At 35.0% G+C, this 144,179-nt stretch overlaps 1 protein-coding gene across 1 annotated transcript; it reads left to right on the top strand.

The window, feature by feature from the left end:
* Positions 1-46,802: 46,802 nt before the first annotated feature.
* On the top strand, positions 46,803-131,544 carry HCRTR2 (hypocretin receptor 2; the record flags this gene model as incomplete). The annotated part of the gene is made up of 8 exons (XM_084228822.1): positions 46,803-47,025; positions 101,222-101,400; positions 108,682-108,925; positions 116,260-116,375; positions 124,907-125,127; positions 127,758-127,879; positions 129,245-129,470; positions 131,490-131,544. 8 exons carry the CDS (start codon positions 46,803-46,805, stop codon positions 131,542-131,544), a joined length of 1,386 nt encoding a protein of 461 aa, XP_084084948.1.
* Positions 131,545-144,179: the final 12,635 nt, after the last annotated feature.

Here is a 144,179-nt window from a genome sequence, read left to right as displayed (position 1 = left end):
AAATACAAAGTAGGGACACTTTTGTGAAAAAAAGTAAAGGCCAATTTTCAAATCTCACCAGTGCTGCAGTAGTTATTTAAAATAAGGCATTTGATAAATTTTCCAATCTCAGCTTAATTACATGTAGTATAACTATAATAACATCAAGTTCATTTTGTTGCTGAAATTTTTTGTGCGTGTGTGCACACGTGTGTACATGCACACATGCTTGTGCACTGGTGTGTATGGTAGATGAATTCCTTGGCAACCTGACAGGCATATTCTCTAAAATGGTGGCTACCATTTTTTTGTTGGTGTTAATATTATTCAGTAATCTTTATTAAGTGGGAGGAAATCGTTATGTCAACCTACTATATGTATATTTTAGATTTATAGGTATTTCAGTTGTTGCTTAATCTGAATGTGGTAATAGCTGAACCAAGAAAAGATATGGACTCACAGTATTACTCTAAGTTTAAGTTTTTATGTTTATTTACATTTTTAATTTCAGTATTGCTTCTATTTCAGTCTATATTGATTGTTTCTATGAGGAAAGTGTGTTCTATGTATTAAATTTCCTATGCTTATGTTTCGTAGAGTTTGAACATGTTTCAGATATTCAAGGCTGTCCTTGAATCCTAACTAATCTTCCGGTAAGAATGTCATATGTATTTTTTGTTTGAAGATATAGTTCTACTTGTGCAATAACAGTATATATATATATATATATATTTTTATTTCAAAGAGAAATAGAATAACAAAGTTTGAGAAAATTTTCTTCTCCATAATCTATTATTGGAGCCTAAAGATGCTCTTATTTATATGAAATGGTCAGTGAGTAAGAGAGAATAAATTATGTAGGTCAGTGGTATATATGGAACTTAAATTATCTTATTACTACAAATTATCTTTATTCCCACTACTTTTGAGCCTGAATAATCTTGAAAATACTTTGTGTTTTTGGATTTTATTAGGGATAATAAATATTCTGTAGTGGTTGGTCCCGTGTTTAAAAAAAAAAGTAGGGTAAATACTCTGTGGGTGAGAGACAAAAGGAGGAAAAATGAAGGAGGAGGAAGAAAAGGATCAAATGGAGTGGAGGGGGAGGAAAGGCAGCAAGAGGGGGGCGGGAATGAGGTTGAAAAGAAGGAAAAAAGAAAGAGGAGGAGAAGTGAAGAGAAAAAATGAGTAGAGAAAGGTGGGGAGGAGCAATGGGGATGAGAAAATAGAAACCTAATCTGTGGTTGCAATTAAAATTATTTTTTTGATATCCAGAATACTGTTGATTCAAATGGAACTCATAGTGATATATTCAATTCGACTTGGATATCTTCCAAATAATCATAACAAAAAAATAGTAATTTTTCCAAGTCAGAGAAAAAAATCGAGCTCACCCCAGTGGCAGTGATTCAAAAATCACTACTCAAAGGTCATAATTATAAAGGTTACTAACAGTCTAAATAATATGAGTTCCAAATGATTAAGTTGGTTCACAAACCTCTCAGAACTATAATTACATGGAAAAGGGAAAAAGTTAAGAAGTCACAGGCCACAGAAAGCAAATTTCCATCATTGCTAAATGGGTTTTCCTAGCTCATAAGACCTTGGGCTTTAAATAAAACATCTGACAAAGACTCAGACACCACATTTACAATTGCATATAAAAGATAGAATCAAGGGGAAAAATTGCATTTATAGTATGATGTCAGCTGATCAAATAGCAATTGCATTAAATGTGCTGAGATAAACTAAGTCAAGATAATTATCTGAACTTGGACACTGTTCAGGCAGTGTCTGGAATATGGACCCATATTGTAAAAATGTCAAAGATTTTAAATCAACAGACATGTAAATATGAGTAATACTGATGACTTATATTTAAGTAAAAATTTATGATATTTTAAAGTGCTTTTGTGTACACTGCTGCATTTGATATTTATCACCGTTCTGATAAATTAGACAGGAAAGTGTCATAATAGCCATTATTTTTCCACAGGGTAGCATAAATGATTAGAGGTTGAATTAAACAGATCTAAATTATTAAGCCCCGGGGTTAGAATGGAGTCTCCTGAGTCTCAGATAAGTGCTCTTTTTTAATACTAGAACAATGGAACCTGTAATAATCATCTATGATAGTCCCATCCAGAGAAGTTCATTTCCTGGTTCCTCTGTATGAAAACTACAGTTTGTGTTGAGATTTTAGTCAACAGCTTCTGTGCCATTGTGAGACCAGCATCTGCTCATGAAAATTAAGCCTCAAATAGAGATGGAAAGTTCACCCCCTTGTCAGTAGCTCCTGACACATTTAGACTCTTCCACATGCCACCTATTTTTATTTACCTTTTGGAGTTCCTAGGTAGTAGATGTTTTGAATTTTTAAATATAGATTGTTTTATATATAAGGAATAGAATGCTGGCCTCCCCGGTGGCACAGGCGGTTGAGTCCCGCACTGTGAAGCTGTCTGCAGCCTCTGCAGCGCTGGTTTGATCCAGGCCGGCCGGCGAGCGTCCCACTTGGCGCAGCAGACCTCTCCTGTGGCTCCCCTCAGCAGTGTATTTCATCAGTCTGCCTTTTCTGTTCCCCTCTCTGTCTCTGGTGAATCCTCTCACCCTCCCGTGCATCTAGCCTGTACCCCGGTTCTTGTATAAATAAATAAATCTTTAAAAATAAGTTAATAAAAGGAATAGAATGTGGTGGGTTTATACCATTACAGCAGATTAGAACTCCCTCTTATTAATTTAGTACAATCCCAATATCATAAAGAGATTTGGAAACCTTCATGAGACAGGAGACATGCAAATGTCCCTCACACCAAACTTTCAAATTCAGTGCTGCTTTTCTGCATCTGATACGCTTTACCTCATACTCCTGAAAAATTTTGGATTCTTCTATTTCTCCTCAACAACTGTTTTTTTGTTTGTTTGTTTGTTTTGTTTTCATTTTTGGCCATCTCCGTTTCAACCTAAACTCTCAAATCCTTGAAATCCATGTTTCCCTGTAAATTATCTGACCCACTGCTTTCTTGGTGCTTATTATGCAATTTCATGAACTCTCTGACTTTATAACTTATGTGCTGAAGACTCATAAATAATTCTCTCCATCCAAACCATATCCTGGTAAGTTTACTCATTCATGTATCTAAATGTTGGTTAGTCATATTTCCTTGACTACCATGCACTCTTCTCACCAGCAAATATCCAGAATGGGTATTTTCCATCTTCCTCAAATGTGCCATCTTCCATAAATGACACTCTAATGTGCTTAGTTGTCAAAATTATATACCTGCAAGGTATGACATAGTATCTTTCTTTTTACTCTCCATATCCTGACAGTTGTGTTTTCTAAATACTTTCCTGTCTGCTTCCTACTCCAGCTATCCCCTCTCTCATCAGTTTGTCCAGAAGAATTCAATAGCTTCTTATCAGGTTTTCCTCAATCTAATCTTGTTGCACTTGCATCCACCCCATAGTGTGTGCTATCTAAACTATAAATCTGGCAGTGTATCTTCTTAGCTGATAATTTTCTATCATTCCACTTTACCTACAAGATGGCATTCAGACTCCTATGCAAGTTTCCTTTGATAGCAACATATCCTTAAATCCTACATCAATTTACCATGTATATTTCCACGACTTCCCCTTACTTTATGCTAGTAATACCAGACCATGTGTATTTTCAGGGGTCCACTATGTGTTTAATCACACCACTTGATTAACCCTTGTATGTTCAAAAACCCATGTAGGTATCTTGGAGTTGGATTCCATCTTTTACTTCATTTTTCAGTACTCTCTGCCTCAATCGAGTTAGGATCATGTGACTTACAAATTCTGATCTCTATCTAAGATCTTTCTCTATCATTCTGGTTTCTATAGCTAAAATCCTATATGATCTTTTCATTTGTGAATCTCAGCATCAGCACAAATTCAATGTGAGTGTTTTTTTAGTTTGCATTCTTTGCTCCCAATTCTGATCCCCTTCCTGTGTCCAGTGTGATAAATGTCACCACCATGTAGCCACTTGTACCAGCTAGAAACACATAGGGCATTTTCTTTTTCTTTATTCTCTAAAAATATCCCCAACACTAGATGAATCTCAGTGTCCCAACACTATGCATCTCATCTCCAGTATATTCTGAATTAATTTCTATTTCTTTCAATAGAATCTCATCATCTGCCACCTGGGACATGGACTTTATTCATTCACTCATCTCTCCCTTCTGTTTATTTCCCATATTTCAGTTAGAAATATACTTTCAAATTAAAAATCTAATGGTTTCAACCCCCTGCTTATAATATTTCAATGGTGTTTCATTATTCTTAAAGCAGAAACAGTTATTTTTTAATTTATTTTATTCATATGTATATATTACCAAATTGTTCATTTTTTTACAATGTTTGCTTTCTTTTTTTTTTAAGATTTATTTTTATACAAGAGCTGGGGTACAGGCCAGAGGCACGGGAGGGTGAGGGGATTCACCTGAGACAGAGTGGGGAACAGAATAGGCATATTAACTGAAATACACTGCTGAGAGGAGCAGCGGGTGTGACAGGAGAGGTCTGCGGCACCATGTGGGTTTCTCCCTGGCCTGCCAGGCATTAAACCCATGCTACGGAGGCTGCAGACAGCTTCACAGCGTAGCAGCACTCAACTGGCTGTGCCACTGGGAAGGCCCTGTTTTCTTTTCTTAGGTGTAGTCCCCATAGAATTTCCACTACCAGTTCACCTGCGCACTATGACCATAGTCCCTTGTGCTTTTCCCTCCCCATCCCTGAAGAATATCTCTGATTTATAGTTGTCTGTTTATTTTTGTTTTATTTTGTTATGTTTTGTTATTGTTATTTTTCCCTAATGCCTTATTTGGTTCCCCTATATCCCTCCTATGAGTGAAAACATCAGTATTTTTATTTATTTATTTTTATTTTATATATTTTACATCATTTTTCATTTTTGTACAATATATTCATTTTCATCTTCTAGCCCCCATAAAATTCCCACCACCCTTGTTTTATCTTACTCTCTTCTCCCCCCACTGTAGTGTTATCTATATGATCTAGCAATTCAACTCCTAGGTATCTACCCAAAGGACACAAAAACATTAATTCAAACGGACACCTGCACCCCCATGTTTATTGCAGCACTATTTACAATAGGTATGCTATGGAAAAAACTCAAATGCCCAAAAATAGATGACTGGATCAAGAAGATGTATATATACACAATGGAATATTACTCAGCAATCAAAAAAAATAAACTCAGGCCATTTACAGCAACATGGATGGAGCTGGAAGGACTCATGCTCCATGAAATAAGCCAGAAAGAAAGAAAAATACCAGATGGTCTCACTCATAGCAGGAATTTAGAAAACCCAAATAAGGGAACAGGAAAAAACTAATTATAATAAAGTAAAAATCAAAATCAACAGGCAACTATAGACCAGAGACATCCAGTATTTTTCTTTTTCCTTTAAAACTTTTTCTTTTGCCTTTAAAACTCCCCAGTGTTCCCTCACATCCCATAATTGGACATTTTGTATGTTTTTAAAACTACTCTTAAATATATCAGCTGTTCCTCAAAACATCTCTGATGTCAACAAATATTTATATGTGAAAGGAATGTCCTTGAGTTTCATGAATCATATCCTTAAGGACTTAACAATTTTAGATATCAAAGAAAAATCTAGAAAGGACCACTGCCAGTATACCAGGAAAGACCAGGAAAGTGGAAATCAAAACTACTTTAAACCCATGAGAATGTCTCATATCAAAAATTCTAGAAACAGCAAGTGTTGGCGAGGATATAGAAAAAGAGAAACCTACTAACACCCATGGGGCTGGGAGATCTGGCCCTTGTGGAAAACAGTATGGAGGTTTCTTAAAATATTAAAAATAAATCTACCAAATGACCCAGCAATTCCACTCCTAGATGTCTACCCTTGAAATGCAAAGGCACTAATGCAGAGGGACATATACATTCCTATGTTCATTGCAGCACTGTTTACAATGTCTAGTTATATAAACACCTAATGCCCAAGGACAGATGAGTGGTTATGAATGTGTGGTATATACACACGGTGGAATACTACTCAGCTACAAAAAATAATAATAAAAAAAATTAAAAAGACGAAGCTTCACCATTTGCAACTACATGGTTTGGACTAGAGGAAATTATGCTGACTGAAATAAGTCAGAAGGAGAAAGACAAATATAGATGATTTAGCTCATATGTAGAATATAAAGAAACAAAAAAAATAGCAAACAAAAGTAAACCCAAGCAAACCCTAGAAATCTGAGTATAAAATTAAGACTGCCATAGGGAGGGCCTCCCCGGTGGCGCAGCGGTTGAGCGCTGGGTTGCGAAGCTGCCCGCGGCCTCTGCGACGCAGGTTCGATCCCCGGCTGCTCCCCGGCCACCAGAGGAGGGTCCCACATGGCGCGCAGACCTCTCCTGCCGCCCGCTGCTCCCCTCAGCAGTGTACTTCGGTCCTTCTGCCTGCTCTGCTCCCCGCTCTGCCTCTGGTGAATTCTCTCACCCTCCAGCGCTTCTGACTGTACCCAGTGCATGTATAAACAAACAAACAAACAAATAAATAAATAAATAAAACATGCCTCTATTAAAAAAAAAAAAAGACTGCCATAGGGAAAGGGTGTGGAGCAAAGGAGGGAAAGGGTAAATGGATTATGGTGGTAAACTATGGGTACACTAGTGCTGGATATGGTGTGTTAACATACAGATTAAGATTTATTAACCTAGATCCCTAAACCATGAACAGTATTGTAAACCAATGTTCTATAAATAAAAAATAAGATTCTTTTTTATTATGTTGAGTTTAGGCTGAGGAATCAGAAAGCAAGAGATTGATTTGAAAGATTAGCAATGTGTAATTAATCAACAAGATTTAAGGGATAGCTTGATATATATTTAATGATACTTCCACATTTGGGGAAAAAAATGACTCTTCTTTGATGATGTTAAAAAATACAACCTTTGAATGGAGGCATCATACTCCCAGATTTCAGGCTATACTACAAAGCCATAATCATCAAAACTGCATGGTATTGGAACAAGAACAGACACACAGACCAATGGAATCGAATAGAAAATCCAGAAATAAACCCACAGATCTATGGTCAACTAATATTTGACAAAGGAGCAAAGAATATGCATTGGAGCAAAGAAAGTCTGTTCAATAAATGGTGCTGGGAAAACTGGGCCGCTACATGCAAAAGAATGAAGCTTGACTACTACCTCACACCATACACAAAAAGCAACTCAAAATGGATTAAAGAACTAGACATAAAACCTGAAACCATAAAATACATAGAAGGAAATATAGGCGAAACACTACGTGATTTGCACATCAAAGACATCTTTACAGACACATCACCCAAAGCAGTGATAGTGAAGGCAAAGATAAACAGCTGGGACTACATCAAATTAAAGAGCTTCTGCACAGCAAAAGAGACAATAACAAAAACAAAGAGAAACCCCACCAACTGGGAGAACATTTTTGCACCCAACACTAATGATAAAGGACTGATCACAAAAATCTGCAAAGAGCTGATGAGACTCAACAACAACAAAGAAAATAATCCAGTCAAAAAATGGGCAGAAGAGCTAAAAAGAAACTTCTCTGAAGAGGAAATGCAAATGGCCACCAGGCATATGAAAAAATGTTCAACATCACTTGTCATCAGGGAAATGCAAATCAAAACTACCATGAGATACCATCTTACACCAGTGAGAATGGCACATATTAAAAAAACTAGCAACAACAAATGTTGGCGAGGGTGTGGAGAAAAAGGAACTCTTCTGCACTGTTGGTGGGAGTGCAGACTGGTCCAACCACTATGGAGAGCTGTGTGGAGATTTCTGGACCTACTAAACATAGAGCTTCCATATGATCCAGCAATTCCACTCCTAGTATTTACCCAAAGGACACAGAAACATCAATTCCAAAGAACACCTGCACCCCTATGTTTATTTTTTTTTTTTTTTTTTTTTTTTTTTTTTTTTTTTTTTTTTAAATAAATTTTATTGTTATATTCCCCATACAATTGCAGCCCCCCCATTCTGACCCCAATCCCTCCCCTCCCGCCCCCCTAAAAGTGTCTCTGGTTCATAGTTTTTTGTTGATTTTGATTTTCACTATCTTATAGTTATTCATTTTCCTGGTCCCTTATTTAAGTTTTCTAGATTCCTGCTATGAGTGAGACCATCCGGTATTTTTCTTTTTCTTTTTGGCTTATTTCGCTGAGCATGATCCCTTCCAGCGCCATCCATGTTGCTGCAAATTGCATGTGTTTATCTTTTTTGAATGCTGAGTAATATTCCATGGTATATATGTACCACATCTTCTTGATCCAGTCATCTATTTTTGGGCATTTGGGTTGTTTCCAAAGCTTAGCTATTGTAAACAGTGCTGCTATAAACATAGGTGCACCCCTATGTTTATAGCAGCACTATTTACAATAGCTAAGCTTTGGAAACAGCCCAAATGCCCAAAAATAGATGACTGGATCAAGAAGATGTGGTACATATATACCATGGAATATTACTCAGCATTCAAAAAAGATAAACACATGCAATTTGCAGCAACATGGATGGCGCTGGAGGGGATCATGCTCAGCGAAATAAGCCAGAAAGAAAAGGAAAAATACCGGATGGTCTCACTCATAGCAGGAATCTAGAAAACTTAAATAAGGGACCAGGAAAATGAATAACTATAAGAAAGTGAAAATCAAAATCAACAAAAATCTATGAACCAGAGACACTTTTGGGGGGTGGGTGGAGGGAGGGGAGGGATTGGGGTCAAAATGGGGGGGTTGAAATTGTATGGGCATATAAAAATAAAATTTATTATAAAAAAATTCAACCTTTAAAGATGGACTGTGAATGACTTTACATTTATTATTATTATTATTATTATTATTATTATTATTACTGATAATGAATACATGGCAATTCAACTTTTATAAGATTCTGACTTTTCAGATTTTTCCTGTTATATGAATGTGTTTAGTTTATGACAATAAGTGTGACTATAATTTATCTGAAAACTTTTACTTAAAAAAAAAAATTTAAATTCTTGTGTGTCTCAGTATGTCCAAAGATGACTTAATTTATTTGAAATAGGTTTTGAAATCCTTTAAAGATGTTTGCAAGTTAATATTCTTCTGAGAATATTAAAATAATATCAATGTGATTACCTACATAATTTTAAGAATTATAGTCATTAAATGTTAATTTAACAATTTAAACTAATTAGACACAATATATCCACTCAGTAGGAGACTGAAAAGGAGACTCAATAGGTAGCTTTATTTAATTTTTAGCAAGTAATAAGTAGGAAATTTTCTTAAAATGAAATATGATTTTGAAAATAGTCATTTTACCAAATTTCAGCCTGATAAGAAAACTTAAATGTTTAGAATATTCTAAAAATAAAGTTAATATCAAAATATCAAGACAGCAGTAATAAAAGACTAGTTGTTAAAATATAACTGAATCATTCAATCATATATTTCTTTATTCTATAAACATCTGCCACAGCAATAGTATGTGAGAAATCTGAGAATGCAAAGAATAGTAAGACACTCCATTTTCCAAGGATATAGTCAATGGACAAAACAGTGTCACAAGTGTCATAATCAAGATAAGTTCAGTACATTTCAGGAGTGTAAAGAAAGGAATATTGCCTAAAATTTATACTCAGCAAGGTTTTGCCATAAACTAAATAAACTAACTTGCTATTTTTAATATAACCTAATTACATACAGATATGATAGGCACTCTAAGGATATTTGGGCTAAGTGGGACAGGGACATCTATATGTGTTAGGGGCACAAGGAAAAGGAAGGTGCAGTCCCTCCCTGGGCAGGGTTAACAGTAGAGGTATTACATTATGAGCGTCAAGAACAAAGAAACAAGAGGAGTACAGCAAATTAAATGTGTTGGGGAAAACTAGGTGTCACTCAAAGGTGAAGTATTCCAATAGGACACCTTTTACAGACTGGAAACATCAACTCATGCCTAAGGGAAGATAGGTTGAGGGACAATGGCAGGGGAGAGTTTGGCCCTGATGCAGACCAACACCATTTTACCACTCTTTTATTTTCAGCCTACAAATCATGCAGAGAAGCAAACAACAACAACAAAAAAGTTTGAAGGCATGATGCTTTATGTTTTGTTGGGGTTGATTTTCATGAGTCATCCTTTAAGGAAGAAAAACAGCTTTTAGCCTAGACACCAGAGATTCATTATGGTTATAGCTTTTAAGTCATAGGAAACTTTGGGCAATAGAAGCGACAAAATAGTGTGTGGTACAGATATATTCAAACAATTCTTTAAAATCTGGCATGAATCACAATCACAGAATTAGAGCCTTGAAGTGCTGAACTTCACTGAGCAACCAAAGTCTTGGTAAAATAACAAACTAGATATAATCGCTGATAGACACAACATTTTCACGTTGAATATAAAGTCAAATTAGCACCAGCAGGTTAAATGGTAAGACTTATTTTTAGAGTAAATTTTTTCCCTAGACATAACCTATCAAGCTTGACATTTCCTGTCTCTTTGCTCCTACATTTTTCAATCTCTTCTCTCTGCATCTTTATGCATACAAAATTGAAGCTGACAAGCATATTCCTCCCACTTGTTTTCTTTCTGTGTTGTGTGTGTGTGTACACACACTGGAGGCCCTTATAAGATTCAAAATAGGTATGCATCAAGTCAGAAATAGCATCTGTTCAAAATGTAAACATGATATCCATTCCAAAATTTTATTAATTGCACACCAATCTTAAAATCAGAAATTACTTCTTGGTCTAAACTCACTGCTAATATCCATCATCCATTTTGATGCTAGTGTGAATATCTGTTGATGAGGAAACACTAGCTTCTAGAAAGAAATGACCAAATAAATGACAGGTAGATAGGTAAATAGATACTTAGGTAGGTAGATAGAAAAATGTAGATAGTGATATAGATAGATAGATGTATCTATACATATGTTTAAATTTACATGGGTGGCTTATATTAGGAATATAGTTTCCACTATGTTACTTTAATTGTTTCTTTGTTAAATAATTTTAGTGGTAGAATGAACCCAAATGGCTATTCTCTGAAATCTGTACCCTTGAAAGGAAAAATAAAAATCAACTCTTCTGTTTAGCAAGTGTGAAATGAGGTTCATTGATAGCAAAATGTGTGGTAGAATATCCAGAGCAATGAAGCAATGAGATGAGGGCCTGGTTTATAAAATGGTAACAGGAAAAGACTGGAAAAGTCTCCAGTATGAAATATTTGGCTAGGTTTGACCACTGATTCTGCTTGAAGGAGGGAGATGCATGTACAGTATCAAATAAACTACCAAAACATGACACTGAGGCTACATATTTGAATAACTAGAAAAACAGACTTTTATCAGCAACAAAGAAGTTCTGCTTGGGCCTCCCCGGTGCTGAGCGGTTGAGCGCTGGGTTGCGAAGCTGCCCACAGCCTCCGCAGTCCTGGTTTGATCCCCAGCTGCCAAGCGAGGGTCCCACATGGCACGCAGACCTCTCCTGCCACCCACTGCTCCCCTCAGCAGTGTATTTCGTCAGTCTGCCTGTTCTGTGCTCTGGCTCTGGTGAATTCTCTCACCCTCCTGTGCTTCTGACTGTACCCAGTGCTTGTATAAATAAACAAACAAATAAATAAATAAATCTTAAAAAAAAAAGTTCTGCTTTAAGAAGTTGCCCTCCTCTATCTTAGTGTACAAGGGTAAAACTTTTTAAAATGAATGTTAATAGGGTTAATTGCAAGTTCGATTTCAATTTAGACAAGCACCATCACTTAGAGGTAGTGTTCCATGGGAAGAAAAACAAATACGAACCACAAAAAATGAAGAGTTCTATAGGCCTCTAGTCAACCATAAGATCATAAAATGCAGCATATTTACTCCAATGTTCTAAGTTCAATGTGTTTGTGGAACTTGCTCAAAAACTCAGTCCTTTGTCTTCTTACAAAATCTTCCCCATCTTTTAGAGCATTCAGCTTGTATTAGACTAGTATGGAGTTTAGTTAAAAGGAGACAATACCAGCTCCTCCCTGGTGGCACAGGGGGTTGAGTACGGCACTGTGAAGCTGTCCGCAGCCTCTGCAGTGCCAGTTCTATCCCCGCTAGCCTCAGAGCAACCCACATGGTGAGCAGACTTCTCCTGTCTCATCTGCTACTCCGCTCAGAGTGTATTTCATCAGTCTGCCTGTTCTGTTCCCCGCTCTATTTCTGGTGAATCCTCTCACCCTCCCAGGCATCTGACCTGTACCCTGGTTCTTGTATAAATAAATAAATCTTAAAAAAAAAGGAGACAATACCAAATAAGTTTTAGATAGTGTCTTGGGTCTTTCTAAACACTTTACATGTGTTATTTTTCAAAACAACTCATTAATTTTCAAAACAGCTGTGCAAATTATCTGCTATTGTGCTCACTTTATAAATGAGAAAATTGAAGCATAAATAAATTACATGCTCAGGGTAACTCAGTAAATAGTCTGTATTCAGAGAATAAACTTTTCATCACTACTGAGTGTGTAGCTCTTAAGATTGCACCGTCTTTGTTCCTTTCTGGAGGCGACTATGTGATAACTAGTCTCTACTATGTCTACATTGTCTCTTGTGCCCTTTTTGGGAGGATACAAAATATGTCACATTTCATGGCTTAAAATGTAGAATGTTAATGTGTGCCTGTATACCTATTTTTCCTCTTTTGTTGCTCTTCAACTTATTGTGCCCATCAATAAAGGAGATATCCTACCATCTTGCTTTGCTAAACTGGTGAATCAGGTTTAAGAATCCTAGGAAGAGGTATTTACCCAAAGGACACAGAAACATCAATTCCAAAGAGCACCTGCACCCCTATGTTTATAGCAGCACTATTTACAATAGCTAAGCTTTGGAAACAGCCCAAATGCTCAAAAATAGATGACTGGATCAAGAAGATGTGGTACATATATTCCATGGAATATTACTCAGCATTCAAACAAGATAAACACATGCAATTTGCAGCAACATGGATGGCGCTGGAAGGGATCATGCTCAGCGAAATAAACCAAAAAGAAAAAGAAAAATACCGGATGGTCTCACTCATAGCAGGAATCTAGAAAACTTAAATAAGGGATCAGGAAAATGAATAACTATAAGAAAGTGAAAATCAAAATCAACAAAAAACTATGAACCAGAGACACTTTTTGGGGGGTGGGGGCCGGGAGGGGAGGGATTGGGATCAGAATGGGGCATGTGCAGTTATATCGGGGAATATAAAAATAAAATTTATTATTTAAAAAAAAAAGAATCCTAGGAAGAATAGAAACTGATCTGATGTTCTCTTAAAACATAGTTTACTTTGCATTCTAGATTATGCGTATAGAAAAGTTCTCTGATGTTCAAAGTTAAAGAGTGAAAACAAGTAGAAAAATGTGAAAGAGATGGGTATTATGGAATTAAAACTAAGTCTGGAATAACTAATTTTAAGAAATCTTGTACCTTATTACCATAGTCACCAATGATTATAAAAATGGGTTAAAACAAGAAAGCATGCTGTTCATTCTCACTCTTTAACTTTTGTCTCCTTGTATGCTTTTTCAGTGGGGATAGAATGCAGGGGATCAGAAAGAGAAATCCCCTTAGTCAGGAAATCACAGTTTCAGAGGAATCAAAACTCTATGAAGGTTAGTTCCATCATCTGCAACTTGGTGTCTTCTCAGTTGCTGAGGGAGGGGAAAAGGCCCAGAAGGGTCTCATAGCAACAGTTACACTTCATCATTTCTTCTCAGAAACCATTATCTAGAAATAGTCACAGGGTGGGAAATCTCAGCCTTGTGTGATCTCAGATGGGCAAGAAATTTGCCTGCGGATGAGCACCAGAAGTCTTCTGTTATTGTGACTGTAAATGTGTAATATTTGCAGGTATGAAAATGTCCATTTAAAACCATTATAAAATAACCATGTCTGGGTTTTCTACAATTAATATCTGTTTCTACAGAAGACAGAATCAGGGGATAAAATCACTTTCCATTAAATCCAAAATACATGGTGTATTATGGTCATATTTAAAATGCCAGAAGCCCAAAAGGCATCCAGCTAAAGCCATCCTTACATTGTGAATACAGCAGCCTGTCCTAAAGTTACTGACAATTCTTGTTTAGGGACTGAGCTTCTAGGTAGATCCCACTTCATGTCTGAACAGAGAAGGGATAAATACAGTAGCATAGTTGTTTAATTACTTTTTCCCTGATAGCCAGACATTAAAACTCTCAAGATCTGGCCTCCCCAGTGGCGCAGCGGTTGAGCGCTGGGTTGCGAAGCTGCCCACAGCCTCTGCAGCGCAGGTTCGATCCCCAGCTGCCGGGTGAGGGTCCCACATGGTGAGCAGACCTCTTCTGCTGCCTGCTGCTCCCCTTAGCAGTGTATTTCTTCAGTCTGACTGTTCTGTTCCCCACTCTGGTTCTGGTGAATTCTCTCACCCTCCTGCACCTCTGACTGTACCCAGTGCTTGTATAAATAAATAAATAAATAGATAGATAGTTAGATAAACAAATAAATAAATAAATAAATCTTTAATAAAAATAAAACTCTCAAGATCTACTGGAAGAGATTTACTTCGGATAGTTAGAGCTGTGATGTATGTATGTATATATGTATGCATGTATTTATTTGGTAGTTAGACTATTTGGCAATTATAAGGAACAGTTTATCATTCAGTATTTCCCTGAACACTGCAAGCTTAAAAGAATTGCTGAGTAAATGACCAGAACAATTTTTTTTGCATTAGAAATCAAAGAGACAGAATGATTTAATGGAAAAAGGGATGCATTACAGAGTCAAATGTCCTTGCTTTGGTTCTTGATTATGCCATTCATTGAGCCTCGAGTCTGCTTGAATGTAAAAAAAAATATATATATAAATATTAACACCTGTCTTACTGAGTAATTATGAGGAACAAATGTGATAATTTTTATGAAAGCACTCTCTTTACTGTAAAGCAGTAAAATAAAACCTAGTTGTTATTGAAAATTTGTATTAATATAGAGGTAAAGAAAGACCAAGTTCTATGAAGCATAAGACTGAGGGTCTGATTGTTAAAAATGTGACCAGAGTAACTTTCTGCCCTCAAGTTTCTTTATCCTAGTTTTTATTGATGGTATTCTAAACATGGATGACTTTTCTTCCTCTGTGCAGGTGCAAAAAACCTAGAGATCATTTTATAGTCATAGCAGCATGGTTGTCTAATTATTAGAATGAGTTTTTTAAAAATCATTTTACATCATCAGTGAGAAAGTCACTGATTACATTTTATCAATGAAAAGGATAAAAAAGGCAACAAAGAAGAAGCTTTAAGTTTCCCAAAATGCTGAAAAGATGAAGCAGTTGAAGTTTTTTGGTTTGGGATTGAAACTTTTGCCTGTGAAGATATTCCATAAAATTAGTGTGCCATAAGCCATTTTAAGAACATGGCAGTTTGTATATTGGTCTCCAGCAAATAACTGAAGTTCTTCTAAACAGTTTGTGTTTCTGTGAGATTCTGCAGTTTAGTAGATCGAAGAACTGATGTTGAAAAACTGTGGGGATTTTTTGGTTATAAACAGTGTTTTGGATGAACTGATACTTTTTCCTGAAATATAATCCTTTTCTTTAAAATTTTTTTAGAGTCATAATTTTAGCATGTGCTGTTTTAAAATATAGAAGCACACAATGGGCTATGGTGGAGAACTGTGGGTGCCTTGGTGGTGGTGCGTGTTTGTGGTGACATATATCTGAAGAGGTATGATATGAAGCTTCTGAGTCACGTACAATGTTGTAAACCAATATTATTTAAATTTAAAAAAAATTGAAGATAAGAAAAAATAAAAAAGATAGAAGCTGGAGGAAAAAATAAATAAATAAAAATACCTAAGCAACCAGAGGACTAAACATTTCCTGGAAAGAGAATACATCCAAGAGCACATTTCTAAAAGGACTTATGAGCAATTCCATATGAACAGCCTAACATGGGCAAACACCCAACTTTGTTGAACCTCTTCTCACTCATTTGTATTCATCCATTTTTTTCATTCATTTGTTCATTCAACATGTATTTGTTGAGATATCTTTTTTCCTAGATACTCTTTCATGTTCTTGGAATATAGGTAAGAGAATAGGAGGACAATGTGGGGATGCTTTAGATATGGAAGACCTCTGGAGAGCTGATAGTTGAGACTTAAATCAATCAGCCATTCAAAATTGGAAGTGAAAATTTGGATGGACAAATCACAATTTTGTCTAGAAGGCTGGCATTCTGCACAAAAGTGCATTGTCAGGGTGCCAGTGATGTATTTGAGAAAGAAGCAGTGTCTGGCTTGGCTACCTTGTAGTGAGGAGTGAAAGAAGGGACCTAGAAGATAGATCTTGGAGGGTCTCATAGGTTATAATAAGAGTTGTAGATTCACTTTTAGAAATGATGCCTGCTATTGGAGGTTTGGGTGCAAAAGAGACTGACATGACTACATTTGTGTTTTAAGGACTGCCCTGGTCACAATCTGGAGACTAGACTAAAGAGGATTAGTCTACAAGCAACTAGGGAAAGCAGTTAGGAGATAACTATATTAAGCCAGCCCATTTCATGTACCAAAGGTTTTTAAAGATTGTCATTTAAGGGACATATTAATACACAAAATTAAATAAGGACTGAAAGGGCAGGAAGCCCAGTTTTGATATCGTTGAACTTTGTGACTGATTATCTGCTTAATACTTCAAGAGAAAGTTGACAAGCTGTGAAATCTTTAAAGTTTCATTTCCATTTATAAGTAAAATAGAGCACTATCTATCTCTCCCTCTACCTGTAGTGGTGGTAGGATCAAAGGAGATAATGTGTAATAAAAGCACAGGGAACACCACAAACTTCAAAGCATGGTGCTCTACAAATGCCTGGTGTTATTATGGTAATTGTGAATCCTGATTTGATTTTCAGCAAGAAGATGTTTGCTTTCTCTAGATTAGTTGAAGAGAAACCAGACATTACATTACTAAACCACAACTACATGGTGCTGCCTAGTACCCCAAGCAAATTAGATAAAATCTGAAGATGATAATTTAGACTTTTTTATGGAAAGGTAGCTTTTCCTTCAAATCCTGGTGGCATAAAATTGACCAATTTGAAATACTTAAAGCCATTGGGAGAATTAAAAAAACCTCTATGAAATGCCACTGTTTTCATTATGAAAGTGAACCATAGTGGTTTAGTTAAATATATTGAAGATTATAACTGCTTCTCAGGCTACTCAGGCACCAATATATAATCTGGACACGCTGACAAACTACACAACAAAGTGAATGGTACTCTTGATATTTGTAGAACTTAATGTAATCTAAATCTTTTTTTGAGAGGGCCTCCCCTGGTGGCTCAGCGGTTGAGTGCTGGGCTGCAAAGCTGCCCGCAGCCTCTGCAGCGCCGGTTCGATCCCCGGCCACCGGCGAGGGTCCCACATGGTGCACAGACCTCTCCTGCCGCCCGCTGCTCCCCTCAGCAGTGCATTTCATCAGTCTGCCTGTTCTGTTCCCCGCTCTGGTTCTGGTGAATTCTCTCACCCTCCCGCGCTTCTGACTGTACCCAGTGCTTGTATAAATAAATAAAATAAATAAATAAATGCTTTTTTTTTTTTAATCTTTTTTTGAGAGACTGGAGAACTACCAGCATTTCTCTCACAATCTCCCCATTCTTCCTTCCAACTGTCCACTCACCTTTCTTTATTATATTGAAAATATTAAGGCCTAAAAGTTGAAATGACTGGTGAAGATGCTCCAGCCTATTTTTGAAGATTTCTTGTCTATTAGTTACCCCTTGTTCTTTATTTGACTAATTGTTTCTTCCTAATTAGAATCAGTGCCTTCTCTAAACTCTACTCTGATCTTTTTGCCATGGTTTCCTGGGAGATGACTTCACAGTCAGAAGCCTTTGTTTTCAGGAACAGATCAAGGTGAATGCGGGGCAGCGGGGGGAGGGGGGGATTCTTTTTTAAAATTTTATCCTTCCCTCCCATCAAGGCTTTTTAAAAATAGCATCACAGTACATTATTTGCAATCACAATTAGACTAGTATTTATAGAGATTTAGGTTTTTACAATATGCTCTTTATGTCATATATATATATATGTATAGTTAAAATTACAGTTAAAAACCTAACAATTTTATGATGCAGAAACTGAAACACATATGCTAAGGTAAGTTGTATAAACAGTAAATTAACCAATAGATTTCAATTTTAATTCCAGTATCTTCTACTGACTTAAAGTTGCCTAGAAAAATTAAATTTGTATAATCTTGCAAATGTACACTCCCAAGAAATTTAATATTTTACATACAATCTGTCCTGACAGAGTTTAGTAGTATAGAGTAAGGAACAGTTTTAAGAGGTGGCTGTATCTTGGTTGAAATCTCTTTCCCTTCTCACTGGCTTCCTTTTTTTAAAGATTTATTTATACATACAGACTGACTGAAATACACTGCTGAGGGGAGCAGTGGGTGAGATAGGAGGGGTCTGCTGTGCCATGTGCTTATCTACCTGGCTGCCTAGGAATCGAACTCGCACTGCAGAGGCTGTGGACAGCTTCATAGCGCTGCACTCAACCACCTGTGCCACCTGGGAGGTCCCTCACTGGCTTCTAACAAGTGTTTATTTATTCAGCAAATATTTGTTATTCACTTGTCAACTGATGGGCACTGTGATGGAAGAATGTGCTGTAAACAGCTAAGGGTCTCATTTTCTTTTTCTTTCCTTTTTTTTTTTTTTTTTTAACCAAGTATTTCTCTGAGAAGTCCAAGGCTATCTGTTCTTGTTTTTTTTATAATCACAACATAGTTATCCCTATTATTTTTATATACTTTCTACTACCACCATCTGTTATATTCTGTTGACCCTCCCCCCATCTTAGAGAAATCTCACATTTTTCATTAACACATAATAGTTTTTATAAGTATTTTTCTTTGTTGAATCATCAGCTATGTAAATATTTAGTATTTGTATTTAGCTAGATTTACTACATATAAACACTTCAAACTTCTATTTTATTGTAAAAGGCAGCATTTCATCTTTCCTAATGACTGAATAGTATTCCATCGTGTGGATATACCACATCTTTTTGATCCAATCCTCCTCTATCCCTGGGCAGATAGGTTGTTCTGTTACCTCATTATTGTAAATAGTGCTGTAATAAAAACTTGTAGTTGGATAAATGCCACGTGTGACAATGCAATATTTCCATTTCTATTTTTTTAGGTAAATCCAGATAACTTTCCATAATGGTTTCACCACTGTACATTTTCACTGACAATAGCGTTGCTCTTTCTCCACATTCATGTCCAGTACTTTCGAGGGATCTTTTTAACATGTCATTCTCATAGGTACAATATGGTCTATATACATATATATCCCTAAAGACTTCACCAAACTACATTTAGAAACAATAAATACATACAGCAAAGTGGTGGATTACAGAATCAACATACAAAAATTTGTAACATTTTTATATACAAACACTGAACAATAAAACCATTTCATTCATAATAACTTCAAAAAAGTCAAATATCTAGGAATTAACCAAAGTGGTAAAAGATCCATAGGAAAAATAAGTACGAGATGAGACATGTTTAAAGCCTTTTCAGGCTTTTTAAAATTGATTTCTAGCTGTATAGAAAAAGTACTTGGTATGTTAACAAAAATTGTAGTTTTATAAATAATTATATTGTCTCAACATATGGTCTTTTCTAGAACATACTACATATACACTTGAAGAAAAATATGTATACAGTTGTTTTAGGGCAGAGTGTTCTGTAGATATCTGTAAGTCTACTTGGTCCAGCTTCTCATTTAAGCCTGTTGTTTCTTTATTTATTCCCTGTTCTGTTTATCTGTCTCTAGTTGTAAATGGAGTACTAGGATCCCCTAATGTGTTGTTGTCAATAGCTCTCTAGAGTTTTGTTAGTAATTGTCTCCCGTGTATCTTGGTGCTCCATCATTTGGTACATACATAGTTCTTGCTATATTAGATCCTTAATCATAATGTACTATATCTTTATCCATTATCACATTTTTAAATAGGAAGTTTATTTTATCTGCTGTAGCAGACCTTTTCTGATTACCATTTGCTTAGAACTATCTTCTAGCATATAACTCTGTGTCTTTTCTTGCCTTTATTGGTAAGATAGGTGTCCTGTGAACAGCAGAAGGTTGGACTTTGTTCTGAATGCTGCCCAGTCACTCCATAAATTTTAACTAGTGGATTGAAACTATTTACATTTATGGTGTTAAATGTAAGTGTTCATGGGGGTGTAAGTGTTCATGGGGACTGTGAGTTTTTTCCTATCTATGTCTACTTAATTTTTGACATCTTCATTTTGTGTTTTGCTTAGGATCAGTTTTAAATATCGGATGTGTTTCTTCTGTTGAGTTTTGTTTGCACCTTCTGCTGAGGTTAGTACATGATGGAATATTTGTGCAGCCCATTGGACAGTCTGTTCCCAAATGCATTCTGATTCTGTTCCCAAATGCATTCTGCATTATTGCTTTCCTCTTCTGCCATGTTATAGAATTCATATGACTATTGCCTCATGTTTGATGTTCTGTTGCTTTTAACAACCCCTCTAGGTACTTTTTTGTTGGTATTGATAAATTATTTTAGTTGTTACTTTCCATTGAAGCGCTTTATCCTTCTATTGTTTTGAATGTTAATCTTGCAGGATAAAGGATTCTAGGCTGGAAATCTTTTTCTTTAGGTATTTTAAAATTCTTCCCATCCCTCCTTGCCTGTAAGATTCCTAAAGGCAAGAGAAATCCACAGACAACCTAACGTTCCCTTATAGGTTTTATTTTTTGTTGGTTGTGTTATGGATAAACTTTCAGACTGTTACCTTTGCACTTGCTCAGATGGCTAATAACTCGGTAAAGGCAGGAGGTAATAGAAAGGAACTAGAATAGTAAGGTACTGAAAGATCACTTCCAATGAGCATCAGAAATTCAAACTTCCTGCTGTGCTGTGGGCACCATGGTTTTATTGTGGAGATCCACAATAAGCTCCTCTTTTAGGCCAATTCTTCAACCTAAATATCTATATCTGCCACTCTCAACCTCTAGGCCACTCTCAACCTCTAGGCTGTTTGATCTATAGATGCATTGCTGGGCATGGATTATAGTTGAAACGAGGCCATAAGCTGGGTGTTCTCTTTGCTTTTCCAGAGACTTGCCCAGTGTGCATGCTGCTGTTGTTAAGATCCACGTGCTTAAACTCTGGTTAGTGAAAACTTCCAGTTGTATCAGTTTTGGTCCTGAATGATGGGGTTGCAGGCATGTAGATTATCATAGCATCATGCACAAGTACCACCTTCTTCTGATGGAACACACATATAACATGATCTGGTCATTATTGCAGGCTCAGGCTCCAGCTGTTCCGTATTGTGAGTCTCAGGTTCTAGCTAGTTATTGTCACTCTGCACCCCTTTTTCCAATAGTGTACCCTCTGTCTTGGCTGTCAGCTCTGTGCACTAGTTCTCTAGCATTGTGCTGAAACTCCACAGTCCCTCTTGTGGTTATGTGTCCTTGAGTTAGCAACTGCCGGGGACTCCAAGCTACAGGCACCCCCCTTTCATGAGTTATTCTGTCTTAGTATTGCTGCAAACACAGTCCAATTAACTTTCCTCTAGACATTTGCTTCTGTTATATCCTGCAGTGATCTTTTTAACTTTCAGGGGTTTAGTCAGAGGTTATTTACTTCATTCTGCTGCAATTTAGTTGTGAGTATATGCAGGAGGTGAACCTGGCATCTTCATTCTGTAACCATGTTGCCAGACTCCTCAGCTCTCATTTTCTTGATTAGAAAGCCAGGTAAGAGCAGCAAATTGCCTATGTTTACAAAGTGAAGTCAGAAGGAGAAGGGAATACTCCTGAATACCAATTTAATTCTCCATCCTTATTTCATATTATGCTCTTATTGCTGATAATACTAATTTTATTTGTGTATATGAACTTTGCAAAAAATATTATTTCTATAGGACTGATTTCTTTAAATGAAGCATATCTCAAATGTAATGGTTTATAGAGCTTTTGGATCTACCTATTTGATGCTTAAAAGTCTATTTTGTTCTTAAAGAAACTGTCTCTTTTCCTCAAGAAACCTGTTCCCAAACAATCACAAATAGACTGAAGTTGGAGAAATAAGGCATGTGATTAAGAAATATTTTAATAGAGAACATATTGGTGACTATCAACTTAAATATTCTCATTTAGAACATTGAAAATATGACACACAAATAAATTATTGCCAAAAATAAGAGCAAGGGCTATCAAAACCAAGTTTTTTTCTTCATAACTTATAGGACATAGGGCACCAATAAATGAGAAATACATTGTAAAATTGTGTCATTGAAATGTTTCACCTTATAATTATCAAATAAAGCACAGAGAATTCCAATGTGGTTAAATAGTAAAATCACAATATGATAAATTTAAAAAAATGCATAAGGTAAATTAAACAGGGAAATTTAACTACCCCAAATTTAATTAAGAGAATGGGTTAAATACCTTTTAAGAGAACTTGGTGGCATTTTCTAAAATACATTTAAATTGACCATTTAATTTCTTAAGTGACATTAATGACATATATTTGGACATAAGCCCTTGTGTATGGATTTTAAAAACCTTAATATATAATTAATCAGTAGAAAGAAGTTGCACTACTTTATTTTTCTTGGTTTTGCTGCATAGGTCTACAAGTGATTCATTTTACATATTTTTAATTTAAAGAAGTATCACTGAGCTAAGATGGACACATCAAGAATTAATAATGTTGTGTATTTTTCCAGCTCTCTGTGTTGCTAGCCTCATAATTCTGAGTCATTCACATTGTTCCTATTCAGAGAAACATCTATGATATGAGTCCTTTGAATGTGGGCAACAGAAGGAATGTTTGAGGTAAAGAGATAACATTTTTGAAAAGCTCATAGTTCTACTCACATAACATCTCAGAACTTAGAAACAATTTATATATAAATAGGGGCAGTAGATAGGTACTTAGGTAGGTAGGTAAGTAGATAGGTAGGTAGATAGAGAGATGAGTGAAGAACTCTTTGCATTATATGTAAAACATCATACATGAAAACTATTATTTCAAGTTAGTCAGAAGAAGTTTTGAACTATTAGGTAAACTATGTCATCTTAAGTATAATTTTAGGCTACTTGAATAACAGTTAACTATCAATTATTTAAATAATGTACTAAGGAGTCATTTCTTGAAAAATTTATTTTATTGATGTCATTGATATTATATTGATAGTATTGATATATGAATAACTACCCATATTTAGTGTAAAATTGATGATTTTTGTATTATTTTAACTTCTTATATTCTGTTTTAGATATTCTTTTTTTTTTTTTTTTTTTAGTTTAGGAACTCTGCCATCCTTATCTACCATGTCTTTTTTTGTTTTTCCTTAAAGACAGAATAAATTGCTTTCTCCCACTTTCTATACTATTTTTGTACAATGGAACCCACAGACTCACAGTTGAGTGGGCTTTCATCATCCCAAATGTTTCTGCTTTTCCTAATGTAAGATTAAAAAAAAATCATTCAAAGGGAGGATTTGCCAGAAATTTACTGATGTGCTCAGAAAATGCTTTTGATTTCTTTTTTGTTTTTGTTTTTTTGTCTGATTTGGAATTATATATCTTTGTGACTGATATAACCTTGGAAGATCTTAGCCAAGCTAAAGAAACATTTTGTTTATAGTAATAGCTAACACTTATGTAGTGCATGTACTTTGTGCCAGCCAGATCTTTCTAAATGCCTGACTTTTAGCATTTCATTTAATCCACACAAAGCAACTATATGTAGGTAAATAACAATGATCTTCATTTAATACATGGGGAATGAGACATATGGTTAGGAGAGTACCTTTCTAAGGATCACTCAGGTACCACTGTAGCTTGGTTGGGTCAAGCTATGAACCTACTTAGCTTGGCACAAGTCTTCTTGCCTAAAAGCCTCACTGCATTCTTTGTCATAAAGCAAATCAAAGTATTAAGCAGCATTGAGTTAGTCAGTAATCATTTATATCATATCGAGGAACTTATATTGGCTTTACATAATTATCAGCTCCCTCCAAAAAGGAATAGAATTCACACAGTAGTCAGGCATCATGTATGGAAGAACTAAGCAGCAATAGTCATAGTTGGCAAATGTTTTCTTTGAGTTCTCGTCTAAAAATCTGTTTATGCTGTGTTCTCTCCTGTCTCTCTTGCTTTTTTTTAACTATTTTATTTTATTTTATTTTAAGATTTATTTATTTATTTCACAAGCACTGGGTACAGTCAGAAGCTCAGGAGGGTAAGAGAATCCACTAGAACCAGAGCGGGGAACAGAACAGGCAGACTGACAAAATACACTGCTGAGGGGAGCAGCGGGCATGGCAGGAGTGGTCTGCGCACCATGTGGGACCCTCGCCGGCGGCCAGGGATCAAACCAGTGCTGCAGAGGCTGCGGGCAGCTTCACAGCCCAGCGCTCAATTGCTGTGCCACCAGGGAAGGCCCTCTCTCGCTTTATTACAGCTCTTTTTTTCATTATTGTCTCAGAATTGTTTATTTCAAATATTGATAGTCTTTAGAGCTTAGGCTCAGGTCTCCTCTCCCCCAATTTCTGAAAGATATGAGTTGTTCAGCATCAGTGACCATCTGTGTGCATTAATGGTTTCTGAATCCTTTTGGCATCCTAGATGTTTTTCTGTGAGCTCTGTATATATATATATATATATATATATATATATATATATATATATATATATATAATTGTCTCTTTAAGGATTATTCTAAAATCTTCCCCAGGATAAAATATCAAAGTTAATCTCACCAATATTCTCCCTAATCAAACTTCTATTTTTCTCCATTTCAGTTATTAGCCTAATTGTTACCAGGTTACTCCAAATAAAAGCCACCATTATACCTCAGTACTTTTCCTTTTTATATTCTTCCAGACATTAAGCCCTGTGTATTTACTTCTCAAATGCCATTTGAATGTTCTTTATCCTTCCTATTCCTTTTATTAGTGGTGTACTTTATGTCCTTATATTCTGATAGGTAGACTATTGCAATAAACTCCTACTTGGTCTTCATTGATTTATTGCCTAAGCCTGTTCAATTTTTCACTTTAAAACCCAGTATCTTTTAAAATAATAAAAATAAAAACCACCTTCCCTCCCTGATGTTATTCCATGTTGTAAACTCTAACCCATAGAAAATGTCCTATCTCTTTGATTTGACATGTAAGCGCTCAACAATCTTGCCACGAATCTTTTGTCATCACCTTTACCTCAACTCCATCTCCTCTCAACTATACTATACCCACACAAAGCCTCCTCCTTTTCTCTGAACATGACATCCTTTTCTTATTAAAAACTGAAACAAAACTAAAAACTGGCACTCGAGCTTTCAGCACTCTTTATTGTCATTTACTTAAGCCAGAAAATATCTCCACCTACATACATCACAACCCAAGAATAAGGAAAATATTCCTTTCTCTGTGATGATATCTTGTTCTTTTATCAACTGTTTCAGATAGCATAATGAATATTTTTATTTGCTTGTTTTTCCAACCTAAATTTCTTTTTATATCTATGTTCATCAGTGTTACTATTTGTGGTAATGTTGTCTGGTTTTGGTATCAGGTTAATGTTGACCTCCTAAAACAGTTTGCCCATAATCCTTCAAATTCCCTTTTTTTTAAGAGTTTAAAAATAATCTATATTATTTTTTCAAATGTTTAATAAAATTCATCAGTGAAGCCATTTAGTCCTGGGCCTCTGTTTGTTTGGAGATGTTTTAATCTCCTGACTTAATCTCCTTATAGTAATTGGCTTGTTTAGATATTCTATTCATGTTTCCATCCTCTGTGGTTGCATGTTCCTCCATATTTATCTATTTCTTCTGGGTTGTCCAATTTGTTGACAAGCAATTATCTATATGTAATAGTCTCTTACGACTGTATTTTGGGATATCAGTTATAATATCTTCTTTAATTTTTGAGTCTATTTAATTGAGTCTTTACTCTTCTTAAGTCTGGCCAAATGTTTTTCGATTTTTCTTATCTTTTTTAAAAACTGGCTTTTTGTTTCATTGATCTTTTCTCTTGATTTTTCAGTCTTTATTTTACTAGCTTCACTCTGATCTTTATTTTTTCCTTCTACTGAAGGTAGAGTCTGTTTATCTTTTCTAGTCCCTTGAGGTAATATGTAAAGTTAGTTTATTTATTTGCAATCTTAATATGGATATTTATTGCTATGAATTTCCCTTTTAGAAATGTCTTTGCTGTATATCATAAATTTTGTTGTGTTATATTTCTATATTCATCTGTCTCAAGATATTTTTTAATTTTTGTTTTTGGTTTCTTTGACCCACTGATAGTTTAATAGCATGTTGTTAAATCATCATAATTTGTGAATTTTTCTGTTCTTAAAATTTCATGTAACTATGGTAGAAAAAGATGCTTGATATTATGCCACTCTTGTAAAATTTTTTAAGAACTGTTTCGTGACCTTACATAAGATCCATCATGGATGTTGTTCCATATGTACGTGAGAAGAATGTGTATTAGGCTGCTTTAGATGGAATGTTCTGCAAATGTCTGTTAAGTTCACCCAATCTAACATGTCATTTAAGTCTAATGTTTCTGTACTGATTTTCTGGCTACATGATCTATCCATTGATGAAAGTGGGATATGTGATTCCACTCCTATCATTATATTACCTTTATATCTCCCTTTAGACCTGTTAATATTTGTTTTATATATACCTAGGCTTGAGATGAACATTTCATGGTATTAGTTTTATATAGTAAAATTTTTTGGTACATAGTAATAAGAAACAAATATCACCAAGCTAATAAATGACTGAATAGTACAAAATATTTATGAGATTTGTATGGAATTGACATATATTGAATAGTTGTCTCAGAAAGCAACAACATGCATCATAAAATATTTAGTCTGGATGGCATAAATGCTGTATAAAGGATACTTGCATTAGTGCAAAATTAATCATTTAAATACATAATAGTAACAAATACCACATTGTTATAGAATTCTTATTAATGCAGTGAAAAAGACTGGCAGACATTAATTTTCTATAACAAAACTGACATTTCAAGGTCAAAAATGCTAATTGAGTCATGGGCAACTATAAGACACCTTTTTGGAAAGATGATGGAATAATTAATCTTGCAGATAACTCACCTGTCGTTTGATTAATAAAATTAGAATATCAGGATAGGGCAAAGGTTAGTCAAAATAAATGAAGGTATTTCTTGTCTCCTGAAGATTAGCGTTACAGCGAACTTTGATGTCTGTGTATTTGCCAAAACTATTTCTCTATATTATCCGGCTTAGGAATTTTGTTTATCTTTCAAATGTCAATCACGGTTTTTCAAACTTTGACATGCCTAGACTATCCTGGAGATCTTGCTAGTAATAGAAACTCTAATGGTCTGGATTAGATCCCATGTTTCTGCATCTCAAGAAAGTTCCCAGATATTTTTAGTGCTGCCAGACTGAAGACCACACTTTGAATAAAGAATACTAGGACCATGATTCCAAGTTGTTGCAAATGGTTGAAACCAGATGAATTTTAACAATTGCTGATGTCTCACTCTCATTGCAAGACATTCCAGTTAAATTGGAATGGGAGATTACCTTAGCACTGTGAGTTTTTAAAAATCCCAGATTTTTCTTAGGGGCAGCACATTTGGGAAACCATCAGTTGCAGAGATTTTGTAAACTACTGCATACCTATTTGCTCACAAAACATATGTTAAGTTTTTATTTTGTTTACTTTAATAAATTAATTATATTTATATGTACGTTTGAGTCAATATTTCAAGTATAAAATATTTAATCAATGCTATTTCACCAGAATGTTACATAATTAATGAAAATAAATAATATATAATGACTCTTTATAGTGAATATGCAGAGAAGTGTGTGCTTATTGACCAAATAAAGTTGTTGACTTAATGAAAATGGCATTGGTAAAAATAATCCTGAAGGAAGAAAGTAGAGATATCATGCTCCCTATCTTCAATCCATACTAAAAAAGCGATAATGATCAAAACAGAATGGTATCATGAATGGGTGTTGCACTTTGTCAAAAGCTTTCTCAGCATCTATTGATATTATCATATGGTTTTTATATTTCTTTTTGTTGATGTGTTGGATAACGTTGATTGATTTTCAGATGTTAAACCATCCTTGTGCCCCTGGAATGAATCCTACTTGGTCGTGGTGAATTATCTTATGGATACATTGTTGGATTCTGATGGCTAAAATTTTATTGAGGATTTTTGCATCAGTGTTCATTAGGGAGATTGGCCTGTAGTTTTCCTTTTTTGTGTTGTCCTTGTTCGGTTTTGGTATTAGTGTAATGTTGGCTTCATAGAACGTGTTTGGTATTGTCCCTTCCTTCTCAATTTTTTGGAAGAGTTTGTGAAGGATAGGCACTAATTCGTCTCTGAATGTTTGGTAGAATTCATTTGTAAATCCATCAGGTCCTGGGCTTTTGTTTTTGGGGAGGTTTTTGATTACCATTTCAATTTCGTTAATTGTAATTGGTCTGTTTAGGTGTTCTATTTCTTCTTTATCTAGCTTTGGGTGATTGTAGAGTTGTAGGAATTTGTCCATCTCCTCTAGATTGTTAAACTTGTTTCCATATAACTGTTCATAGTAGTTACTGATTATTCTTTTGATTTCTGCTGTGTCCGTTGTGATTTCTCTTCTTTCATTGATGATCCTGTTTATTTGTGCTTTCTCCCTTTTTTCCTTTGTGAGCCTGGCTAGGGGTTTGTCTATTTTATTGATTTTTTCAAAGAACCAGCTCTTGGTTTCATTGATCTTTTGGATTGTTTTTTTAGTTTCAATTTCATTTATTTCTGCTTTGGTTTTTATTATTTCTTTTCTTCTACTGGTTTTGGGGTTTTTTTGTTGTTCTTTTTCTAGATCTTTGAGCTTCGAGATTAGGTTGTTTCTTTGCGTTCTTTCTTGTTTCTTGATGTGAGCTTCTATTGCTATATATTTTCCTCTTATTACTGCTTTTGCTGCATCCCATACATTTAGGATATTGGTGTCCTCCTTGTCGTTCAATTCAAAAATTTTTTTAATTTCTTCTTTGATCTCCTCATTAGTCCAGTGGTCTTCCAGTAGTGTGTTTTTTAATCTCCATGAGGTAGGAAAGTTCCTCGCCTTCTTTTTATGGTTTATTTCTAGTTTGATGCCTTCATGGTCAGAAAAGATGGTTGATATGATTTCAATCTTGGTGTATCTGTTGATGTTTGTCTTGTGCCCCAGTATGTGATCGATCCTGGAGAATGATCCGTGTGCACTTGAGAAAAATGTGTACTCCGTTTTTTTGGGGTTTAGTGTTCTATAGATGTCTGTTAAGCCCAATTGCTCTAGGTCCTTATTTAGAGCTTTGGTTTCTTTACTTATTTTTTGTTTTGTTGATCTATCCATTGTTGATAGTGGTGTGTTGAAGTCTCCCACTACGTATGTGTTTTCTCTGATGTCTGTTTTCAGAGAGGACAACAGTTGTCTGATATATTTTGGTGCTCCTTCGTTTGGTGCGTATATGTTAATGAGTGTTATTTCTTCTTGAAGTATTGTCCCCTTGATCATAATGTAGTGACCATTGGGGTCTCTTTTTATCTTTTTGAGTTTGAAATTCTTGGGATACAAGGAACATACCTCAACATCATAAAGGCCATCTATGACAAGCCAACAGCCAGTATCATTCTCAATGGTGAAAAGCTGAAAGCAATTCCATTAAGATCTGGAACAAGACAAGGATGTCCACTCTCACCACTGCTTTTCAATATAATACTGGAAGTCCTAGCCAGGGCAATAAGACAAGAGAAAGACATCCAAGGAATCCAAATAGGAAAAGAAGAAGTCAAACTATCACTATTTGCAGACGATATGATATTATACTTAGAGAACCCCAAAAACTCCACAGAAAAGCTAATTCAACTCATCAATCAGTTCAGTAAAGTGGCAGGATACAAAATCAACACGCAAAAGTCAGTAGCCTTCCTATACACAAGCAATAAATCTGAAGAAGAAGAAATCAAAAAAACCATCCCTTTTGTTATTGAAACAAAAAAAATCAAATATTTGGGAATAAATCTAACAAAAGAGGTAAAGGACCTATACAAAGAAAACTATAGAACACTGTTAAAAGAAATAGAAGAAGACACAAAGAAATGGAGAGACATCCCCTGCTCGTGGATTGGAAGAATAAACATTATTAAAATGGCCATCCTTCCAAAAGCAATATACAGATTCAATGCAATTCCAATCAAAATTTCAATGTCATTCTTCAAAGAAATAGAACAATTATTTTGTGATTCATATGGAATCACAAAAAACCCCGAATAGCCAAAGCTCTCCTGAAAAAAAAAGAAGGGAATGGAGGCATTACACTCCCAGACTTCAAACTATACTACAAAGCCATAATCATCAAAACTGCATGGTATTGGAACAAGAACAGACATACAGACCAATGGAATCAAATAGAAAATCCAGAAATAAACCCACAGATTTATGGTCAACTAATCTTTGACAAAGGAGCAAAGACTATGCATTGGAGCAAAGAAAGTTTGTTCAATAAATGGTGCTGGGAAAACTGGGTCGCTACATGCAAAATAATGAAGCTTGACCACTACCTTACACCACACAAAAATCAACTCAAAATGGATTAAAGAACTAGACATAAGACCTGAAACCATAAAATATATAGAAGGAAATATAGGCGAAACACTACGTGATTTGCACATCAAAGACATCTTTACAAACACATCACCCAAAGCAGTGATAGTGAAGGCAAAGATAAACAGCTGGGACTACATCAAATTAAAGAGCTTCTGCACAGCAAAAGAGACAATAACAAAAACAAAGAGAAACCCCACCAACTGGGAGAACATTTTTGCACCCAACACTAATGATAAAGGACTGATCACAAAAATCTGCAAAGAGCTGATGAGACTCAACAACAACAAAGAAAATAATCCAGTCAAAAAATGGGCAGAAGAGCTAAAAAGAAACTTCTCTGAAGAGGAAATGCAAATGGCCACCAGGCATATGAAAAAATGTTCAACATCACTTGCCATCAGGGAAATGCAAATCAAAACTACCATGAGATACCATCTTACACCAGTGAGAATGGCACATATTAAAAAAACTAGCAACAACAAATGCTGGTGAGGGTGTGGAGAAAAAGGAACTCTTCTACACTGTTGGTGGGAGTGCAAACTGGTCCAACCACTGTGGAAAGCTGTGTGGAGATTTCTGGACCTACTAAACATAGAGCTTCCATATGATCCAGCAATTCCACTCCTAGGTATTTACCCAAAGGACACAGAAACATCAATTCCAAAGAACACCTGCACCCCTATGTTTATAGCAGCACTGTTTACAATAGCTAAGCTTTGGAAACAACCCAAATGCCCAAAAATAGATGACTGGATCAAGAAGATGTGGTCCATATATACCATGGAATATTACTCAGCATTCAAAAAAGATAAACACATGCAATTTGCAGCAACATGGATGGCGCTGGAAGGGATCATGCTCAGCGAAATAAGCCAAAAAGAAAAAGAAAAATACCGGATGGTCTCACTCATAGCAGGAATCTAGAAAACTTAAATAAGGGACCAGGAAAATGAATAACTATAAGAAAGTGAAAATCAAAATCAACAAAAAACAATGAACCAGAGACACTTTTAGGGGGGCGGGGGCGGGAGGGGAGGGATTGGGGTCAGAATGGGGGGGCTGCAATTGTATGGGGAATATAACAATAAAATTTATTATTAAAAAAAAAACAAAAACAAAACAGAATGGTATTTGAATAAAAACAAGCACAGAAATAAACAGAATAGAGTACAGAAATAGACTCACACATATATTGACAACTTATTTATGATAAAGATCCCAAGAGCATACAATAGAGCAAAGAATGTCTCTTCAAAAAATAGTGTTAAGGGCCTCCCTGGTGGTGCAAGGGGTTAAGTCTCAGCACTTAACTGTGGGCTGCCACTGCAGCATGAGTTCAATCCCTGGCCAGGGAGCAAACCCACATGGCACAGCAGACCTATCCAGGCTTGCCCTCTGCTCCCCTCAACAGTGTATTTCAATCAAACCACCTGTTATGCTCTCCACTCTGTCTCTGATGAATCCTCTCACCCCTCCCCAACTCCTCACCCTGCACCTCTGGTCTACACCCTAGTTCTTGTATGTATAAATAAATAAATCTTTAAAAAAAAAAGTGTTGAGGGCCTCCCCTTGTGGTGCAGCAGTTGAGCACTGTGCTGTGAAGCTGCCCACAGCCTATGCAGCGCCGGTTCGATCCCCCGCCCCGGCTACCAGCAGGGGTTCCACATGGTGTGACAGACCTCTCCTGCCATGTCCACTGCTCCCCTCAGCAGTGTATTTCGTTGGTCTGCCTGTTCTGTTCCCTGCTCTGGCTCTGGTGTATCCTCTCACCCTCCAGTGCTTCTGACTGTACCCAGTGCTTGTATAAATAAATAAAAATATTAAAAAAAAATTGCTAAGAAACCAGGACAGTCACAAGCAAATGAATGAAATCAGATCACTGTATAATACCATATACAAAAAAATAAGTCTAAATAGATTAAAAACTTGGTGGTAAGAATTAAAATCACAAAATAAATATAAGAAAACATAGGCAATATGGTTCATGAATCAACCATTATATATGTGCCTGGGGCTATGACTAACAGCAAGGAAAGCAAAATCAAAAATAAGTGGGACTGTATCAAACTAAAACTCTGTGCAGAAAAAGAAACTATCATCAAAACAAAAAAGAGATCATATTGAATGTGAGAAGATATTTGCACATCATTAGTCCAAAAAGAGACTAATATCCAAAATATATAAAGAACTCATAAAATTCAATAATAAAAAAGTCTAATTTAATAATGGCAGAATATCTAAAATGTCTCATAGACATACAGATAGTCAACAGGAACATGAACAGATATTATCTCTTACTAGTAGATACATGCAGAACAAAATAACAGTGAAATATTACCTCACACCTAAGAGTATGGTTATTATCTCAAAGATAAGAAATAACATGTGTTGGAGAGGGTGTGGAAGGTATGGAACCCATTAACATTCTTGGTGAGAATGTAAATTGTTGAAAATACTATGGAAAATTCTGGAAAATACTATGGAGATTTTTCAAAAAGCAGAAATTCCATATGATCCAGTTCTCCCACTTATAGGTATTTACCTGAACAATACAAAACACTAATTCAAAGAGATATAAGTACCCACATATTTGTTGTTTGTTTTTACAGTATTTTACAATAGCCAAAAACTGGACTACTTAAGTACCTATTGAGAGGCAAATGGATAAAGAAAATATATATGTGTATCTATGTATTCTTCTATATCAATATATAAGTATATAATTATATATACATATGAACATGTAAACAGTAGAGTGCTATACTGTTGTACAAATGATGAAATCTTGACATTTGTAGTAAAATAGATGGACCTGGATGGTATTATGCATTCTTTAATTTTTTTTTTATTTTTGTAGAGAAGAGCTGGGGTGTAAGCCAGAGGTGCAAGCAATGAAAGGATTCACTAGAGACAGACTGGGGAGCAGAACAAGCAGATTTACTGAAATACACTGTTGAGGGGAGCAGCAGGTGAGACAGGAGTGGTCTGTTGTGCCATAAGTGGGTTAGCTTCCTGACTGGGGATCAAACTCGGGCTGTAACAATGATGGTGCTGAGACTTAACCACAAGGAAGGTCTAGTATTGTGTGCTTAATGAAATAAATGAGACACATTGGGGCCTCCCTGCTGGCACAAGAGGTTAAGATGCAACCTATGAAGCTATCCGCAGCTGCTACCACACAAATTCGTTCCCCGGGCAGGGAGCTACCCACGTGGCTCAGCAGACCTCTCCTGATTCACCCGCTGCTCCCCTCAGCAGTTTATTTCAGTCAGTCTGCCTGTTCTGTTTCCCACTTTGTCTCTGGTGAATCCTCTCACCCCCCCACAACTCTGACCTGTATCCCAGTTCTTGTATGTATAAATAAATAAATCTTTTTTAAAAAAGAAATAAATGACACATAGATAAATTGTATTTCACTCATGTGGTATAAAGAGAAACTTAATGAATGAACAAAGTAAAATTAAAAATAAACATTTTTATTATAAGAGCTAATTGATGTTTACCCGAAGGGACAGAAAAGGGGGTGGTACATCAGATGAAAGAGGTGAAGCATTAATTTGGACTTTGAATGGTGAACTTAAGGTAAAATATACAGATACCAATTTATTATGATGTACACCTGACCTATATCATGTTATAAACCAATGTTACTTTAGTAAAACTTATTTAATAATATTATGAGAAGTATGCACATATACATGCACACACAAATAGTCATTAACTGGAATATTAGTTGTTGATTGAAAATTATAGGCAACATATTTTTTCTTATCAAATGACTATCAGGCATTGATGGACTTAACCAACATCTACCACCCTCTTCTCCAGGTATTTATATCAAACTTAAGTGAAACAGTCCTTCCAGATGCAGGTGACTATAATAGTCTGCAGCATGGTTGTTAGGGAAACCTAGCTGTGGTATGTAACAGGAAGTCATTCCCTCCTATATGCTTTAAATTTATGGGTACATCTTAATTTATATCAGGAAGAGGGTATATATCTAAAATATTTCCAGTAGCTAAGATACTATAAAGTTGGGGTCCTGAACTTGAAAAGTCCATGTGTGGTTTACAGATAGTGTGTGTGTGTGTATGTGTGTGTGTGTGTGTGTATATATATATATATATATATATATATATATGTAAACAAACATCTCATCTATTGCATTTCATTAAGTATGTAAATGTGTAGAGGAATCACCAAATTTAGTAACAGTCACTGTATAACTGCATTAAAATCTAAATTTACACACAGAGAACTTGAAGTATAAGAAAGCAAGATAGCCATTTCCCTCCCTTTGTCTTTTAGTTATGAACCTAGATATTGTTAATAGGTAAAGTTAGTATCTGTCATTCAAAAAATTTGCATAACTATTTATAGCCTAAGGACAGTTATCTAGTTTTTTACTTTTGAGGTAGTTATCTATTGTGAACATAGTCAGTAGACCTTATAAAAAAGAAAACTTCCTTTTCAAATAGACCTTCAAGTCCTTTTTTCCCTGTCATTTTCTTATGTTTGATTTTTCTTTCAATGAAATACATAATTTATATTTTGTGGAAGAATCACTTTAATGCTAACTGTCCAAAATCTATTTGCTTAAAGTATTACCTTATTTCAAAAGAGGTCATCAATGCTGTTGGTATCCTACTGTCTTTAATATTATACAATAGGGTTTTTCTTTAAGATAATGTAAATATGGACAGTCTTTTCTAGAATCTTACCAACAAGTGCAAGTGGACACAACTGAGGTTAGAAAGTGAGATGGGGGAATTGCTAATATGATTTATTTTAGCTGTGCTTTATTTTTTCTTTTTATCAAATATGAGTACAAGAAAGGTCAAATGAGGACATATCAGAACATCTTGGCAAAGCTAAAATATGCCATCCATAAACCAACAAATAAAAATTAAACATAAACTCCTTAAACACAAATTTTAAACAAAACATGCCAACTATTGATCATATTTTGACATCATGATATCAATGTCTAAACCATATTATTTTTTTAAAAAATTCTAAAATATGAAAGTGAATTTAAATGATGTAAGGCATCTATAAAAAAAGAATTTAGCTGCTTTATATCTGTTTATCTTTAATTACATGTATATGAAATTTAGATATTTTCAGAAAATGGTTGAAATATATTATTTATTTTTTAATATTTATTTATGCATATAAGAACTGGGGCACAGGCCAGAGTGTGGGGTGTGAGAGAATTCACCAGAGACAGAGTGGGGAACAGAACAGGCAGACTGATGAAATACACTGCTGAGGGGAGCAGTGTGTGAGTCAGGAGAGGTCTGCTATGTCATGTGGTTAGCTCCCTGGCTGGGGATAGAACTCATGCTGGAGTGTTTGCAGATTGCTTCATAGATTGTGTCTCAACCATTTGTGCCACCTGGGAGGCCCGAAATATATTATTTAAATAAGACAAACGCACTTGCTTTCAAGAACTTCTCATTGGAATTCACTTAGAATGTTCGGTAAAGTTAAAACATTTTAATGCTGTACTTTTCTAAACTATAAATTTCTTGATTCTGAGAAATAACATTCATAAAAATGGAAAAAAAAAAGATTGTAATCAAATAAACACCCTGTCTTTGATAGTGGCATTAAGGAACATTACCAGTCATGATGTCTCTCGCAAGTCACTTTGTCCAAGGTGCAACCTCAGAATACACTTATCACCTCATTCACATTCTACTGGGAACCCATTGATTACATACATGTAACACAATATCTTTAAATTTATTGAAAAAAGCACAGGTTTTGTTGCTAAGTTATATGTTGTTGTTTTTTTTCAATTTTTTTGAATCTGTCTACTAAATTTCCCAGCCTATCTCTAATATTTATATTAAATACCAAGTTACCAAGTTAACAACAGAAATATTTTAGAATTTGAACTTCTTGAATAATGGCCTTTGTATTAATCTTTTGATGTTAGCCCAAAAACCAGCCAACAATGTAGAAATCAACCTCAATTCACGTAATTACTAGAGATCTAAAAAAAATAGATAATAGGGCCTCCCCTGGTGGCACAGCGGTTGAGCACTGGGCTGCAGAAGCTGCCCGCAGTCTCTGCAGTGCTAGTTCGATCCCCAGCCACCGACGAGGGTCCCACCTGGTGCACAGACCTCTCCTGCCACACCTGCTGCTCCCCTCAGCAGTGTATTTTGTCACTCTGCCTGTTCTGTTCCCCGCTCTGGCTCTGGTGAATTCTCTCACCCTCCCACATTTCTGACTATACCCAGTGCTTGTATAAATAAATAAATATTAAAAATATAGATAATAGCTTTGTTATTATCTTTAGGGGAAGATATTCACCCATTGATCTTAAACATTTTATATAAATGTATGGTGTTTTATTGTGGAACATTTGTTTGTATTGCCAAGTCTAATAGCTATTCACTATAGAGTTATAAGAAGAGGTAGTTAGACGTTCTTAGCATGCACAATGTTAACTCATCCAGCAGTACAGAGAAATTCTTACAGTGTTTTCAAGGTCATAAGAAATTAGATTGATTCATCCTTACTTTATTTTCATTTAAATCTATTAGTTGTTTCAAAAAATGCGTATAGCTTTGAAGAGTATTTTGAGCATAATTTGAATCATTCTATCTAAATAAACATGAGAGCAACTTCTACAGAGGTTGAAAATTGACTTACTTTAGGAGTAATACTAGGTGACAGACTGAACTTGTTCTTTGGATTCTAAAATGTCAACTTTGGACATATATCCCAACTTTATTTGTCCTCCTCACTTGGAAAATAGAGGAAGACACCAACATCTTCATCATGGTATTGCGGATGATATAATTTGGTTGTATGATATAAACTGGTATTTTCAAGTGTCAAATTCTTGTGGCAGTACAAATGCATATATAGATGGTTATATATCATTAATATTACATTTTTACTATTTGTATTATAACTACACTATAATTATAATATTACTGCTATATTATTGTAGCATATCTGGAATGGTTGTATAATTCATTTTATGGATACTTTCGTGAGGACCAAAAGAACTAATCTATAAATATTCCTAGTTTAGGTACATTTGTTTCTCATTTTAACCCCTTCCTTGCTGCTATTAGTTCTAACACCCCCATCAATGTTTCTTTATAAGTTCATATAAATACCATGATCATTACAAAGCACATATAACAATCTTACTTAATCCTCACAATAATTTATGTGGAATTACTAAGCTAGTGATAAAGAGTAAAAAACTTTTTTATCAAGTGACTATCTCAGGTTGAAATAGATATTTAATAATAAAACTGGAATCAAAAGCAGAGTCTGCCTTTGTGTTTATTATTACTCTGATTCAAAACCCAGACAAATATATCACAAAGAAGAAAGCTATCAATTATCTTGTAGATGTAAAAAATTCTTTTTTTTAAAGATTTATTTTTATTTATTTATACAAGCACCGGGTACAGTCAGAAGCGCGGGAGGGTGAGAGAATTCCCCAGAACCAGAGCGGTGAGCAAAGCAGGCAGAAGGACCGAAACACACTGCTGAGGGGAGCAGTGGGTTGCAGGAGAGGTCTGCTAGCCATGTGGGACCCTCCTCTGGTGGCCAGGGAGCAGCCGGGGATCGAACAGGTGCTGCAGAGGCGGCAGGCAGCTTCGCAACCCAGCGCTCAACCGCTGCGCCATCGGGGAGGCCCAATGTAAAAAATTCTTGACAAAATTCTAGTCAGCTAAATCCAGCAATATATTAAATAGTTATAAACAATAGGCAAGTGGGATTTGTCCCAAAAATGCAAAGTTAAATATAATTCTCTACAATATCTGCAAAGGATAAAAGCAGAGGAAATACTTCCTAGTATATCTTGTGAGACCATCATATGAGAACAATTAGGAGAGTTAGTACCAAAGCCAGACAAAGTCATTAAAATAAAGAAAATTATAGACAGATATTTCTCATTAGCATAGGGGTGTAAAAGTATTCAAAAATAGCAGCATATTAAATTCACAAACTGAAAATAAATATGTGCCACAACCAAGTAGGATTTACCCAAGGTATGAAAGCCTGGTTTAATATTGAAAAATTGATCAGCATAGTTCATATATCAACCCACTAAAAAATTATATGATTATATCAATAGATTCGTGAAGGCATTTTTGCAAAAGCTAACATCCATTTGTGATAAAAAATTTCAACAAACAGAGGAAAACTACCTCAACTTGATAAAGTATACCTACAAAAATGTAGAGCTAACCTCATACTTAATGGTGAGAAACTTGAAGTCCTGATCTATAAGGTCAGGTACAGGGTATATTTGCCCACTCTTACCACTGCTTTTTAACACTGCATTGAAAATAAGTTCTTGCAAATGCAATTTGACAAGAAAAGGAAATGTATACAATTGGGAAGGAAGAAATAAAACTGCCATTGTTCATAGATGACTTGATTGTCTATGTAGAATATCTAAAAGAACTAGCAACAACAACAAAAAAAAACCCTGGAAATTACTGTAAATAATAAGCAGTTATGGCACAGTTGCAAAACACAAGGTTAATACTTATTCACTTTCATATTAAATATGGAAAATGGTACATATTATAATAACAACAGGCAACAATATACATATCCAAGGATATCTATGATTTTATATAAAGCAAGGTGACATATTTGAAAACATTGAGTTTTTCAAAAGGAATTCCACCTTTCACCTCAGGTTTGATCATGAAGTAAAAATCAATCAAGTGCGGTTCTAAGTTCTTTGGATTCAAAGATGAATGAGACAACGTTTATACCCTTAAATTGATAGTATGAACAGAAACATTTGTTCCTGAAAGAACAGAGGAAATTGATTTGCTTTGTGGGAAATATCACCTGAGGGGGTACAGCAACTCCTCTCACAATTCAGTTCTTCAACACTACTTAAAATGTAACAGGAATTTTAAAAATTTGAAATTTATATAACTTTATAAATGTTTTTAAGAATCAAAAATTTTGCAATATTATTACTACTAATAAATTAAACAGCTGAAAAGTTTTTTGGTTCTTTAAATGGAAACAATAGAGTAATGGCAAAAGAAAAAAAAATCTCTAGAATGAGATTGACAACTCAGTTCAAGGACTGCTGCTTCCTTGTGGTATGACCTTGGGCAAATCACTTAATCTCTCTGTGTTTTAGATTCTTCATCTGTAAAATTAGCATAATGACTCATAAAATCTACCCATTGGAGTGGTGAAGAGCAATTGAGTTAATGCATATAATGTGTTTGGCCTAGGTAAATCCTCCAGGAGTGCTGAATGTTCAGATTGTCTCACAAACAAGTCACCAGCTTTCAATGTTACTGTTTCTTCCAAACTTTCTGTAATCTCCTTACTACTCTTTGTTCTTCAGATCTGGGTTTTGATGATATTTTCTTCTGGATAGCCTTGTATAGAATTGACGTCTCCTTTAGATTTTCAGACATTTTAGGTGTACACCTAAGGACATATCAGTTAAATCACTTGCTTGCTCAGCATCTGCATATGCTCAGCATGGGATAGAAATAGAGGAAAAGCTTCATATATTGTTGGGAAAAAAAAATGGGGACCTCCCTGGTGGTGCGACCTATGATGCTACCCGCAGCCTCTGCAGCCCTGGTTGGATCCTGTCTGGCCAGGGAGCAACCCACATGGCTCAGCAGACCTCTCCTGTCTCGCTTGCTGCTCCTCTCAGCAGTGTATTTCAGCCAGTCTGCCTGTTCTGCTCCCCACTGTCTCTTGAATCCTCTCACCCCCACACCTCTGGCCTGTACCCCAGCTCCTGTATGCGTAAATAGATAAATCTTTAAAAATAAAAGGAAAAAAAAAACATGGAGGAAAATTTTTAGACCTGATAATGCAAGATAGAAGGCAAGAAGGAACGCAGAGAACCTTGTCTGAAATGAAACATAATTAAAACTGAAAGAGGTTAAAAGACAGATGGAAAAATAAGCAGAGACAGAAATAATTTGTAGTAATTTATGACAAGTGACTTTGTCAGTGTCTGAGTATTTTAGGTATAGTTTTGTTACATTCTCAAGAACCAACTTAAGAGTTACTCCTAATAACAAGTCATCAGAAGACCCTTTCCCCTCTTTTAATCTGAAAAATAGTATCCAGAACCCCCATGATTCAGGGACTTTCCAGAATAATTTAGCCCAAGACCACATGGTAAGAAAATGTGGCTTTTGGAGCTTAGAGATGTGATATACATTCCTGTAAGCTAATATATTTATTTGGGTGATACATAAGCTCAGTGAAGTCATTTTTAAGAGTGCTAAATCTTGATTTTGGGCCTCCCTGGTTGTGCAGGCAGTTGAGCGCAGCACTGTGAAGCTGTCCCCAGCCTCTGCAGTGCTGGTTCGATCCCCGCCAGCCAGAGAGATGTGCGGCAGACCTTTCCTGGCTTGCCCGCTGCTCCCCTCAGCAGTGTACTTCATCAGTCTGCCTGTTCTGCTCCCCGCTCTGGCTTAGGTGAGTCCTCTCACCCTCCCGCACATATGGCCTGTACCCTGGTTCTTGTATGTGTAAATAAATCAATCTTTTAAAAAAATAAAATAAAACTTGATTTTCTTTTCAGTCTGACAAAAAAGGACGGAAAACAATTTCTTTTCAAGTATTGAAAAACGAGTGAGACAATTCATTCTTCAAACAATTCATTCGTCAAAAAGCACAGGGAAACAGAAAATGAATGTCAAACATACTCTTACCATGCAGTCAGCCTCCCTCAGGAAGTAATAACCATCATGTTTGTGTTCTGAGTAATAGCCAGATCCATCTATTCCCACAACCACTACCTTGCTTCTCCTGCAGGATCATTATACTTGTCTCTTTTCTAGTCCCCTTATCTATTCTTGACATCACTGCCAGACATTGTTATAAAAGTCTGATCTTGCTCACTTTCTTATACTCCATCTTTTCTCCTGCTTTTAAGGCTTCACAAAATGCTATTTCTTCTTCCTAAACACCACTGCTCCTTAACCCCTTGGTTCTCCTCTTTAATGAATCAGTTCTAGTGACTTTCTGTGTGGGGGTTCCATCCATGTGGTTTTTCCCCAGGTGTAGTTTGGTGTTCTTTCCTGCTCTTATGATAGTATATGCATCTCTCTATCTTAGAAACTTAACAGAGTTATTATATTATAATAACACTTCCAATTTACTAGTGGACTATAAGTTCATTGAGGTAGGACTATGTATTATTGATATTTATGCCCCTAACTCTTAGGTAAACTCCTGGTTGCATAGTTGACACATAGGTCTTTATTAAAATGGATCTATAACATTAGTATAGGCCTTCAAAAAAAGAGGTTTCTCATCAGGAACCCTCTTTTGTCATATATAGTATCTAGGACAACCTATACAGTTTAAATCTCTGAACAACCAACTGTACCCATTGACAGAAGAAAAAAATTCTGGTTTCTAATGTTGTTTTCCTTCTGTCTTATTATTAATATATTCAGAGTAGTGGGCAGAGCTAAAATAAAAATGACAAAAAAATTAAGGTGACTAGTTAGGCAGAATTGTGTTGCGTTTCCTTTAAAAAATAACCACATATAGTAATTGACATGTATAACAAATAAGACTCATATTGTGAGGTCATATTACTTGTTATTTAATTCAGTAAACATTTTCAGGTAACTTTTTGTATGCTTACCAGACATGGTTTTAAAATTGTCAATTCATTTAATTCTTATAACAACCTTAAGAGGTCATTACTAAATTTGGAACATTCTCTACTATTTTGTGATATTTAGATAACTCCTTTATTCTACATCTAGCAGAAAGATCTGGAAGAGAATAATAATCTCTACAGAAACAAAAAATTTCCCCAAATATCCTAAAAAGTATAAAAAGATATAAGGAAGGAGATGCTATCAAAAATAAGTACTGAAATATTCAGTATCTTCAATGTACTTGCAATAAGGAAAACAAACAATATTTTTAAGATCTGATTGCAGTATTGTGTATGGCATTGCAGTACCATATATTTAAAATAAATCACCTGGTCCTCCCCTGGTGGTGCAGGTGGTTGAACACAGTGCTGTGAAGCTGTCCACAGCTTCTGCAGCACCAGTTGGATACCGGCCAGCCAGCGAGGGTTCCACATGGCGCGGCAGATCTCTCTTGTTGCACCTGCTGCTCCCCTCAGCAGTGTATTTTGTCAGTCTGCCTGTTCTGTTCCCCACTCCATCTCTGGTGAATCCTCTCACTCTCCCACACATCTGGCCTATACCCCAGTTCTTGTATAAATAAATAATTTTTTTTTAAAAAAGAAGATAAAATAAATCACCTGATAAATCATGGACAGAAGAAAACAGGATTAAAATGAATATAGGCTTGTCACAAAACAAAGCACATATTAGAGCAAAATTTCGAAAATATTTTCATTTCTCCCTTATTTATACTTATGGTAAAGAGTGATGATGGCAAGGAATTTATAGACATTAATGAATATAGATTGAAACTAAGGTTGCAAACACCTTCCCATTTTGAAAAGAAAAGTATATGGACAAGAAAAGAAAATATATGATAAATCAGAGGAATGTATTATACCACAGGATAAAATTAGCAGATTTCTATCAATAAACTTAAATGAAGTCATAGAAGTCCTGCTTGTCAAATTTACTGATGACGAGAGGTCTGGCAAACTGGCTAATGTTTTGGCTAATAGTATCATCATCTAGGAAGATCTGCTTAAACCTCATATTAATAAAATTAAATTAATAATGCATATATCATTTGGATTTTTTTTCTTATACATCACCTGTTTACAGAGAGCTTTTTGACCATTCTTTTATAAGAAGGCCTTTAGACTTCTCCAATCACCATCCCTTCTCCTTATTTAGTTTTTTTTTTAAAGATTTATTTACTTATGCATACAAGAACTGGAATACAGGCCAGAGGTGTGGTGGGTGAGAGAATTCACCAGAGACAGAGCAAGGAACAGAATAGGCAGATCCACTGAAATACACTGCTGAGGGGAATGGCAGGTGAGATAGGAGAGGTCTGCTGAGCCATGTGGTTATCTCCCTGGCCGCGGATCGAACTTGTGCTGCAGCTGCTGGGGACAGCTTCATAGGTTGCTCCTTAACCCCTTGAGCCACCAGGGAGGCCCACCCTATTTAGTTTTAATCACAGCACTTCTTCCTTCCCAATATTTTTCTTAAATATTTATTAGTTGAAGTTTTTCCTCTCTAACTTCACTGAAAAGTAAAATGCATGAAAAGAGCAACCTTATTTAACGTGTATCACTAAGAGTAAACTAGAACCACTAAGTAAGCATTTGTCAAGCAGTTATGTTCCTATCAATTCCCTTCTCTTAAAAGATTCACTAGTTCAGATTGGGAAAACATAAGAATAGTATTTCTTGTGAAACATGACATTGTTAGTATAACAGAAGCATCATGCTGGGTTCAGAAGAAATGGATGTTTTTGCCACTGATTTGTCATTTGACCTTTCATAAATCATTTTTCTTCACGAACAATTTTTCTCCCCTATAAACCAGGCCAATAATAGAAAACCCCTTAGGGTTTTAAAATACTGTATGTGACCATTGGTGGAAATGAAGTCTGGTCCAGCCTTTGTGGAAAACACTATGGGAGTTTCTCAAAATGTTAAAAATAGATCTTCCACGTGATCCAGCAATTCTACTTCTAGGTATCCACCTGAAGAATTCAAAAGTATTAATTTGTAGGGATAAGTGCACTTCTCTCTTCATTGCAACACTGTTTAAAATGGCTTATTTATGGAAACAGCCTAAGTGCCCAAAGACAGATAAATAGATTAAAAAGATGTGGTATATATACATAATGGGTTACTACTACTCAGCTTGAAAAAAAAAAAAAAAACTCTTGAAATTAGTAACAGTGTGCATGGAACTGGAGGGCATAATGCTAAATAAAATAATTCAGAAGCAACAAGACAATTACCAGATGATTTCACATATATATGGAATATGAAGAAACAAAACAAAGGTTCAGACAGAACCAAACCAATAAAAACTCCTAGAAATCTGACTGTAGAATTGAGGCTGGCTGAGGGTGAGAGAACAAGTTGAAAGCAAAATGTGGAGGGTGCTCAATGGACTATGTTGGAGGACTGTGGGTGCCCTGGTAGTGGGTGTGTGTTGTGATAACATACCCTGAAGGGGGTTGATCCTATCCCTGATCATATACATTAGTCATATACGCTGTTGCAAACCAATTTTACATATATGTATATTCAAATATACATCTTCATATATTTATATATATATATTCAAACATTACTGTTTGAAGGAATTTTATAAACTGTAAAGTACAAGACAAATGTGAAGAATAAGGATTGAGGGTGAGGGTATGGGACATTTGGCTAAATGCTTATTATGAACCAGAAATATGTTGTGACTATTGAACAAATAATTAGATATAAGCATTGGCTGCATCCAAAGAATAGTGTACATTTTGTTCTGGCAGGACCAAGACTAGATTACTGTATTTCCTTCTAGTTGCATATTATGTAAGATATTGACAATTGTCTTAAGAAAAACCCAGGGAATATAGGTTGTGGAAATGATGTCATGTGAAAAAAAATAGAAATTGTAGGAAAAAAGTGGAGGGGGGCAGATGAGCGCTTATTCCAAATATGTGAAAAATCATCATGTGAAAGATTTGTTCCATGAGTACCAAATGCAAACTAGGAGATGAGGGTAAAAACTGAGAAAGACAAATGTTAGTATAAGACCTTATTTTAAAGTCAGGAACAGTTTAGAGCAGTCTCATGGTGGTGGCGGTAGTGAATTGTGATGTAATACCCAAACTAGCAAAGTTATCAGAAGGCTCCTAACATTAAATTGAATTGTAGGCTAGCTGATTCTGAGACCCTTTCCCTGTTTAAGATTATAATCAATCAAAATCAATATTCTTATTATGGTTATTAAGCCTGAAAAGGATCATGAACTGATACAATGACAAATCCCAAAATACCATTCTTAGAGACAAATATCAAGTCTTAAGAGAATGGCAGGTGACAGCCGGCCCGAACCAGTGAGAAGAGAGGACTTCTGCTCCTACCACTACACCATCCTATTGAGAATCAGTTTAATACTGTCTAGAATGTCTGTGGTCTCTTTTGCTTAACAGTATTAAGTAAGGTTACATTAATGACCCTTGGTGTCCTTCAAGGTTTGGTTACTGTATCTCATATGATACTTGCTGTTGTAAATTCAAATTCCAACTAAATATATCCTTCAGTTCACAAAATGGTCTCATTCTCCAGCTTAGAGGAGTCGAAGGGGGGTGAGGGAGGGGGGCCAGGGAGGAGATCCCTTTAAAAATTCAGCAAGGGCTGAGATGACAAAGCCAAATAATGTTAATATAATTGCCTGAAATGACTTTTGCATAATCCTACTTGAGGAACACAGTGGCTCCTCCTCATTACTTTCATATTTACATTACAAAGTCAAGTGCATCAATAAGCCAATATTAACCATGTGTTGATATGCTTGTCATGTCCACAGACCCACATATGTCTGCGTGTGCTTTATAGAAACTGCAAGGGGGGGATGGAGAAAGAAAGTAGGAAAGAGGAGATTTAACCCACAGAAAAACAGGTTAAAATAATTTTCATTACTTTTTTTTTTTTTTTTTTTTTTTTCCCCACTTCAGTTGCAGCTCTCCCTCAGCGCAGGAGGAGGTTGTGGGTTGCGGACTCCGTGCTGGAATGAGAGTAATTGAGCTTGAACTGAACCCGAGGTAGCTTTCTCCTCCCGGTGTCATTGCAGCAGCCTCCAGTGCCGGGTCCCTAGCTCCTCGGCAGCCTCTCTTCCCGGTGCAAAATCGCCTGTGAAGACAGCAAAGCCGCCGCAGAAGTTGCCGGGCATAAGAGTCCGGAGGCATTGGCTCAGTAACTTTTCACGTCATTTTCTGCTCCGGAGCCCCTTCTCGCCTCTCCGCGCAGCCTTTCCCAACGCAAATCACCAGTGCTCATGGGGCAGGGGAAGAGAGGCTTGCAGCACTGAGCTGAAACCGGACTGAAGCCAGTGATGTCCGGCACCAAATTGGAGGACTCCCCCCCTTGTCGCAACTGGTCATCCGCTTTGGAGCTGAATGAAACTCAAGAGCCCTTTTTAACCCCCACCGACTATGACGACGAGGAATTCCTGCGGTACCTGTGGAGGGAATACCTACACCCGAAAGAATATGAGTGGGTCCTGATCGCTGGGTACATCATCGTGTTCGTGGTGGCTCTTATTGGGAACGTCCTGGGTGAGTGTGGTCGCCGAAGCCCTCCAGAGGGCTGTCAAGTCCCCTCCACTTCAGGCTGCAAAGGTTCTGAAGACCCCTCCCTCCCCCTGGGATGCAAACAAAGAGGTCGTTGCTCTCGGGGTGGGGGTTTTCTTTTCTTTTCTTTTTTTTAAAAAAAAAAAAAAGTTTTCTGATTTTGCAAAGCAGGACCAAACCCTGGAATGGTTGTTTCTTTTCCTGCCGGGAGAAGCTGGAAACCACGTTTCTTTCGCGAGCACCTACCTAGGCTAGCATCTCCAGGAAAGGGGCAGTGACGGGGGATCTCCCTGTGGATTTTGTTGAGTGTGGGGAAATTAGTCTTATTTTTGTATAACATGCCTGGGTGTTTGGGGGGAGGGGTGATTTCAGGAAGGGGAAAAGCTGGCAGAATGCAAAGCTGCGCCCCTAAGGAGCACGCTCTCTGTGACTGTTGAAAGCAGGAAGGGCTGTGAACTAGGTAGCGTGCCCTGTGGTGAGCGGGTTGAAGGTGTCTGGAGGTGGTATGGAAAGGGCAGGGAGTGGAGCCCGAGGCAAAGCGTGGAGGCGCACTCACTCGCCAGAGCTGAATTAAATGGGAGTCCAGAGGGAGCGAGCAAGGAGGGGCGTGAGACAAAAGTGTCAACGAGATCGCAATCATTCATCATTCCATTCATTCATTCATCCATCCACCCGAGCAATAAATAAATAATATTTTCAGATCATGCTTGTTGCTGGGCTCGGGAAATATTTGTAACTGACTTTTTTTTTTTTTTTTAATGGGACCAAGTTTAATGCTATGCTCTTTATCTGTGTCCACCTAGGTTTGCATGCAATTATTTCCTAGCCCCTTCCCCACCTCTGCTGGAGGAGGGAATGCAGTGGTGATATGGTGGCTGTAGTAACAGTTTATTAGGACAGCTGGAGAATCCAGTGAAAGAAAAGGAGCTTAAGAAAGCAGTGAAGACTTAACATGAATTGTGAATGGAAGGAGCTTGTACCTTGATGAATGGAGAGTGAGAGACTTTTAAAATGTAGAGGGCAGTGTGGAGGGAATCTCTATTGAAATGAGGAGATGGCAAAAGCTAGGAGATGTTCTTGATTTTTAGTTATACAAAGGGGAGGAGGAGAGTGAAGTGATAGACTGGGAGGCTTTGAAGTCAAAAGGGAAGAATTTATGGCTATAATGGAAGATGACAAGGAACTTCTCAAGCTTGCAGCACTAATCTGATTTTTACCTTTTCTCCTCCTTGTGTATCATTCTGGGTAGGAAGCATTCAAAGCAGTCTCTCACCAATTCAGCAGGCAGAGTAATTAGTATTATGTGACTGAGAGTTTGTGACATTCTAGAGAGAATTGGTTTAATAAGTAATAAGAGAAATAAGAATCCTTTGAGAACTTAAGTCTTTTTTACTTTCAGGCTATTTTTCTTTGGTTGATTTTTTAAAGTTTAGCAGAAAGGAAGTCTTTATGAGATGAAAAAATGTGGGTGAGGTGAAAATATACATGAGTAGGGTTATATGTTATATGGATAAGCCCACTGATAATGATTTTTTTGTTTTCCTATTTTTGTTGTTGTCATTCATATTTAGGGTTACAAATATTAATACACAGGCCACTAGTATAGAAATATTGTACTGCATTCTATGAGTACTAGTGATTGGTGAATATCAAAATTAAACATCTGTTTAATAGCTACTCTATGCCAGCCCCTTTACATACACTTTCTCATCTACACCAAAAAGTAACACACATTTGATATAAGAAGCAAGGCTTAGAGATAGGAAATGACTTATTAAGAATCATTATTCAGATTCCATTTTATTTCTTATGACCTTGGGTCCAGATTTCTCTATTGATATTCCACTCTAGAATTAGAAAGCACATAGAGAATTAATTTTTGTCACTGGTTGTTTGCAAGCCTATTAAGTGTGTTTCCTGTTCTCCACAGCATCTAAGTCCACTGTTAATAAATTACCATCAGGGGTTAATGGCTTTGCCATTCTCTCCAACAAAAACCTACCCACAGAGGAATATTATTGCATTGCAATAAAAATTTGACAATTTCTGCAGGAATGGTTACAAATCATAACTCTCCATTTCCTACTTTTATTTAAGACTTAGTCTCTGACAAAATTTGTTCCTCTCTGCTTTTATTTCATTCTGGATTTGCACAGACTGCATGGTCTTCATGTCCTAATTACATAGTTTAAAGGTACATGTTTGCTAGCCTAGGAGATATTTTAGTTTCAATAAGGAAACTTCTGCAATACAGCTACTTATTTCATAACATCAAGGAAGAGACTACTATCCACAGCACCAAGTGCTGAAATGACCAATTCTATTCAGTTTAAAAAGAAAGATGTACTCAAAGTGCTCTGCTCTTAAGATATTGATAACTATTTTCCTCAGGACTGAGTAACACTGAAATCCTCTCTAGCTGAACTGAAATCCATTCTTTACTGACATATTCCCTGAAAGTTGATGAGGTTTAAGTCTGACATTTAAACAAATGAGCAGTGTCATTACTCATAGACAACTTCCTGCTCTTTGATGTCACTGTCAAATTTGCAAAACGGATTAGATTGAGAATTGCTTTTTTGCCCCTCTGGTATAAGTAATTTTATGCACAGAATGGCAGGACAAGAGATCTCATTATTCATGCAAGATAAAGAGGCAACATTAGGTATGAAGGTGAAATATCACAGTGTAGACAGCAGATGTAATCACTGATGCATCAGGTCCATTCATTATTTTCACTCTCATGTCACTGACTACTTGGAAACTCTCAACATTGCTGCACTTACAAATATAATGTAATAAGTTGAAAGTCATTTCCCCACAATGTCCTATTGTTAAGTGATATAACAGGATATGCCCTGAAAAGAATGACAAAATCTTAATTTTCCATACCTTTATTTCTTCTCCCCAAGTCCTTTTCTTTCACTATATCCCCTGTCCACTATCAGAGGTTTCTCTCAGAAACAGAAAGCAGTATTCTGGAAATATGTGACAAGTCATTCAAAATAAGACAAAAATTACTTTACATGGGATTTCATTAGTGAATGCATTGTATTAAAAGATGCATAAATGTCTAAATATAGAATTTCAAGTCTTAGGAGGGAGGATGGGACATAATTCTTTTGGAAGGAGGGGCTTTCTAGTCTTTTCAAAATCATGACACAAATAACCTTTTCCATAGTATGTCCTGGACTATATAGCCATATAGATGATCCAATTATTTGGCAAATACATATTTTAGCAATATTATGTTTTTACTGTGTGTGTGGGGGGGGATGTTTGGGAACACTCAAAGAAAATATATCTGTATTATTTTCTTTATTCCTACTTCTATATCCCTACTTCTTCCTTGAACTAAAACTGGAAGATGGGTTCCAATTAGTGCAAACATGAAATATATGAAGGAAATGAGTTGTTCTTTGACCCTTTTATTTGTGCATTTAAAGATACCATGATTTTCAATTGACTGCTTCTGTCTTCTCTGTTGTTTTCATATGCAAAATGAAGAGAACACTCAATAAATAATGGCAGTCTGTGCTTCTTGTTTCTTATGGACCATTAGTAAGTTATTGATCTCTCCAAGTCTGTTCTTTACAATTTAAAATTAAGGTTGATAATGCCTACCTTGTAGAAATATTATGATGATATAATAGATATCCTCTATATAGATGAAGGCATATATATATATGCATATGTATATATTTGTGCATCTATATATATGTACTTTTTCTTGACACAGAGTAGACAATAAACCCCAATTTTTGTCCTTTCATGTCCTTCATATTTGTGTTGAAATCTCTCCTGAGGAAGCTGACAGTCATCTTCTGCCCCCATGGGCAATCTCCAGCTCAGTAGCTCTTTATGGCCTCTGCTGTAGTCTTTTTCCCAATTGAGTGTTTTCCTTAAAAACATTTAATAATAAGGAGCTTACACATGTTATTCTCCTTTTACATAGCAACTTCTACCATACATCCCTCGACAGGTATTTAGTGCTTATATACTACCTAGCATCACCCTCCCGCCTCTCTGTGTAAATCATTCCTAACTATCATTATAATTTGTTGTCATTTTTGCTCAGTTTAAATTTGCCTACACTGGGTTCCATTCACTCAAGACTTTTTGAGGTCTTTGTTGGCATATCACTATTAATGTTTTAAATAACACACAGACACATGTAATAGGTTTTTTAAAACTCAGTGATATGCATTATCCATCAAGGAATTAACACAGTATCAGTAAAGTAAATCTGGGTGGGTGGGTGGAGGAATATCTGTTGCAGAGTTCTATTTCTATGTCTTATGTCCCAGGTATGAAAATGGGAAAGTTGCAAGTTCCTGCCATCCCTAAGTCTAAGAGACATTTCTTTTCTACTTCTCTGAATGCCCAATTCAATCCTGTGTGTGTTTAAAAACCCACCTTTCCTACCCAGGAAGCAGAGAGAGAGATTGGAGATAATACCACTTGTCTCTGTCAAGACTCAGTGGATGACATAAATAGTGACTGTAAAAGGTAATATTAGCCATTATATTTTGAATATGTGTGTTTTTCATTGTAGAATGAAAACATACTTATGTGAATTATAATTAAACTGACCACTAAACATTTTTGCTAAAACCATAACCACTCAGTTTTACGTGATAAAATTAATCACGTTTTTAACTTGAACTGGATCCCAGTGATAACTTTTTAAATGGCTGTCTGATAGATATTCATCATGGGCAGACAATAATGAGATAACATGAACTACTAATAGTTTAAATGTAATGGGTTTTCATATATTTGAAAAAATTAAGAAAAAATTGAAATGATCCTAATTTTCAAAAAAGACCAAATCCAGCATTTAAAAGCAAATGCAACATTCTAGTTTTTAAACTTTCCTTTCATTTTAGTAGAGTTACATATTTATTTTATGTATTTATATGAATTTTCCTTATTTTGTATTTTAGAGTATATTTTTAGAGTATATTTTCAAATCATAATACTGCAGCTATATTTGCATTTCAAAACCCTGACTTTTCACTCAACTCTTCAACTTTAAAGAGTTTCCACCACTGGCACTAATTTGCTGATGAAAAATCATTCCATCTTTCCATAGCAGAGGAATGTAAGTTTTATTAAATATGGCTCAATGATATGGACTAGTTTTAAACAAGGGTTCACTGGTATGGTTCAGCTAATTACTTGTGGTGGGTGAAACTGAGCATGTTCATCTCTAGTTACTTTTCTTATTACAAAGGAAAAAATAAGCAACATTTATTAACTACTATGTGCCAGGTCTGAATGCAAGATTCTACAATTCAGGATTGTATTTCATTGATGCTTCACAACAAAGTTCTAACAAAGAGATTAATTGCTTTGTTTTACAAATGAAAAACATTAGATTTAAAAAGTTATTTTAACTTTTTCTAAAGTTTAGTCAGACACTAGGTAACAGTACTGGACTTCAAATATGGATTATCACATTATATGGTCTGTCCGTGTTCCTTTACGTCATCCTGTCTCTTTCCCTGTCTTCTAATCCTGACAGAGAAACAGAAAAGAAAGAGAGTTGAAATGATGCTTAGGTGCGTGCTCTAGATGATTTGGAGTGTTCTGGCATGATGCCACGCTACTTCTCTGATAGACTACAGTGTCCAGCTAGGATGAGCTCATTTGATAAGCGGATCAAGGTTAGGCTAGGGTTACTTTACAAGAGAGAATTTCAAGGTAAAATATGCTTTTGCCAGTTCAGGGAGTGACTCATTGGATAAATGCTAAATAATTGTGACCAAGGATTATTCTGTTATTGAAAGTGCTGTCTATAGTCAATATTTAAAACCAAGGACTTGAACATGTAATACCTCAGGTAATCTAAAGATCTTTTTACCTCTTTTGGTTTTCACACTTTTGCATTTTATTTTCTTTTTCTGATATAATTAATGTTAACTCTCTAGAGTCATGTTTCTATTATTTGATTGAATAGATCAATCTTTAGGTCACATACTAGGGTTCCTCGAGCAAAATGGTATCATATATTCCCAAGTGGGCATTACCCAACACACCAGACATCGAATGATGTTTGCATACTAACAGTGAAACACACTGAGGTATTAGATGAAGTACATGCCATATATGATCAATCTTTTGAATACTTGACTCTTAGGACTGAATTTATTTATTTGCCTTTATTCTCAGTGAGTGATGATCTCTTAACAAAGTATGGATTAGGTATATATTTAAAGGAGCATTCAATTATTTTTGAAGGGAACTCTTTTATCATAAACTGTTCATTGGTGATAGAGTGTGGTAATACATATCTGAAGAAGTGTTATGTACACCTCTGAATCATATACAGTATTTGAAACAATGTTGCTTCAGCTATACATATATATAAACACACACAAAGTTGCTTTCAACATTAAATATGTATGGACAATGTTTAACATTTATATAGTGTTTTACTCTTCAGAAGACATTGTTACAAATACTACCTCCTTCATCTTATGAGATAGGTCTTATTTAATTAAAAAAAATCAAGTACTTGAAGTGACTGGAATTTACAAGGAGTTGTGTCAGCCTGAGAAAAGCTTGCTGATTTCCTACATTGTAAGAGGCCAGGATAAGGACGCTAATGACCTATATTTGACCTTGAGCTGTGATGTCTTTGATACTGGATTTTGTCAAATTTCTGAGTACAACTAACATTAATCAAATTTATGAACCTGGAATAAAAAAGAAAAATTTTAAAATTTTAATGTTTTGATTAAAAATAAGAGGTTACTTCTATAACTCCTAAAATTCTTGAGGTGCTTTCAAACACTACCATCTCTCTTTGTAGACCTATGAATATGAAGAACTTTGTGAGTCTAAATAGCTAGGCTCTGGAATAGTAAAAATTAAACCCTGGATTCTCATTGGTTTGACATCATGAAAGTTTATTTCTTGCTTATTATTTAATGTGGGCTCGAGAATCTGTTTTATCTCGTGACTCTTAGTCCAGGTGTCCTCTATATTTTATGTTCTACCTTAGCAAGTATCCAAGGTGGTTCCCAAGACTCTCCAACTTCCTGGTAATCACACCTTTGCATAGCCCCTTCCCATTTGTGTCACAATTGATCTGGGTAAACAACAGCATCCAACATAGAGGATAGTATGTCACATTCAAGATTATGTTATAAAGATTACAGCCTGTGCCTCACAACCCATTCTTTCTCTTGCTCTTGAATTCTTTGATATGGAAAAAAAAAAAAGCTGCTTTGTTGTGAACAGCCTTCATGGTGTGAATTGAAATATCTAACCAGCAGCATAGAGGAAATAGGAAATATGTCCTGTTAACAACCACATTTATGATCTCACAGCAAATCCTTCAGCCAAATTGAATCTTAGACTGCAGTAGTACTCTCCCCTCACCCCCAAGATGATTGCAGCTTAATAACTGACTCTGAAACAGAAGCATCTAACTAATCTTTTCAAGGATTCTTGGCCTTTTCAAAGCTATTAGACCATAAATGTTTGTTGTTTTAAATTTTTAAATTTAGGATAAATTGCTATAGAACTGCTAATGCTGTCATGAAAAGGAGAATAAATAACTGGAAAAAAAAAAACTGGCTCTTAATTACTTTGTCAAAAGGCAACACTTGTCAGTCATAGTCATTTGGCCCAAACCAATCACATTGTATCAACATCATTCAAACTGCAAGCAAGGATGGAAAGTGTAAGTGAAAACTATTTTTGTTGTAGAAACCATAAAAGTTTTCTTTAAAAAAAAAAAAAAACTTGTATAGATTCAGAGCAAGTGCATTTAGAGGAATCAATTACTTAATGGTATAAGGTTAAATAAACTGATAGATACATGAACTTCACATTTTAGTTCTCTACCTACAGAATTAGCTTTTACTATTGGGAGACTTTGTGACAACTAGAATAGAAACCAAGGAACCAAGGTTGCAATTGAAGAGACAGACTTGTTAACAGATAATTTCTGTAAATTGTGGCAAGTACCCTGATAGATGAGTGTATAGTATGTAGTGGAAGCATGATAAGAAAGACACTTAGTTCCATTTGGGGGATATGAGAAGGATCCAGGAGGAGATGATCCCCAATATGAGTCTCCATGCATAACTTCAAGCTACACAGGTAAAGAAAATTGGGTAGCAATATTCTAAGCAGAGAAAACAGCATGAGCAAAATCAAAGAGGTGTGAAATAGCATGGCCTATGAAGAGAATGTTAAACAATCAGATAGGTTACTCCAGTGCAGATGAGGAGTCTAAAGATGATACTGGAGCATTAGATTAGAACTGGGTTATGAAAAGCCTGTGTAACATTCCGAAGATCTCAGCTAGCTTTGACGCTGTCTTTTAAAGGGAGACCTAAACAGAGTTTAAAGCTAGTGCCTTCATTGGTTTGCATTTTCATGAGCTCATTTTGTGGTAAAGATTAAATCCAGGGCCTCCCCCATGGCGCAGTGGGTTGAGCACAGCCTCGTGAAGCTGACCGCAGACTCTGCAGCCTGGGTTCAATTCCTGGCTGGCCAGGGAGATGCCCACATGGTGCGGCAGACCTCTCCTGCCTTGTCCTCCGCTCCCTTCAGCAGTGTCTTCTGTCCATCTGCCTGTTCTGTTCCCTGCTCTGTCTCTGGTGAATCCTCTCAAACCCTCCACCTCTGGCCTGTACCCCGGATCTTGTATGCATGAATAAAATCTTTTTAAAAAAAGAATAAATCCAAAGGGAGAAATGTAAGTGTAGGTTTTCACACTGGGATTTGTGTCTTGTTTAGGGCTGACATAATTAAGCCTACTTTAATTGAAGGAAAAAGATAGTAAAAGAGTTAAACAAAATCCTCTATATTTTTACTCTAGAAGGCTTAGTGTTGTATAGCATTTAGGAAAGAAGAAAAGGAGAAGGTGAGAAGAGGAAGAAGAAAGAAAGAAGAGAAAAGAAAGTCAACAAATATAGGAAAACCTATATTTGTGTTACTGAATATTTAAATTTGAGAAGTAATTTCTGTTTAAATTAATCTTTCATATCTCATAAAGATATACTTTTTATTCTTGAATATCATAGTTGTTTTAATATTTTTTCCAATATCTTATGCAGTTTTTCATTGAAATAATTTTACAAATAACTTCTTGGAGGGCTTTAGTGGGTCACTATACTTTAAAAAAAAAAATATTTATTTATTTATTTATACAAGCACTGGGTGCAATCAGAAGTGCGGGAGGGTGAGAGAATTCACCAGAGCCAGAGCGGGGAACAAAACAGACAGAGTGATGAAATACACTGCTGAGGGGAGCAGCAGGTGCAGGAGGAGAGGTCTGCGCACCATGTGGGACCCTCCCTGGCGGCCGGGGATCGAACCGGTGCTGCAGAGGCTGCGGGCAGCTTCACAGGCCAGTGCTCAACCCCTGTGCCACCCGTGAGGCCCTGGGTCACTATACTTTTAATTATTCATCATTTTAACTTTTTGATCATGTTGAGTCTCACATTACATTGAACACAGGAGATGAAAAGTGAGATCTAGTGAAAATATTTATATTTTCTGACTAAATCCCTAATTTTGACTCCTAATTCTCTGTAACTTTCTAAATATGCTCATTTGAAAATTTATCTTAAATGATATTTTTATCATTCAAATAATCAATGAAGATATTACATATTACACTGACCCTCAGGTCAGCCCTTTGGAGGTTGCAGGGACATTTCTCTACAGGTTGACAGGGTATCACTTCAAAATTTCAAACACTGTGAGTAGTTTTAAAATACTGTTCCTAACTCACAATGGAATATAATAGTTATTAAAAATTATAATATCATTTTTCTAGATTTTCAGTGAATTTTTATTCCTACTCAATGACTCTAAAATGAACTTACAAAACAAAGTCTCCAACTATGTGGGGCCTTGACTTTATCACAATATTGCTAGAAATAGGGTCAGAAAGTCACTGCCTATAATAATTTTTTTTCATCAATTCAGAATGAATTTGATGAGTCATCCACTTTGCTAGATAACTGCATTGCTTATAAATATCATTCTCAAGCCAACTTGTCTTTCCTAAAATGTGCACAATGAACTAATCTTTCTTTAACAGGAGTAGAGAAGTATGGTTAAATGTTTATGAAATCGTTTTGTCACTGGGTGAAACCAAGTCCATTTTTCTTTGTAAAAATATCAATAAACTTAATCTCTCTAATTAGAATACTTAATACAAAAGTTCCCCAACTTTGAAGCTCAAAAGCAAAAACATAAACAAATATCACCACCTGGAACAGGAAAAAAGCTTTACAGTTATTGAGACATTTAGGTCCTTGGACTTAATCTATATTTAAGACAGCAGAAAGCCTAGAAAACCCTTGTTCTTTGAAGTCATCAGAGATGGAGAAGATGACTCATAGATTCCTGAAAGCCAGTAAGATTACCCTAGTTTATAAATGTATATTTTTTGGTCTCCTCCAGGCATAATGACTTTGCAAATGTTCATAAACAAGAAGCCACTCCGTAGGAAAGTGGATAATATTAATTAAGTTCTGAATTTAAAAACACATTAAAAAACTGCATTTATGTGTATTCACATGCATACATGCATTCAAACTTGGGGAATTGATAGTAAGACTAATAAGCTTTTGGCACAATCTATATTTTTTATGTAAGATTAAGAAGCTACTATTTAAACTTACAAATATCAAAAATTGCGTATCAGGCCTTGACTTTCCTAAAGTCAAAAGTTTCAGCTGTCTCCTGAGTAAATAAACTAGCCTTTGAGAAAGTAAAAAAGATAAACAGACTATAGATGAGTAAGTCCTTGAATTAGCATTCATGTAAGGAGCATCCTTTCAGTGATTGATCATTGTAGCATAATTTCATTTCCTTGAACAGCCCAATATATTCCTGCTTTAGGATTTTCACAGTTTCTAAGCCCTTTAACCCTTTCATGACTGAATTCTGCTCAGAGCAAATGTCACATCTTCAAAGAAGGTGTCATAGTAAGCACATGTGAATCACTGCCTCCCTCATGTACTATGATGATATCACGTTTTATTTTTTGTCATAGAACTTATTACTATTTGCAATCATATTTATGATTTATTTTCCTGTTGTTTCCCTCAAGTAAATTATAAGTTCCAAAAGAGTAGTCCTTTTTATATCTGTGTGCATCTCCACTGCCTAGAACAGAGATATTGCATGCAGCAATTTTTAGCTACAAAATTAATTAAAGTAAAAGACTTTCAGGGCCTCCCTGGTGGTGCAAGTGGTTAAGCACCGCACTGTGAAGCATATCTGCAGTCTCTGCAGCACGAGTTCAATCCCTGGCCGGCCAGGGAACAACCCACATGGCAAAGCAGACTTCTATCTCTCCCACTGTTCCCCTCAGCAGTGTATTTCAGTCAGTCTGCCTGTTCTGTTCCCAGTCTGTCTCTGGTAAATCCTCTCACCCCCCCCCACATCTCTGGTCTGTACCCCAGCTCTTGTATGCATAAATAAATCTTTTTTAAGAAAATACTTTTACCAAAAGGAATACTTTACATATGAGCAGATATTTGTTAAAGAAGACATTATAGGCTTTAAATGTCTTCTACATAAAAGTTAGAATAAAACCTCAGTTATTTAACCTTTGTGATAATTATGATCAATATCTTAAAGAACACACACATTAAAATAAGTGTTATATAGTTACTAGATTAATGATTATGGGAGATCATATGGTAAATCTCTCCCCAGTACTGGGTTACCTTAATTTCTCCCTGCACATTACATTAAAACTACTTATTCTTTTTTTTTTTTTTAATTTTTTTTTCTTTTTTTTTATAGAGGCATGTTTTATTTATTTATTTGTTTGTTCATTTGTTTCGTTTATACATGCACTGGGTACAGTCAGAAGCGCGGGAGGGTGAGAGAATTCACCAGAGCCAGAGCAGGGAGCAGAGCAGGCAGAAGGACCGAAGTACACTGCTGAGGGGAGCAGGGGGCGGCAGGAGAGGTCTGCGCACCATGTGGGACCCTCCTCTGGTGGCCGGGGAGCAGCCGGGAATCGAACCGGCGCTGCAGAGTGCGGGCAGCTTCGCAACCCAGCGCTCAACCGCTGCGCCACCGGGGAGGCCCTAAAACTACTTATTCTTATGAAATGCATGTGATATTTACAATCTGTGGCCGTTTTTTTTTTTCAGTTTCCTCAAGGAAGCTTATTCCAAGATCCTTTAAGTAGCATACTGCATTTCTGAAATAACTAAGAATATGCAATGCCCCAAACCCTTATTTAACCACTTTGTTTCTAATTAATTCTTAGCTTTTTATGTTTTTTTTTTAACAATCTAAGGAAATATTTGAGGTAAGAGAGTGGAGACTGAATGGAACTGTGGTTCCATATTCTACAGCAAATACAGCCTGCTGGGTCCCCACTAATCCCAGGATGTTTCAGAAATGCTCACAGTTTTAGCGTTAGCAATCCTTTACCATCTCTCTCAATGTGAGTGACTTAAGCCAATTCTGGTTCACTAGGTGGTGCAGAAAACTGTAAAAAAAATAATAACCATGCTTTTTGGTAGAACAGTGTTGGTAATAATAAGATAATTCTAGAAACTTAATGAGTGAACAATAAACCCTTTTATCCAACTCTGGTCTTCAGTTCTTGAAATAGCTCTCAGATTATAAACTTTAAAAAGTCAAAGTGTAATCTTGACCAAAGATGGGAGATACTGCTAATTCTGTCAGACCCTTGGCCAACTGGACCAATTTTATCAATATTTCATCTTACTGTGAATGAAGTGAATAACAGTAATATTTACTAGGTTTGGAGTAGTTGTTATATTACTCTAATTATAACTCTTCAACAAGAGCATTTGTCATCAGTTATCTTAGTTAATCCTATAACAACATATATGATAGGTATATTAATTGTTCCTGTTTCCTAAATGATGACATTCAGTATTATAAAGCTGCTATTGTGTTAAATGTTTATATAGTTTTCTATATGGTCACTTAGGATCCTCATTCCTGGGTAGCAAATAAATGCAGAATCTGTTCTCCTTTTCCATTCCAACATTCCAATGATTTAAACTTTGTGATAATTATGATCAGTATTTTAAGAAACACACATGTTAAAATAAGTGTTATAATTATTAAATGATTATGGGAGCTCATGGTAGTATCATCTGTACGAGCATAGCATGTTGAATATTATAATGTTTGAATTTAGGAATTACAGAATTCCTAAATATAAAATAAAGGAAACATGAATTCTCATGCACATTTTCTGATAAAGATGACTCAAAAGGACTTGAGTTTCCATAAATAGTCACCAATGTCTCAGTGATCTATATAACTCAGCAGGAGGTATCTGGCCATAGAAACTAGAGGGAAAAAGGAGAAACAGCACAAGTCAACTGTGGCATAGATTTTATCTCCTGGTAAACAGATCTTCATAAGACTTCTTAGAGTGCTGAGTCACCATCAGCAACAATGGAAATATCTAGATTGATATTTGAAGTCATACAAATATCTTTATCATCCAGATGGAAGTAAAAAAAAAAGAAAAAAGAATAAACAGTGCAGAGAAACAGAGGGCTCTGTCCAATTGTAGCAACAAAAGATTGACACACAGAAAATAAAGTAGCCAGAATCAACACACTGGTTTTCTACGGCTTATCTAATTTGGAGCTATTTCCTTTTCTTATTTCATTCAGCAAATATTTATTGAACACCCGTGACATGTAATCTGTTCTATTACATTCTGTGGAGGAAATACGGAAGTGAATGAGGCATGGTTCTTACCTACAAGGAATTTCTAATCTTGTGGGAGAGACTAACATGTAAAATTGGACTATAGTCTGAGATTATTGAAGAGGTTTATGTTAAGTGTTAGAATATAGAAACATAAGAGTTGGATTTTACTTGGGGTAGGATGCTGAGGAGGGGGCATTTAAAATGTTGTTGAAATGTAAGTATAACTTTGAGAAGTTCCAAAGAGTAAGAAGAAAGTCAGCCTATGTTGATGGAGTAGCAGATTTGTGATGACTTGCAGGTATGTAAGTAACTCTGCTGAAGAAGTCATTGACAAATTTCAATAAAACATGAACTTTCCATGTTTCTCATGTACTTTTTTGGGTAATGCCAAGTAATATAAACTTCAAGTTATCTCCACTAATTTTTTGAATTGCTCTCATGGTCTTTATATTTTTATTTTCCATAGTCTTGCCTGTATGTTATGTCATGGTGGATAGGATTTTAAAAAGTTTGAATGATGATGATGTACAGCTGAGGAAGTGTGAATCTCTGCCTCTAAGTCAATATGAAATTATTTCTGATATACCAGAATTACCCAAAGGACCTCCTTGGTAGCACAAGCAGTTAAGCACAGCACAATGAAGCTATCTGTAGCCTCTGCAGCACAAGTTTGATCTCCAGCCTTCCAGGGAGCTACCCACATGGCACAGCAGTGCCATGCCTCCTGTCTCATCCGCTGCTCCCTTCAGCAGTGTATTTCAGTCTATCTGCCTGTTCTATTCACCACTCTGTCTCTGGTGAACCCTCTCGCGCCCCCCCCCCCCCACACACACACACCTCTGGCTTGTACTCCAGTTCTTATATGCATAAAAAAATAAATCTTTTAAAAAAAATAACCACCCAAAGGAGGATTGTTCTGAGACAATGGTAAGATTAGGCTGATGTTCTAAATACTGGGAAGCCATTTAGGAGCCTGTCAAGGCTCTTCAGGAAAGTGAAGTTGAATGTGGAAAAAAATAAAACAAATATGAAAGACATTCTGCAAATAGAAATTGAAACGTCATCAAATGTAGGAAGTTGATAAGAACAGAAAATAGCTTTCTGATGATTAGAAATTTTGTTAAGGAAAGTAGACTGATTGTCTTGTTTTTTCTTAACATAGAAAATATAGAAAGTAAGTCAAGTGTCCTCAGTAGAGGGCCATAATGAAGGCAGCTGAGTCTGAATTAGCAGAGGAGTACTTGTGTGGAGCTGTTGAGTAGAAAGTACACTTGTTCCTTTACATGCTATTCACAATTATTTTGCTGCACTCAGATATTTTTCTTCTTTTTGGTTATGCAAGCCATTTAGTTTATGTGAGAATTCTTTAGACAGTCTTCTGAAATATTAAAAAAATACAAAGGAATATAAATTGGATGCATCAAGTTGTAAGACCATTTTAGCATTACTAAATAAATTGATTAGTTAAAAAAAAACTTACTGTATGCTGATAACAGCAAACAAAATAGACAAAGCTCTTTTCCTTAGCAAATGTGTATCCTAGAGGTGATAATTAGGCTATATGTTGATAGTAGAAGCAATGAGAAGAGAGAAGTCAACATTTTCATGCCATGTAAATGGACCCTTGCATCACTTACTGAGCTGTTGGGTTCTGGTAGAGTAGCAGGTTTGAAAGGGAAAAAAATAAAGTTTGACTTTGTACACTTTAAACTTGAGATGGTATATGTGGATGCATGGTAAGATTTGAATATAAAATCTGACATTTAAGTAAGAAGTCAAACTAGGAGAAATAAACCTTGGACATATCACCATATTTTATATCCATATTTTTAATATTTTATGTGTTCCTCACAGATATGAAAGACTATGGGAGGAATAGTGACTATTTTTATTCATAGTTAAGAGATAATTGCTTTCTTACATATTATTTTACTTTTGACTTTCTCCTTTATGAAGTCATCACAGCTGTATTTGCTTAAAACTTGAAATGGATCATCTTGAATGGTGCATTTTAAAAAAAAAACACCAAAAAATGGCATAGATGATAAAATAATTTTACTTCAGAACCCATGCCTGGCTGAGTTAGAACTTCAGGAGCAGTCACTCTAGAGACCATTTCTTTCTTACGGCCCTAGAACACTGAATTTCTGCCATAGGAAAACTTAAAAGCATGTGTTCTGTTATTTCATGGACACTAATTTGAAAGCCAAGTGCTTTTACATTTGACACAAACTCAATTGTGTCAATAAAGAGCTCCCAGTGTTAAATCAAAAGTCCTGCTTTGAAATGGGATTAGGCAGAAAAATAAGAAAATACAATAAAAAGACTTACAGGAAGAATTAGAGGAGAAAAATGAAAAGAAGGAATAAAGGTCCAAAGACTTAAAGGAAGTTCAAAAAGTTGTCTTAGTACAAATTTTGAAGTACTGTACTCAAGTCATGTAACATTTTATCACACATCATCATCAGTGTATACTTTAGCTCAATCTATTGTAAGAATATGTATACTTTTTTGTTATATAACTATCAAAAATGACATTTCGGCAGTATAGGATAATAAGCAGAATTCACTGAAGAATTCCCTGTAAAATGAAGAATGAATGAGAATAATTCTAGAGAAAAAAATCCTATTAATAATGCAAAGACTTTCCTGTATTTTCTAATGGATGATCTTCTATCTGAAGTCACTGTGATTAAAATGGATGTTATCTCCTTTCCTTGTGTGCCCCTTGAGCCAATAAACAAAAATATACAATATTTCTCTATACATAATAAATGTAGTTGATAATTTGTGTCATAGAATTAGAGTTTCGCTATGAAACTGAAAGGTGTTTTTCAACACAAAAGTATGTGGACTCTGATTTTGATAAATTTAGGAGCTATACAACAGATACGAGGATCATATGAAATTTTAAAAACATCAAAAACTTTTTTGGTAATAATATTGAATATATGGAGATACTGAATATGGATTAAAACAAGGAATAAAAATTCTCCTCCAAGACTTGTTTCCACCAAGGTTTTAGAGATGCATTTTTTCAGTGAAATGTCCTTCACCATTCATATGAAAACAAGGAAGAAGCATAAATTCTGGCAAGCTCCATCTAAACGGCTGCACACATATGATTACCTACCCTTTTATTCAATATTGTGGAGTTTGCATATATTATATCTCCAAAGAGTAGGTGTTAAAAATATTGTGAAAGATTTATGAGACTTGAGATATGTTTGGCTATAATAGATTAGAGGGGTGACATTTTTATTTGGGGCAACAATAAATTTAGATTTGGAATTTATGAAAATAAATTTTTCCCTTACATTACTTATGTGTTCTATATATACATAAAATCTACTCACATGTATTTTAAGGAGTTATTAATGGCATTAATTGTAGATAATATAATTTTTTTATTTAGTTCAAGCGCTGAAATTTAAAGTTTCCATTTTCATTTCATGAAAAATATTTGGGATCCATCTAAAAGAAATTTTCTTTTGAATATTGTGGATACACACATTCCTATACCTGGATCCCAAGATATTGCCCTGTTTACTAGAGTATTGATAAATATATATTGATTGGTAAACTATCTTTAACTCATTCTTTACCAAATCAAATTTCCTTCCTTGTTTGCAGTGATCTCTAAGTGTTAAATGTTAGCCTATATACCCTGAATGTAACACAGGAAGAGGATATATGTTTTAGTTTTTATGCTTATTTTTCTATTCAACATTATAATAAGTTATTTTTATTGGCGTATATGAGATAATGTTATTGTGCTGAGGTTTAAGAAGTAGAAAAAGTTTTCCACAGTTTTTTGGATAATGATTTTAAGGTCACGGGAAATGATTCCTTTGGAAGGCCATAGACACCATTTACTCAAGAGAAAATACTAGCATCTTACGTGCCGACACTGATGTTTTCCATACATCCATTTTGGGGTGGTGTGATACTGTGGAATGAGTATAATTTTAATCTGAATAATGACAGAATACCCATCCATTCATTCATGAAATGATTGAGTATATATTTATTAAAGAAAATGTCCTTGATACTGCTAGAAGGAAGAAAGATCTGAAAGATATTTTTTCCTCAAGAAGTTAACAGTCTATTGGAAAGGATAGGTATACAATATAGTAAAGAAAAGCAAAATGTGACATCTGTTATAAAGAAGATATGAACAGTATACTGAACGATAAGATCATGTGTATAAAAAGAGCTTAATGATTAAGAAGAAAACATTTGGGCCTCCCCCGGTGTCACAGGCAGTTGAGCACAGTGCTGTAGCTGTCCGCAGCCTCTGCAGCGCTGGTTTGATCCCTGCCGACCAGTGAGGGTCCCACATGGCGAGCAGACCTCTCCTGTCGCGCCTGCTGCTCCCCTCAGTAGTGTATTTCATCAGTCTGCTTGATCTGTTCCCCACTCTGTCTCTGGTGAATCCTCTCATCCTCCTGCGAATCTGTCCTGTACCCCAGTTCTTGTATAAATAAATAAATCTTTAAAAAAAAAAGAAGAAGAAAACATTAGCGGGCCTCCCTGGTGGCACAAAGTGTTAAGATGCAGCCCTGTAAAGCTATCCTCAGCAACTGCAGCACAAGTTCGATCCTGGCCAGGGAGCTACCCACATGGTGCAGCAGACCTCTCCTGACTCTCCTGCTACTCCCCTCAGCAGCATATTTCAGTGAATCCTCCTGTTCTCTTCCCCATTCTATCTCTGATAAATCCTCTCAGCCCTCTGCATCTCTCTGGCCTGCACCCCAGCTCCTGTATGCATAAATAAATATCCTTTTTTTTAAAAAAGAAGGAAATATTAGCATTGGAAATAGGGGCACCAGAAAAGTGAATGACAGGAGGGAGGAAAGATGAAGCAACAGGCGTAACAGAGACCGGCACAAAGAAGGTCACCTTTTGTCAACTCTAGCTTTAGTATCCTCAGAATGACAAAAAAAAATGTCTTTGCCCTTGAGGATTTCTATTTTCCCTTCCACTCCAAGTGGTAAAACAGGACTTATTAACCTTTCTAGCAAATCACAGTTGATGGAGAAATCCACACTCCCTTCAGTCCATGCTGCTGTTTACCTATGAGACATAATGAAAGTATCATTATGTCTAAATTTCTTATCAAATGCATTGGTTTGGCTTTATTATTATTTCATTTTAAGTTGATTTTGAAATATATGCCATTGAGGGTTATCATCACTAATTTAATCAATGTAGAACAGTAATACCACTGATTTAATCTTATTAATGAGTCAGTTGATATTTGCTTTCTGACATTTGCATGTCCTTTCCTTCTCTTTTCCTCCTTTGTGAGTGATTCTCAAATTTCTACCATGTGAGAAATGAAACACAAATGGGCAAAAAACCTCAAGGGGGATATCTGCTCCTATAACACTGAGCATGTTCTGTTTTTCATAATGAATTTCAAGAGTGTCCTTAATAAGGTTTTTGATTTATTTGTCCAAATTCCCTTTATTTAACATGGTCATAGATACTTCAGTTGAAAAGACAGAACTCCTATATTTGTATTAATTTAACATTATTAGGAAAGGGGAGTAGAATCTTACACATTTTAGAATGGGGGTTTCTGTAGCTAGCCTAAATGCTTGGGTTTTGCTTATTTGCCATAGTTTCAGCATATGTACATTATTGGAAACATTAGTATGTGCAAGTTCATTTATTTAAAATTTGAATAGGAAAAAAATTGATGTTGCTAGGTTACCATATGACTTCCCTTTAAAAGATAATAATTTATTTTTGAATAATGAAAGAAGTAAAAATCATTGTAAATGTGTACTTTCATATTATAACCCATTCTTTTAAAGAAAGTGAGCATGTCACTGGAAACCCTGTTCATTAAGTGAATTTTTAAAATGATTCAATATGTAATTATATATGGATATTCATTTTCAAATTTCAAATCAGAAAATTTATCTGAGATGCTTGCTAATCTCAAATGATGTGTTATTCCTACTTTGCCATCAACCCTAGAGAACTTGAAATATTAATATTCGAGTCTAATTTTATACTAAACACAAGGAACAAAGTCAGAGAAATAAATTTGAAGTTTACTTTGGGAAATCCTGTTCTGTTCTATTCAGTTTCATAATATTCAGTTTGATATTTAATTATGTGCTTTGTCACTGAGTGGGCTAGAAGAATGACTATTGGGACACCAAACAATGAGATATTAATGACAGTTCATTATCTTTGAATCTGGTACTATTTTTTAAAAAAAGTTTATTTATTTATACAAGCACTGGGTACAGTCAGAAGCACCGGAGGGTGAGAGAATTCACCAGGGCCAGAGGGAAGAGCAGAGCAGGCAGACTGATGAAGTACACTGCTGAGGGGAGCAGCAGATGGCAAGAGAGGTCTGCAGGCCATGTGGCACCCTTGCTGGTGGCCAGGGATCGAACAGGCGCTGCAGAGGCTGTGCCACCGGGGAGGCCCTGAATCTGGTACTTTTTAATGAAAGAAATGAATTTCTTGAATTTCTATAAAATAAAAATATGTGCTTTTAATGAAAATATAATCATGGGAAGTAAAGTTTATATCAAATAACAAACAAGAATGATTCATGTAAAATGCTTAAAAATCTGATAATACAGAGACATATTGTTCTTTCTAATCATGTTTTCCACAAAAATTATCACTGAAACACCATGAAAAGGATAATTATAAAGTCATTAACTTTCAGAATAAAGGGAAGGAAGACTAAAAATGAATGATGAGGAAACCCAGTAACAATATTGAAGGGAAAGGGTGAATGAAGATGAAAAATCAATAGGCTATTGATTTTTTTTTTAAAGACAGAAACATCTTGATACAAAATACCTCACAGAGGGAAACATCCATAATAACCCAAAGGTAATACATAAGAACAAAATTATGCCCAAATAACTAGGATTAACCTAAAACTTTCAAAATGTATTTAGGTAAAGTAATCACAAAGAAAGTGTTATATTAAGTTGTTTTAGGGGACCCTTGAAGATAAAACCAGAGGAAATGGCTTAAATTAAAATCAGGAAAAACTAGTATAACTGAAACAGATGTCGAAATAGTACAGAACATGACAAGGAACACAGTGCTGTATATCTCAACAGTGTCTAAATTGTTAAGATATTTAAACTTCACAATAAAATAGAGATCTATAATAGATAACTTGTTGGTTTATTTATTTATTTTTTTACTTTCCAGCAACCACATTCTTTTTTTCTTTGTATCTTTTCATACCTCTTCATACATCATATCTCTTTTTAAAGGAAACTGTCCCTTTGCTATTCTATGTACATTCCTCTCGCTCCCATGGGGAGAGGAAAGAAACTGTCAATCACAAAATTCCCACTGCTCAGAATCAGGCACAAAATTGGCTCGTCTCCCAGACCCATTCCTCAACCACAGTGCTTGGTTAAGTGGAGATACTCTCATCCAAAAGGAAATAATCAGGAATTGTTCCATTTTACATTTAACTTATGAGAGCGAAATAAATGTTCCTGTAAGATTTTACTCCTTGGGATACTTAGACTTAGAGCTCCCACATTGAAGGAAACTATCTATAATTGGTGAATTAGAACCACTTCCAACAATACAGATAAAAATATGGAGAGAACAGTCATGATACTGTTGAAATCCCTAGGTTTAGTTAGGCCACCCCTTCCCAGGTACATGGGTTTCCTTCTGTTTATATTCCTTAGATTTGTATGACTGTTTTGCAACTGATTATAATAGTAAACAACCTGTGTTATACGGGTAGTAGGTAAGGAGGAAAGAAAAAGGAGCTTAAAAAAAAAATAAGAAAAAAGTGAAGGATAAAGAGGGAAGCTCTGAATATTTTTTTCCCCAATAAAGTTTATGTAGAATGATGAAAGTGATAAGCATGCCTATAGGTACTCCAGGAAGTTTTGATTGAATGAACCAAGGAGTATGTTGCTCCCTTAGTAACCTTACTCACTGTTAAGTCTAACCATCCGGTAATACTAACATAAAACCAAGTCTACCTATAATGCTATTTATACCCTAATATTAACAAGCCTACCTCCAAACCTAACCCAACATTAGTGCCCATACTAAGTCTGATTCTGACTATAGTCATAATCCCATTGACCCCTAACTTTGACTCCAGTGTCAATTGTAACTAAACCCAGTCGTACCTCTAATCCTAAAACTAACCACACTATTTCTATCCAAAGTCCTATAATTAACCAACCATATCTCTAAACCAAACCCTTAACTTATCTTAACCCAAATTTTATCTCTATTCCTTTCTCTTACCTAAACCTATCTCTAAACCATTCGTTATCCTAATTTCACTTATTTTTATTTTTTATTTAATTACAAAGCAAAGTTCAACGTACTGCAAGCACTTTTACTCCAAATAAAACATAATGTGAAATTCATCTAAAATCTTAATAAACCCCAAAATCTACCCATAACCTGATTCAAATCCTATCCATAACCCTAACCCTAAAATTAACCCCAGCCCTTTTGTCAACGGCAACCTTAATACTACTCATAGTATTACAACTACATAGATAACATAAACAATGAGTCTCAAAATAACCTAACCCTGTAACCTGACCTACTAAGTCCCTAACCCTAATAACATTAGCCCCATGCCTATCCTTAACCCAATTCTAACTCCAAAACTAACCCTAAACGGGTCAAAACAGGTGGCACAGCAGGTTGAGTGCAGCACTGTGAAGCTGTCCGCAGCCTGGTTTGATTCTGGCTGGCCAGGGAGATTCCCACATGTTGCGGCAGACCTCTCCTGTCGTGCCCGCTGCTCCCCTCAGCAGTGTTTTCAGTCTGTCTACCTGTTCTGCTCCCCGTTCTGTCTCTGGTGAATCCTCTCACCCTCTGGTGCCTCTGACCTGTACCCCAGTTCTTTATTTAAAAATAAATAAATCTTAAAAAAAAAAGAAAAACAGAAAAAAACGGGAGGGAAAACCACAAGGAACTGTAGTGATGGGTCACAGGTGCTGTGGTGGTGGGAAAACTAACGGGGACTACACCTGAGGGAAGAAATCAAATACTGCCCAGAAATTAACAGTGATATAAGAAAATAAATATAAAAAATGGTTGAGGGGGCCTCCCTGGTGGTGGTGGTGCAAGGGGTTAAAACGCAACCTATGAAGCTATCTGCAGCCACTGCAGCACGAGTTCAATCCCCGCCCAGGGATCTACCCACATGGTGCAGCAGAGCTCTCCTGACTCGCCTGCTGCTCCCCTCAGCAGTGTATTTCAGTCAATCTGCCAGTTGTGCTCCCCACTCTCTGGTGAATCCTCTCACCCTCCAGCACCTCTGTCCTATACCCCAGTTCTTGTATGCATAAATAAATAAATATTTAAAAATAAATAAATGAATAAAGTTAATCCTAAATTTAATTCTTACTCTAGCCTTAAAATTAACTCTGATACTATAACATTAAGTATAACACTATCCCTAATGTTTAATCCTAAATGTACTCTAACAGAAAAATTGACATCTGATCATCACTGATTTGCTTCACTATCTTCTGACTTTGCTGTCTGCATTTGTTTCTAAGTTTCCAATTCAAAGGTTTTTAGTATATTTACAGAATCGTACAACCATTACCAGCATCTAATTCAGAATATTTCCATCACCCCTAAGAAACTCTCCACTCATTTTCCTCTTCCCCAAGTACCAGGAAACCAGACTTTTGCTTTCTATCCCTATGACTTTACCTGTTCTGTACCTTTCATATAAGTAGAATCCAACAATTGTGGATTTTCTAACATTTTTCACTTAATGCTATGTTCTCAGGGTTTATCCATCTTATAGCTTGTATCAATACTTCCTTTCTTAGTTGCTAAATAACATTCTCTTGTTTAGCTATATCACATTTAGTTTATTCTTTATTTATTCAGGTAATGATCTCTTGGTTGTTTCCACTTTTTGACTGTAATGAATAATGGTGCTATGAATATCCTTATACAAGTTTTTGTGCAAACATATGTTTTCATTTATCTTGAATAAATTTAGGGATAAATTTAGGAGTAGAATTGCTGGGCCATCTGGCACTCTATGTTAATATATTAAGGAGTTGCCAAAAGTTTTCCAAAATGACTAAACCATTTTACAATCCCACCACCTATGAATGGTGAGTTCCATTTTCTACACACCATTGTCAACACTTACTATCTTACTTTTTGCTTTTGGTCATCTTTGTAAGAATGAAATGGTATCTCACCATGGTTTTGATTTGTATTTCCTTCATGACAAATGTTGTTGAGGATCATTCCATCTATTTATTGGCCATTTGTGCATCTTTTCTTGAGAAATGTTTATTCATATCTTTGGTTAAGCTGTTTTTTATTATTTTTTAAATATTTATTTATTCACGCATACAAGAACTGGGGCACAGGCCAGAGGTGCGGAGAGTGACAGGATTCACCAGAGACAGAGGAGGGAGCAGAACAGGAGGAATGACTGAAATACACTGCTGAGGGGCACAGTGGGTGAGTCAGGAGAGGTCTGCTGTGCCATGTGGGTTGCTCCCTGGCTAGCCAGCCGGGGATCGAACTAATGCTACAGAGGCTGCGGACTGATTCATAGTGTGGTACTTAACCCCTTGCACCACCAGGGAGGCCCTGTCTTTTTATTTTTGAAGCATAAGAGTTATTTGTATATTCTGGATACAATTCCTTATAAAATAATGACTTGCAAATATTTTTCCCATTGTACGCTGTCTTTTCATTTTCTCGATTGTGTCTTTTGTTTTTGTTTTTTGTCTTCAATTTTTTTTAAAGATATATTTATTCACACATATAAGAACTGGGGCACAGGCCAGAGGTGCGGGGGTTGACAGGATTCACCAGAGACAGAGTGGGGAGCAGAACAGGAGGAATGACTGAAATACACTGCTGAGGGGAGCAGTAGGCGAGTCAGGAGAGGTCTGCTGCGCCATATGGGTTGCTCCCTGGCCAGCCAGGCATCAAACTTGTACTGCAGTGGCTGTGGACAGCTTCAGAGGTTGTGTCTTAAGCCCTTGCACCACCAGGGAGACCCTCCACGATGTCTTTTGAAGTACAAATGTTTTAAATTTCAATGAAGGCAAACTTACCCGATTTTCTCTTCTGGAAAATTCATGCTTTTAGAATTATATCTAAAAATTGACTGTTGTAAAGGTTTAATTCTTTATTTTCTTTTAAGACTTTATGATTTAAGCTATTGCTTTTTGGTCTATGATCCACTTTTTTATGATCCACTGTTATTAATTGGGGTAACATTGGTTTACAAAACTGTATATGACTTAGGGGAATAGGTTCACACGTCTTAAGTTGTATGTATGTCACTGTAACATTCTCACTGCCAAAGCACCCATATCCCAGTGGGTATCCCATCTCCCCCTTGGTCCCTCCCCAACCTTCCCTTTCTACTAGGCTCAATTTGTCAGTCATATTTCTAGGGTTTGTTTTGTTTTATTTAGTTAGTTCCTTTGTTTTGTTTCTCTGTATTCCATAGGTGAGTGAAATCATGCCATTTTAGTCTTTCTCCTTCTGACATTTCAGTTCACATAATCCCCTCCATTTCCATTCATGTTGTCTGAATGGCAAGATTTCATCTTTTTCTATAGCTGGGTAACATTTTGTTATTTATGTATGTATAGCACATTTTAATAATAAATCAGGGAACAGCTCTGTAGAATCAGGATTGTAGAACTGTTGTATTATCCAGAGCTTGTTTTGCTGTAAGAAACAAAATGTCACCTAATGAAATAATAAATGTGTGTGTTTTAAAGGGGTGAGAGAGAGAGTCTTTAGCTCCAACAACTGAGAAATCTAGAAATGCATTATATAAATACCTGAATTCAGTACTGCTATTGGGATCTAGTTTGTCTCCAACTCCATACTCTTACCTGGGTTGGCCCTATTTTCAAGTTTCCTGTGGCAAAGTAACTGCTGATAACTCCAGCCCTGTAACATACTCGGCTCAAATCCAATGGAAGGCCCCCTCTCTTTTTTTCTGGTTGCTCAAGTCTAAATCCCAAGATTACTTTAGACGTCATCTAGTTGACTTTGTTTGGGTTAGGTTGACACCCATAATGCATCATGACTAAATTGAAATAATTCTCTAATTAGGTCAGCTTAAATCAAGGGGAATCAGGGCCTACCTGGGGGCACAAGGGGTTAAGTCTCAGCACTATGAAGCTATCCTCAGCCACTGGAGCATGGCATGAGTTTGATTCCCAGCCAGGGAGCTACCCACATGGCACAGCAGACCTCTCCTTTCTCACCCGCTGCCCACCTCAGCAGTGCATTTCAGTAGATCTGCCTGTTCTGCTCCCCACTCTGTCTCTAGTGAATCCTCTCATCTCTCCCACACCTCTGGCCTGTGCCCCAGTTCTTGTATGCATAAATAAATGAATCTTTAAAATAAATAAATCAATAAATCTAGGGGAAACAGAGAGAGAATGAAAGAACAACCACTGGGAAGTGGAAGTGTGGGATGCTGGAGGGGTGGGGGTGTTCCCTTTCCTAGTGAAATCAGGTACTGTTAACAGGAAAAAGGGAAATGGTTGCTGGATGGCAAAAACACACATGTCTTCTACAAATTTTGAGCAAGAATTTCCCTTCATTATCATCTAGCCAAACTTTCTACTTTTATAAATGAAGATATTTTAGGTATGATCTTTTTTAATGCAACATGTCACAATGTTGGGGATGGATCAGCAGCCAGACGTTTTGACACTACTTAATTAAAGATGTTTACAAAGGGAAGGATCAAAGATATTCAGGAAAGGTTCAACCTTCTGCCTTGAACCTTTAGGCACTTGCTAGGAAAAGCTGACTCATGACTGTTTTCTTCTTAACAGTAATTCTTCTCACTTGCAGTTATCTCCATGTTACATTGACTTTTCTAACAATATCTTCTATTAGAGAAAGGCAAAAAGCAATGGGAAGATAAATATAAAACACTATACATTTAAGAATAATTGTGTTCTATGTCTCTTATGTATACTTTAAAAAAATTACATTCATTTAATTTTGAAAAAATTAAGAAGATGTAATTTGGGGGTCATCCAAAGCTAGAGATAAAACCACTTACTATAATTGATGATGTGAGAAAAATATTAAAATTCCAGGTTTCTCCCCTGTTTGTATGACTGAAATGAAAAATTCATAAGGGAAGGATTTAATCAGTCAGTCAAAAATCTAAATCCATCAAAACATTCGCTGCATATTATCACTGTGTTCAGCACTAGAGTGAATACATTTCAAGAATCTACATTTTTTGTGCTGTGAATGTGAATGATTCCAGTACAGTGGCTGAGGGCTGGTCTGTGGTGCTGAACTGACAAGGGCTCTGCCACTTACTACCCCATGGGGAAGGAGGTGAACGCTGCCATCCTTGTGATTTCTCCTCATTCAGGTCCACTCTGACTGCAGTGATCAAGAAAATGTGTATCATTTAATTGACATCCTTTTGTAAGCATTTTTAGCTGAAGCAACACAGTCTTTTCCTATATACATTTAACCTAGCCTTAAAATGCTTCTTTAATTTTTTTTTTTTTGCTATATATACCTTTTTGTTTGTATTCTTGTTTGTCTTTTTAAGTACGATTTAGTGATTTAGAAAGTGGGAACCATAAGTTAATTCTACAACGGTCTCCTTTCAGATTATCAACTGCTAAGTAAAGACTTTCTTCTCAGCCTTGTTTATAATTTTTCATGATTCATATATCTCCTTATAATTTACTTGATCTGATTTCAAACTTAAATCTATAATTTCTGATTTTTGCCATCCATGACAAGACATTTAGAATGATTTATTTAGTATAATGCTGACTCTTCTCATGTGTGATTACAGACTTAACTACTATATTCATTATTAAGAGTGTATTATATACTCTTATTTCCTGTAACTACTTTTAGCATTTGAATTCTGTATACATATTTATAAATAATTTATAATTATAGAATAATAGATATAATAATAGATATTATTCTTTAATTGGTCTCAAAATTCAATGAGATCTAACAAATTCTAGTTAGATTTTGAAGCAGAACCACCAAAATTTGTTCACACTTGGACTATGGAAAGTGGCAAAGAGAATTCAGGGGTGTCTCCAGACTTGTCCTATGCAAGAAAAAAACTTGGATTTGGGAGGACTCAAATCCAAGAATATCAAAATTTTATTTTCAGATATTTGAATTTGAGATGTATCCAAGTGAAGAAGTCAAATATGTATTTAAATACATGGGAGTAGAGTTTTTGGTAGAAAAGTCAAGTTTGAAGATGGGAATTTGGTAATTTCAGCAACTACATGGTATTTAAAACGCTGAGCCTGAATGAGATAATTAATAAATATAAAAAAGAAAAGACACCAAGGACCAAGGACTATATGTTGGAGATACGGTATGCTATAATATATGTTGGGCAAACTATGAAACATGAGACTGAGAATAATGGACAATGAATAATCTAAAGGAGTAAAGATATTTAACAGTATTATGGAGTGTTACCAGCTGTGTTAAATGCTACTGGTAAGTCAAGTGAAATGTGGAATTAGAACTGACCCTGGAATTTAAGAATCATTAATGACCTTAAGGAGAATATTTCCTATAGTAATGGTATCAGATAGAGGGGAAGAATGCAAAAGAAAATAGAAGACTGGGTGCAAAAGAAAATAAAAGGAGAGGAATTAGACATTGATAAAGACTTTTTTTCCAATATTTTTACAATTTAAGAAAAGGCAAGAATATGTGGGAAGAAAAGACTGAAGAGTGATTTATTGGGTTTTAATTTGTTGGTTGATTTTGCATGTCTGTTTTAAATAGATTCGGAGAAATATCATCATTTGTATTCTCATCCTTACTCTCACTGCCCAGTAAAAACTTTATTTATTGCTCATCTATTATAGTTTCTCAGGCCTAGATTTTCTCTTACATGTATTATATTACCACTTTACTGTTTCGAATTTTTATGGTCATTTTATATTTGTTAAATAATGCTTACCAACTTTTCATTTAGTGAAAGCATTCTCTCATTTTTTTTAAAAATATTGGGCCTAAATACATATTTCATAAGACTTTGAGAAACAATTAGATTAAAAGAAATTCAAGTATTAGTTGCAGAAAATTTCAGCTATTTTGATAGTGGGAAATCCTTGGTTTTAATTCAGTAATTCTTAATGCAAATATGGATGTAGTGTCACAAATTGCCAGGTATAAATCTTCATTTAAACTTATAATATTTGCAGCAATTTGAAAATTTGAGTACCACTAGCAATAATGTAACAATATAAAATCATAAGGCATTTAAATGCAAAAATAATAATAATGACTAAGACTGCACCTGGGATTTTCAACTTCTTTGAGAGAAAAATATTTGATCTATTCATATTTATTTTATGAAACTATGTGTTCTAACATGAGCTAAGACAATATATGAGAAAAGAAACAGATTTTCAAACCAAAACTGGAACCAATAAAAACTGTGTGAAGCTATTAAGAATTTAACACGATTTAATTTATTTTAAAAATTATGGGTGCAAGGAATATGATGAAAAATAGGATCCATGTACTAGGATTTGCAAAGCCATTGATGCTTTTAATATTATCAACAAACTGATTATTAAGGTTCATGTCCTTTGCTTGTGCTAACTAGATCAAAATAATGGCTTCACAAATAAGATATGTGACATTTATTGAAAACATGAAAGGTTTTATATGCATTATTATACATCAGAAAGATCTTATCATTTAATTAATTTCAAAAACTTCATAGAATGGCCTATTCCTCTTGAAAGGATCACATCAGAAAAGGCAAAACTAATTTAATGATTATTATAGAATATATTTTATAAGTATGATCATTGACTTAAGGCCAGTTTTGAAGTTCAGAATTCATTTGGCAATGGAAATAAAACACTTATTTAGAAGACAGGAGATTTCATAATAGTTCTGTCTTTTAACTCATTTATTGGGTTGTCAGAAAAGTCATGATGCATTTTTGCAGAGAAAACATGAAAAATATACCATGACTTTTCCAATGAGCTAATATATGTACTCACATGAATTATGCTAAATGACTTTAGTTTGCTGTTCTATGAAATGGGAGGAATGAAGATAACGTCTAAATTATCTCAAAGTCCAAAAAACCCAAAAACCCTTCCATTTAGGTATGGAAGTTGGTAGATTTTTGAGATTGAGTCCTATGCATTATAGCAGGTTTAGAAATAAATTCAGAATTCTATCCAATATATGTTCATCAATAAATATATTTCACTAATACGGAAAGGAAAAATTGATCTTACCTATGTATATTCCTAGCTTGTAAAATAAAAGTACTCATTATAAAAGCATTTGTTGGCATTCTAAATGAAATATGTAATGTTTAAAACAGAATGTTTTTCTTTTCAGCTCAGTTAAATATAAAAATTGATAAGGATTTGGACTTTGCATGAATTTAATAATTACTATATCTCTTTTCAATGGTTTCCATCTCAAGTCAGAAAAATATGGAATGTGATTTGTTTGAAACTTGCCATTTGAGGGGCCTCCATGGTGGTGCAAGGGGTTAAGCATCAGCAATATGAAGCAATCTACAACTACTGCAGCACAAGTTCAGCCCGGGCCAGGAAGGTGACCCACATGGTGCAGCAGACCTCTCTTGTCTCTCCCGCTACTCCCCTCAGCAGTGTATTTCAGTCAGTCTGCCTGTTCTGTTGCCCACTCTGTCTCTGGTGAATTTTCTCACCCTTCCCCCCACCTCAGACCTCACCCTAGCTCTTATATGCATAAATAAATATTTTTTTTAAGAAACTTGCCATTTAAAATAAACTTAAATGTTAAATTATATTTATAGTATGCTGGAGACAATGACCAAATTGGGACAAAAAGAATCAATAGATAAAAAAATTAAGTTTACAGTAGGGAAGGGCTTCTAAGAATTGTAAAGTGTTGGAATAGGCAGATATAATGACATATGCTCCAAATAACTTCAAATATTTAAGTAATTCACTGTAACAGGGCTATTGTACGACAAGTTAGTGCGTTGGTGGTTCAGTGCTGCCAGGGCTATTGTACTACAGATATCCTGCCTTGCATGAAAAGTCAGACAAGGTGATTTACAAAGTTTCTTGTAAGAGTGAAGTTGTACAACTCACATTTTTTTCATACTCGTTATAAGTATAGAGTATCAAAAGAAGTCATGCAATCAACTATTGTTAAATGCCAATATAGCTGCATTCATTTAAAAATATCCTACAATGCCAGATACTGAAAGAAAGTTTATAATCTGTGTGATCCTAGAACAAATTTAGCTTATTAAATCATGCCAAACTTTCTTGTTTCAAAATATCTTCCTTGGTTCTAGCTGTGCTTTAATGGAATCATCAAGTGATGTGGCTTGAGATTTATATTTGGAAAACTTTGAACAACCATGGATTGCTACCTAATGAGCTGACATTCAGTCTTTTTAACAAGAGCTGTTTCTTTTCTTAACAAAATGGAATTTTGAATTTTATCTGTAATCCCCCATTTAGGAATGTATTAGTCATACATCTGCCTCATTGCTGATTAGATTTAATACTACAGGGATATATATCTTGACGGGAACAGGAAGGTTATTCTAGCATGTTATCCATGTCATATGCTGATTTCTACTCTGACTTATGGGTGAAGTATCACCTCAAGCTTTAAGCTAGTGTCATTCCCTCCATTTTTTATTGCAATATGCATTGTAGTACTTCCAGATTTAACCTACCATATAATTCAACCATGATGAATGTTTATAGGTATATTTAGATGGACTCAATGTTGAGTTATGGTTTAATCAACAACAGACTTAAATGAACTATGTAAATAAAAGGATCATGCATTAAACTGATATTTATGCAAAAGCATTACTAGTTCACAAGGAATGAAGCAGAATCAAGGACTATCTTGAATTATATTGTCATTTAAACCATGCCTCTTGGGCCTTAACCCAGGACCTAAATATGGGTGTTGTTGCTGAGGCATATCTTTGAAAGGAGATTTGCAACTTGAATATTTATTTTTATTTATTTATCATGATTCTTTTATGATGGACATATTTTCAGCTAACTCTTTGCATATTAATTTTCTTATATCAGCATAATCATAAGGTAAACCAAACTGCTTCTAAATCCATTAAGAAAGAGCCCCCAAGGGAGTTGTAAGCAATTATATTCTATCATATGTCACTGGTATGCTTCCTGAGATATGACTTACTCTCTAGGCTACCTGAAATCACATACTAATGAGTCATTTAATAAAAGAGTTTTAATCATGCTATTTAAGTGCTGTTGAAAATGGTATATGGATCAAGATAACTTACTTAGAGAATGCGATAGAATTCTCTAAGTACCCATTTAGTCATTTCCTTAAGTGAAATGACCTATAACAAAACCAATTTTACCTATGCTAATTGATATAAACAAGACTTAAGTTCCTATGGCTTATTTGTAGTCACATAAATATCACCAAACTTCTAAATAAAGACCCAATACACTTCTAATGTTAAGCAATTATTTGCATTAATTAGTTCTTCATTTTTTTTCCAACCTGCTTTTTCTAATTCATGGTCACAAGTTGCCAGAACCTATCATGGCAACTGAGGGTGCAAAGTGGGAAACAACCCTGGACAGATTGCCCTTCCATTGCAGAATGCACATGTACTCACCCACATGCACTCAGATTGGGAAAATTTAGACATGCCAGCTAACTGAACATCAGCCTCTTTGGGTGTAGGAAGAAACAAGTACAGTGAGAAAGTACTCACAGACATGGGGAGAAACTAAAACTCCACACAGATAGTGGTCCCTGCTGGGAATATTTTTTTTCTTACAATCATGATGAAATTGAATGCACCATACTTTTCTGACCTTTGAGCCTTTGCACATATAGTGTTCTTTTTTTAAAAAAATATATATATATGTATATTTATGCATACAAGAACTGGAGTACAGGCCAGAGGTGTGGAGAGTGAGAAGATTCACCAGCGAAAATACTCTGTTTGATGTTATAATAATAGACACAAGCCATCGTACATTTGTCTAAACCCATAGAATGCGTAACACAAGGTTGAATCCTAAAGTAAACTGCAGACTTTCTGTAATTACAATGTTGCAATGTAGGTTCATCTTCGGTAAAATTATACCATTCTGGTTAGTGATGTTGATAGTGGGATGGGGTGCGGCTATGCATGTGTGGATATAGGGAATATAGATGTCTCTATCTTTCACTAAACTTTTTATGAATCTGAAACATCTCTAAAATATTAAGTACCTAAAACGAAGCCACCCTACAGTATGGGAGAAAATATTTGCAAAATATGTTATCTATAAGAGATTGCTATGGACAATATTAAAAAAAAACTCATAACTCATATAACTCAATAGCAAAAAAAAAAAAAGAACTATAACTCATTAAAAAACAGGACAAGGAACTTGAGTGGACATTTTTCCAAAGAAAATATGCAGTTACTCTACAGGTATATGAAAATATATTTAGCATCACTAATGATCAGGGAAATGTATACCAAAGCACAGTGTGATATCACCTCATACTTGTTACAAGTTTCTTGACAAAAATAGAAAAAAAAACAAGTGTTAGCAATATTGTAGGTTAATTGGAACTCTTTCACACTGCTGGTGTGAATGTAAAATTATGTAGATGCTATAGAAAATATGGATTTTCCTAAAAAAAATAGAAATACAATATGATCCAGCTATCCCAAGTCTGGTGTTTATATAAAAGAACTGAAAACAAGACTAATAAGAGTTTTATACTCCCATAGTCATTACAGCAGTATTTTCAATATTCTCAGGATTATTCTCAATAACTAAAACATAGGAAACAATCTAAATTTCCCTTGATGAATGAATGGTAGTCTGTTCATCCATCAATAGAAAAATGGTATATCATGTATTGACATATTATTTAGTTATATATAATATATTTTATATGCATATACAATATATACATATGCTCTGTTATATGCTACAATATGGAAGAACATTGAAAGCATCATCCAGTCACAGAAAATAAATACTACATGGTTCCATTTATATGATGTTACTTAAGTAAATTCCCAGAAATCGTGTACAATACAGTTGCCAGGGCAGAGGAGAGAAGAATGCTTAGTACTGTTCGATGGGCATGGAGATTCAATAATGCACTATGAAAAAGTTCTAGATATCTACTTAACAACCTTGAGAATATTAACAGTGCTCTACTGCATACTCCAACTTTGTTAAGATATAGTTTATGGTATTTGTTTTTCACAACAAAGAAAAAAGAACCTGTTGCTAAAGAATTTGCCAAATACACTTTTAGTAAGCTAGATGCTACTAAACCACATGGATGCTGCTAAAACCATAAAGAGAAGTACCTGAGTCTATTTAATTTGTCAGCCTATTTTCTATTGTCACTTTATGGAATTTTTATTGGGTCAGGATATAAGGTAATTGTTTTCTGATGACCCATTTTAGTTTATTCCCCATTTTTCTTATCTGGACTGCTTGGTAATTTATCTAAATTATTGACACCATATTTGACAGTTCTCTTAATTCTTCATTAACAACTGGGATCATTTCAGCTGTATCTCTGTGAAGCCAAGTAATTAGTAGATGTGGTCAATTCTGTTACAACAGTCCATCTGGTTAATTTGGTGAATAGCCCCTTAGTTGACTTGCATACATTGATTCAATTCATCTTTATGCCTTCTCAGAATTATTATTGTCCTGTAAGCATGAATTTGAAGTGCATCATTGCTTGTGGAATTTCCTGAAGGAATTGTTAATGTCATAAAATACATTTCCTTTGTTTGGTGTTCTTTGACCCTTATTAAATTGTAGAGACATACTATATTTTCTGTAAAACCATTTTTGATTGATGGGAGTCAAGGGAATCTTATTTGACTATGTGTCTATCAGAACTTATGTACCTTGGGTTAATTCTGGTCTCTAAACTTACCTCTAGGTTTGTTACTTGTTGATATGTTATCATTTGAATGTTTCTTATATAAGTTTAGGTTTCGGTATGGTGTGCAGATCCTCCAAATTTACATTAAATTTAAAATCTAAATATCATGAAGAAAGCTGAAGAAAAACTCTGATATTTCATCTGGCATAAGATATAATCACACTTATTCACTTATCACATAATCTCTTTCACCTAACTGATAATTGAAAATAATTGTACTTATTATCAATAAGGAGAAAATCACTCATATGTAGCACAAAAAGACAAATCTGTAACCTGTTGAGCAGAAGTAACAGTTGAACAAACACATAATTCCATTTGGTACATTTTCTGCAATTCATGTTTTGGAGATAGTTGCTGATGTCTTTTAGATGTATGATCTTATTTTCTATTTAGATGATGAGGTATATTTTCAGATTTATTTTCAGGTATATTTTCAGTTACCTTTTAAGTTTTCTTTAGTCTTAGTTTAAAATTAATTTAAGACATTCTATTTTCATATATAAATTTTAATTTCCAAGCATTAATGTAAATAAATGAAAGAAAATAGGAATTAGGATGTGAAAATTATTTATAGTGTATACTTTTGGTATTTACAGAAGTGTATGTCTCCAAAGCTGTATTATGTGAATACATAGACAGAAACATGACTTTACTAATGGTGTATTATTTTATCCCATATTATATTTTTAGACTTGATTCTGTGTAAGAGGTAGAGAACAAAAATGTGAACACAGCTTATTCTCATTCATTCATTCCAAAATGTCCCAGTGCCTGGTAATGCTAAAACAGTGTATTTTAACTCCATATATATAGTTATATCTTTCAGATATATGAAGATAATGTTGTAATTTATGCATTGTAAATGCATTCAAACCTATCACTGTCATCAAATTGAAATTGTAATGAATCATGTTCTTTACCAGCAGAAACTAAAATTGTAATTTCTGTTAAGTATAACTTCATTTAATTGTAACTGCTATTAAATGTCTTTGACATTTTTTTGCCTTGTATAAGGGTCTTGAAATATTGAATATTTGCTAAACCCTACTTCATATTTTATCATTGATAAAATATTTGCATTTGGCCCCCACTGCACCGCTGAAAGATACTTTAGGTCAGTTTGAGCTTCTTTAATTGTACATTGATGTATAAAGGGAGGGGTACACCGATGTTTTCATTTTAGGGACATGGAATTATAGAATCCTTAGAAGACTAATAAGAGCAGTAGTTATCAAATGTCACAAACTCATATCTGAGACTGTGATTATATGCATGTCTTTCCTATTCATCTTGATTTAATCCTTTCTTATTTTTCTTCTTTTCATTTTCCCTCTGTGGCTTCATGAAAACCATATTATAGTATAACATGAATTTAGCTGATCTAAAGTACTTACTATTCAAGATGTAGTCTGCATGGAAAAAAAAAAAATCCCACGATGGCATAAAAGAAGCAGAAAGACATGTAAATATACTGTAACTATGCTCAATCCCTGAGCTATATAAACTTTGAAGTAATAGAAAATTCCAGAAAATTCTGTATGCTATCAGAATCTCATGAAAAGAGGATATGAAGATTACTCTAAATTCTTTTTTAAAAGTAAATGCATCTTTTTCATAAAAATGATTGAACTTAAAATATAGTTAAAGTAAAACAATGGAAATTATCATACTCTAAAAGTTACAATTGTAGGGTTTAAGTCTCAGCAATATCATCACTGCAGCCTAAGTTTGATGGCCCACCAGAGTGGTAACCCACATATGGCGCAGCACACCTCTGCTGTCTCACCCGCTGCTCCCCTCAGCAGTGTATTTCAGTGAATCTTCCTGTTCTGCTCCCCACTCTATCTCTGGTGAATCCTCTTACCCCCTACACCTCCAGCCAACACCCCAGTTCTTCTATGCAAAAATAAAAATTAATAAATAAAAGTTACAGTTGACATTTACTGAGCATATCTCTAATATGCCAGGCATTTCTGTTACTTGGCTTTCCTCACTTAGCTCTTACTATATTCTATGAGGTTAGTATTATTTTCATTTCAGTGTTTTAGATAGGGCTTAAGAGAAGTTTAAATGACTAACCAAGATTACATACTAATAATAATTGGTTGACAGCCAGTTATTGGGCAAATACATAGTATTTTCTGGGAATTAGGCATGAAGATATCAAGGTATCAGTAATTATTTCAGTTATTTTTATATTAATCCCAAAGGGTAAGAACAGTGTCCCCATCAGTTTAGATCATTTCAGTAGGTTGACTAAATCATAGAGATACTACATACTGAAATATGAAATGGAAACTACTTTTGTATGAATCATTTCTCTCCCCCTCTGCATGCATGTGTGTGTGTACCTGTGCATATAAAAACCTAATTTAATTCTCTAACACAAGTGTATTAATATTTAATATATATGCTTGAATGGGGAATTTTGTACTAACTAAAAAATTTTGTACTGTACTATATGCCTAAGTCAATCAAGCAGAATTAAATATTTGGCTATTGACTGTCCTGGTACCTTGCTTTAATAGCTTTCTATTCCCATGAAAACCAACCTCATCCTGAGGACAACTACTGCATCATATGCATCTCTACTTTCCCCATGGAGCTTAGTACATGACTCAAAGTAGATTTTCTTGATTAGACTTGGAGAAAGAATGGAGAGAATTAAAAATGAAAAGTCAATTTCTTTTGTGAATAAGGAAGGGAGAGAAAAGCCAGGAAAATGGAGTTAAACTAAAAGTGAAATTGACATTAGGAATGTATATAAGTCTATTTAATAATCAATATCCTGGGGAACAGATTTCAGAGAAGATATATATATTGATACACATAACAATAATTTCTTATCCAAATAAGTTGTTACCTGACAATTGGAAGACAGGAGATTATTTAGGCACTAGGTAGAATCTGGAAGATGATTCAATAGGTTAGTTTGTTTGGGCCTAAGGCATTATGGTACAGACAGAGAGGGAGGAGTCAGTGAAGACTGAACAAATGCAGAAGTCATGGTTGAAAAACTAAGAGGATTACCAGGAGAGTGATAAATAACAGAATCACGGCAGAAAGAGCTTGTGGAGTCAGAGCACAACATGAATAATGATAAGACCAACGGGAAATAAGTCAGGCACAGTGGGGGCAGTAAATAAATTTGAAATTTATATATGAGTACAAAGAAGGATGTTAAAACCTGGAGAACAAAGTATTTTTTACTTTTAATTTGGAAGGAAAGGAGCATTTTAATCTTTTTTAAATTCATTTTTATTTATTTATGCATACAAGGACTAGGGTGTAGGCCAGAGGTGCAGGGAGGGTGAGAGAATTCACCAGAGACAGAGTGGGGAGCAGAACAGGCAGATCTACTTAGATACACGACTGAGGGGAGCAGCGGGCAAGACAGGAGAGGTCTGATGCACCATGTGGGTTAGCTCCCTGGCCGGGGATCAAACTCATGCTGCGGAGGTTGATGGCTTGATAGAGCTGAGACTTACCCCTTGCACCACCAGCGAGACCCTGGAAAGGAGAGTTTTATAAGTAAAAATCAAAATGTAAATTTTGTTCAGTGCTATTGTCAGATTTAATTACTATGAGTTTGTGAATTCAGTTTCTGATGCTTTTTCATTATATCTTTAGCCTGAAATTTACTTTGATATAGAAAACTTTCTGCATTGTGCTGTCTGGAGTGTGGAGAAGTCAGAGTCATAATATTCATTACATTTATTCTTTATCATTGGAACCACAATGATTTCTTCAGTAATTACTATTTATAATCTTGATACATATTATAAGTGAACCAGAAAAGTTTCCAATACGTGTCCTGGTGTTAAGCCGCCAACGAACAAATAGCCCCCGAGATCATATCTACATTCCATTTTTCTGTTGGGTTCTAACTGAATTTGCTGTAACAAGTAGAAACAAAATTCTTAGATTATAAGTTCGCTTGTATTCTTATACCCTTTTAGTTTAAATAATTCATTTTTTTCTCTTTTCTACAATGACATTCCTTAACAATGAAAGGTCTGAAACCTTTTCAAGATCTCTCCCATATTAATCTAGATATAATAAACTACAGAAAATTGACAAACAACCATAAATTTAATGGTTTATTTTTATGGGTGGTATTTGCACTTAGATCTCTGGTAGTACTCATAATAACAATAGCAACAATAAGAAAATGTTTGAGACAATTGGGATCTAGATCCTCATTACTTAAAACATAATTCATAAACAAACAACAATCACTCCCTTATCCAAAAACATTAAGAATTTATGAAAAAATGTTCAACATCACTTGTAATCAGGGAAATGCAAATCAAAACTACCATGAGATACCATCTTACACCAGTGAGAATGGCACATATTAAAAAAACTAGCAACAACAAATGTTAGTGAGGGTGTGGAGAAAAAGGAACTCTTCTTCACTGTTGGTGGGAGTGCAAACTGGTCCAACCACTATGAAGAGCTGTGTGGAGATTTCTGGACCTACTAAACATAGAGCTTCCATATGATCCAGCAATTCCACTCCTAGGTATTTACCCAAAGTACACAGAAACATCAATTCCAAAGAACACCTGCACCCCTATGTTTATAGCAGCACTGTTTACAATAGCTAAGCTTTGGAAACAGCCCAAATGCCCAAAAATAGATGACTGGATCAAGAAGATGTGGTACATATATACCATGGAATATTACTCAGCATTCAAAAAAGATAAACACATGCAATTTGCAGCAACATGGATGGTGCTGGAAGGGATCATGGTCAGCGAAATAAGCCAGAAAGAAAAAGAAAAATACCAGATGGTCTCACTCATAGCAGGAATCTAGAAAACTTAAATAAGGGACCAGGAAAGTGAATAACTATAAGAAAGTGAAAATCAAAATCAACAAAAATCTATGAACCAGAGACACTTTTGGGGGGGTGAGTGGTGGGAGGGGAGGGATTGGGGTCAAAACGGGGGGGGGTTGAAATTGTATGGGGATTATAAAAATACAATTTATATTAAGAGTCACCAAAAAAAAAGAATGTATGAGTTAAATAAAAGATGAGTTTATGCATTAATTTAAATGAATCCCATTAAAGTTAAAGTTGTATGAATTATGAAAATTAATGAAAAGATGGGTTAGGGAAATTGCTATTACTTCTGAATTGCTCTGAGTATGTGGAGTAGAAAGTATTGAAGAGATGACATCAGGATATTTTTCACCATCACATGTCATAGTGAGTAACATATTAGTGAATACATAAATTTCTATATAATATGAATGAATGCATGAATAATTGGAAGTGGATGCAAAAAATTCAAACCACCGCACATAGTTTCATATTTTCCATAAAATGCACAATCATATGTTGAAACATGTGTAAGCTATTTTGAAAAATGAAAGATTTTCTTTAATAAATATGTGTTGAAATTATGAATTAATTTCAGGCAAAAACTCAACTGTGCTCAGTCATCTGAATGTCATTACCAAGGAAACTGTTCAAAGACTTCCTTTCTACTTCATTTCTAGGCAACAGAAGCAAGGCTTATACACATATTAGCCTCTGTAACTTTACCTGCTTCAAAACCAACTACCCAACCCTTACCTCAGATTCAGCGTGTAAGCCTGGAATGGCAGAGATTTTACTACTGTGCAAAATATTTTTCTGGAGACTAAGAGTTGATGAGAAAGATCTGGTAATTTACTATTTTCTGTGAATAGCCCAGGTAATTGCTGTTTCCCACATCCCCTAAGCCCCTTGGCTGTTTCCCATGCCACTTCTAGACTAGAGAACCAAGAAAAAGACACACTTTTTTTGATAAATAAGGTCTAATCAATATCCTACTTATATTAGCCATCAACATACATTTCAGAAACTAAGCAAAAATGCATGAAATTTATAAATAGCAAAATGCATGAAATTTATAAATAGTATAGAAATATTTATAATCATCATCAAGGATTTAGATGTTCTATTGCATATATTTTAATCATTGACCAGCAATGATTTCAATATCCATTTTCATTATTTTTCAAATCATTGTAACAAAATTAGACATGTGTACAGAGAACTAGTTTATTCCAGAAGAAAGCAAGAACTATTTGACCATTTAACATTATACAGTGGAGCATTCTCTTTGTTTTAATGAGGAACAGAATTAAAAAGGACACTTTTTAACAATTAAGTGTCAGGGCTATTGATTTCTAATTTAAACTATGGTACTTCCATTTTTTAAGGAAAGGAAGCAAGAATTTGTAAAACAAATGTCTACTTCATGCCTCTTTTCAATTAGAAATGGATGACCCTAACACAGCATGGTTATTTATAGTTATTATAAAGCATTATTTGACCAAAAAAAAGTAAGGAATGAAATGAGCTTAGCTGTTATAAAGAAAAGACTGCCACTGGTTACAAAATTATGAGGTGGTAAAATGATAAACTAAAGAAAAGACAAAGTGGGCTATTTTTCAAGTCTTTCCTTTAAATGCTATATCATCCTACGTAAGTCTCTTTAATCAGGCTTTGGGTTATTGTTGCTCCACATTTTACAAGATCACTGCACATTTTCTGATGGATATTCCTTAAGCACATCAAATTTAACATGTCAAAATAAAACTCCTAATCTTTTTACCTCCACCCTGTTTCTCTGCCTGTGATTAATTTATCCATCTTTCTTAATTGTCCACCATCTTCCAAAGAACAGATGTGTCCTAAACCATTTCTCCAAACACATTTTTATATCAAATTATTTTCCTTTTTATTTCAAAGATTTATTCTGACAGAAACATTTGGCCTCTGCATATAATTAAAAACTTAACAATACTAATAGTTGCTTCAAAGAGCATCCTCTGTTTGTCAATGTGCAACTATTTACATGAATTTGCATGTGATTCATTTTCATACCCATTCACTGGGGGAATGGATATTACTTAGTCAAATGGGCAATTAATTAATACAATCTTTACATATTCCCTTATTAAAATGCACCACACAATTCCTATTTCCTTGGGAGTTTTCACTGAATCCATGGGATGTGAATTTTGAACAGCTGCGGCCATTTATGCCCATGATCTTGACTAGAGGAACCAGGTGGACATTCCCTTTGTACTGAGTTGAAATAAAAAATCTTTCTCTGACAAGCTATACAAAATGATGGATCTTACTTTACTCAGCACAAGTCTGAAAGTAGAAAATGTCTAGTGATCACTGATTGCAAGGTCAAGTTGTCACTATCAACTAAAGATCAGTGAAATATTTTAAATAGGCAGTGATGAAAGTTTTTGTTGTAGAAGACAGATAAGGTGACAAATTCTAAGTCCAGTCTGTTGACTAATATTGTTTGTCATGGATAGCTATTGTTGCATTCAAATTGTAATTTCTGTGCCAAACATTTTTATGTTCATTAAAACAATCCTATGAAATAGCTACCATGTCTCAACTGAACCACCGAGAGATTTAGAAATTTGCCCAAAATGAAGTTTGAATTTGTCTTTTAACTCCAAATCCTATGATCTTTACCTCTATTTTTGCTTAAAGAGAAAATTTTTAAATAAGTGGAGTCATGACTTAAAAACTAGATTCTCTACTTTTATATTTTTTTCAGAAAATAATTCTTACACCACTCCAAATTCTTAGCAGAGATTTGGAAAACTGAATGTCTTATGATGCAAGAAAAGTGAGATACATTTTACATGGCCAAATGAGAGGTGATTAGGCATTTTTCAAAACTAACAACTGATTTTAAAAAGGGTTATTTTATAATTTAATCAAGCTTCATATGGATATCACAATCCTGGATATTCCAAGTTTAGTGTGTTTGGAAGAGATGGAAATAGGCCTATACCTTCCATTTATTTACTCAGTCATTGCAACTGTATTTGGTAGCCAGTGAAATACATATGATTTTGAAATATGTAGTAAAGCTAAATATGTAGAAATAAGTAGCAGGTCCACTATGGTGATTAAATATACATTTCTACCAACTAGAAATTACTATCATTTTTAGCAGGTAAGACTTTTCATAATTATCATGTACCGATACCCCACCAGAATGATTTTCCTGCAGTCTCTTAGGAGCAAACATATTTAATGTGGCCCAGCTGTTATCTAAAAGGTCATTTTGTGTTGTTATTGTTGTTTTTCAGTTTTCATCTAAGACATTCTCAGACACTATTTCAAGGATTTATGTGAGCAGATGATGTAAAGTGCCAAAGTAAAAGTTGGCACTATGATTTACATACATTAAATTACTTTTTCTCTCCAGGATGAAGTAGTCATGATAAATTCTCTAATGTCAAAAAAAATCTAAGTCATGCAAATTTCACATAGTCACTCAGCTATCAGTTATGGGCATGTGCTGTGTTTGAATAGAGACCCTGACTTTAGAAAAGAAAAAAAATGACACATTGGTTCTGTAAAGTGACATACAATAAGGGAAGATAGGCTATTACTATAAGGTAAAAAAATAAAAATTGACAAAATATTTTAGAGGGGGGAAAAATGGCTAGATTAATCTGAGCATACATTGTGCAAAAAAGAAAAATGACGTAAGAATTATATAAAATAAAACACATTAAAAAACAAATATGTATTTAAATCAGAAAATGATAGTCATTTCTATTTCTAGGAAATCATGTCTATATGAAAGAAAACACATCCTAAGTATTCATGAAATTGCCCCTTAATTATTATCAGACTTCTTTAACAAAAATCCTGGAGAGTATTATTCTCTTCCATTTCCAGATAGCCAATATGCATATAAAATGTGTTCCATTCAAATAAAGACAAAAGCAGGGAGAGATATTTTATTGTGTTACAAATCAGGAAATGGGTTTCCTTTTGGTTGCAGGGAGGATGCTGATAGACAGGAAATGGGAAAAAAGGTTTTGGGATGCTGGTCAAATTCTATTTCTTGATCTGAATAATAATTACAAGATTGTTTACACTTTATTGAGTGATATATTTGTGATATGCTCATTCATTTTTCTACATGCTGGTACTTCAGTATAAGCTATACTAAAAGCAACAATAGCAAAGCCTATTAACTGCAAAAGATAATTTTGCAAATCATCTTAAGCTAATCATGCATTGGAATACTATATAGCAATGAAAATTGTTTTTTATTCATCTTACTATGAAGTTAATAATTTTACTAGTTTTTGCAACAAGTGAACTTTTGACATTTTGGTTCTAATTCTTGCATATTTACCCTATGATTTATCATTTATTTACTTCTTTCTTCCTCTGGTTTACAATTATTTACATCATTGATTTTTACCTTTTGCTTTCTATTATATTTATTTAAAAATTTTTCATTTTTTTAAAAATAACTTTACTTCCTGCCGTGCCCACTGCTCCCCTCAGCAGTGTACTTCGTCACTCTGCCTGCTCTACTCTCCGCTCTGGCTCTGGTGAATTCTCTCACCCTCCCGTGCCTCTGACTGTACCCAATGCTTGTACAAATAAATAAATAAATAAATAAATAAATAAAAATCTTTAAAAAAATTTAAAAAATTAAATAAGAATAACTTTACTTTATTCCATGAGTTTTGATAGCTTGAATTTATCTATCACTCAGTTCAAAGTATTTTTTAATTTTCATTTTAATTGAGTTAATGTCTCAGTAGTTATTTGGAAGTGTGTGACTTAAAATTCAAACATTTGGGTTTTTCCAGTTTTTGTTGAATTTTAGCTTACTTTGTACAAAACATACATTATTTTCATAAAATGGTATATTTTGATCCAAACACTATGCATGCTCTAAGTAATATATATATATCTATTATATATAATATATATATATATATCTTTTGTAGGGTTTCAATAAGCCAGCTATTTTTCTTCTGTTTAAGAATTGTGACACTATTTAAATTTATGGATGGAACTTGAAGTTACTTTTGAAAAATTACTGGGTAAGAGCTCTACTCAATACATATATTCCAAAATATTGTTTCTAACTCATTCGACTTCTTTACACAGAAATTTAGAATCCAATTTCTACATTTAAGAATTTATATTTTGTATTAATTCCATTCTTCTCTGTTTTCGATTTTTTTAAGATTTATTTATTTATGTGTATAAGAGATGGGGTGTAGACCAGAGGTGAAGGGGGCTGAGAGGATTCACCAGAGAGAGTGAGGAGCAGAGCAGGCAGATCTACTGAAATACACTGCTGAGGGGAGCAGCAGGCAAAACAGGAAAGGTCTGCTACACCATGTGGGTTGCTCCCTGGCCAGCCAGGCATTGAATTTGTGGGCAGTGGCTGCAATAGCTTGGTTATTAATGGGGAGGCCCATTTTTTTTTTACTTTTCATTTTGTATACATTTTATATTAATCTGGATGGTTCTATGACATGACTCTGTTTATCTGATCTTCTGTTTAATCTACCTGTGCATTTCTTGTCACATTTTTTATTTTTTGCAATTTCCATTTGAATTATTTTTCCAATTTTTTATTATACTCTACATAAAATCATGTAATTTCTTAAATTTATAATAGAATTATTTTCAATTTTTGAATTTTTTTTTCTATAGACATTGCTCCTATGGTATTGTCTTTTTGTACGCCTGGTGATTTTTATTGAATAAATGATATTTTTTAGGAAAACTTGCACAAATTATTTGTTGCTCTAGAAAATGTTATTTTTCATAGAGCATTTTCTTTGACTTTGGTGCGGAGTTAATGTTAGATTACAAATGTCTTCATTTATTGACCATAGCTGTAGCCAAAGTGATCCAGTTGCAGACCTTGAGCTTTAGTTATTGCTCTCTGTTCACTCAGATTATTCAAGTTGTTACTCAGTTTATATTATTGTGTGTTATTTTTCCTCTCAGTCCTTAAGTAGGACTTGCAAATGGCCAAATCTTTAAGAAGATGTGCTGAATGTTACATGAACATCTGTTCTCTATCCTTTCCTCTTGAATGATGACCCTTCAAAAGTTCTTACTGCCTCAGTAGCTTTCCAATATCTTAAAGAGATGTGTGCTACTTCTGGTTGTTTTGGGCGGGAGATTTGCTCCGTAGCAATCTTACCTATTATTACGAGAAACATAAACTATTTAGCAATACCAAAGCCAGTTATCTTTCAGTACTATAACATATTTAGTACTTCAGAGAACAATTGGTAGTTCTTGGAAGTTTGCAAACTGAGAATCTGTAGCTGAAATGGCACAACTATTTAGACATGGCTTAAATATTCCCTTCTTATTCTGACTCTATGTCTGGTTGACTGTATCTATACAACTGGTGTTAATCACTGTCTCTAGTCTGATGAATTCTGTATATTTATTATAACTGAAATATATATCCTAATATAGATATCCATAAACCCAAATGGCAAATGGATAATACACAATTGCTCACATTCATAAAATATAATTTTTCATCTTCTATCCCTCTTTCAAATAAAGCCATCTCATTCTCCTTTATTATATAATTTGTTGAGCCACATGATTTTCTCCCCAACTGCCAAACAACTTACCTAGTCATCATCCTCAGTTTCTCTCACTTCCTTGCCTAATATCCAGTCCTTCACCAAGAATTCATGTTTTAAAGTCATTATTATTTCTTGAATTCAATTATTTCCTTTCATTGTTTCATCACTATATTACACCCCTGGACTTCTAAAACAGTCTCAAAATTGTTCTTCCTGCTTCCAGTTTAAGGGCATATATAATTTCCATATTCCTTCTAAGTCATCTTTTAAAAATAGAAATAGAATCTGGTCATGTCCTTGCTTAAAATCCTTCAGTGATTATCCAAAATCTGCAGGACAAAGTCTAAGTGCTTCAGCATAGTATATAAACATTTTATGATCCATGAGTTGAGTGTAATATAAAGATGGAACATTTAGAAGATGAAAAATATATAAATAGTTAGGAATTCTTATATGGAAAGCAAGAGAGAGCCAAGAACTAGAGTTATAAACTTTGGGGATTAATCTCCTACAGACAAGAACTGAAGTTGTGGGAGTGAATAAAAACAAAGCAAGAAAGAATATGGAAGAAAAAGACAAGAGGATTAAAGAGCTATGGATGGGGTGAAGGAGAAAAAGATTTTAATAAAGGAGAAAATACATATGTAAGTTCATTGCAGGCAGTGAAGTAAGTAGCCATCAGAAGTCATGGAAAAATAGATTACTTACATGTGTTAATTAATTCAAAGGGTACAAACATAAGGACAGACCAGACCGTCATCTCTGAATACCTCTGAGACAGGGTAGATGGAGATGCAATTCCAAGGGGCTATATTGGGGCAGACCTTTTTGATGATTTACCTGTCAAGAGTAAAAAGATATGAGTAACCATGAAGTTGATATCCCCCCCCCCAAATAAATTCCACTCCAGTGAAATTACAACTCTCTGTATAGCGATTAATAGAAGTGCAGTGGCCTTTCGGCCTCTTAATCTCCACAGGTCAGCTTTAAAAGCCAAGGACTACCTAGCTCTTAATAACAGTGCTGTTCTGGTCTCTGGCAGCTCCTGCACAGTTACCTAGCCTTCAAGAAGTTTGAGGCCCTCCCTGAGAGGAATCATGCCACTCAGAGATAACTGATAAGCCCAAACTTGTTTCCCACTTTCCTCACTGTATTTTTCCTCCCTGAAGAACTCTTTCAAACTTGATTTCTGTACATTATTTTCTCCCTTATGTTTCCATTATATAACATTCTTCTATGCCCATATCCTTCCCGCACATTTGTGTGTGTGAAGACACTATCTTTCTAAATCCCTTCCTAGACAAGTTATTCATTGTGGTGTCTTTATGATTCCCTGTGCTGCCTCACTGCTATCGCTGTCGACAGCAGTGACAGCATAGTTCTTGAGAATTCCCACCTACATTAACATAATAAGCAGGTGTCAGGGGAAATATACTTGTCAAATTATAGACTTTTATCCTCTCTTGAGGAAACAAAACCTGAAATATAGTTTAAATGTATTAAATATATTAAATATTTTAAAAGTTTGCTTTCTGTTAATATTAGATAACATTTTAGGTGGTACGTTTCACACCAGGATGTACTTGACTTGCCCCATCTGTCAAACTTGCAGGGAAAAAAAGTAGCATGTTTGCCTGCTGTTCTTCTGAGTACAGACAGAGAGATTTGCAGACAACCTTGCCAGGATATGGAAGTGAAGAATGGGAGATTGAGGCAGGAATATTGGCATATAGGCCCACGAAGAGAAGGCCAAACTAGCAATAGAAAGGACTTATACCAGAGTGACAGGGTGCAATAAAGGTGGAGAAAGGGAAGATACCTCAGGATTTTAGGGAGAATTTGTTTTAACCTTTAAGGGCTACAGCAATAGCCAACTTCCCTGTTTTTTAATCTCTATATTGTAATGATTCTGCATGATTACATTCTGTAACCTGCTAGCAAAAAAGAGTCCTAACAAGAGTTAAATACTGGTTATCTTGTTCTTGTGTATTCAGTTGCTATTTGTTGTTTCTCATTTAGAAAGTGGTTTTATTTCAACTTGCTAATTTATTTGTATTTAATTTAGAAGATGAAGGCCATCTTACCCTTCCTTAAAAATGCTTTTTGTTCTAGAAAATCTCACTAGAAACAAATATATTTCTACAATATAAAGAACCTAATAATCTAATTTTTTAAATTCATTCCTGAAGTGACAGGGTAAGCAGTTTCAAAGGCTTTCACTGACACTTTGTGGCAAAGGGTGGAACTACAATATTTTTTAGTCTCCTGACATGATTATCATTTTATGTATGCGTAATATAACACAATTAATAAATTGACATTTACATAACTCAATAAATAATAACCAGAAAAATGCACAATATTTCATTAAATATTATATAAAAATTTAACAAAATCACAACCTATTATAAACGATTTGGTTTCACAAATAATGAAAATTATATATGAAAATCACAAGGTGGCTGTCTTTAACACTGCCGTTCACATATTGGAATGACAATGTTTTTTATTATTGTGTATTCTTTACCTATTTTAGCCATTTATTCATTTAAAAAAGTCATCATCTGAGTAATTAATATTGTCCCTCGGCATTTTCATTCCGTGTTTCGTATTTTTGAGGGACACTACTATAGGTTCAAGCATTTCATTTTCCAAATTGTAGCCCCTTTTGTCATGGAAATTATTTTTTAAATTGTGATAAAATATATGTAACAAAATTTACTGTTTTATCCATTTTAAGCATACCATTCAGTAGCATTATGTACATTGCTGTAGCATTACTGTGAAGCCATCACCACCTTTCATCTCCACTACAATTTGCATCTTGCAAAACTGAAACTCTGTTCCTCTTAAACAGTAATACCCCATCATGCCCACCTTGTGACTCTAGGTCCTGTCTTAAGGCCTACCAAGGCTCATCAGAAAGTAGAGCATGGAGAACTAAAAACCAAGCTCATAACTGAAAAGCAACTGCGTTCCCTGTCAACTGTCAGTCTTTACTCAAAAATAATGAAGACAAGTGTTCTATTCAGCCGCTGAGGTTTTTCTCTGCTTTTTTAAAAGAATCTTACAGGTAATATACTATAATGAAGACAGCAGTGTGTTCTCAGTTTATGAATAAAAAGTTTCATGAATATTTATTTATTACAAAGTATGATCTAGGTAGTGTTTGTATTGGGGAAAAAACTGTAGAATCCTGGAAGAGTTTGTGAAAGTAAGAGGTCACTCAGAATATCTTTGTACCAGTAGTTAAATAAGAAAATATACATACAAATATCCATAATAATCCATAATAATTTTAGAATGCAATTATTGACCAGGAGTGGTATAATGTAGATAGGGTTTGGAGAATGAATGAAATCATGTTAAATTAAACTAACTACGATTTTTTTTTTTAGAGGCATGCTTATTTATTTATTTATTTATTTTGTTTGTTTGTTTGTTTTGTTTATACATGCACTGGGTACAGTCAGAAGCGCGGGAGGGTGAGAGAATTCACCAGAGCCAGAGCGGGGAGCAGAGCAGGCAGAAGGACCAAAGTACACTGCTGAGGGGAGCAGCAGGCGGCAGGAGATGTCTGCGCGCCATGTGGGACCCTCCTCCTGTGCCCGGGGAGGAGCTGGGGATCGAACCGGCGCTGCAGAGGCTGTGGGCAGCTTCGTAACCCAGCGCTCAACCGCTGCGCCACCGGGGAGGCCCTAAACTACGATTTTATGAAACTAACATTTTGCTTGTCTGATTGGTGTTGGATGTTTTTGTATGGGTTTATCTGGTAGAAAAGGTAGTTGAAATTGGAATATGGCATTTACAGTGAGAGAGAGCAAACATCCTGCAGCTTTGAGAATTTTATGGACATCATTCAAGTTACGGGGTAAGGGAAGTTCAACTAGAACTCAGTGATAGATTAGTCATACAAGGATGTTGTATTTAATCCAGAATAAAAAGAGAGCTCTTGTTGAAATGAAAGTTAATGTAAATGGAGTGAATAGTATCAATGAGTGATATAGAGAAAACTCAAGATAGTCAGGATATAGGTTATTACAATACTCTAGCTAATTTGTACCATAATCTGACATCAGGTATTTTAGTAGGAATAGGAAGAAAGTAATAGTGATAGGAGAAACTTGGGATATTTCAAAGTTTACTGGGAAGAATTAGAAGGATATTTTACATTTCAAAGAAATATAAAGTCTATGATGAGAATACAGAAAAAAGGGTAAGTTTAAATTTGTATAAATTTGATGAACTATCAGGAGAAGATAGTATCCACCTTATACATTTAATACTTTGATGGTTGAATGAATGAATGGACAAATGGGTGTTTGGTCAACACAAATTTACAAACTATGCACCTAAAGATGTTTGTGTAGTTCTAGATACCTCATTTATGGATACCTACTAATCATCTTGAAAATTACCACAATAAAGAGACCTGGGGTTTGAGAGGCAAAAGGTCTGGTGTTGTATATGAAAGGTATGATGATATTTAGCCCAGAAAAGGAAAGTCCTGGGGAATAGGTATATCTCTCTTTAATATTAGAATATACATAATGTGAACACCATATTTAAGATATTTTACGATGGCACAGAGGCATTATATAAATACAAAGTCCAAATTAAAATTCCTCCAGTTGTCCTTATAATATTCTTTATAGATGTCTCTTTTTTTTTTTTTCTTTTGGCTCTTTTCTCCAGCCAATCACCAGAAGATAGGAGAGAGACAAGAAAGTATTATTCTGCAGTTTCTGAGGGACTCAGGACCTGGTGACACCTTGATTTTGGACTTCGAGCCTCCAGAACTCTGGGACATTATATTAATGTTGCTGTGAAACACCAATGTAGGGTACTCAGGAAAACAGCATAGGCACATTGTAAAGATATATAGCTATAGATATATGGTTTATTCCTTAGGTTCCTTCCAGTGAAAATCAAGTTCTAATGAGCAGAAGTGAAAGGGAAGTGGATATCAACTCATATGCACAGGAACTTGCTAGTAGTTAAAGCTACTGCAAAAGGAATTTAAGAACGTTAATAGTAATCTCTTACTATTTTTTAAAGATTTATTTATTCATGCATACAAGAACAGGGGTACAGGCCAAATGTGTGCGTGGGAGGATTCATCAGAGACAGAGTGAGGAACAGAACAGGCTGACCGACTGAAATACACTGCTGAGGGGAGCAGCAAGCAAGACAGGAGAGGTCTACTGCACCATGTGGGTATCTTGCCGGCTGGCTGGGATCGAACCCACACTGTAGAGGCTGTGGACAGCTTCATTAAGAATATTCAAACTGGATGGATTTGGGATGATGTAGAGGCGATTTATGCATCATATTAGTGAGTTAAGAATAAGTGATCTTCAACTCCACAATCCTATGAACCTATATTAAAGCCCTGTGATAAAGGTCGTCAACTTTCTTCTCATCTTTATTTCAATCAGGGAGTAATAGACTGGCATAGCATGATATGGTAAAGAAGATTAAATTTAAACTCTGATAATTACTACCTAATTATCCTTAGGCAGGATCCTTAATCTCTATATCCACCTATTAAACAAGGATAGTAATAGTAATTACTTTACAGTTATTATGATTAAATTAATAATTTAAATTTCTTAGAACAGAACGTGACTCATATTATGTAGTATAGAAATGCTGGTTGAAATATACTTTCTTCTTATTTTTTTTAAACTTTTTTTTTAAGATATATTTATTTATACAAGCACTGGGTACAGTCAGAAGCTCGGGAGGGTGAGAGAATTCACCAGTGCCAGAGCAGGGAGTAGAACAGGCAGACTGACGAAGTACACTGCTGAGGGTAATAGTAGGCGTGGCAGGAGAGGTCTGTTGTGCCATGTGGGACCCTCGCTGGAGGCCGGGGATTGAACCGGCGCTGCAGAGGCTGTGGGCAGTTTCACAGCCCAGTGCTCAACCGCTGCGCCACTGGGGAGGCCCACTTCTTATTTTTAGACATAATACATTAACACTGTCTTCCCACACTGCCATTCCCCACCTCCAAACTATGGAGAATTGAGTCAAAGTAAAGTGGGCTTAATTTTTAACCAGGTTTTCTTTTCTAAATCCAAAGTTGGGCCATTTGCTGGCCAAGCATCTGCAGTCTGCAGTGTGATACTTTTACCAATTTCCTCATAACAAGCTATGGTGATATGTTAGTAAACTGCCAAGATGGGTGGTGTGTGTGTGTGTGTGTGTGTGTGTGTGTGTGTGTCTGTTTTATGTGTTTTTGAGAAATAAATCATTCGAGAGTATCAACTTTAAATAATAAAGAATACAGTTTACCCTAGTAAAACTGAGATTTAGGGGAGGGTGCTACTTTGCTGGAGTTAGAGAATATGTGAAATTTTCAAAATTACACAGAAAATTCAGGTATTTTATTATATTAGCATCTGTTGGTGACTAAAAGGTAATTTCAGCTTTAGAAGCTAGTAAAAGCATTTACCAGCATACTTTTAATAAAAAGCACATAATTGTCAAAAAAAATTCATTCAGTGACTTAAACTTAACAAAATGTGCTTTATTTCTTCACTATCTAAGGTTACTAATCGCTCCATCATTTGGGTGCATGGGTGGCAGCTCTGACAAGTTAATGATACCCCAAGCAAATTCACAGTTCCTTTCAGTGGAGCAAACCTTCAATTGATGTGGGTAGCAGTACTTATACACCTATGCAATTCTGAAGCCAGAGACTGTGTAACTTTGGATACACCAGACAGAGGGAGGACAGAGAATCAAGGAGGATCTTCATGTTCTTTCTGTAAAGAGCAACCAAGTGTGATAGCACAGCCTTTAAACACAGGGATACACTGAAAGATAATGAGGAAGGTCGCCTGTGAAAGTATTGTAGAGTAAGCTTGATTTGAGGTGATGTTTAGAGGGCCATTAAGAGTTATAGGAAGAGAGAATGAGTTACTATAATATGTGTACTTTATTTATAACCCCTTCATTTTCACCAAAGTCGACAGGCATTGTGGTGAAAAGACCAGCTCTTCACTCAGTGTCAATCCGGGTTGTAACTACTTCTGTGCTTTATGAGGCATTTGTCCTTATCCAAGTTCCATAAATTCCCTGTGTTTCAATTACCTCTTATATAAAACATCCTTAATGATGCCTTCCCTTCAGACTATCACAGAGATTAAACAACCTTAAGTATATGAACCAACTCACTCAGGATTTAGCCATAGTAGGGACCAAATGAGTAATTGTTGGGTTTTGTTTTCTAAGCCTCTTCTCAATTAAACGTTTCAAGTGCAGAGTTTGGGAGGAGGTAAATGTAAACATCTTGGACAAGGCAACCAGCACACATTTATCAAAAGTAGCTAACTCTTAATTCATCTCAATTCAGTAAATACTTCTTACTTGCTTCTGATATCACTAGATATATTTTTCCATGTTGAGCATTGAGGGAATACAAAGGTGAATCAAAGATTGTTCTTTAACTTCTAGAAATAACAATTCAAATCCAAGATGAAATAAATACAACCTTAAGCTCTATTAAGAAATGTTTCACAAGGCAAATGAACTGATTTTAAGCATGTATTCTGCCTTTCTACAGAATGACTAATTCAGTGAAAACACAGCATGGGCCTTAGGTTATTTTTCTTTCTTAGTATTTATTTGTGGATTTTTACAGTATTATTAATGCGCTTGACAGTGTTTCTTCTTTGGTACCTATTTTGTTTATTCAGTTACTATCTTAGCATGTTATATAACAAAGTATCACAGACTGGGTGGCTTGTAAACAACAGAAATTTATTTTTCATAGCTTTGGAACCTTAGAAGTCCAAGGTCAAGGTGCTGGCAGATTTGATGCTTTGTGTGGGCCCAATTCCTGGTCATAGGTGGCAATCTTTTTGCAGTGTTCTTATTTGGTAGGAAGGACAAGTGATTTGTTTGCGGTCAGTTTCAGAAGTGTACTAATCACATTCATGTGGTTACCCCCTCATGACCTAATAATATCCCAAAGGTCGACTCACTAATAACATAATTTGAGTGTCAGCATTTCAACATATGAATTTTGAGGAAACACAAACATTCAGTCAATATCAGTAACTTTCCCATTTTCTTTCCAAATTAGTTTGTGTGGCAGTGTGGAAGAACCACCATATGAGGACAGTGACCAACTACTTCATAGTCAACCTTTCTCTGGCTGATGTGCTTGTAACCATCACCTGCCTTCCAGCCACGTTAGTTGTGGACATCACTGAGACCTGGTTCTTTGGACAGTCCCTCTGTAAAGTGATTCCTTATCTACAGGTAATTGTTTTTCATGATTTTTTGGGTACAAACATAGAAGCTACTGAAAAAGTATTTTTTTTTTTTTAAAGATTTATTTATTTATTTATACAAGCACTGGGTACAGTCAGAAGTGCGGGAGGGTAAGAGAATTCACCAGAGCCAGAGCAGGGAGCAGAGCAGGCAGAAGGACCGAAGCACACTGCTGAGGGGAGCAGCGGGCGGCAGGAGAGGTCTAGCGCGCCATGTGGGACCCTCCTCTGGTGGCCGGGGAGCAGCCGGGGATCGAACCGGCACTGCAAAGGCTGCGGGCAGCTTCGCAACCCAGCGCTCAACCGCTGCACCACTGGGGAGGCCCTGAAAAAGTATTTTTAATTACTCACATGGCCATATTAACTGTCTAAGGAAGAAACATTCTTGCCTAAGAAATTTTCAAACTGAAGGAAAATAATACTTGAGACTTTCTAGGTAAACAAATTCTGGATAAAAATAAAACAATAGAATCCTCTACAAACATTTTACTTATTTGATTGCTAATTTTATAATTATAAAATAAAAATCTGAACAATTACTGTTTCCCCTATCCAAATAACCAAAAGCTATCTATTTTTATAAGATGGATCATTTCATATTGAAAAATTAAGAACTATTTGATCGAAGCAGCAGAGTGAACAGATTTTAGTATAGGTTCTGAATTAAACTACCCCAGATTTTGAATCTCTATTCTGCCTTCACTGATTGTATGCTGTCTAGTTGAGCACATAAGCTCTTGTAGATTTAGTTATTTACAAAGGATAATATTTTTAGTTAAAACTATCCTTTCTACTTCTTATGTTAGTGTACTTGGATAATTTATATAAATCACTTGGCATAGTGGAAGGTGATAATTTTATAAACACATATTTTCAATAACTGTCAGTTATTATCTTTAGAAGATGTCTTATTAGTAGTAGTGAAAAGATTTCTATAATGGTTGTCCTACAAGAAGTTAAGAACAACTACTTTCAGAAAGTAATTTCTTTATTGATATTATGATAGTTCTAAAATCTTTGAAATAAATTCCTAGGAAATTAATGGGTACAACTACAGCTCTCAAAGAGACAGATTCCATTAGCAATTGGATAATGAATGAAATGGTGATCCCCGTCTACTTTTCCTCCCATAACTATCCCCTAACCACGACTCATTATTTCATCCAACCTTCCAGATGGTGATCATAATATCTGGAAGAAATAAAAATGTGTCACCAGTAATCAAAAGTTGGGGTAGGTAGAACAACTGGACAATTAAATTAATTAATTTCAACACTGACATTATACCCTTCACAAAAATGAAAAATGAATCACAATCCTAAAAATGTAGAACTATAAAACACTTGGAAGATAACATAGAAGAAAACCTACAAGATCTTAGGTATGTTTATGGTCTTTTAGTACCATACTAAAGGTGTGATACTTTTTAAATATTTCATTGATGAGCTGACTTCATTAAAATTTAAAACTGCTCTGTGAAAGATGTCAGAGAATAAGAAAACATCATAGACTGAGAGAAATATTTGTAAAAGCCACATATAATAATGGGCTGTTTTCCAGTATACTGTAAGAACTCATAAAAATTAAAATAAGGGAAAATATACATTTAAAAATGGGTAAAAGACCTTAACAGACACCGCACGAGTACTGATATATAGGTGGCAAATAAGCATATGAAAAGATGTTCCGTATAATGTGTCATCAGAGAAATGCAAAGGAAAACAATGATATAATGCTAGACACCCTGTAGAATGCTCGTATTTTGGACCACAAATACCAACTGCTGGCTAGAATAGGTAGCAACAGTGACAGGAACTCTTACTTATTGATGGAAGGACTGCAAACTGGTATAGTGACTTTGGACAAGAGTTTGGATGTTGCTTACAAAACTAAACATAGTCCTACCATGCGATCCAGCAATCACACTCATTTATCAAAGGGAGTTGAAACTTAATGACCACTCAAAAATTTTTATGAATGTTTATTTATAGCAGCTTTATATATAAGCAACTGTGGTACATCCAGGCAATGATATTGTATTCACTCCATGAGTTATCAAGCAATAAAAAGAGGTGGAGGAAACTTCAGTGCATATTACTTAGTAAAAGGAACAATCAAGATGAAAGGTATATGCCATATGGTCCCAATAAATGACATTATGGAAAAGGCAAAACTTTGTAGATTTTAAGAAGGTCAGTTCTTGCCAGTGGTTGGAAGTGTTGAACAGATTATGGAGGGTTTTTAAGGTAGTATAAGATGAAATGATGGCAGCTACATGTCGTCATACATTTCATAGAATGTACACCACCAAAAGTAAACCAATATGTAAACTATGGATATTGAGTCATTATGATGTGTCAATGTAAGCTAATCAATTGTACCAACAGTACCACTTGATGGGGGATGTTGTCAATGTAGAAGTCTATGCAAGTGCAGGGGCAGAAGGATATAGGAAAATTCTTTGTAACTTCACCTTGATTTTGCTGTAATCTTAACATACTCAAAAAAAAAAAAACAAAGTCTTAATAAAAACAAAAATTGGCAGAGGCACAAATAGCCCATTACTAGAAATTATGTTGATTAGTCTTTTGGACCTGAAATGTTACACTTTTGGACCTGAAATGTTACAAAGAGATCTTCAGCTTAATATTTCTCCAATGGTCTGTTACAAAGAGAAGTGATAAATTTTAAGGTCACATATCAGTGATGTAATAGTAAGTGGAAACTACTGTAGAAGTTAAAAGCTTCACAGCAAACATTAAATTTAACTATAAAGTTAACTTGTTCTTCAGCTGAAAGTCATGAATGGGTTATAAAAATAAACTAACAATTCTTTAGAGAGAAATCGTATATGGAGCAACAGACAAAATATCCACATAGAAAAAAAAAGCAATGAGAAATCGTTCTTATGGTATTTGCATGGAGACACTGGGGAAATTATAAATAGTACAGAAATCTAATATTTCGCCATCTCTCTGGTACATCCTGCAAACTCTCTATTTCTCTTGGTTCATTCCAACAACTATCCAGAGGAAAATTCAGGGGTTCCTCTTCAGTTGCCCAGAATATTTTATTAGCCAAAAGAGACTATTTCATAGTCTCTCTACAAACCAGAAGATTCCCTGGTGGAGAGTGGGTAACAAGGGGTGGGTATTTTATTCCCTGATAGGTGCAGTACTGGTGATACCTTCTGTAGACTGGTATTCTAGTTTCTCCCATGTGCACTTGAGAATAAACTGGAAGAGTGTGCAACCAGTGAGTGAAGTTCATGGCATGGGTATCTTTTAAAGTTATCAACAGTATATTTTTACACAGTAAATGTGAAACAAATCCTATAGTTGAAGGAACACCTTCATCTCATGAGAGATATTGTCTGCTTCTCCATAAATGGTATCCAATCTAGTTAACTCAATTGATCTTTTTCCATAGACCAAGGAAAAAACTACTGAGTAACCTCAAGATTTGAGTCAGATGAATAAGAATAAATCCACTTATTAGTCAGTCAGCATTGCTTCTTGATGGATATTTATAAATGTACAAAAATATTGGTGCACTGGTAAAATGAGTATTTGCACATTATCTCAATATTTGTTGTCCATTTTTCATAGAATTTTCCCAAATGGAGGAACAGTGCCAAAGGGCAATAAGCCAATCATTTAAATTTGAGTAATTTTTCTCCTAGTTTTGATTATCTGAAACTGCAGGCTTTTGTCCCTGATATGATACTTATGTCTTGCTGAATATTTAAAAACATATTACAAAATGTCCAGCCAAACTTCAAATTTATTTGGTTACATTTAATATCCTTTGGCCATTTATTAATTATCTATGATTTATATGTTTTCTTCTAAATATGATAAAACACAACCTTTAGATTTATGAGTGATATGCTATGATACTTCAGCAAATGCCCAAAAATCTTAAAAATCTCACAAATGTTATAAAGCTTAGCTGTATCATTACAATGGTCCTTTTGTGTCTTTATAATTCTATGAAACCAAGACCATTAACATTTAATGGACTTTTTGCTGAATAATTATCATGAATTCTTGGAAAAGATCATTTCCCCTTTAATACTTAGAGGAGCAGTTAACTACTTTTTCAGAGTTACTTTAAAAAAAAAAAAAACTGTAGAAGAAAATCTGTAGAGGAAATGCCAGGAAAAGAACAATAACACCCAACTGAGGTATGAATGATGAATGCTGGATGCTGAGCTCCCTTACTCTCTGAGTCACACTTTCCCACCTTCCAGTCTATTAGTCCCTGTCATCTAAATTTCCTCCTTGGCAAAATTTATATTTGTCATGGATCTCTTAGTTCCATGGCTACATGCTAACATAAAATAGACTCCTTTGTTACCAACCAGTGTCTCCAACATTACCCTGACCACAGGATGCCTGTATTATAAGCTAAAGTATAAACCCAGGAGTATACTCCTAGAATTGAAAAGCAGCAACAAAACTCTCATTTGTAATCACTTATGATAAAAGACAATTGTTTATTTCCACAAAAAAATGCTAATTGTATATTACTGCATATTTCATACCAGAAAATATAGTAGCTACACAGTGAATATTAAATCACTGGGTGCTGAGGGTATATTCAATGTATTCTACTGATAGGTTAACCATGCCCACATGTTCTCTCCTATCAGTCCATACAGAAAAGTCAATACACCTCAGCCCACAGTTGGCATTGGATGTCAGTCTCTCCAATGAACTACTCTGAATTGATTATGACTAATAGTTGAGTGGGATACTAGAACTCACTCCATTTTTCACCATGCTACTTCTATCTCATTCATCTATACTGATCAGAATTCATATGCAATACATCACTAAGTCTTAGTGAACTTTTTTAAAGTTCTAATTGTTATACTGGGCAAATATGACCCTGATCAGCAATTATGAAAGGTCAGCTGTGCAGATCTAGACTGCCACATTTTTACTGCCAGGTTAACAATATTGAGGGCTTGATATATTTTCCAGAAATGAATGGAAGTTGAAAGTAGAAGGGAATTTGTTTGAGGAGACATGAATGTACTCTAAGAAAATGCCAATGAATTCCCAGGAATCATTGACCAACCTATGTGTACTCTGGTAGAGTTAAAAATAACACTTAAAAATGGGCCTCCCTGGGGCACAAGGGGATAAGTCACAGCACTGTGAAGCTATTCCCAGCCACTGCAGCATGAGTTTGATACTGGGTCAGGGAGCTACCTACATGGTACAGACCTCTCCTGTCTTGCCCACTGCTCCCCTCAGCAGTGTATTTCAGTCAATCTGCCTGTTCTCTTCCCCAATCTGTCTCTGGAGAATCCTTTCACTCCCCGTACCTCTGGCCTGTACCCAGTTCTTATATGCGTGAATAAATAAAATTTTTAAAAAAACACTTAAAATGAAATTAGCCTCCAAAAATTCACTTTAGGGCTTATAATTTGTATGATTATTTTCCACTGAAAAGCAGTGTGTTCCAATTAAAAGCTAAAACTCGAACCTTGGTAAAGAAAGGAGAAAATTAATAGTATAATCATTTTCACTATCATAATCATAATAAGTAACTATAAACACAAAGTAATTGTGTGTCAGTACTGGACTAAGGATTCTACATCTCACTGACTCTCCCTAAAATTCTGTTGTTTGTGCTATTATCCATATTTTACAGATGAGGAAATGTAAGCTTAGGAAGGTTAGGCAACTTACCTAAGATCACGCATTTAGCAAGTGAGATGGGGTTCATGCCTAGGTTACATGGTTGTGGAATTGATTTCAAGTACATCCTATGCTTTTTCCAGAGAGAATCAAAAGAAATAGAGTTAGCACTCATGTTGTCCTGTCAATTTCATTTCTTTACAGAAAACACAAACACACTTTAAGACTAGAGTTGTGTGTGTGTGTGTGTGTATAAGGTCTGGGGCCTGTGGGGAAGAGAGTGCAAAAAAACAGCATATCCTTACTCAGACCAGAACACTTTCTCCTGCGCTGGGCTGACTCAGATCCCTTTCACTCCCTTGCATGTCCAATGCTTCAACAAGGAAGGTTCTGATATAAGAGGTATACATACCTGCCCTTCCACATCCCCATGTTGTGAGATCAGTACAACTAGGACAGGAAAAGAAGAAGGAAAGATGACTGGATCACATTTGTTACCTTAGATTAAGACTTACAACTCTTCATTAATTAAAAAATGTATTTACTAAACACCAAACATTCAGAGAGGTCCTAGGGACAGAGTTGTGAGAAAAAAAAGTAACATTTCCTCCTGGCATAGAGCTTTGTTCCAACAGAGATCATAGATGACAAGTAACAAATGCAGTGCAATGATTTGTATTATGTGATAAGTGCTTAGAGTAAAATAAAAATAAATCAATAATAATAATAATAATATTGATAAACCACAAAAGAAAATGAGGCTTCTTTTTAAAGGGTAATTTTTAGAGTGACATCAACTGCATGGCTCACCCTGAGCAGATGAACACATTAGCTGTAAGCACATAAACTGATCATGTGCGTGTAAACATGTTTAATTTGTTCCTGTAAGATGTCCTTAAATTTGCAAGTTAAAAAACATTTGTGGTATTGCTAATTATATAGAAATATGGACTAGGTGAACCTATTTGATCGTTAGAGGCAAATTGCAAACTGTGGTTAGGATATCCACATAGAGAAGTCTCTTTTAGCTGTCCCATGTTTTTCTGGGGGGTACTGCATGTTGGAAATGAACCAAGTAACCTTTGTTATTTGAAAATATATGAACCAATCTACAAGTAACCTTTGTTATTTGAAAATATAAAATGAGATACCAGTAATTCGAAAGTACTAATTAAATGCAATTTCAGCCAAATTCCTATGTGATAGTTTAAGAAAAATACATGTTATTTACTTTTTATTAGTAAAGAGTTTGCTAGTTTAGACTAAACATGTGTGCTGTATTTTTTTCCACTTGAAAAATATGATTTCCCTTATTAGTTAAAAAGTTTCAAGATAAGATAATGATAGTAATTATTCAAAGAATGCCATATTATTAATTAAAATATTTGGTCTAAAAATGGTTGCTTTGTTTTCATAGAAAACCTGTATATTTATTCCTAATATATTTTTAATATTTTGGGTAGAGATTTTTTGTTAATAGAGAGCTTTTGCATGAAATATTTTTTGGCAACTTTGTGTGTGGTTATGGGTGTGACTACTTTTCTGATGTGGTAAAATATTAAGAGTCTTCCATGTAACACTTGGAGCTTCTCTTGGTGCTATGTTCTTTTTCTTTCTAGACTGTGTCAGTGTCCGTGTCTGTCCTCACGCTAAGCTGTATCGCCTTGGATCGATGGTATGCAATCTGTCACCCTTTGATGTTTAAGAGCACGGCCAAACGAGCAAGGAACAGCATTATCATCATCTGGATTGTCTCTTGCATTATAATGATCCCACAGGCCATCGTCATGGAGTGTAGCACTATGCTCCCCGGCTTAGCCAATAAAACCACTCTCTTTACAGTGTGTGACGAGCGCTGGGGTGGTAAGTACATTATGGCCCACACACTGACATTTATATTACAGCTGCAAACTGAATATTTGATTTGTATGGCCATTGTAAATCTGGTCTTGTATATTTTATTGGCATTTGTTAATGTATTTTTGCAAAAGCATGAAAAGTTGAAACCCAAAACAATTTTAGTAAACAAACTCCACCCTTATGTGGGCAGGATAACAACACTCTTCTTCCACCCTTTACCAATGCTATGCACTATTGTCTAGTCTTCGGAGAGGAAATGAAAGGGAGAATTTATTCCACAACTCGGGTTTGGTTATGTTAGTTTTTCTTAAAATGTCTAAAATAAAAAGGACTCAATTTAACAAACCCAAATGCATATTGTGGAATGACTAACACTTTGTAAGATGGTACAGCACATATTGTCTCAAAGATCAAGTTTCCTAATGAGCTTCAAATACAACTCTGTATTTCATTTTAAAACCATGTCCTGCATAGGGACACGCAATTTGAATGCATGGAGCTATGTTGTTCTCTGTGGTAAATAATCTAAATTTGCTTTCTGTATCCGTAACATGAAAATAATAAATTTTATCACTGACATAATTATTATCTGATTAAAAATGTATTACTTATGAAACTTTTTTAGCTTCCCTTCTGATAAATTTAGTGTTAAATTTATACAAGCAGAAATTTGGAGTCTTACGCTCCTTTGCTTCAAAACTCTCAGCAAGCTTTTGTGATTTGTCTGTAACAGTGGAAGTACTTCTATCAATTCCTACTGGTGGCACAAATCTGGAAACAGCAGAGAAAGACAGGAAATAAAACACATCATTCACTAGCTACAAAATTATCAAGTGAAACTTGAGGAAAACAATCTTTCTTCTGGATAAGTATATAAAATTGCTCATATTTAGGGAATAAACTTTAACAAAGCATTTGTTTATTAGCAAGTGTACATTTATACTTATTATAAAGATGTATCAAAAAAAGCACCTGAAGATTACATATGGATCTGATACTTTAAGAATATAAATCTTTGAAGTTACCTTTATTTCTGCCTTGGTACATTTTTTAGAAGACTAAAAAGAGGAAAAGGCGGAAAGAAAAATTAAGAATATGTTATCACAGTGAAATATAAAATTTCAAAGACACTGGGATTATTTCATATATGATCCAAAGATCTATATAAAACTAAATTTTCACACTTCTCTTAATTCATTATATCAGATATTAAATACATTTCTAAAATTGATATTTACCTTTCCTTTCTAACTTTGCAACTCAACTTCAGTTTTCCCCCAATCTCCCCATTAAAAGTACAGACAGAGATAAAATGAATGAAAAGTTCCAAATGGTAGGAATATTTCTTAAGCATCTTAAGTCCCATATATTTAATGTTCAAGCAGCATCTTGAGTACTGAGGATAAGCCAGGAATTGTGCCAATCTGGAGAGAAATAGACTCTGCCTTAAGGAACATATTCTATCTAGTGAAGATGAAAGGCAAAAGAATGTTTATAGCATGATTCGTATTTTAATTTACTTGTGTACAAAATACTAGGAACACAAATGAAAGGCAAACTCTGTCCTGGTCATTTGAGTAAAAGTTTACATTTCAACAAAGCATTAGAAATGAACAGGAATTTTCCAGACAGGGAAGAGGAAAATTGGCACCTTAGCAGCAAGAAAACCCACACAATGGGCACCATTCCTGAAGAAAAAAGGAAGAGGGTTCAAGCTTACAGTTTTTGGAATGAAGGAGTATGTAGTCTAATATCTTGTTTGGAAAGAAGGTAGGTGAGAGACAGATTGTGACATGTCTCTTATGAAATTCCTATACAGTGAATTCTTTTGGAAAGCAGCCTAAGGATCTCATGGTAAGAATACTTTAGTTAATTCATGATGAAATTGAGCCATAATTTAACTTATTTGCTGAAGATTATGAAGCAAGTAAGTACATTAAAATTTAAGATACCATTTCAAAAGTTGGGATCCTTTAAGATTATGGAGATGATAATTAGATAACATATCCATCTATTATTTAATGTGTGTCAGTAGTGTTTTCTGTGAAGTATTTTGGAGTCAGTTTTATTTTTATGCTGCCCTACATAATCAAGAAGTGGTAACCCCCGTGTTGCAGAACTACAAATCTCATCAGTTAGTACAATTAAGTAAATAGCCATATCATTTTCTAATTATCTTTGAGCAATAAATATAAATATATTAAATTTATTTCAGTCTAGTCATTATCCAGCTCTTGCATGGAAATATTCTTTTAAAAATGCAATTATTTTAGGATACCTAAAAATCTAAACTCAGCCTTCAAAAGTCATTTGAAAGCATTTTTATATTTTTCCATCATTACTTAATTATAAAGGCTAAAAATAAATGATGCTGAATTGAGTTGATTATCCACAAAATCGAACAATAAAATTATTGAAGTAGCTTTTCAAATATTAAATTAAATTACAAATCAGTTTAATATTTTCAAAAATATGAAATAATTCAAGGTGGGCTTTTTATTCACTAGATTTTTAGTTTAGTATAGTGATTTTTACATAACATGAGCTTTGTTATGCAAGCATTTTTTAAGTCTATATTCAACTTTCAACATTAAAACTTGAACTTATGTGACAGTCAGAACCTAAAGACACCACAAGATATTATATATATATGTATTTTTAAAGATTGTATTTATTTATTTTTGCATAGAAGAACTGGCATCTAGGCCAGAGGTGCAGGGAATGAAAGGATTCACCAGAGACAGAGTGGGGAGCAGAACAGACAGATTTTACTGAAATACACTGCTGAGGGGAGCAACAGGAGAGATAGGAGGGGTCTGCTGTGCCATATGTGGATTAGCTCTCTGGCCAGGGATTGAACTCAAGCCACAGAGATGTTAATGCTGAGACTTAACTCCCAGGCCACCAGGCAGGCCCAAGAAATTATATTTTAAAGTGCCAGCCCCCTAAAATTTATCTTTAATGGCCGAATAACTGTTAGTCTGATTTTTTAAAATTTGTTGTGAAATATCTTCTGTGGAGATTAATTCATGAACTGTGTTTCTTATCTTTATCATAAGTTAAATTAATAACGTAATTATGAAAGAATTATAAAAGTAGAGAGTGATATCATAATTACCCTGTAACCAATATAACAGTGGGAAAGTGGTAAACAATGTGGTTACTTTATCCATATCTATCAAGGCCTTTTGAGAAAACCTTGCAAATGCTGTCTAATTTGTGGTGCAAAATGACTCCGTCTTACTAAAAATATTATCATATGGATAAAACACTTCTATAATGCATTACATTCATCACTTCTTAAATGATGCCTAAACACACACGCATACACATGTCATAACTTCTGGCAGATATACTTGACACAAATGAAATGTGCTAACAATTACATTAATGATCTTTAAATTATGTCTTTATACATTTTCTTTGTTTGCTTCAGTTACATCAGTTCACACTTCTAAAATTTTTTAATTATTCCAGAAATACATCCATACTTTCTTAAATGCTTGATTTATAAATACATAGTTTCTCACACAGATCCTAATAGAAGGAAATCTTTTTGCACTCACAGGTATAATTGTCTCACTTATCCAATGTTTAATGAGCATGTAATGTTTATCAAACATTATTCTGCATGCTGCAAGTTTATAATCTCCTCTTGGGTCTTATTGACAACTTGTTCTTGAATTCATAACCCCTTCTTGTATCTTATTTACAAATTATTCTTTTATGGTCTGAAAAAATAAAATGGAGCCTTTTTGACATCTGTTCTAATATGAGATTTTTAGAGTATTTAAATATCTGTCTATCTTTTAGTGGAAACATTTATTTAAAATGTTTGTTAGGGGAGTTTCCCTGGTGGAGCAAGGGGTTAAGTCTCAGCACTATGAAGCTATTGGCAGCCACTGCAGGATGAGTTCGATCCCCAGCCAGGGAGCTAATCCATATGGAGCAGCAGACCTCTCCTATCTCACCCACTGTCCCCTTCAGCTTTGTACTTCAGACAATCTGCCTGTTCTGCTCTCCACTCTATCTCTTGCAAATCCTTTCACACCACCCTGCACCTCTGGCCTGCACTCCAGCTCTTGTATTCATAAATAAAATAAATCTTTAAAAAATAATGTTTGTTAGAAAGAAGATAACAAAACATACTGAAGATTCTGGTACATGATAATACATCCATAAATTTTGAAAAGACATCTCCAAATAGAATATTTGACAAATTGCATTTAAATTACATGTCAATTGAATTCTTGATAGGTATAACATGGAGAAAATATTTGTAGTTTTTCAATAATTAGATTAACATAATGGAACTCAACCCTTCTGAGAAAAATTTGTTTTGTCTAATAGATAACATTTTTTCATCAGACTAAAATCCACCTTTGTTCTACACTTTTTGATTTGATAAATATGCAATAACTTATTCAAATTTTTCCTGTTCATTATCTGACACACATTTTAGTGCTTATCAATCTTTAAAATGTTCTTTTCTGATTTAGGTAATGCTTAAATGGAACACATTCCAAGTAGTTATATTCTAGGTTATATATAAATCTCTTAAAATATTTAAGACCTTAATGACTTCTAGGTTTTCTACAAGCATAAAATATATATATAATTATCAATTATAAATATATATATAATTATCAACTGTAATCTCTTTATTACAATAATCTATCCTAGCCTGCAAGTATAATTTTGCTTGGTCAGCTTTTCTTTGTGTGGATGTTGGTTATAAATATGCATTCACCAGGCAATTACATAGTTTTCTAACTGATCACACAGTTAGATTTCTTTCCCCTGTATTTAAAACTCCAAACTGATGCAGACAACAGTGCTTCCCAGATATGTAAGATTCAAAGGTATATTTTTATGTGGGAAGCTCGTGTGACACCTTCTTCAAAACAAATAAAAGTTCAAAGTCACTCAGGTGCCTTGGAAGTGCTGAGGTCACCTTAGAGTTACTTTGAAATTGGCCCACCAAATGCTGCTCAGTCTGTAGGACTTCAAAGGGAAAGGCTCTTTGTTATTCCTCCAGTCAGACTGCTTGGATTCTGGTGCTTTTTATGTAACTGGCCTGTTTTACAGGATAAACTTGAAAGGAAGTTAGAAACTGATGAGCTAGGTATGTGCCATCTGAGCCACAGAGAAGCTAAAAATGGCACCTCAAATTGGTCTCTCAAACCTCCTAGCACCATATGCACCCTGCTGTCCCTGCTGAAGATTATAGTGAAGAAAAACATCGAACTAGGAAAGAAGATAAGTGTTTTAGAAGGAAGAATACATACAAAGAGAAAGAATTATGTAAAATATATATAAAAAATTTTGTTAAAAAACCTACTAAAATAAAAGAATAAGAAGACTTAAATTCAACCAACTCTAAGACACCAGGATATGGAATTATGATTGTGGAGGACATTCAACTCATAAATATTGGTTAAAATATGTTTAGTTAGAATTAAATGAATGATTGTTTCATAAATGTATTCAATATTATGGTCATCGTCATAATTATTATTGGCTAGTCCTGACTGTAAGTTGACTTCACTGCAAATCTGATCATGTAAATGAGTTTTCATACTTCTATATGTCCTTTCTGTAGTAATGAAAATAATAAAACACATGGAGGTAATAGCATTATCTCTCAATAATAGTATGGAATCAGCCCTATTATTATAATCAAATTCAATATAAGGTATCTATTTTTTTTATTTTTTTAAAGATTTATTTTTGTTTATGCATACAAGAACTGCATAAGAGGTGTGGGGTGCGGGGGTGGGGGGCAGTGGTGGTGAGAGGATTCACCAGAGACAGAGCAGGGAGCAGAATAGGCAGACTGACTGAAATACACTGCTGAGGGGAGCAGCGGGCGAGTCAGGAGAGGTCTGCTGCACCATGTGGGTTAGCTCCCTCGTCAGGGATCAAACTCATGCAGCAGTGGCTTGGGGATAGCTTAATAGCTCTGACTCTAACCCCTGCGCCACCAAGGAAGCTTGCTATCTGATTTTCAGATGTGAAAAAAAATTTTCATTTCATTATCATTCAGTTGGAATTGTATCAAATTATTGCATTTAATATCCATGGAATTCATGAAGAATTTTGTTATATACTTCCTGTCACACATTTAAAGTAAAAATAGCTGCATCAACGTGATTTATTCAGATATACCAATATAAGAAAAATATACTTCAAAGCATTTTAAAACTCAGTAATATGTTTTAGAAATGTAAAATAATTCATATAAGACAAGGTGCCATTTAGTAATTGTCTCTTTAATAAGCATCTACTTTGTGGTATGTATCATCTGTGTACAGAGTCCATGATAAATAAGAAATTCCTATATTCCTGTGCATGCTTATGCCTACTGAGAGATAAAAAAGGAAAATATTCATATTGTTTGAAAATTAACTTTTAAAAACCTTAAAACTAATTTTTATTAAAAGTGCATGCATATGTACATATATACAAAACATTAAGAGAAAAATTGCATATATTCTAGAAATTTACATATAAGAATCATTATCAAATATGTGTTGAACTTATTTTTCCAAAAAAATTTTTACCTTTGTATTTGAAGGTATAACATGGTAACTTCCCCTTTTCATAGGAAACATTCTAATGAGAAGGAATCAGCTGACTATGTTTTCTTTTCATTTTAACAATAGTTGACTCATGTTCCTTCTTGTAAATTCAAGTATGAGACAATCTTTTTTTTAAAGATTTATTTATTTACAAGAACTGGGGTACAGATCAGAGGCATGGGAGGGTGAGAGAATTCACCAGAGACAGACCAGGGAGCAGAACAGACAGACTGACTGAAATACACTGCTGAGGGAAGCAGTGGGTGAGGCAGGAGAGGTCTGCCTGGCCATGTGGGTTTCTCCCTGGCTGGTCGGGAATCGAACCTGCTTCACAAAGGCTGCGGACAGCTGCACAGCATGGCACTCAACCCTCTGCGCCACTGGGGGAGGCCCATAAGACAATCTAAATTAAATTTTCATTAATTAACTAGATGTAATCAAGACACTAAAAGGTTTTTTGATATATCATCATTACTTTGGATAGGCTTTGGTACTACAAATTAATAAATGACCTGTTATTCTCTGAGTACATTAAGTGAAATTAAAACTTCACTGTTAGTGTGTATGTGTATGTGTATGTATAAGTGAGTGAATGTAAGTAGCTAAATATCATGAAGTACTTTCCCTTTTATATGTCCATATCATTGAAATCATATAGAAGATAAATGTGCACATAGAAGGAAAAGCATTGACAGATGTATCTTTAAGACAAATCTATGAATGGTAAGATTTTTATTATTTTGGCTTTCATTCCAGGTGAAATTTACCCGAAGATGTATCACATCTGTTTCTTTCTGGTCACATACATGGCACCCCTGTGTCTTATGGTGTTAGCCTATCTGCAAATATTTCGCAAACTCTGGTGCCGACAGGTATGTAATTTCATAGAATTTCCTTGTGTTTTCTGTAGGATATGCTTAAAAACAAAATTTAAGAATGAATTGAACTAACATAATATATTTAGCAAGGAATTCTATGCATCTGTTGCCTACTTTTTACTAAAATGAAATAATTCTTCTAAGATGATGATTAAGTAGTGATTTAAATAGTATCATTTAAGGGAATATATTTTATGAACTGCCTTAATGACTGTAAATGTTAAACCTCTGTGACAAATTAACTTAAGTTTTGTCCATGACTAATATTATAAATTTTACTTTCTATGAGAAATAACAAAAATTCTTTTAAAGGTTCCTTTAAGTCTAGAAACTTATATTTTTGGTGAGATTTATGTAATAAGCTTTTAACATATGTGTTAAATCTCCAATTTCAAAGATTTTATTATTTTAAATACTAGAAGAATCAGGAAAAGTTGATTTTAGAAACCATTTATAATGCTAATTTGGGAGTACTGTAATTTGTTAGATAATTTTGCTTTGTTAGTGACTGTTTATATTCATTAACTCAGTTATTCATTCATCAAATATTTATCATATAATTCCTGCATGCATGTTGGGCAAGAGCAGAAAGCTCCAGTTTACCCACTGATGAATTAATCTAGAGGAGGGACAGAGTCATGTGCAAAAGTTAAAATTGCCTTAATAAATATAAGCACAGAGGATCAAAGGAAGGCACAGTGGAAGGAGATGTAATTCAGAGCAGGTAATATTTAAGCTGAAACTTGATAAAATGAAATAAATCATAGCAAATGCATGTAATATGTTATTAAGATACAAAAGTTCTTGTACTTGTAAACTGTATCTTAAAATGCCTCAGTTCTTAGAGTTACATCTCTCTCTAATGTATTGTAAAGTTTTAAACTTATCATATTTGTAGAAATCCATGCCCTAAGACTGTATTTTCAGGCATATTTTATCCAACTGATAGTATTTACTAGGGTCACTTTAATTTATCAAAAAAATCCCAGGCTTTAGTTAGGTTTTGAAGATGAATCTTAATTTGGGTCTTACTGAACCATTGTAATTCAAAGCACTTTCCAAGATCATCTTGTAAAGCTTGCATGTGAGCAGCAGTTGAATTTTTTAAGCCTATAGGCTTCATAATTTGAATTTTTTCTCTCTTCCCATATTTTCTGTAAAGAAGGCATTTCTTTTATGACCTTATAGATGTGACTACTAGCAGCTCTTACTACCTTTCTGTTCCTCGGTCTTTTTTTTCTTTTATTGAGGCAATATATGTTGACATCATTGTATTTTAAGAGTGTAGGACTATCCCCTTTCAAGTACTGTTACCATAGTGCATCCACCACCCAAGCACCTATGGCCCAATATTTTCCACTAAAATAACAAATGTATATTACTGTAAAATGGGAGTGGTGATTTTCCGGATTTTGGTGACAGGTTTTTCAACATTCTCCACTTGGTCATGGAGCCAATGCCACATATTTTAGGATATTTGTTACTATTGTATTTTACTTAGTGGTAACTGGTATCCTACCAGTAGTTTCTGCTAGGTTACTTATCATTCTAAAAGTTACAATCCCAAAGTATGTGGCTTACAACAACAGTTTATCTCACTCACATTCTATGTCAGTGGTGAGGATGGGCTCCGGCAGTACTCCACTCGTCCTCTCATTCCAGAACTCAATCTAAAGGAGTAGTACTTCCTGAGATAGTCAATTCTGGGGCCGAGGGGAAGGCCATAAAGCCTGGAAGGAAAATATAATGTTTGTTAAAATGTCTGCTTGAACCAACTTATGTTACTTCTCCTTATTTTTCATTGGAGAGAAGTCATGTGGTTAAGCTAGACCATGAAGAAGTAAAATATTCTTCTTTCCAAAAAGTCACTAAAGGTCAAAAAGCAAGTTGGGGTGTGAATAATCAAATGATATAGGATAAAGAAGTCAGAAACATAGACTCAAAGTCTAGACTGTGTGAATTTAAATCTAGAATCCACAACTTAAAAGACATGAATTTTGTCAGCTACTTAAAGTTCTGTGTCTCTCTTTCAACTTCTTTCAAGTGGGATCATATAGTATTTCCCTCACCAAGGTGTTGTACTCTTTAGGTTACTTAATTCAAGTACCTAGAATATGGAAAGTGCCATTAAGTAATATACCTTAATAGAATATGCTGTTATTTGGCCTTTGAACTCATTCTGTTTATAATTATAAATTAATAAGCATGTGTTGAATTGGCATATGTAACTACTCTCCTAAATATATTTTTCCTTAGCACTTTTAAAAAACTTTATACTTTTTTTTCTGTCCTCTCTACTAAATGAAGATTAGCCTCCACTTTCTGCTTCTCCAGTTAGTACTTAGTTTGCACATTTTATTTGCTCAATTAGTAATTTGTAAGAAGGAAGTGAATCAAAAAATAGGAGGAAGTGTAGATAGAAGAAGACATAGAGGGATCCATTGTCCAATTACTCAGAAAAAAATTCACGTGAAAATTGGAATTTGAAGAAATTCTTGAACATGAGAAAGCTTTTAATGAGCATGTAGGAATATAGCTATTTTAGAGTGAGTTTGATATTTCGACTAGAAATGTTTAATGTTAAGAACATTTCATAGTTCCACATTTTTCCTGGTACTGACCGGTAAGAAAAATACTATATGTATTGCATGTTTATATTCAGTTATTCATTGATCTACACATTGACATAACTTTTCAACTTCTAAATCTTGTTCATCTTTGTATCCAAAATATTTAACATATTACCTTATGAAAAGAAAATATTAGAAAAATGTTTAATGTACATTTTGATAACTACGAAATCCCAATTTACTTCTCCATTATTTTAGCTTATAGTCTCCATTTCTCAAACTTTAAAATAAGTTCAAAATTATAATACAGGTATAGAAACAACCACATGGTGGTTTTATTTGTCATGAATTGTTCTGTTTAGTATAAGCCATATCATTTAGAATATTTTCAGTAAAATTCCTGGGCTGTGAAACTGAAAACATTTTCAAAACAGATTGGAATGGAAAAAGGCAAATTCAGCTGAGTTCACTTTAGCAGCCACAATAAAGTAAATTAACCCCAAATGGGTGATTATGTAAAATTCTGCTTGAGCAACTCTCAATTTCCAACTGTTAATGTCTATAAACAGTGTTCTAAGGCATTATATGTGCCATAGGCTACGTCAAGTGAACCATCAAATAAAGGGTCTGTCCAATTTGCTTAAAATTACAAAGATGCATGGAATCTGTTATGTGGAATTCGTAAGTGTAAGATTATTAGTGAACAATGTGTATGTCCTTGTCTGACTTTCTCGAGAACTTTAAGCCTTATTAAAATAATTATCTGATGATTTTCTATAATCAGATTTAAATTTCTCCTTTAACAGTGTGACTCGTAGAACTCACTGACTTCAGAAATTCTACAGATTCTTCTCTAAAACTCTTCTTTTTTAAAGAATCATTTAATCTTAGTTTATATGTACATCTCAGCATTCTTTCAGGTCAAGCCTTAGCATAATTCAGCAATTCCATCTTAACCATCATGTGACCTAAATATTTCATTCCATAAATATTTATTAACACCTACTGTGTGCCTAGTACTATGTGAGGAACTGGGCATAAACTGTAATAGATATTTGAGTTTGGAAGTAAATTTCAACTTCCCAAAGACTATAACTTTGACTTTTCCTGTCCTAACTTTTATCACAGTGTCTTCTACTGTCCTTTATTCTTCATATTTACTTATTAGGTGATAAAAAGTCAATCTACTATGAGGAAATAAATGGCAAATTGAAATTGCAAAGGCAGTAGTGTAAATTCAGAAATAGAAATAAAGAGGACCATTAAAAGTAATCATGTAGGGCCTCCCCGGTGGCGCAGCGGTTGAGCGCTGGGTTGCGAAGCAGCCCGCGGCCTCTGCAGCGCCAGTTCGATCCCCAGCTGCTCCCCGGCCACCGGAGGAGGGTCCCACATGGCGCGCAGACCTCTCCTGCCGCCCGCTGCTCCCCTCAGCAGTGTACTTCTGTCCTTCTGCCTGCTCTGCTCCCTGCTCTGGCTCTGGTGAATTCTCTCACCCTCCCGCGCTTCTGACTGTACCCAGTGCATGTATAAACAAAACAAACAAACAAATAAATAAATAAAACATGCCTCTATTAAAAAAAAATTAAAAAAAAAAGTAATCATGTAGGTAGATATAATAGAGAACATTTTTGTAATTCTTTTCTTCTCTTACTTGACTTGAAAAAACAGCATAAAGCTATACTATATAACTGAAATTTTCTTATATTGTATAAAGATGTAGTTTAAATTAAGGAGAAGAGAATGAAGCTATATAGGAACAAAGACTGTGTATCTTACTGAAATTAAGTTGGCATCAATCCTAACAGGTTATTTAAGTTGTTAATTACAATACTTAGAGAAATCACACAAAAATAATTTTTTAAAAATATAGTGAAAGAAATCACAGAGAATTATAATAGTATACTAGAAATATTATTGAACTCAAAATAAAGGGGAAATGGAGGCATGAAAGAACAAAATAAACATAATACATATAGAAAATGAACAACAAAGTGGGAAATAAGATTTATATCTTCTCAAAATTAAATTAAATATAAATGAATGATTGGTAGAATCGATGAAACAAAAATGATCCAACTCTGTGTTTTCTGGAAAAAATACATCCCATATCCAAAGACACAACTAGGTTAAATGTAAAATAACAGAAAAAGATACACCAAGGAAATAGTAAGCAAAAGAAAGCTGAGAAACCATGCTAACATTAGACAAAAAAGATTTTAACAAAAAGTGCTATACAGACTGAGGGTTATATCATAATAAGTCAATCAATAAAGAAGATATAAAAAGTATGAATTTATAGATACTTAGCAACAGAAACACAATACATGAAGCAAAATCCAACACAATTTTATGAAAAAGTAGGCACTTGAACAATACTAGTTGTAAACATCAGTATTCCTCTTTCAAAAATAGATAGAAAAACTCAACAGACAAGAAATAGATGAACAAAACTATCAACCAATTAGACTTAAAAGATGTCAGAGAACATTCCATCAAAAAACAAAGTACACATTCATTCTGCGTGCATATGAACTAAGTATTCTCCATACTGGATCATATGAGAGGCTATAAAGCAAGACTTAAAAGCTTTTAAATGATTGAAATAATAAAAAAGTACATTATATTACCATAATAGGATCATTTTGGAAATTATAGAAAGAAACTTGGGAAATTCACATATGTATGGAAATTACACATTACACTTATTTTTTAATTTATGCTTACAAGAACTGGGTGTGGGCCAGAGGTTTGGGGGGTGGGAGGATTCACCAGAGAATGGGGAGCATAGCAGGCAGATCTTCTGAAATACACTGCTGACGCATGCAACTGGTGAGACAGGAGATGTCTGTTGCACCACGTGGGTTGCTCCCTGGCTGGCGGGGATTGAACTCATGCTTCAGTGGCTGCCAATAACTTGATAGCACTGTCTTTAACCCCTGCACCACCAGAGAGGCCCAAACATTACACTATTAAATAACAAATAGGTAAAAGAAGAAATTACAAGAGAAATTAGAAAATAGTTTGAGGTTAACTAAAATAAAAATACAACAGACTAAAAATTTTGGAATGCTTGGAGAGAAATTGATAGCTGAACACCTAAGTTCAAAAAGAAGAAAGATCTCAAATTGATAATATGGCACTCTGCCTTAAGAAAGTATAACAGAATATTAAAAACCAAAGTAAATAATAGAAAGACTATTAAAGATTACAGTGTAAATAATGAAGTATAAAAAAACAGAAAAAAGTCAAGAAGTGAAAGTTAGTTCTTTGAAAAGATCAGAATGAATGATAAACCTTTGTGTAAATTGTTCAGGAATAAATGGAAGTGTCCGGTAACTTAAATCTCAACTGAAAGAGGAAAACAAGTATCAACATTACAGAAATGAAGAATAAGGGAATTGATATGAACAACTGCACACCTACACACTAGAAAAAACAAGCTATTAAAACTCACTAAAGGAGAATTAGAATGTCTAAAGAGACCTATCATAGGTAAAGAGACAAAGCAGTATAGAAACCACCCAGAAAGAAAAGTTCCTTATAATATTTTGTTTAATCCTTGTTAATGTCTACTTAATCAAATATAAAATGGAATTTCCAACAATCTACTTATAGGAAAGCATTAATGATTATTCAAGATTATGCATAGATCCTAGTACTCAGTTAATATGGGTGATTTCTGTTAATATTATGCTTTCTTTAGATGACTATTAATGGGATATTTGTATGTCTCAAGATGAGTGCAGGACTAAGCTTTATTTATTTAGATAATCATCTAAAAAGGGACATTATCACTGCTTTTTTTTGAATTATCACTGATAGATTTAAGGGATCATAACCATGCTCCTCTCGGTGGCTCCTCCTTATGTGACTCTGATGGCTTCTGATGGTTGCAAAGTCATCAGATGTAGGATATTGATTATGCAAGATATTGATTCTTTCCTTCAGGGGATCACTCACTAATAGAATTACTAAAATTTAAACGACCTCTCAGTGATCATTAGGAAACAGATCAAAGTCTGCGAAATGGCAGACTTTGGGTTACTTATGCTAGAATTCTACTGGAATTTTCCATCATTCATTGGAGCTTCTCAATTATATTAGAAATGACTAAAAAGAGACTCATAGAGGAGGAAGGATTCTCAGATCCTGTGTCTCTCACCACATGGATTAGAAGATTGAACAGAACCATAAGTCCATGAAAATATCTGTCTATAGGACATGAGAGAAAAGAGTTCAAAGGGAAACGATTTATCTTTTTTTTTTTTAATTTAAAGACAGGTTTTAATTAACTTCATTTGATTCTTTCTGAGGAAAAAAATAGTTATAGTCAAAAGGAGCATCATATTAATTTGTATGGATCACAGTAAAATTCTGTTTCCAAATTACAGATTGTCTAATAGACCCTGGTCTTGTGATGTATAAAATAACAGAATCCATCCAACATCCATTCTGAGAAACCATAGGGACACATTGGTCTGTGCTGGCTTCCAGCACAGAGATAAAAGTTAACAGCTGAATAATCTTAATATGACTGAGCCGGCCTTATGGTGTGCTTGTTGGCACATTTTTCTCTTTAAAAAATTACACATGCTGAATTTTATTGTTTTGCTCACTAAACCCTATCAATCTTCATGAGCTTATAATTAAGAAAACATTATACTTGGAGGGACTCCTGCTACTATCAAATAACTTTGAAAAAAAAATGGAAAAGTACAAGTTGTGTAACTGCTACAAATTCCAGCTATTGAAATGTTGATGTAAGACCACCAGGGATTCTCTATGCTTTTGTATGCATTTTCTTTTAATTTATTTTGTGTGTTTGTGTGAATGCATTTTAAAGGACTAAACCATAAAATTAATTTTAAGCAATTTTATAACAACAATAGTGAGCAACAGAAAAATTCTATTTTTTATTCCTTTCATCAAAGGTTTTGCATTGTTCAAACCTGAGAAACAGAAAACGAAACATAAAACAATACATGGTTAAATTCTATCTTTCTATCTGGCAGCAGATGGCAGTATTGATGCATGAAAAAAAGCCATACAGATTACTTTTGCAATTACCTGTTAGGATTTCCTGCTCTTGAACCTCAGGAATTTGAATTGAAACAGAATTCCTAGTAGAGTAATACGGTTGACATCCCTTTACTTTTCTTCTTTCTCAGTCTTTATTTCTATTTTTTTAATTAAGTTTTTTTTTTTTTTTCCCCTCCCTTTGAGCAGTTTTAGGTTCACAGCAAAACTGAGCAGAAGGTAAAGAGACTTCATTTGTTACAATTGATGAGCCAGCATTGACACATGGCAATCACCCAACTCCATAGTTTACTGTATGGGCCACTCTTTAATGTTGTAAGGTCCATGGATTTGAAGAATGCATGCAGATACATTGTATAATATATGATGACGTGCAACCACCATTATGGTAGCATTCAGAGTATTTTCAGTACTCTAAAGATCCTCTGCTCTGTCAGTTCACCCACCTCTTCCCTTACTACTAGCAATCACTGATCTTGTTAATGTCTTCATAATTTTACCTTTTCCAGGATGTCATTAAATTCAGGATCACATAGTAGGCAGCCTTTTCAGATTTGCTTCTTTGAACACTCAGTACATGCATTTAAGGGTCCTCTATGATTTTTCATGCATTGATGATTTATTTCTTTTTGTCACCGAATGATATTCCATTGTCTGCATATATAACTATTTTTATTAAAAGGTGTATTTTCCATATACAACTTTCTTTAGCACTTGACAAAATGATGTTTCAACACTTTTTCCACCTAAATTCCTATTCAGCAAGAACATATTCAACTCAGGGACATTCTAGGGAAACAGATCAAACCTCCCAGACCACAGTTGTCTGGGACACTCTCCTTGCTGTGTCTTCTATTAATTCTCCAAAGTGGAACTTTCCTAAATCAAATAGCTATAAAGGTCCTCTGCTCTTTTCAGATCCCTGGAACATCATCTGTAGTTCAGAGAAAATGGAAGCCCCTCCAACCTATTACACAGCCTCGAGGGCCAGGACAGCAGACCAAGTCCAGAATTAGTGCTGTGGCTGCTGAAATAAAGCAGATCAGAGCCAGACGGAAAACAGCCCGGATGCTGATGGTTGTGCTTTTGGTGTTTGCAATTTGCTATCTGCCAATTAGCATCCTCAATGTGCTAAAGAGGTAAAGTGCATCTGTTATTTGAAAATCAAGCAACCTGCCATTTCTTGGTTCTTAATTAAGAACTGTTTTTAAGCCAGAGAAAAATCTAAACTCAGGGTAAATAGCTTGTCAGGCCAGATAACTCAGGGTATTGTTGTTACCGACAGGTAAGGCAAACAGCTTTTTGTTGTTGTTGTTTTCAGAATGCTCAGACTCCAAATGCTCTTGTTCTTGCACATTCTTTGTTGAATTGCAGACATGAAACAGATGCTCCCCTGATCTTCTTCAAACTCATTGTTGAGTCTTAGATGCAGAAAAGTTCTAATATAGGGTGGTGGGGGAGAGAGTGTCATTTATAGCTTGGAGTACTTTTTTGATCAGAACAAATGGGTTTTCCAAAACTTTATTCTCAAAGGTAGAAGGAATTGTATCAGAATTCTTTGGAAAGGATTAAAAAGAGATAAAAATATTTTGTTAGCATTCTGACTGTACATGAAAGTGCATTTGTAAGCACGCACACACACACAAATGAAATCATAGTACATACTGTTTTGAATGCTTAAACAGAAAGAAAGAAAATTCATTTCCTGAAGTCTTTGAGTCGAACTCAAGGTGAATATTTGTACAAATCAGCACAAAACATTTCGGTAAGAAAAGTATGTTGTCATGCTGCAGACACACTACTAAGTTGAAACAACTGAACAACATAAACCACCAATGCAGGGGCAGCGTTGTATGTGAACTTCACAGCCAGCCAACTTTATCAGGAGTTATCATAACTGTTGCATATAGACTGCCCCCAAGGCAATACTAATTCTGTTTATAATAGGCTTCGAACTTAAACCATGATGGCTGCCCTCACTCTTCCCTGTTTCAGAGTCCATATCATATTCCTCACAGCTGGGGACTCTAGAGAGAGATGGCTTTGGCCAGAGTCACACAGATGAAAGGTGGTATAACCAGCTGCAAAGATTTCTCATTCTCTCTGGCCCTTGTTTTTGATTGCTTAATGACTTTCTTAATGGAGAAAAAAATGGAAAATGGACTTTTGTCCAGGAATATTATTTACTATAGACACAGCCTTTAAGGAAAAGACTTTCGGCAACGGGTCCTTGAGACATACCGGTTTTCAAGAAAATGAACTACTTTGTCCTCCACACTTTTTTCACAGTTTCCCTCTTCTTTGTCTTGCCCACAGAAATCCCATACACGTTTTTTTTTTTCTGTTGTTTTGCTAGTTAGTGTTTACTTCTCTTAGAGACTTACTAAGTATAAACATGCTATATACGATACTAGATGAGTTTTCTTTTGCTATTACTTTTATGTCAATGTAAATTTAAAGAAAATAGAATTTGCTAATCTGATTTATTCCTTTGCACTAATTTGTGCACATTAGTGCTTGTGCCTTCCCTTTAGTTATTTCCAAATAGCTACGTATCCAGCATATTGCTTTTATTTTTCTGACTTAAGTACCTGTTTTTCTAAGGAAAATAAATTGCTTTCTAAGGGAAAAGTCCCAGTTGAATTTAAAGTAGTCTCAAATTTTTTGAGCATTCTGCTCTTTTCTACAGAGTAAAAAAATAATCCAGAACCTTTTTTTTTCTTTTACCACACTTTTTTTCAGAAATTTATCTTTTTTTTTTTGGGCGGGGGGCTTTACATTATATACCCATTTTTTCTTTCTATTACAAATAAATTCATAAGTTCTTTTCCTTGAAAAAATTTTCCCCTAACTTGTCAAAACCAACTTCTTTAAAGCAGTTCTCATTTATCTAGGATTCAAAGACATATTTTGTTAGAGGGTCATAACATATTAATTTTGTTTGTTCATGTTATTTTACCTCATATTCTATTTTTGTAAAACTTCAGCATTCCATAGACACTACTTCATTCCAGACATGCATTTCTATCACAGGCATAAATGACACAATCAACAATGGGCAGGGAGTGAGTTATTGTCAGCCTGTGAATTAACTAGGTAGTTGGCTATTGAATGGAATCTGATAAATGGAATATTTCAAAGTATAAAATATAGAAGAAATCTTAAAGTGACTTCTCAGGATATTGCAATGAAATATTTTTTAAGTTTAAAGTAATAAATTTAAAAATTTAAACATGAATTTTAATTGCCATATTTCTCCCTACTGAAAACTAGTTCTCTGGTTATAAAAAGTTCTAGAAGCCAAATCTCCCCCAAGGCTTAGAAGGCTGGAGTTGAAGAAATGTAATATTATGCACAAATGAAAGGAGGAAGAAATACCTACAGACTGAAATTTACTAGTGCCTTTGAGTAATACACATAATGGAATATTAACATATTACTCAATTATATTTGGGGAAAAAGTGAAAAATGGTTGATAGGTATATATTCCACTTCTTTCGTCTTACCAGCGAAAAAATATTATTGCATTTGTCGTTTACCGGAGAGAGTGGCTATCTACGACCTGATTTGGTTTTGATTTACTAATTGTGCCATGGAGGTTGCATTCAGATCCTGAAGCTATTCTAAACCTATCAGTGGCTATTGCCTGCAACAGAGGATAATCGAAGTCAGGCAGTTTCTGTCAAAGACTGTGTTCACCCTTGAATTTAATTATTTAAAAGGAACTTTCCAGGATCACACTGGATTTCCTGTTATTGTTTTCCTACAGAGTATTTGGGATGTTTACCCACACAGAAGACAGAGAGACTGTCTATGCCTGGTTCACATTTTCTCACTGGCTTGTATATGCCAACAGTGCTGCGAACCCAATTATTTATAATTTTCTCAGTGGTGAGTTTTCAACTGTTTCTTGTATATAAACCACAGTTCTAACCAAGGGCGAAGGATCAATGGCTAGAAGATTTCCAACATTTTGAATTGCACGAAGAGCTCACTCAGTTGCTGGACAATGAGAATTTTGATCTGCTCTCATTTGTGTTTTGAGTTTTTCCTCTCCGAGGGGGAATTCATCAGAGAAAATAAGTGATTATTTTACACTAAAATTTATAAAATAATCTTGAAAGAGGGGAAAGTGAAAATTCTGAGAATTGAATGACACAGAATTTGGCTTATTTTATGTTGAATTTATTTTATAAAAATGTAAAATAATTTTATGTGAAAATGAAACAATGTTGCTTTATTATTTAATTTGCCAACATTTATGGCCATATTGAGAATGAATGGGAACTTTTCCACTCTTAGGCCTATTTTTGTATTTACAATTCTCTGTAAGATTTCTTGGATTTATCTCAAGATTTCTCACTGAACACAGAAATGATTACTTAATAAAAAAGTTAAATGGCACACACATTTTCTAACTGAATTAATCTATTAATATTTATGGAATCAAAGTATTCATAAAAGTCATTTAATATTGTTTTATTTACAAACATTTTTTGCCTGATGTGGGCTTTAGAATTATGTTTTAATTAACTACATCTTTACATTGTATTCTTCTCCAACAGACTGGTTATTTCTTTTTCATTCTACTCCAAAAACATGGTAATTTTATATGGAAGTATAAGCAATTCAGTTTATTGAATACATAATAAAGTATGTGCATTTTTCAGTTTTATCTTTGTCCTTCTGGTTGGATAGGTTATTTTTAAAAACAACCAATTATATTTAATTTTTTTTTCAAGCATGGCATATACCCAAATATTTGCACCTGCTTCCTTTCACCTTTCAGAGAATCAGGTGGTGTATATGTAAACTTTGTCTTGTATTCACTTGTTTTTTTACATGTCATCCCGTGACACAGGAGTAATAGCCATAGTTTTATTATATGACATAGGTCATTTTAAAATGTTTAAGTATTTGTGGGCAACCCTCTACTGATGATCACTTTTATTATGGTTACTTAGTTAAAATAACCTCACATTCACAAATATAGGAGCTATAACACTAAAGGAATGAGACCAAAGCCAACATCACAGATGAAAAGCAGTCTCATTTTATGGAAACACCTCATTGTTTCAGAAGTCTACCTAGCATCCAGTAATGCAATTTCCTTTTCTTATTTTACCCATCTTTGCAAAATATCGCACCTCTTTGTTAGTTTGGCTCAACGTAGCAGCTCAGTTGTACCCTGTCCATGATTTTTAAAAATATATTTATGCATAATTTTTTTTCCTTTCCTTCTCCGTGGTTTGCCAGGAAAATTTCGAGAGGAATTTAAAGCTGCATTTTCTTGCTGTTGCCTTGGAGTTCACCATCGCCAGGAGGATAGGCTCACAAGGGGAAGAACGAGCACAGAGAGTCGGAAGTCTCTGACCACCCAGATCAGCAACTTTGATAATATTTCAAAACTCTCTGAGCAAGTTGTGCTCACCAGCATAAGCACACTCCCCGCAGCCAATGGAGCAGGACCACTTCAAAACTGGTAGAATATTTATTCATATGACAAGGATACTTAAGTAAAACTATTCTTTTTTAAAAAATCTCTGTATACAGAAATTTTACTATCGTAATGATCTGAAATCTAAAACATTTTGTGGATTTTTTTTAAATCAATTGCTCTTTGGAAATAAAAAAAACGTCAGCTTAAAATAATTTCTCAATTTTTGATTTAAACATGTTAGAAATTTAAACTTTAACTGAGTTTACTTCAGTTTATTTCATTTTAGTTTCATGTAATATGATTTATATCAATTAAATGTTTGAACATTCCCAATACTAATTGTTATTTTAATCAATATTCAAATTGATTGCTAAAATTACCAAAAGTTATCCAATGATTTTATCCTTTAGACTACAAAACGAAGTAGCAGTTACTAACTCTGAATTAACAATAGACAAGTTAGCTGATCTTATGGCTTAAAAAAATCACAGAAGATTGTCATTATGACATGACAGCTTAGATAATATTTATATACAAAATAGCATATTAATAGATACTTCAAAAGCTATCTCTCAAGACCATATAGAATAAATACCATTAATTTCCCATTAATGTTATCACTCATTTACACAATTTTCTCAGATTTGTAGCTTTACCTTCACTAATATTTCTCATCTCAACCTATGGCCAGTAATAATCTATAAAAAATAAAACTTTTGGAGTAACCATGAATATATAATTTCCATCTATAAAGACTTCCACGTTTAAGAATACGATAAAATCATATTATTAAATTTTTCTAGCCAATGAAAAATATGCAGTCGGCCTTGCTGGATTAATCTAAAAATGCAATTTACAAAGAAAAGGAATGATGAATATTAAATCACATCTTTGTCCCATACAAGGGAGTTTAATACCATAGATATTTGATGGTAAATATATTTGCATTTATTTCGATTTCATACTCATTTATGGTATAGCAGAAAGGGCCCGCTGTGCTACGTGCTAGGAAATGACGTAGCTGTAAACGTAAAAGTGCCTTTAAAAGAGCGCTCTCTAGTGAGAGAGCCTTGTTGGCAGCATCTGCAGGGCGGCTTGTCCTCTGTGGGACGGAATCCTGGACACGGGCATGCAGTTATACAACTGACGGCGGTGTTCATCACCAGGATATTAGCAGTAAGGTTGCACTTTTTTTATTACTATTTAATTACGGTGACGCTATCCGTTTCCGCGAATTCCACCCATGGCTGCAGCAAAGAGCCAGGTGGTTAGAATGGACGGGCTTGCTCTAAACTCACACACAAATGCGTAGGAGTATTTTTTTATAAACATAAGATCTGGGGTAAAAAAGACTGAATGTTTCATATTTGTACCTTTACAGAATTCTATTCTTATGATTCAAATACTTTGAAATCAAATTACAAGTAAAATATTCAAGAAATGGCGTTCTTACTATGGTAGCAGGTGTTCTTATTTTATTGAACTAATGATGAAAACAATATTTGAGATTTTTCACAGAAGATAATGGTTCTCTTGTTGTTTATTTTTACTTTTTCCCTACTCATCATTTCAGAAAAAGTCATACAACTAAATTATCCACAAGTTGTTTTCATATCGTAGCATTTGGGATTACTGGTACTTTTTACTACTCAAAGCAAAAATTTAAATTTATCTTGTAAGAGATTTCTTGGAATTATATTGCTATTATCAGAACAACATCGATGAGAGAGAGAGAGAGAGAGAGAGAGAGACTGCAGTTGTATGCTTGTGTCAAGGACGGTGTTGAAGTTAGAATTTCTTGGCTGGAAATCAGTGATTCTCAAATGGTGGTTTCTGAACCATCAGCATCACCTGGGAACATATTAGTCATGCAAATTTCCACCCTACATCTGGTTCCACCCACTATGAACCAGAAACTGAAGGGATAGTGTTTTAAATACCTGTGAGTTATCAAGCCGTACAGGTGATACTGAAGCACCTTAAAATTTGAGAACCACTGCGCCAAATAACACCTGGCACATGTTTATTAGCCCTTGTGAAATAAAGTATTTTAATGCACAGGTATCTGCAACAGGGGCCGTCTTCATCACTACTGTCAACCTGGTTGGAGGTTTGAAAGAAGAAGCCAATGTTGACTGTCACTAAGTGAAATAATGGTTTATGAAACAATTGCCACTGTGTTACGAGTATAGTGTGAAAGAAGACTGGTTCTTCATAAAGCTACATAACACTCGTGTGCTTTTTGGCTACCTGGATGGCTTGAGTATCTAAATGAAACTTTCAAATCTCCAGCTATATTTATACTTATCGAAATCGAAGTTGTGTGGAGTCAGACAGTTTTAAGAATGATCATTACCTGGAAGAAAAACAAAAACATACAAGTACAATAACTGTGGAATGGAATAACAGAGCATGTACATTGTTTTCATCCAGTTAATGTAGGAAACCTTCTAAGGACTCTGGATTTTGTATGGTTACATAAACAGAACAGATGGTAAACAAGCAGATGTTCTCAGCCCTGCAATCTAATGGAACAAAGGGTCAACTACTTACCTCATTATGTGCTAATAACACAAATGAGAAGAATCCTTATGGAAAGAATGTGTTGCAACTTTTATGCTATACAGTATGTATGTATGGTTTTTTTTTTTGCTATATTTCAAGACAATGTAAATGCTATCGAACTTTTGTTACCAATAAGGATGAGATGCTTTTATCTAATACAGAGTCCATTTGAACTTCCTTATTTCTCAATTTTTACAAACCCATGAAAACTTTGATATTTGAATTCATTCATTCTTGGCAAAATGTGATTCCCAGTTTCTGAGAAAAATTGACTTCTAAATTTTTCCTAGTCTTGGAGTGTTTCTTGGATATTAAATAACTATTACAAATCATTGATAAGTTATTGCAAATATATTAGGCAAAATGATAGTGAATTTCACTCCCAGTGCTCATTGTTTAATGAAGATAACAGATAAATATACTAATAAAATATAGTATGAATAGACATAAACCTGAAATGTTAGAATGACAAAACCCAAAAATGCTTACGCAAATTATGAGGGGGTTCTCATTAATTTAATGTGGTAGGATGTTTTACACTTGATTTATATCAGGTGTGAAATCTGCATTTCAAAAAATTGAGAGACATTTTCAATTCCAGTTAATTTTCAACTTCTTTACTTCCTAAAAGTTAGAAGTAAAAAAAAGGGAATTCCATTAAGTAATATGTGATTAGTTTTCAAATGGCATGAAGCAAAATAATAGATTTTTTTAGAGACAATACATATACAGAGACAATGTTGTTAAAGTCTATCAAATCTCCAGTTACGTACGAGAGTAAATGACAAGAAAAGGCATGGAAAACACTCTTGTCTCCCCAAATTTAATGGAGATTATTTTCTAGAGAACTACTGTTACTAAAGAGGAGGCAAAAGACCCTCCCACTTGCCACGTATTTGCATTATCTCAATTTTTCTTTGTAAGCGTTGAAGTTGGAATGTCTTTTAAGTTTTTCATGAAATGTTTCTATAATTATTGTACCCCATGTGTGTAACCTCCTGTCAATTGTTTAATGATTATCTTAAACATTTAAAGTTCTTTACATCTGATTTACAATGCTTTCATGAAGTTTATCAAATCTAATGTGATTGCAGCTACTGTGATGGATGCTTGTTATATAATTTTTAAGTAAAAACCATACTGAGAATTCTATAATCGCATTCACACTGCCCTATCTATTGTATGAAAAATTTTGTTGTTGATTAGATACGTTGGTTATTCACTCATAACTAGTGTCAACTCTTTGCAGTTAAGAATTGAATTAAACCCTCTGGTGCAGTACTCAATGACCAAAATATTTTTCTCAATAAGTTTATATAACCAGGGATAATTATGATATAAAAGGTTTTTAATGTTGTTTTAAAGAGCAAGTACTATAATATAGTTAAGATTAATGCATAAATATTTCATAAAATATGTACAATCACATAGTATTAAATTTTGGAGATTTTATCTGAGTCAAGACACTTAATCTTGGTTTGACTTAGAATGATAACCTTGTGATTTTTAATTTATTAGTATACTAGGAAGTATAGCATTTATATAATTTTAACATGAAGTAATTTTGTTCTTCGTCATTATATATAAAACTTAAAAGCTATTTTAAATTCAGTGATAAATTTTATTTTTTAGGTTCTACAAATGTTTACTCAATAATAAATTTTAAATGTATGTTTTCTACATTTCATTTACCTAAATGATTCTGATAAATTACAGAATCAACTATCAAGAACTTTAAGAATCAATTTTTATGCAGCACTGTTTATTCTAACATATCAAAAGTAGAGTAAAAGTTTCTGGACAAGGTAAATATTTGACTCTTATGGAAATGTGATTTGCATAAGGGGTAGTTTCAGAAGACAAAGTGAAATTCTCAGAGTGCAATCCCAGGAAAGATTAGCTGTTTCTGTGGTGAGGTGTTTTGCGTTGATTAATTGATTAGCACAAGCTGGCTACTTGGCCACTTCTCAGTCAGACCTGAAGGCAGGTCACCCATCTTCCCTTCTATCCGTGGCTGTGAATGGGAAGTAGGCAACAGAGGAAAAGTTTCTTGAAGCGTGTTTTTGGTGTTGTCCTCCTTACAGTGCTCAGTGTTTTCTCTCTCTACCTGTATTCCTTATTCGTAGTTCTACTCTCATGACAAGCAGAAGCCAGCTCACCCCACCACCCTCCTGCTCCCACAGAGTTCCACTCACTTTCCTTCAGTCAAATCCCAGCAAATAGGGTGACTCATTGCCTCAGATTCATGTTATCTTCTGAGGAGAATGAATGGCAGGTGGCAAATCTGAGAGTAAATGAAGCAGAGCCCAAGGAAAAAGAAAAATAATTTACATTTTTACATCCCCAAAATAATTTTGTTTCTTGCAGAATATCTGTGTTTATGGTTATCTTCTGATCATCTCTGTCAGTTCCCTTCCCAATCCCTAGCTAAGCTTATTGCCTCAACTTGGAAAGGATCCCAAAATTGAGAATCTTAGGTCAAGGCCAGGCCAGGTCACTAGGAGAGGCACTGCTTATGCCACCTTTGTAAACAAATAATCTATTACTTTTCATAGGCCGCAGCCATATTTAATAGCAGAAAGATAACTCCATTTTTTAAAAAAAGCTATTATGTAATCAATTTCTAATTAATTTCACAATGTTTGAATTTAATTCCCAAAGAGAAAATGGTGCAAACAATGTTTTTGGGACTGAGAAATACTTAACATTTCACAGCAACTTGAAGCTTAATTTGTTGCAGATGTGATAACTAGAACATCTCCAGAAAGAAGTAATATTCTCTTTTACAGGGGTGTAGACATAAAAGTTCTCATTATGTGGTTCAGAGATATAAAGTGGAGAAGTTTCTTGTAAAGATGCATCTAAATCATGCAGGCTATCAATTATGAAGTGAGAAAAATCATCATTCCAGAGTATTAACAACAAACATATCTATCAATTAAACAGCTTGAGGATATTCCACAATTTATTTTGTACCTCAGACATTTAGATTTCCTTTCATTTAGTTTACTCTTTTTAAAAGCTATCTTTTAGTTTGGTAGCTATTTTTCTTCATTATTTTTTCAAATATCCAGGTTTAATATTTCTACTATTTTAGACATCCTTTTGCCTAAGGTCATGCTTTTGCTTTTATATATATATATATATATATATATATATATATATGAGCATTCACAAGGTTGCAGCAATGTGGTACAAATGAAAAGAAGGCTGTAAAATGCCTATCTCCCTCCAAAATTTCATGCCAATAGTCATTAGGAATCTAAGGTTCTTGATTCCAGGGAGTTTCTCTATATTTTTTAGTGCTATATCCCTATTCCTAATATAGTACCTGTCACATAGAAGTCACTTAATAAATGTCTTAAATTAATGAATTAATAATCCATAGAAATACCCCAACTCACCCTTTTGTTCTGTTTTCTTCCAGTTCTTTCCATGCTCCTTTTGGAACTCCCTTCCCACTGTGAACAAAACACCCTATATCCTCAGAGTCTACACAATGCATAACTTTTTTTAACCAAAGTAAACCATCTGTTGAGAATGCCAATTCTCATTATCTGAATACCTTCAAACTGAGAGAGAGCAGTAGCTTCTCATCAATTGCAGGCCAGATGACTACTCTTATCCTCAGTAAAACCCACCCTTCAGCCCCATGGGTGATTATGGTCACTGACCTCCCCCTCAGTCTTTTGGTCTTAGCACCCCTTACTCATATACACTTACATGTGACTTAAGGTCATAAGCGTAAGTCCTGGGTCCATGTGAATAATGCACCAAAAATCTGTTTCATTCTTCTTGGTCTTGTGGAAAAAACTCATTTCTGATGTTCTTCATCAAACCACTCTCATAGATTATACCTTATTTTGTTTATTTCCTTAAATCCTGTGACAACTCATCTGCTACTGAAATGCCAAGTCTGGTCTGACTTGTCCATCTTTCATCTCACATTTATGTTCCCACAGCGACCTCCCTGCCTCCTTAACCCCAAAAGAGCAACAGGAATCTTTACCCTTTCACTCATCTTTACCCTTTATCTCATCTTATCAGGACCATCCTGGACTTATCTCTGTTCCCATCTGCATCTGGTACAACACAATTAGTAGTAGATATTACGTTCTTCAAAACATCTATTTTTGTCCTCATGAAGATCATGACCATTTTCATACAATGGAGAGTGTGCTGTCCTGTAGCACTGAAAATAAATAATTATAACAGCACCTAGAAGTCTGATTGAGTTAGATTTCCAGGCCAGCAGAGCCATTCCCTTCTATTTGGGACACAATCCAGAGACCCCTCCAGGTGGAAAGTGTGCTGTGGCATTAGTTATATTTCTTGCTTATTTCTATTATCATGAGCCCATTATTTTTTTCTCCTGCATCAGCAGCAGGTCTGGAAATAATTTCAATATTTACAAATTCTCTTTTAGACCATATAAATTTGCTTATTTGATTTTGCAAATCTTCTACAACTCTTCTTATTGCCCAGTCTTATCTTTTAATTGTATGTGTTTGGGGCAGGAGTAGGTCATCTCATTTTTATCTTGACTAGCTATTAATATCCTTATTTACTCATCTTTTTTAAATAGCACATTACTTCAAATGAATCTGCATTTAGGATTCTTTTACTTCATAAATCCTGTTCTTTCTGTTGAGAAATGTTGTAATAGAACTTATCAAACTCGTATCATGAAAACCAGCAGACCTCCATTCATTTGATTATAAAACTAATCACATTGAAGTTTTCCTATTCTAAGAGAAAGAATTTCCATCTGCTCTCTCTAATGTTTTGGCATTTAAGAATTGATTTAATTAAAATATTTTTATTAGAAAACTATAGCTTTCCCTTTACAAAGTACCTGACCTCCCTTGTGTCTGCAACTAATTCTCAAGGTATACTTTCCTCATGTGAAAATTTAGTCTAGCCCTTTAGGATATATTATTGTAAGAAGGCATCTATAAATTGTTTTTTTTTTTTTGTTGTTGTTGCTGTTGTTGTTCTTGTTTTACCAATAGAATCTGAATATTAAATTTCCAATATTTGATCCCATGTTTGCTGTATACCTGATGCTGAAAGTGACCATCTCCTCCTTATCTTATTTTTTTTTAAAGATTTATTTATACAAGCACCAGGTACAGTCAGAAGTGCAGGAGGGCGAGATAATTCACCAGAGTCAGAGCAGAGAGCAGAGCAGGCAGACTGAGGAGGTACACTGCTGAAGGGAGCAGCTGGTGGCAGAAGAGGTCTGCGCGCCATTTGGGACCCTCACCCGACAGCCGGGCATCGAACCGGTGATGCAGAGGCTGCGGGCAGCCTCGCAACCCAGCAACCAACTGCTGCACCACTGGGGAGGCCCCCTCCTTACCTTTTTGACCCTTAACTGTGTTTGTCTGATGACTTACATTGCAGATAACTGGAATGGGATGAAACCATGGTATTCAGCAGATTGCAAAGAATACATTTCCCTCATTCTATTTGTAGTTTAAATTAGGTATATTAGGACTCCCTGGTGGAACAGGTGGTTGAGACACAACCTATGAAGTTGTCTGCAGCCACTGCAGCACAAGTTCGATCCACAGCCACGGAGCTACCCACATGGCACAGCAGACCTCTCCTGACTCGCCCACTGCTCCCCTCAGCAGTGTATTTCAGTTGATCAGCCTGTTTTGTTTCCCACTCTGTCTCTGGTGAGTCCTCTCACACCCCACATCTCTGGCCTGTGCCCCAGTTCTTGTATGCAAAAATAAATAAATCTTTAAAAATAAATAAATAAATAAATTAGGTTCATTGTCAGCAGGTTATGCTCATAGTTAACGGCTTTATAGATATTATTGTGGAAAATTCTTTCATGCTTAACACTCATCAGCAACTTACATGCAAGTTAAAACCTAACCTGAGTGCAATTTTTTTATGAAAACCAAATTATGTCCTTATCTCTTTTTTTCAAGAGTGCAAGTAAGCCCTATTATTGATGCTTTTACTAGGTAGGAGTTGAATATTTTCTCGAGTCAGAATATGCAAAATTGTTCCCTAGCAAGTTTTTCCAGTGGGATGACATGTTAAAGATTCTCCCCACTTCTGTGATTATTTCAAATATTTGATTTAATACGTGTGCATACAGACAACATCATATAGAATAATGGTCAATATTTTATTTATATAAAGATTCATGCATATAAGAACTGGGGTACAGGTCAGAGCTGTGGGGGGTGCGGATTCGCCAGAGACAGTGGAGAACAGAACAGGTGGATAGACATACACTGCTGAGGGGAGCAGCGGGCAAGACAGAAGAGGTCTGCTGCACCATATGGGAGGCTCCCTGGCTGGGGATCAAAGTCGTGCTGTGGTGGCTGCGGATAGCTTCATAGGGGCCTTAACCCCTTGAGCGACCAGGGAGACCCCCCCAGTCAATATTTTATATAAATGACAATATTGCTGCTAGGAATAGTCACTGAAGCAACTTGCTAACAATTATCCTCAGCAAAAAGCTTTAAATATTGTCATTAAGTATCAGCATTTTGTATAGTTGTGCCCCAATAAAACCATCACTCAATAATTGCATTTATCTTGGTGTTCCTGATCTAATGTGTTAACTAGTATAGATCATGGTCACCCAAGAGTAAGGCACCTCTCAACCGGGTTTTCTTGGAAGGTATATTAAGGTGGTGGTATTTAAAACTGGGCTTTCTGTGAGTGATTTGCCAGGACAATATAAAGTGGTTGCAGTGTCGATTGCTTTTCTCAGCTAAAATTATTGTGGCAAGGCTTTCATGTCAAAACAACCAACTCAACTCTGCTTCAGAAGCATCAGAGATTCTTATTAAAAATATGGATTCTCTGACGCCACTCCAGTGCATTGTTTTAATTGATGTGGAGTGAATCTCAGGGATTCTAACTCAGCTGGTATGGACAGCATTTGCCCTCTGATTTTTTCACTTAGAATTCTAGGGATTCAAACCACTCTTCTTTTTTTAGCCAACTCCACCATCTCCTTCTCTCTCTCTCTCTCTCTCTCGGTAATTTTTTATTTTTTTATTTTTAAAGATTATTTATACAAGCACTGGAGTGTAAACCCAAGGTGCAAGTGTTGAAAGGATTCACCAGAGAGAGTGGGGAGCAGAACAGGCAGATCTATTGAACTACAATGCTGAGGTGAGCAGTGGGCAAGACAGGGGAGGTCTGCTGTGCCATATGGGTTGAATTCTGTGATGTAATAGCTGGCAATAGCTTGATAGCACCATCGCTTTAACCCCTGCACCACCAGGGAGGTTCAACTCTACCACATCTTGAAGAAATATTTGTAGTTACCCAAGAATGTGCAGTATTTCATTTAAGCCATTGTCATTGCTTGGGTTCTTATTTTCTTTGTTGTTTGTTTGTTTTGTTTTGTTTTTTTTAAAGATTTATTAATTTATGCATACAAGAGCTGGGATACAGGCCAGAGATTCGGGGGATGAGAGGATTCACTAGAGACAGACTGGGGACCAGAACAGGCAGATGTACTGAAATACACTGCTGAGGGGAGCAGCGGGTGAGGCGGGAGAGCTCTGCTGTGCCATGTGGGTTGCTCTCTGGCCAGGTAGGAAGAGGCTGTGGATTGCTTCATAGTGCAGTGCTTAACCCCTTGTGCCACCAGGGAGGCTCCTTGGGTTCTTATTTTCAAAAAATGACAACTTCATCCCAGTTTCATGTGAGTCAAATTAGAGGACTCTTTTCATTTCTGGAAACATAGTTGCATTCCAGGTTCTAGTCTGGATTCACAGGTATTCTCCCATTTACAAATTGTCAACTAATAGTCTTTGATAACAAAACTGATATAAACCAAAGCAAAACTTTCTATCACAGCCCATTGGTGGCACTGTGGACTTACCTATGCAAATAGACTTCCAAATGGCCACTCAGATGCTAACTGGAGGTAATTACAATTTATGGAACTCACTACTATCATTTACATATAACAGCTATGGCAGAAAACACCACCTTTGGAAACATTTCTGTGGGAGATGCAGTCTTTTTTTTTTTTTTTTTTTTCTGTTCAGATTATTTTCAATTCCACCCTATTTTATCCCCAGGTGGAGCTGTATCCTCTTATTCCATTGTGTCCATGAGCGTGTCTGTATGCAGAGACACTTTATAATATAGACCTTATATCTCTGATATCTTGCTGTACTTTGATGATGGCAGCCTTCACTTAGAAGAATGCCAAGGAAGAATCCTAAGATATGTTAGTATGTTTGCCTAAGAGCTAAGGATGTCTTTCAAGATATCCGACAATTCCTAACAGGGTTACATAAGGACAAATTTCTGCCTGAACTTAATCCCAGGAATATTTGCTTTTATCTTAAGTACATTGCAAATTTTAAAAATTATGCTCATTTTTTCAAATTGCTGAAAAGATTAGTGCAAATCTGTAACCTTCTTACCCCCATGGTTGTAAAAAACACTGCATGTCATGGCCATTGTTGGATGGACTAATCCCCCCAAAACCACTTTGTTTCCTTTTCTTCCTACTCTATTGGGTAGGAATATTGGCCACCATTCCATAGTAATTTTTTTTCAATTGTATCTTGTGCATAAATTATTTTCAGAACAAATAAATACAAAGAAAGTCTGCTCAACAGCACAGAAGACAAAAGTATTTAGAAAAATTTAAAAAGATGAGTAGTAAGCCAACCTGAAAGTTAGCCACAACTACATTTAAATTTTTATCATTTTAGTAAATTTATTTTTAAAAAATACTAATTGGTATCACAGAGAGGACTTGAATCTAAAACACATGTATAAACTACAAGGTCAGATTAGTATCCCAGTATCCCTGACCAGCTTCTGTGGAAGAAATTGTGCTGGCTCCCAGTTCCACAGACAATTAAGTTTTCTCTGCCATGTCACAGCTGAAGTGTAAACATCCCTATTTTATATATCTCAGGACCCCTCCACACCCCAGGAGGAATTTGGTCAATCTTTACACCATGAGGAGTCTCTTTAATTTTTTTTTTTAATCTCCCTGGAAGGATTTTTGAGATGCTTATACCAGTTAAATCCTTCACAATTGATGAATATAAATCCTGATAATTTGTTGTGACTTTTTAATACTAATAAGGTAAACATTTTTCTTAGGAAATATAAATATTGTCTTCTCAAAAATTATTAATTCAGTAATCTGCTTGATACCCTTTCAGACTCCTGCAGTATCAATTTTCTTTTCAATAAAATCTAGATTTGAGTTTTTTGCTTTAGGCTTTTCTTCCCTATTAGCATGTATGTTATTTGAAGCAGGAACTAGCCTGTATTCATAAAATATGTGTGTCAATCCCAGGGCCTACCACAGTGTCTCATAAGAAACCAGCAATCAGTAAAACTGTTGACTAATCTGAAGGACACCAGTTCATTGTTCTTTATTTCACTTAATTTTGAAACGTTAGAAACAATGACACATTGTTTATGAAGAAAAGGAAATTGAGTGTTTACTACTTACCTAAACGCTGTGCTAAGAAGGTTATACAGACTAAAAGGATTAAACCCCTACACACATTAAGGTAACCATTTTTGTAAGAATATAAACAAAACAAATTTTTTTTTTTTTTGTGGGACCCTCGCCGGCGGCTGGGGAACAAACCAGCGCTGCAGAGCCTGCAGGCAGCCTTGCAGCCCAGCGCTCAACCGCTGCGCCACCAGGGGAGGCCCTAAAAATCAGTTTTTAGGTACTAGATACTGGACCAATGAAATTCTTAACTCTGCCTATGGAATGGTAGTTTTAGAAGGAAAACTCTTCCTGGAGTTTGAAGGCAGGGGTGAGAAAGCAGAAGGGACAGATGCATAGTAGGATATGTGTGTGGAACAGCATAGTCCTTTTAAGGAATTGCATGTAATTCAGAGAAAAAGTGAGGGCTTGTGGCAGAAAGTGACATTAATAGGTTCATAGTGGATAAATCTTTTTTAAAAAATTGTAATAGTCCAGGAAATTTCAAACTTAATAGAAGACAAGTTAGGAATTCTATATGGAAGAATGACGTGATTAGCTTTGGGTTCAGAAGAGTATTAATAGCTCTGTAGCTGGTGAATTTAAGAGCTCCAAAGTATAAGTTTAGTGCTCAGACAAGGTTTTATGGAACTATTTATCCTCAAATGATTGGATCTAAACCAAGGCAGTGGCAATAGAGCAGGAAAATAAACATTGGATTTAATATCTAGATAAAGATTTGGGAAATAAGTGAGGTCACATTAATGCTCAAATCTATTTACAGTGGATCCAAGCCATCATCCACTTTAATAAAGGTAATGTTGTTCTAGTAGTTGAAGTGCTTTACATATACTTGTGAACATGCCCTTCCCTTGTTAACACATATTTTTCTGACTGTGTGCATTTATGGAGGAGGCACAGTTTATGTAGACATTTCTGTGAGTTGTCCTCTTTATCTTTTAAACCCAATCAGTGTTCCCTCCCCCAGCTTCTACTTCTGGCCTATGCTGCCTCAGGCACCCAAATTACAGCCAATTTTCTGCTTTTAGGGCCAAGAATCTGACACCACCTGGACCACCACAGCCTACACTGCCAGCTGCTCCCCTACTTATGATGGGCTTTATTACAAGCATGGGCATTGAGAATTCTGTCACTTTCTCTCTACCGGTGTGTGTTTGAATATCTGCTATAAATAGGAGAGAATAGACTGTGTTTTCTCCTCTTATATAATGAACATCCAAGGGTGTTTCACATCAAAACTTGTCCCAGGTCCAAGTCTTACAGATTTTTTTAGTGATATAGCTTGCAATTGGATAGCTATTTCTCAAGGGACCACCCTGCTGACCATTGAAAATCACCATTCAATTTTAGTGCCTAAGCCCTATAGTCTCTCAAACCTTCTCTTATTCTGTGTCTAGGAAGCAATAGAACTCTGAAGCCTGTGATTCCCAAATCTGATATGCTTCAAACAAAAGCAAGATTTTTGGGGATGTATAAAGAGTCAGAATATTATGCAGGATGATATTTTTAAAAAAAAATTAAAATAATAAGATCTAAAAACAGGAAAATGAAAATGAGAAAAATGACATGACAGGAATAAAACAGAAAAAAAATCATTTGAAAAATTATAGTCATGTTTTTGTGGTAAAAACCCAATAAATCGTGTATAGAAGGAAAATACCTCAATCTGATAAAGCATCATATATGACAAAAGCATAACTTGATCAAAGTTAATGATGAGAGTTGAAAGCTTGTCATCTAAGATTCGGAATAAGATAAGGGTGTGCACTCTCACCACTTCTATTCAACATAGTGCTGAAAAGCATAGAGCAATCAGGCAAGATAACAAAGTAAATGGCATCCAAATTGAAAGAAATGACAATTTTAAATTGTCATTATTTGCAGATAACATAAAGAAAATCATAAAGAGTCAACAAAAACCTCTGAAACTAATGAACAAATTCATTATGCAGGATGTGAAATCAGTTGTATTTCAATGCACTAAAAACAAAACAGCTGAAAAAAATAAGGAAAACCATCCTGTTTATACCAACATCAAAAACTATAAAATACTGGAAATTTAACCAAGAGCATGAAACTTTAAAACTATAAGACTTTAATAAAATCAATTGAGGAAGACACAAATAGAATGATATCCTGTGTTCATTCATCAGAAGTATTAACATTGTTAAAATATATAGACACTATCCAAGTGATCTGTGGATCAAATGTAATGACTTTGAAAGTTCCATTGACATTTTTCACAGAAAAAGAAAATCCTAAAATCTGTATGGAACCTCAATAGACCACAAATAGTAAATGGTATACTGTAAAAGAAAAAAGTTGGAGGTTCCACACTTGCTGATTTCAAGTTATATTCAAAGCTGTAGTGATTTAAACAGTATATGCTGGCATTAAAACAGACACATAGATCTCACATTAGATCACAGAAAAGAAAGAAAGGAAATAAACCTAGGTATATGCAATCAACAAATATTTGACAAGGAAGACAAGAATACTCAATGGGGAAGGGTTTGTCTCTTCAAAAACTGGTGTTGCGAAAACTGGATAACTACATGTAAAAAATATCTTACACCACTCATAAAAACTTGAAATGAATTAAAGACTTACTTATGAGATCTGATGATATAAAACTCCTAAGAGAAACAGGGAATGAGCTCCTTGGTGTGATTTTTGTATATGACATCAAAAGCACAAGCAGCAACAAA

The sequence above is a fragment of the Talpa europaea genome (genome assembly GCF_964194135.1).
Source record: "Talpa europaea genome assembly, chromosome: 2".
NCBI lineage: Eukaryota > Metazoa > Chordata > Mammalia > Eulipotyphla > Talpidae > Talpa > Talpa europaea.
Note: the sequence above shows the minus strand (reverse complement) of the source record. Positions and strands in the feature narration are given on the sequence as shown.